Below are 144,179 nucleotides of genomic sequence, written 5' to 3' on the forward strand. Positions count from 1 at the left end.
TTCTTGCTACGTCAACCAACTAACGTTAACTTAGTTAGCCAGTTACCTGCATGGGATGCCTAGTTAGTTAGCCAACCTATCAACATGCAATTACCGTAATATGTACATTTGGCTTTGCTAACTAGCCTACCTACGGTAGATATCACAAGATTCAGGAAGTTAGCTAGCTACAATGTTAGTATTTAGCAGTTGATTTGTCGCTGTGGCCCCAGCGAGGCAACTTTTGTACGGTGAATTGTCGATGGTAAATAAAAGTGTAAAGAGGGAAAAAAATGATGTTTAAAAATGAGCAGCAACATGAACATTTCCCAAGTACCCAAAAAATAATACGGCAACTCCTTAATCCGTACTTTACCGTCGAGAACGATGCACATTTCCTCCAACACATCAACATTTTTTGCAAAACAAACGAAGAGACTAAATCGTTTACCTTCTCCTGTTCTGTTTTAAGACACGGAAATTCCAAATGCAATGTTTATGTAATTTTCTTCAATTTTACTCCTCTCTCTCCTTGCCTGTCGTCTCTTTAGCTAAGTCTCGCCACTGCCGGTAAAAAGAAGAAGGCAACAAACTGAACAGAACATTTTGCTACAGCTGCGCTGTTCATCACCAGTCCAACCTGTGTGAAGATAGCCACAATAACGATTATCCACAATAGTGGAATTTGCGGTTCGTCTTCAAAATAAAAGTCTCACATTGAAACTGATCCACACAGATACTGTACAAATGGTGGAATAATGTCATATTTGGACTAGATAATGCTTAACAAGGTTGGATTGTTGTTAAATAGCTAAAGCATAAATACAATAATTAAATATTTTGACAATAAACAATACAAAAAAGTTTAAATTCCACTGTGGCTGTATTAAACTGCATAATTGTACTGGGGGCATACACATCTTCACTGTAGAGCCTTGCATATGGAGTGTGTACACATGAAATGGGGTATCAGCCTACTCAGTGACACCCACAGAACACAACTATTAGGAGAATGTTCCATCAACAACCTACACAGAACAGGGTTGCCATGTTCTCAGAATGTTCCATCAACAGCCTACACAGAACAGGGTTGCCATGTTCTCAGAATGTTCCATCAACAGCCTACAAAGAACAGGGTTGCCATGTTCTCAGAATGTTCCATCAACAGCCTACACAGAACAGGGTTGCCATGTTCTCAGAATGTTAAGATAACACTGTTCTAGACACGTTTCTGTGTATCAGTTGTCAAGACGTCGCCTGATGCTCCCAAAGAAATGGTCCCAAAGTGGGTCTCAAACCCAAAGCCACCAGCACCAATGATAAACGCCCTAATCACTGTCCCAATGAGGGATATCTTGAGGGCATGTGCTTTTTGAGCCAGTATAGTTAGGCCCTGTCCTGAAGAAACCCCTAACCCCTCCACCCCAGTATAGTTAGGTCATGTCCTGAATAACCCCTAACCCCTCCTCCCCAGTATAGTTAGGCTCTGTCCTGAATAACCCCTAACCCCTCCTCCCCAGTATAGTTAGGCCCTGAATAACCCCTAACCCCTCCACCCCAGTATAGTTAGGTCCTGTCCTGAATAACCCCTAACCCCTCCTCCCCAGTATAGTTAGGTCCTGTCCTGAATAACCCCTAACCCCTCCTCCCCAGTATAGTTAGGCCCTGTCCTGAATAACCCCTAACCCCTCCTCCCCAGTATAGTTAGGTCCTGTCCTGAATAACCCCTAACCCCTCCTCCCCAGTATAGTTAGGCCCTGTCCTGAATAACCCCTAACCCCTCCTCCCCAGTATAGTTAGGCCCTGTCCTGAAGAAACCCCTAACCCCTCCACCCCAGTATAGTTAGGGCCTGAATAACCCCTAACCCCTCCTCCCCAGTATAGTTAGGCCCTGTCCTGAATAACCCCTAACCCCTCCACCCCAGTATAGTTAGGCCCTGTCCTGAATAACCCCTAACCCCTCCACCCCAGTATAGTTAGGCCCTGTCCTGAATAACCCCTAACCCCTCCTCCCCAGTATAGTTAGGCCCTGTCCTGAATAACCCCTAACCCCTCCTCCCCAGTATAGTTAGGCCCTGTCCTGAATAACCCCTAACCCCTCCTCCCCAGTATAGTTAGGTCCTGTCCTGAATAACCCCTAACCCCTCCTCCCCAGTATAGTTAGGCCCTGTCCTGAATAACCCCTAACCCCTCCTCCCTAGTATAGTTAGGCCCTGTCCTGAATAACCCCTAACCCCTCCTCCCCAGTATAGTTAGGCCCTGTCCTGAATAACCCCTAACCCCTCCTCCCCAGTATAGTTAGGCCCTGTCCTGAATAACCCCTAACCCCTCCTCCCTAGTATAGTTAGGCCCTGTCCTGAATAACCCCTAACCCCTCCTCCCCAGTATAGTTAGGCCCTGTCCTGAATAACCCCTAACCCCTCCTCCCCAGTATAGTTAGGCCCTGTCCTGAATAACCCCTAACCCCTCCTCCCCAGTATAGTTAGGTCCTGTCCTGAATAACCCCTAACCCCTCCTCCCCAGTATAGTTAGGCCCTGTCCTGAATAACCCCTAACCTCTCCTCCCCAGTATAGTTAGGCCCTGTCCTGAATAACCCCTAACCCCTCCTCCCAGTATAGTTAGGCCCTGTCCTGAATAACCCCTAACCCCTCCTCCCCAGTATAGTTAGGCCCTGTCCTGAATAACCCCTAACCCCTCCTCCCCAGTATAGTTAGGCCCTGTCCTGAATAACCCCTAACCCCTCCTCCCCAGTATAGTTAGGCCCTGTCCTGAATAACCCCTAACCCCTCCTCCCCAGTATAGTTAGGCCCTGTCCTGAATAACTCCTAACCCCTCCTCCCCAGTATAGTTAGGCCCTGTCCTGAATAACCCCTAACCCCTCCTCCCCAGTATAGTTAGGCCCTGTCCTGAATAACCCCTAACCCCTCCTCCCCAGTATAGTTAGGCCCTGTCCTGAATAACCCCTAACCCCTCCTCCCCAGTATAGTTAGGCCCTGTCCTGAATAACCCCCTAACCCCTCCTCCCCAGTATAGTTAGGCCCTGTCCTGAATAACTCCTCCTCCCCAGTATAGTTAGGCCCTGTCCTGAATAACCTCTAACCCCTCCTCCCCAGTATAGTTAGGCCCTGTCCTGAATAACCCCTAACCCCTCCTCCCCAGTATAGTTAGGCCCTGTCCTGAATAACCCCCTAACCCCTCCTCCCCAGTATAGTTAGGCCCTGTCCTGAATAACCCCCTAACCCCTCCTCCCCAGTATAGTTAGGCCCTGTCCTGAATAACTCCTCCTCCCCAGTATAGTTAGGCCCTGTCCTGAATAACCCCTAACCCCTCCTCCCCAGTATAGTTAGGCCCTGTCCTGAATAACCCCCTAACCCCTCCTCCCCAGTATAGTTAGGCCCTGTCCTGAATAACTCCTCCTCCCCAGTATAGTTAGGCCCTGTCCTGAATAACCCCTAACCCCTCCTCCCCAGTATAGTTAGGCCCTGAATAACCCCTAACCCCTCATCCACAGGCATTGTGTCGATCAGGAACAACGTGATAGGTGTGAGGAGCGTCATTAAAACAGGTTAACATGCCCCACCAACATTAGACAACTATACAGAAAAACCTTAAATTGCTGAAATAACTTAATAAAATCAATGATGAGAGAATAGTCAGATGAATTGATACCTGACAAACATGGTGGCGTAACAAGAGGATCGGACATGTACAATGTAATCATGTACGTCAAATATTTAAATTGAAAACACTATGTTAAAAGCATTGTTTGTGTGAGTATCCTTGACAACAGACAAAGAACTATGACTGGATCAGTGGTTCACCAATCAGGACCTTGATTGTCTCAGCAACAGTAACAAGACGTGATGTGTAAATCATTTTTCTTTAGACACATTAATCTTCAAGCAACGTTCCCATGAAAATGTTTTTCTAAAACATCCATTTCTTATATTCTGAGAACATGGCAAACATGTTCTGTGTATGTTTGGTGGGACGTTGATGGAATATTCCCTTTAATTTTTAGGGTGAAACCGAAAATTCCACTATTGTGTCTAATCCTATTGTGGCTAGCTTCTCACAGATTTAATAAACTAGCTATCCTAACTTGGTTTGGAGAATAGTTAGTCATAAACTCACTGGGGGGGGGGGGATGCTGTGCGGCAGCTCAGCAGCTGAGGAAGTGGATATTTCTTGACAATCCACGTTTTAACTTTATATGCAGCCTACTGCATGATAGGCCTCTCTAGGCTACTATACACCGGCCCTACTGCATGATAGGCCTCTCTAGGCTACTATACACCGGCCCTACTGCATGATAGGCCTCTCTAGGCTACTATACACCGGCCCTACTGCATGATAGGCCTCTCTAGGCTACTATACACCGGCCCTACTGCATGATAGGCCTCTCTAGGCTACTATACACCGGCCCTATGTGCTTTGTAAGTTAGCAATAGTATCAACTGTAAGAGGATGTGAACTCTTGCTCAGTGTTATCAAACCATCTGCTAGTTTATCATGAGAGCTTCTCAGACGTGTATTTCCTATAGAGGTGTGAAGTCTCAAACCCTGTAGGTAGTTTCCACACTGCCCTTCTGTGTCTGAAGGGGACACAGTGCACACATGAAGCTGTGAACAGGCAGCTGGACATCACAGGAGGCTACTGGGGAGAGAACGGCTCATAATAATATCCGGAACGGAGCAGATGGAATGGCATCAACCACATAGAAACCATGTTTGATGTATTCGACAAATTCCGCTCCAGCCATTACCACAAGCCCGTCCTCCCCAATTAAGGGAACACCAACCTCCTGTGGTGGATAGACAGTATATTACCAGCAGGACTGAGTAGAACTGGGATGATAAACCAAAAATGATCTACCAAACCAACTACCTATCATGGACATTTTGCTGATATTGTTCATTACGATAAATAACCTATAGGGCCCTACTAGAGATATGTGATGTTTGAAATGAAATAAGTTTGCTATTATGGGTGATTGTTAAGGTGACAATTGATGGCTACAACATTCAAAGTAGTAGTAGTAGTAGTAGTAGTTTAAAGGGTAATATTAACTTTTTTTAAATACTGTGGTGCAAATTAATGTTATAAATGTATCTTTCTATTTATCGTTATCATGAGCATTTAGTACATCGATCGTGATATTGATTTTGGTCCATATCGTTCAGCTGTACACTCTGTAAAAAAGAAAAACGTATTCAAAGGGTTCTTCTATGGGTACAGCCAGAGAACCCTTTTAGGTTCTAGAGAGCACCTTTTATTCTAAGAGTGTAGGACTGACTGACAGTATGTTCCCGATCTTGTGGATAGCCTTTGTTCTGGTCAAAGTCATGGGTAACTCTGAGCCAACTGTTTTCCTTTAGTTGTATAAGGAGCGTCTTTCTCGGGTTCATTCTCTCTGTTTTTCCTAATGGATTAGTATAGAACATTTCACTTTGGCAGTTTCAGTTATAACATGTTGTTGCTTATAAGAAGTGTTTGTTTCTGTGGCCCATTTTTGTGTCTGTTACACTTCCATCAAAAGGCCAGACATGCCAGGCAGTGGTGGAGAGATGGCCATGTATTCCTGAAAGCCAGCCTACCCAACATCACCTTCTCTCTGTGAGTGGAGTTGGGGAGAAGGACAGTGGGAACTACAGTACACCTATATATGATCATATGGAACACCATTTGGGTCTTTGCATGTGTCAAAAATAAGCTTGTTGACCAATCAGGACCTAAATATGACCGCAGGTCACATAATAATGTAACGCGTTCGTGATTTTTTTCCGTAGTTATTACACATTGATTACACTTTCACTCGTGTTTCATCTGTCACAACGATTCATCGATACGTATGCTATGATGCTGGTAAAGTTGTCTCTCGCACATACAGTGTTGGTCATTAAAAAAAAGCTAGCTAGCTCATAAATGCAAACAATGTTCTTCCCCAAAAACATAGCAAAACAACATCTGTTACCAGTAGCTGTAGTTAGCTAGCTAACTATAGAGCTAGGTGTCATCATCTAAAACAACCCTAATTTATAAGACAGTTAGTATTTGATAAATGGTTGTCTGACCCATCTATGTGAAGCTTGCCACAATAAGGATTAGCCACAATAGTGGACTCTGCGGTTAGCCTTCAAAATAAAAGTATGTCATTGACAGTGACGCAAATGAGTACAAATAGTAGAATGTTATATAAAATCAACAAAAGACAATTATTTGTTAATTTCACAAAAATCTGTTGAAATCCCACTGGATGTATTATAGTTTAGAATTGCATTGGGGGCATCCTTATTTCACTGTACAGCCTTACCTATGGATTGTGGATCAATGACATGGGGTATCAGTCTACTCAGTGACACCCAGAGAACATTAGCATCGTAGCTCTTATTGTGGGACTCTGAAACAACTGTGAATTGAGCCACATTTATTGTCCACCTATGTGTATTGAACACTATTCCCAAGGAAAAACAATACTGCAGGGATGTTTTGGAGTCTGATAACTCTGAGGAGGACGTTGGGAAAAAAATATCTTGGGTATTGAGTAGACTGATTCCCATTTCATTGATGCCCAATCTTTAGGTAAAGCTGTACAGTGTAATATGAATGTCAATACACACAATAGGCTGACTGGGGAGGTGATTTCACACTGTCACAGTCCCACGATAAGAGCTACAATGCTAATATTTGCGTAAACTCTTCACAGTTGTGTTATGTGGGTGTCACCGAGTGGACTGATACCCCTTTTCACTGCTTTACATTCCAACCTTGTTTAACATTATCTAGTCTAAATATGGCATGATTCCACCAATTGTAACCTTCTGCATAACTTTCAAATAGGTACTTTTATTTTGAAGGCAACCCGCATCCTTATTGTGGCTAGCTTCACCACACACAACACAGGCTGCTTATAACGTTAGCTTTGGGCAACAGGGTTTAGTAGTTGGCTAGCTATTTATTTTCTTGAACTGAAGTTCAGTTTCAATAGGCGAACAACAAGTGTCTACCTGGCTAATACTTACTCACAACGATTCCTAAATCATTGCTAAGAATAATAGAAATGACTGCAGTTTCTACTTTTCAGGCTGGTTGTATTGGTGCTAACTAGGTAGCAAGCTAAAGCTAACGCTAGCTAGCTACCCCAGAAGTTGCGGTCCAACACAATATTTTACAATTAAACTGTGTTATTTGACGTGTCAAATTAAAAGCTAATTTAACGTGTCAAATAGTGTTATTTGACGTGTATCTTTTTGACACTCAAAGACCCAAACTGCGTTCCATACCTATGGGACAGAGCCACCTCAGTGGTCGGAGGTAAGATATTCAACATGTAACAGGTGGTTCCGTGAACTTAGGCCTACATGATGAGTAACATTATCAGAGAGTATTGTGTTAGCTCCCTGAGCCAGTGCCTGGGCTTCAGCTCAGTGGGTTAATACAGCCTTTTAGCAGACACTTATCCAAATGGACTTACGGTCATGCATGCATACACTTCGTTGGTGGGTGTTTGTGGTACCGGGAATCTAACCCACAAGCCTGACAGTGCAAGCGCCATGCTCTACCAACTGAGCCATACAGGACCACAGGTTTAAACCCAGTCAGGCACAACTGAGCCATACAGGACCACAGGTTTAAACCCAGTCAGGCACAACAGCCATACAGGACCACAGGTTTAAACCCAGTCAGGCACACCTCTACCCAAACAACTGAGACATACAGGACCACAGGTTTAAACCCAGTCAGGCACAACTGAGCCATACAGGACCACAGGTTTAAACCCAGTCAGGCACAACTGAGACATACAGGACCACAGGTTTAAACCCAGTCAGGCACAACTGAGACATACAGGACCACAGGTTTAAACCCAGTCAGGCACAACTGAGACATACAGGACCACAGGTTTAAACCCAGTCAGGCACACCTCTACCCAAACAACTGAGACATACAGGACCACAGGTTTAAACCCAGTCAGGCACAACTGAGCCATACAGGACCACAGGTTTAAACCCAGTCAGGCACAACTGAGACATACAGGACCACAGGTTTAAACCCAGTCAGGCACAACTGAGACATACAGGACCACAGGTTTAAACCCAGTCAGGCACAACTGAGCCATACAGGACCACAGGTTTAAACCCAGTCAGGCACAACTGAGACATACAGGACCACAGGTTTAAACCCAGTCAGGCACACCTCACACATTTCTGCTCACTGTCCTTTTGTTAGTTATGTTCCAACATTCCCTCCATCTTGTGCCGTTCTCCATTCTTTTAAAATCTTGGTTCCAATAGTTTATATCATTTTCTAAGAGGATGTCAGTTGGATATGCTCTCTGCTAGGTTTTGTATATCATACCTATGTCACGCCTGCTCACGCTCCCCCCTCCCTTGTGCTAATGTATCTAAATATAACGTTTTTATTTTGTTTATTTCACCAGACCTCCTTACCTCTGTGCCCTCTGTCAATCCCCTTGAGCCAACGGTCAAGTCAAAGCCTGGCATGTGTGTGTGGTTGGGGTCCCGAGCCATGGTGAGATGTTCCTTCCCATCCACATGGTTCAACCCTTCTAGATATATTACAGCTGACTTAAAACATGATTCCAGGTGGCCTTGCTTCTAGATGTATTACAGCTCTGACTTAAAACATGATTCCAGGTGGCCTTGCTTCTAGATGTATTACAGCTCTGATTTAAAACATGATTCCAGGTGGCCTTGCTTCTAGATATATTACAGCTCTGACTTAAAACATGATTCCAGGTGGCCTTGCTTCTAGATATATTACAGCTCTGACTTAAAACATGATTCCAGGTGGCCTTGCTTCTAGATATATTACAGCTCTGACTTAAAACATGATTCCAGGTGGCCTTGCTTCTAGATGTATTACAGCTCTGACTTAAAACATGATTCCAGGTGGCCTTGCTTCTAGATATATTACAGCTCTGACTTAAAACACGATTCCAGGTGGCCTTGCTTCTAGATGTATTACAGCTCTGACTTAAAACATGATTCCAGGTGGCCTTGCTTCTAGATGTATTACAGCTCTGACTTAAAACATGATTCCAGGTGGCCTTGCTTCTAGATATATTACAGCTCTGACTTAAAACATGATTCCAGGTGGCCTTGCTTCTAGATATATTACAGCTCTGACTTAAAACATGATTCCAGGTGGCCTTGCTTCTAGATGTATTACAGCTCTGACTTAAAACATGATTCCAGGTGGCCTTGCTTCTAGATATATTACAGCTCTGACTTAAAACATGATTCCAGGTGGCCTTGCTTCTAGATGTATTACAGCTCTGACTTAAAACATGATTCCAGGTGGCCTTGCTTCTAGATGTATTACAGCTCTGACTTAAAACATGATTCCAGGTGGCCTTGCTTCTAGATATATTACAGCTCTGATTTAAAACATGATTCCAGGTGGCCTTGCTTCTAGATATATTACAGCTCTGACTTAAAACATGATTCCAGGTGGCCTTGCTTCTAGATGTATTACAGCTCTGACTTAAAACATGATTCCAGGTGGCCTTGCTTCTAGATATATTACAGCTCTGACTTAAAACATGATTCCAGGTGGCCTTGCTTCTAGATGTATTACAGCTCTGACTTAAAACATGATTCCAGGTGGCCTTGCTTCTAGATGTATTACAGCTCTGACTTAAAACATGATTCCAGGTGGCCTTGCTTCTAGATATATTACAGCTCTGACTTAAAACATGATTCCAGGTGGCCTTGCTTCTAGATGTATTACAGCTCTGACTTAAAACATGATTCCAGGTGGCCTTGCTTCTAGATATATTACAGCTCTGATTTAAAACATGATTCCAGGTGGCCTTGCTTCTAGATGTATTACAGCTCTGACTTAAAACATGATTCCAGGTGGCCTTGCTTCTAGATATATTACAGCTCTGACTTAAAACATGATTCCAGGTGGCCTTGCTTCTAGATATATTACAGCTCTGACTTAAAACATGATTCCAGGTGGCCTTGCTTCTAGATGTATTACAGCTCTGACTTAAAACATGATTCCAGGTGGCCTTGCTTCTAGATGTATTACAGCTCTGACTTAAAACATGATTCCAGGTGGCCTTGCTTCTAGATGTATTACATCTCTGACTTAAAACATGATTCCAGGTGGCCTTGCTTCTAGATATATTACAGCTCTGACTTAAAACATGATTCCAGGTGGCCTTGCTTCTAGATATATTACAGCTCTGACTTAAAACATGATTCCAGGTGGCCTTGCTTCTAGATGTATTACAGCTCTGACTTAAAACATGATTCCAGGTGGCCTTGCTTCTAGATGTATTACAGCTCTGACTTAAAACATGATTCCAGGTGGCCTTGCTTCTAGATGTATTACAGCTCTGACTTAAAACATGATTCCAGGTGGCCTTGCTTCTAGATATATTACAGCTCTGACTTAAAACATGATTCCAGGTGGCCTTGCTTCTACATATATTACAGCTCTGACTTAAAACATGATTCCAGGTGGCCTTGCTTCTAGATGTATTACAGCTCTGACTTAAAACATGATTCCAGGTGGCCTTGCTTCTATATATATTACAGCTCTGACTTAAAACATGATTCCAGGTGGCCTTGCTTCTAGATATATTACAGCTCTGATTTAAAACATGATTCCAGGTGGCCTTGCTTCTAGATATATTACAGCTCTGACTTAAAACAGGATTCCAGGTGGCCTTGCTTCTAGATGTATTACAGCTCTGACTTAAAACATGATTCCAGGTGGCCTTGCTTCTAGATATATTACAGCTCTGACTTAAAACATGATTCCAGGTGGCCTTGCTTCTAGATGTATTACAGCTCTGACTTAAAACATGATTCCAGGTGGCCTTGCTTCTAGATATATTACAGCTCTGACTTAAAACATGATTCCAGGTGGCCTTGCTTCTAGATATATTACAGCTCTGACTTAAAACATGATTCCAGGTGGCCTTGCTTCTAGATGTATTACAGCTCTGACTTAAAACATGATTCCAGGTGGCCTTGCTTCTATATATATTACAGCTCTGATTTAAAACATGATTCCAGGTGGCCTTGCTTCTAGATATATTACAGCTCTGACTTAAAACATGATTCCAGGTGGCCTTGCTTCTAGATATATTACAGCTCTAACTTAAAAAATGATTCCAGGTGGCCTTGCTTCTAGATATATTACAGCTCTGACTTAAAACATGATTCCAGGTGGCCTTGCTTCTAGATGTATTACAGCTCTAACTTAAAACATGATTCCAGGTGGCCTTGCTTCTAGATATATTACAGCTCTGACTTAAAACATGATTCCAGGTGGCCTTGCTTCTAGATGTATTACAGCTCTAACTTAAAACATGATTCCAGGTGGCCTTGCTTCTAGATATATTACAGCTCTGACTTAAAACATGATTCCAGGTGGCCTTGCTTCTAGATATATTACAGCTCTAACTTAAAACATGATTCCAGGTGGCCTTGCTTCTAGATGTATTACAGCTCTGACTTAAAACATGATTCCAGGTGGCCTTGCTTCTAGATGTATTACAGCTCTGACTTAAAACATGATTCCAGGTGGCCTTGCTTCTAGATGTATTACAGCTCTGACTTAAAACATGATTCCAGGTGGCCTTGCTTCTAGATGTATTACAGCTCTGACTTAAAACATGATTCCAGGTGGCCTTGCTTCTAGATATATTATTTCACTGGATGTTGTACGACATTGTACGGCTTATTTTAAATACAAACTGTGAAAAGTATGGAAAGTAATCAGTTATAATTTTTCAAGTGTTGGTGATCTTAGTTTAAAAGTTGACAGTTGGTCTTGATGTGTGTATATGTAACGGATGTGAAATGGATAACTATTTAGCGGGTACGCGCTGATAGCATTTCAATCTGTTACTTCACTTGCTCTGAGACCTGAAGTTGGGTTTCCCCTTGCTCTGCAATGGCCGCGGCTTTTGTGGAGCGATGGGTAACGACGCTTCGTGGGTGACTGTTGTTGATGTGTGCAGAGGGTTCCTGGTTCGCGCCCGTGTCGGGGCGAGGGGACACCGTAAAGTTAAACTGTTACATATATTAACAACGTTACATGATGTAACGTACATCATTACATGATGAACTGTTCTGCCTGATTCATTCCTCAACATGTAGTCAGTCTACTGCTTGTGGCTAGCTAGCTATTTAGCGGGTCAGTCTACTGCTTGGCAACAGCAGTAAACTTTTATTTAGTCATATCATTTTGTCAGAATCACCTAATATTGTGGGCAGAAGACCCAAAAAGGGTCCATCAACAAAAGGTTTGGTGATGATGTTTCTGGTTTTTATTTGTGGAATCCTCTCCCCACAACAATAAAATATATGTCTAACGATTGCTGCTTTCTCTTTGGGTAAAATACAGGTTGCATTACAGTAGAGTAGGCCTAGTCTATGACTACAGGAGCGCATTTTGGGATAAGGCGAAACCGCAGGATGGGAACGTAGGTTTTGGTGTACCAGAACTGTTTCCTTCCATTGCGTCACGCAGAACACCAATTGTTGCATCACAATAGCTTGGCGCACACCTGCCAGTAGTGTGTTCCAGGACATCCCGCTGTGGTCAGACTCACTGTATCCACCAGACAGCTCGGTAACAGGGTGACATTGCTTATTACTTCAACCCAAAGTTTCCTCTTGGTAAAGAACGTATTTATCTAAACAGCACTGGATAGAAGATACATCTCCGTGCGCATTTTGCCCATCTTTCATCCTACAGTGGTCGTGGTGATGTGTGACTGAATTATGTTCGCCAATTCAGTCGAGGACCTTGGCCTCCGTACGCGAGTGCCCCGGCTCCTCCAAGCATCCGAGGAGGACTTAGGCTCAGAGGTGGTCACCGGGTACTTGAAACTATTCGTGGCTCTCCTCTCCGTCCTCCTTTTCCTCTTCTGGGTTATCCCTCTGCGGAAAGATGATGTAAGTACCGTGCTGTTCGCCAAGCCCGTAGACGTAGCAGCAGGAAGACGTTTTGAGTAGAGGGCGCTGCAGGGGAGGGGTGGCGGTTGAAATAAATCACCTTAATAATATAGTATTTGCAGACTAATAATAAAATACAATTCCTAATGTGATGAGTAGCCTAAGCATATAGGACAAGATTCGGCAACAGTAGTCACTGCAGTCTAAAGTTAATTGAAATAAATGTGGCAATTGTATAACTGACATGCAGATCGGTAGAAATGGTAGGATAAATTGTTAGCTTCCCCTAACCTGAAACTCACAACTGCCTAGGAATTGACCGTTGTGAACAGAGCGCATATTTATTTGTACTGCATAATTACAAGGTGTGTGAGAGAGAGGGGGGGTGTTTTTCACTAAGATTGTGCCTATTAAAACTGAGCACAAATGAACAGCTATGCGATCCACCGCCGTGGAGAAAAGTGTTCACCTCGACCCAGCACCAGCGGGCAGAAAGCACCACTCACTGTGTTGCTTGCTAGACTGGTGGACTAGTACACCTATGTGTTTGACATTGGCAGGAGCAGGCCTGTCAGCCGACCATTTTCCTTATTTAATATTGCTCCCTTTTTCTCCAAGTTTTGGATGATAAACTAATAGAAATGGAGCGTGGGGACACGCTCTCCTGAAGGAAAGGGGTAGTGTAACAACCATAAGCCAACATCTAGTCTCCTCATCAAGGGGGTTGGACCTCTTGCCGTAACGGTTAAGGTGTTTGCTTGATAGTTGCTGGACTCTGGTTCGAGTCCCGTTCAGGGCTACCCTCTGAGTTTGCTACAATATCAGGAGCTCACCACTTATAAAACAGAGCTGAGATCTCTCCATGCAGAATGGGGTCTAAAACTGAGTTGAGATCTCTCCATGCAGAATGGGGCCAACATATAAATATCCCAGGTTTATTTTTCTACCCAATTCCATTATCATTTATATCAATAATGAACAGAAAACGAATTAAAATAGTAGTAAATGATAGTAAACACAAATAATTGCAGTTGTACCATCTGACCACCAGGGGCCACTGCACCACCATCAAATCAAATCACATTTTATTGGTCACATACACATGGTTAGCTGATGTTATTGGAGTGTAGTGAAATGCTTGTGCTTCTAGTTCTGACAGTGCAGCGATATCTGAACAAGTAATATCTAACAATTCCACAACAACTACCTAATACACACAAATCTAAGTAAAGGGATGAAATAAGCTTCCCGGCTGTATGTAATAACACTTAAGATTTTCTGGGCTAACAATGTAAGAAATAATACATTTAAAAAAATGTAAATACCGCAAAGTTTCCTAAGGACTAGAAGTGAGGCGACCCTCTCTGTCGGCGCCATCTTCAGATCTAGTAGTGGTGCCAGTAGGCTTACTCTACGTTTGTGTAACATATTGGAAGCGGATAGACAAGACAGGCAGAATTTAGGCCTTAAATGTCTATTTTATGATCCTTATACCAATTTTTGCTGTGGCTTTTTTTCAACAGGATGAGGTCTACGACGAGATTGACTCGTAAGTCCTCTTTCATAATTTATTGTGAATTCAAAGGGATCTTTCATGTGGGTTAATAAAAAATAAAAAAAGATTACCATTGAATAATTCAGAATTAAAAAACAAATGACACCCTATTCCCTATGTAGTGCATTACTTTTGACCAGGGCCCATAGGGCTCTAGTCAAAAGTAGTGCACAGGGGATTAAATAGGGTGCCATTTGAGATTGATTGATTTTGTCCTGCAGAAACCTGGTCAACAGGTTCACAGAGGGAGTCACCCTCAACTACAAATACCTCCAGCGCTTGGAGGGGCTGCTGGACATGAAGAAGCTACAGATAGACAGACTGAACGCTGAAGCGAACTTTGACCTCTCCTCCTGCTACGGTTCTGACTCCTGCTCTGGGAGGTCCTCCTGTGGCTACACCTCTGACTCCTGCTCTGGGAGGTCCTCCTGCAGATACACCTCTGGCTCCTGCTCTGGGAGGTCCTCCTGCAGATACACCTCTGACTCCTGCTCTGGGAGGTCCTCCTGCAGCTACACCTCTGACTCCTGCTCTGGGAGGTCCTCCTGCAGCTACACCTCTGACTCCTGCTCTGGGAGGTCCTCCTGCAGCTACACCTCTGACACTAAAACACATTCTAGATCACGTTGGAAATCTTCCGGATCTTCTACGTCCTCCTCCAGATCTTGTGGTGGTGACTGCAGCACCTGCCAACGCTGTAACAAACGGCCAGACAGGTTCCTGGGCGGTAGTCTGGATAGTCCCTACCCATTGGATATCCCCAGCCCAGTGGAAAGCCCCAGACAACCATGTAGTCTTAGCCCACTACCAGGAGATGATAAGGGGCACGTAATATACCATGGCTCCACGCAAGCCTCCAACACCTCCTGCCACGCCTCCTGCCGTTCTACTCGCCGCTCCTCCGAAAATGCCTCCCGCTGCTCCTCTCCCAGCCCCTCGAGGTACGTGAATCCTTCTAACTCCTCCCCTAGCACCTCTAAGTATGTGACTCCTCCCCTAGCTCTTCCAAGTATGTGACTCCTCCCCTAGCTCTTCCAAGTATGTGACTCCTCCCCTAGCTCTTCCAAGTATGTGACTCCTCCCCTAGCTCTTCCAAGTACCTGACTCCTCCCCTAGCTCCTCTAAGTACCTGACTCCTCCCCTAGCTCCTCTAAGTATGTGACTCCTCCCCTAGCTCCTCTAAGTATCTGACTCCTCCCCTAGCTCCTCTAAGTATCTGACTCCTCCCCTAGCTCCTCTAAGTATCTGACTCCTCCCCTAGCTCCTCTAAGTACGTGACTCCTTCTGACTCTCCGCTGCCTCTGGAGTATCATCAAAGCCCTCGGCAGCCTACTATCGGTTACTACGACACCACCAAGATGGAGGACAAAGGGGACTATGTTCCTGTGGTTGCTACTACTGTTAAGTCTTCACCTGGCTGCAAAGACCGCTCCAACCCCCCCGACTGCTCCAAGACTCGGAATGCCGACGGTGTAGACCATTCCAAGACTCCGATGACAGTGAGACAGATTGTTTCAGTGAGACAACTGTTTGAGATGGTTCCAGGGAAAAGTGACCCACCTGTCCTGCACAGCTGGCACCAACGACAGCTGGAAGTCAATGTGCCACAGAAGGTCTGTACAAATTACCCTTTAAAATATCCTCTGCGTCCCAAATGGCATTTTATCCCCCATAGATCTGTGGTCAAAAATAGTGTACTATATAGGGAATAGGGTGCCATTTGGGATACACACCCTGGTGAGGAGTTGTTGGGTTTGGTGGTAACCTGATGTAATCAGATGTAATCAGATGTATTCTAATGTAACCTGATGTAATCAGATGTAATCTAATGTATTCTGATGTAATCTAATCAAAGGTAGCCCATAATGAGAGACTGAAGGGAGGAGGGACCACCACCACCTCTAACCCGACCTCTACCTCCACCCACCTCGATACCACCCAGTCCACCACCTGTAACCCGACCTCTACCTCCACCCACCTCGATACCACCCAGTCCACCACCTGTAACCCGACCTCTACCTCCACCCACCTCGATACCACCCAGTCCACCACCTCTAACCCGACCTCTACCTCCACCCACCTCGATACCACCCAGTCCACCACCTGTAACCCGACCTCTACCTCCACCTCATCTCAGGCTAAAACCAGAAGGATCGCCAGGAAAACCACCAGCCTTCCAGCCTTCCCCCCACAGCGTGTCAACAACCCTCCTAGTCTCCATGCCAGTGGGTCGGAGGGTAAAGGTAAACCTCTTTATAAGAGTTAACACTACCAAACTTATCTCCTTTTTGATGCTTGAAGTCACTGCCCCAAATATCAACACCGTAAAAAATGTTTTACTCCTGCACCCACAATCTGTATTCTTTGGGGGTGTATTTTATTTTCTAAAGGTCAGGACAAGCCGTCCATCCGGATGTACCTGCAGGGTTTGGTCCAGATCACCTTCATCACCCAGGATATCCAGGAGAAGCTGGAGTCCCACGTCCGCCGCAAGCAGAGCCAGCGCCTCTGGGGATTCCCCAAGCTGGTCACCAGGTACGTGGGAGACCACCTTGCTGACCTGGCTGACCAGGCCCCCTCCGCTTCCGGCGACGGCAAGCCGGTTAAGATCCCTGGCAAGATCATGGGCAATGTGAACGACCATGTTGGCCGAGGGCAGCGAAACACAGAGTTGTGTTTCAGGCTGAGTGACAAGACAAGGCCAGGGGAGGAGAGAGAGGAGACCCAGGCTACTAGTCCTGCAGCTACAGCCAAACTCAATGACAATTTAAACAGCTCACCTGCCAACAGCAGGCCTGTGGAGAAGACTCCCTTCACCAGCACTAGCTGCACCACTACACCCCAGCCAGCCGAGACCCACACTACCAGACCCACCCAGACCAGCCAATCTCTGGACGAGTCCTCCCTCCAGATGCCCCCAAACCCAGTGACCCTGACCCAGGAGAGACGCCAGCTGGAGATGCATGTGAAGAGGAACTGTCTGGAGGTCAAGCTCAAACCCCTCCCTGGCATGGTGGGCACCAGCCAGACGTCCCTTTCCTCGGCAACCAGGCAGCCCGTCCAGGCAGCAGCCCTTGCCCCTCTGAAACGCCCTGCGCCACTAAGGCGGAGGGATCCGTCGGCAGCGGAGGGATACGTGTCTTCTATGGACCCAGAGGCGCTGAGGCGTCAGGAGGAGAATCTGGTGATGAAGCCCACATCTTCGGCCGCCCCCTCGACCTCCCCAGCTCACCCTCACAGCTCAGCTCTGGAGACGTGGACCGGCATAGACATCGTCTCAGGACCCCGCTCTGCCTCCACCCCCATACGACTGTTGTGTTACGACACTGACACCGAAAGGCTTTTTGTGTTTACAACATAGATCTACATGGACTATTTGTTTTGGTACCAGACGATTCAGAACTGATACATTTTCTTTAACTAATAAAAAGGTTTTGCATTTCACATGGTTGACTTTGACTTGTTCTCGTAATCCATCAGATGTGTCTGTTAAAGGTATCATAATATTACATTAAGTTTTGGCCTTTATTGGCATCTAAGACAATTACATATTAAGCTACTAAGCTAACATATGGAATTGTTTTAAGATGGTTATACCATAGATCATTTAGCTAATTTTAGGACTCGTGTAGGTATAAAAAAAGATATACAGTTGAAGTCGGAAGTTTACATACACCTTAGCTAAATACATTTAAACTCAGTTTTTCACAATTCCTGACATTTAATCCTAGTAAAAATTCCGTTTTAGGTCAGTTAGGATCACCACTTTATTTTAAGAATATGAAATGTCAGAATAATAGTAGAGAATGATTTATTTCAGTTTGTATTTCCTTCATCACATTCCCAGTGGGTCAGAAGTTTACATACACTCAATTAGTATTTGGTAACATTGCCTTTAAATTGTTTAACTTGGGTCAAACGTGTCAGGTAACCTTCCACAAGCTTCCCACAATAAGTTGGGTGAATTTTGGCCCATTCCTCCTGACAGAGCTGGTGTAACTGTGTCAGGTTTGTAGGCCTCCTTGCTCCTCTCCTCATTTTCAGTTCTGCCCACAAATTTCTTATGGGATTGAGGTGATGGCCAGGGCTTTGTGATGGGCACTCCAATACCTTGACTTTGTTGTCCTTAAGCCATTTTGCCACAACTTTGGAAGTATGCTTGGGGTCATTGTCCATTTGGAAGACCCATTTCCAACCAAGCTTTGACTTCCTGACTGATGTCTTGAGATGTTGCTTCAATATATCCACATCAATTTTCTTTCCACATGATGCCATCTATTTTGTGAAGTGCACCAGTCCCTCCTGCAGCAAAGAACCCCCACAACATGATGCTGCCACCCCCGTGCTTCACGGTTGGGATGGTGTTCTGCGGCTTGCAAGTCTCCCCCTTTTTCCTCCAAACATAACAATGGTCATTATGGCCAAACAGTTCTATTTTTGTTTCATCAGACCAGAGGACATTTCTCCAAAAAGTACGATATTTGTCCCCATGTGCAGTTGCAAACCGTAGTCTGGCTTTTTTCTGGTGGTTTTGGAGCAGTGGCTTCTTCCTTGCTGAGCGGTCTTTCAGGTTATGTCGATATAGGACTCGTTTTACTGTGGATATAGATAATTTTGTACCTGTTTCCTCCAGCATCTTCACAAGGTCTATCTTAATAATATAATAATATAATAATATTATAAGGTTTATCTTGGCCAGGTCGCAGTTGCAAATGAGAACTTGTTCTCAACTAGCCTACCTGGTTAAATAAAGGTGTTCTCAACTAGCCTACCTGGTTAAATAAAGGTGTTCTCAACTAGCCTACCTGGTTAAATAAAGGTGTTCTCAACTAGCCTACCTGGTTAAATAAAGGTGTTCTCAACTAGCCTACCTGGTTAAATAAAGGTGTTCTCAACTAGCCTACCTGGTTAAATAAAGGTGTTCTCAACTAGCCTACCTGGTTAAATAAAGGTGTTCTCAACTAGCCTACCTGGTTAAATAAAGGTGTTCTCAACTAGCCTACCTGGTTAAATAAAGGTGTTCTCAACTAGCCTACCTGGTTAAATAAAGGTGTTCTCAACTAGCCTACCTGGTTAAATAAAGGTGTTCTCAACTAGCCTACCTGGTTAAATAAAGGTGTTCTCAACTAGCCTACCTGGTTAAATAAAGGTGTTCTCAACTAGCCTACCTGGTTAAATAAAGGTGTTCTCAACTAGCCTACCTGGTTAAATAAAGGTGTTCTCAACTAGCCTACCTGGTTAAATAAAGGTGTTCTCAACTAGCCTACCTGGTTAAATAAAGGTGTTCTCAACTAGCCTACCTGGTTAAATAAAGGTGTTCTCAACTAGCCTACCTGGTTAAATAAAGGTGTTCTCAACTAGTCTACCTGGTTAAATAAAGGTGTTCTCAACTAGTCTACCTGGTTAAATAAAGGTGAAATAAAAAAATAAAAAAAAGGTCCTTTGTTATTCTGGGATTGATTTGCACTTTTCACACCAAAGTACGTTCATCTCTAGGAGACAGAACGCGTCTCCTTCCTGAGCGGTATGATGGCTGCATGGTCCCATGGTGTTTATACTTGCATACTATTGTTTGTACAGATGAACGTGGTACCTTCAGGCGTTTGGAAATTATTTTGATTATTTTGATTGATTATTTTTGTTGAGGAAGAGGTTATTTTACTGACACCACACTCCGAGGGCGCTCACCTCCTCCCTGTAGGCCGTCTCGTCGTTGTTGGTAATCAAGCCTACCACTGTAGTGTCATCCGCAAACTTGATGATTGAGTTGGAGGCGTGCATGGCCACGCAGTCGTGGGTGAACAGGGAGTACAGGAGAGGGCTGAGAACGCACCCTTGTGGGGCCCCAGTGTTGAGGATCAGCGGGGTGGAGATGTTGTTACCTACCCTCACCACCTGGGGGGGCGGCCCGTCAGGAAGTCCAGTACCCAGTTGCACAGGGCGGGGTCGAGACTCAGGGTATCAAGCTTGATGACGAGTTTGGAGGGTACTATGGTGTTAAATGCTGAGCTGTAGTCGATGAACAGCATTCTCACATAGGTATTCCTCTTGTCCAGATGGGTTAGGGCAGTGTGCAGTGTGGTTGCGATTGAAGAGCCTTTGATTGTGCATAGTGTAGTCTATGGTGTTGCCAGGGAACAGCACCCTCTTTGAAGAAGTAGGAGGTGAAGATCTCCTGCACACGGATTGCCTCTCTTGCTGCGTTGTTGGACCCCATCCTTGAAACATCCTGCAGAGCAGCAGACTCCTCCTCTGGGACACGGCGGCGAGCTGCAGATCCCCTCCTGGTCCTCGTGTCCATCCTCATGAAGTTACACAGGACACAGGTAGCCTTCACACACCTGATTTCCTCCAGGAGGCAGTCCCAGATGGCCCTGGTCACCCAACCTTGCAGTGCCCTACACGGTAACTGTAGGCAATCGTTTTGAAGGGATCTCCAGTTACAAAGTATCTGTAGGAATATGGAAGACAATGTAATTATTAGACTTTTACATCACCAGGTCATTGTGGATTACTAAAGTATAATATCCCTGATAACAAATCATGATAACATTGGATTGATAGAAGAATGGGCACATATGTGCATTTGTAGCATGTGACAATAACAGGATCATATCAAGGATAGCATCACAAATGAATACATAAATACCACTTGGTGAGTGTAGAGAGTATAGAGATATTGTTATCCACGTAGGCACCAACGATGTTAGGATGAAACAGTCAGAGGTCACCAAGCGCAACATACAGTGGGGAGAACAAGTATTTGATACACTGCCGATTTTGCAGATTTTCCTACTTAAAAAGCATGTAGAGGTCTGTAATTTTTATCATAGGTACACTTCAACTGTGAGAGACGGAATCTAAAACAAAAATCCCGAAAATCACATTGTATGATTTTTAAGTAATTAATTAGCATTTTATTGCATGACATAAGTATTTGATACATCAGAAAAGCAGAACTTAATATTTGGTACAGAATCCTTTGTTTGCAATTACAGAGATCATACGTTTCCTGTAGTTCTTGACCAGGTTTGCACACACTGCAGCAGGGATTTTGGCCCACTCCTCCATACAGACCTTCTCCAGATCCTTCAGGTTTCGGGGCTGTCGCTGGGCAATACGGACTTTCAGCTCCCTCCAAAGATTTTCTATTGGGTTCAGGTCTGGAGACTGGCTAGGCCACTCCAGGACCTTGAGATACTTCTTACGGAGCCACTCCTTAGTTGCCCTGGCTGTGTGTTTCGGGTCGTTGTCATGCTGGAAGACCCAGCCACGACCCATCATCAATGCTCTTACTGAGGGAAGGAGGTTGTTGGCTAAGATCTCGCAATACATGGCCCCATCCATCCTCCCCTCAATACGGTGCAGTCGTCCTGTCCCCTTTGCAGAAAAGCATCCCCAAAGAATGATGTTTCCACCTCCATGCTTCACGGTTGGGATGGTGTTCTTGGGGTTGTACTCATCCTTCTTCTTCCTCCAAACACGGCGAGTGGAGTTTAGACCAAAAAGCTCTATTTTTGAATCATCAGACCACATGACCTTCTCCCATTCCTCCTCTGGATCATCCAGATGGTCATTGGCAAACTTCAGACGGGCCTGGACATGCGCCTGCTTGAGCAGGGGGACCTTGTGTGCGCTGCAGGATTTTAATCCATGACGGCGTAGTGTGTTACTAATGGTTTTCTTTGAGACTGTGGTCCCAGCTCTCTTCAGGTCATTGACCAGGTCCTGCCGTGTAGCTCTGGGCTGATCCCTCACCTTCCTCATGATCATTGATGCCCCACGAGGTGAGATCTTGCATGGAGCCCCAGACCGAGGGTGATTGACCATCATCTTGAACTTCTTCTATTTTCTTCTATTTTCTAATAATTGCGCCAACAGTTGTTGCCTTCTCACCAAGCTGCTTGCCTATTGTCCTGTAGCCCATCCCAGCCTTGTGCAGGTCTACAATTTTATCCCTGATGTCCTTACACAGCTCTCTGGTCTTGGCCATTGTGGAGAGGTTGGAGTCTGTTTGATTGAGTGTGTGGACAGGTGTCTTTTATACAGGTAACGAGTTCAAACAGGTGCAGTTAATACAGGTAATGAGTGGAGAACAGGAGGGCTTCTTAAAGAAAAACTAACAGGTCTGTGAGAGCCGGAATTCTTACTGGTTGGTAGGTGATCAAATACTTATGTCATGCAATAAAATGCAAATGAATTACTTAAAAATCATACAATGTGATTTTCTGGATTTTTGTTTTAGATTCCGTCTCTCACAGTTGAAGTGTACCTATGATAAAAATTACAGACCTCTACATGCTTTGTAAGTAGGAAAACCTGCAAAATCGTCAGTGTATCAAATACTTGTTCTCCCCACTGTAGCTTCAGCGTGTAAATCAGCTAGAAAGATGTGTCGGCATCGAGTAATTGTCTCTGGCCCCCTACCAGTTAGGGGGAGTGATGAGCTCTACAGCAGAGTTTCACAACTCAATCGCTGGTTGAAAACTGTTTTCTGCCCCTCCCAAAAGATAGAATTTGTAGATAATTGGCCCTCTTTCTGGGACTCACCCACAAACAGGACCAAGCCTGGCCTGTTGAGGAGGTACGGACTCCATCCTAGCTGGAGGGGTGCTCTCATCTTATCTACCAACATAGACAGGGCTCTAACTCCCCTAGCTCCACAATGAAAAAGGGTGCAGGCCAGGCAGCAGGCAGTTAGCCAGCCTGCCAGCTAAGTGGAGTCTGCCACTAGCACAGTCAGTGTAGTCAGCTCAGCTATCCCCATTGAGACTGTGTCTGTGCCTCGACCTAGGTTGGGCAAAACTAAACATGGCGGTGTTCGCCTTAGCAATCTCACTAGAATAAAGACCTCCTCCATTCCTGCCATTATTGAAAATAGGGCTACTTAATGTTAGATCCCTCACTTAAAAGGCAGTTATAGTCAATGAACTAATCACTGATCATAATCTTGATGTGATTGGCCTGACTGAAACATGGCTTAAGCCTGATGAATTTACTGTGTTAAATGAGGCCTCACCTCCTGGTTACACTAGTGACCATATCCCCCGTGCATCCCGCAAAGACGGAGGTGTTGCTAACATTTACAATACCAAATTTCAATTTACAAAAAAAAAACGACGTTTTCGTCTTTTGAGTTTCTAGTCATGAAATCTATGCAGCCTACTCAATCACTTTTTATAGATCCTGTTTATAGGCCTCCTGGGCCATATACAGCGTTCCTCACTGAGTTCCCTGAATTCCTATCGGATCTTGTAGCCATAGCAGATAATATTCTAATTTTTGGTGACTTTAATATTCACATGGAAAAGTCCACAGACCCACTCCAAAAGGCTTTCGGAGCCATCATCGACTCAGTGGGTTTTGTCCAACATGTCTCCGGACCTACTCACTGCCACAGTCATACTCTGGACCTAGTTTTGTCACATGGAATAAATGTTGTAGATCTTAATGTTTTTCCTCATAATCCTGGACTATCGGACCACCATTTTATTACGTTTGCAATCACAACAAATAATCTGCTCAGACACCAACCAAGGAGCATCAAAAGTCGTGCTATAAATTCTCAGACAACCCAAAGATTCCTTGATGCCCTTCCAGACTCCCTTTGCCTACCCAAGGACGTCAGGGGACAAAAATCAGTTAACCACCTAACTGAGGAACTCAATTTAACCTTGCGCAATACCCTAGATGCAGTTGCACCCCTAAAAACTAAAAACATTTGTCATAAGAAACTAGCTCCCTGGTATACAGAAAATACACAAGCTCAGAAGCAAGCTTCCAGAAAATTGGAACGGAAATGGCGCCACACCAAACTGGAAGTCTTCCGACTAGCTTGGAAAGACAGTACCATGCAGTATCAAAGAGCCCTCACTGCTGCTCGATCATCCTATTTTTCCAACTTAATTGAGGAAAATAAGAACAATCCAAAATTTATTTTTGATACTGTCGCAAAGCTAACTAAAAATCAGCATTCCCCAAGAGAGGATGGCTTTCACTTCAGCAGTAATAAATTCATGAACTTCTTTGAGGAAAAGATCATGATCATTAGAAAGCAAATTACGGACTCCTCTTTAAATCTGCGTATTCCACCAAAGCTCAGCTGTCCTGAGTCTGCACAACTCTGCCAGGACCTAGGATCAAGAGAGACACTTAAGTGTTTTAGTACTATATCTCTTGACACAATGATGAAAATAATCATGGCCTCTAAACCTTCAAGCTGCATACTGGACCCTATTCCAACTAAACTACTGAAAAAGCTGCTTCCTGTGCTCGGCCCTCCTATGTTGAACATAATAAACGGCTCTCTATCCACCGGATGTGTACCAAACTCACTAAAAGTGGCAGTAATAAAGCCTCTCTTGAAAAAGCCAAACCTTGACCCAGAAAATATAAAAAAAACTATCAGAAAAACTATTGAATCTTCCATTACTCTCAACATTTTTTGAAAAAGATGTTGCACAGCAACTCACTGCCTTCCTGAAGACAAACAATGTATATGAAATGCTTCAGTCTGGTTTTAGACCCCATCATAGCACTGAGACTGCACTTGTGAAGGTGAATTACCTTTTAATGGCGTCAGACCGAGGCTCTGCATCTGTCCTCGTGCTCCTAGACCTTAGTGCTGCTTTTGATACCATCGATCAACACATTCTTTTGGAGAGATTGGAAACCCAAATTGGTCTACATGGACAAGTTCTGGCCTGGTTTAGATCTTATCTGTCGGAAAGATATCAGTTTGTCTCTGTGAATGGTTTGTCCTCTGACAAATCAACTGTACATTTCGGTGTTCCTCAAGGTTACGTTTTAGGACCAGTATTGTTTTCACTATATATTTTACCTCTTGGGGATGTCATTCGAAAACATAATGTTAACTTTCACTGCTATGCGGATGACACACAGCTGTACATTTCGATGAAACATGGTAAAGCCCCAAAATTGCCCTCGCTAGAAGCCTGTGTTTCAGACATAAGGAAGTGGATGGCTGCAAACGTTCTACTTTTAAACTCGGACAAAACAGAGATGCTTGTTCTAGGTCCTAAGAAACAAAGAGATCTTCTGTTGAATCTGACAATTAATCTTGATGGTTGTAAAGTCGTCTCAAATAAAACTTTGAAGGACCTTGGCGTTACTCTGGACCCTGATCTCTCTTTTGACAAACATATCAAGACTGTTTCAAGGACAGCTTTTTCCCATCTACGTAACATTGCAAAAATCAGAAACTTTCTGTCGAAAAATTATGCAGAAAAATTAATCCATGCTTTTGTTATTTCTAGGTTAGACTACTGCAATGCTCTACTTTCCGGCTACCCGGATAAAGCACTAAATAAACTTCAGTTAGTGCTAAATACGGCTGCTAGAATCCTGACTAGAACCAAAAAACTGGCTTCCTGTTAAGGTAAGGGCTGATTTCAAGGTTTTACTGCTAACCTACAAAGCATTACATGGACTTGCTCCTACCTATCTTTCCGATTTGGTCCTGCCGTACATACCTACACGTACGCTACGGTCACAAGACGCAGGCCTCCTTATTGTCCCTAGAATTTCTAAGCAAACAGCTGGAGGCAGGGCTTTCTCCTATAGAGCTCCATTTTTATGGAATGGTCTGCCTACCCACGTGAGAGACGCAGACTCGGTCTCAACCTTTAAGTCTTTACTGAAGACTCATCTCTTCAGTAGGTCATATGATTGAGTGTAGTCTGGCCCAGGAGTGTGAAGGTGAACGGAAAGGCTCTGGAGCAACGAACCGCCCTTGCTGTCTCTGCCTGGTCGGTTCCCCTCTCTCCACTGGGATTCTCTGCCTCTAACCCTATTACAGGGGCTGAGTCACTGGCTTACTGGTGCTCTTCCATGCCGTCCCTAGGAGGGGTGCGTCACTTGAGTGGGTTGAGTCACTGACGTTGTCTTACTGTCTGGGTTGGCGCCCCCCCATGGGTTGTGCCGTGGGGGAGATCTTTGTGGGCTATACCCGGCCTTGTCTCAGGATGGTAAGTTGGTGGTTGAAGATATCCCTCTAGTGGTGTGGGGGCTGTGCTTTGGCAAAGTGGATGGGGTTATATCCTGCCTGTTTGGCCCTGTCCGGGGGTATCATCGGATGGGGCCACAGTGTCTCCTGACCCCTCCTGTCTCAGCCTCCAGTTTATATGCTGCAGTAGTTTATGTGTCGGGGGGCTAGGGTCAGTCTGGTATATCTGGAGTACTTCTCCTGTCTTATCCGGTGTCCTGTGTGAATTTAAGTATGCTCTCTCTAATTCTCTCTTTCTCTCTCTCGGAGGACCTGAGCCCTAGGACCATGCCTCAGGACTACCTGGCATGATGACTCCTTGCTGTCCCCAGTCCACCTGGCCGTGCTGCTGCTCCAGTTTCAACTGTTCTGCCTGCGGCTATGGAACCCTGACCTGTCCACCGGACGTGCTACCTGTCCCAGACCTGCTGTTTTCAACTCCCTAGAGACAGCAGGAGCGGTAGAGATACTCTTAATGATCGGCTATGAAAAGCCACCTGACATTTACTCCCGAGGTGCTGACTTGTTGCACCCTCGACAACTACTGTGATTATTATTATTTGTCCCTGCTGGTCATTTATGAACATTTGAACATCTTGGTCATGTTCTGTTATAATCTCCACCCGGCACAGTCAGAAGAGGACTGGCCACCCCTCATAGCCTGGTTCCTCTCTATGTTTCTTCCTAGGTTTTGGCCTTTCTAGGGAGTTTTTCCTAGCCACCGTTCTTCTACACCTGCATTGCTTGCTGTTTGGGGTTTTAGGCTGGGTTTCTGTACAGCACTTTGAGATATCAGCTGATGTAAGAAGGGCTATATAAATAAATATGATTTGAAGCTTGATAATGAGTTGATGATGATGATGAGCCTTTGGAAATTGTTTTTTTACAGTGATAAATATATCAAGATAACTCGTTAATATGAAGTTAGGTAGTTGGTGATATTTCATTAACTTACTATCTATACAGTATGTAAATTTGTCTAGATAGCTAGCTCATTTAGCAGCTCATTTGAGTTAGCCTGCAATGTAGCTAGTTAATAGCAAATAATACATCGTTGTTTTTTTACATTTTCAACATGTATTTACTTAGTTGAATAGGTTCCCTCAGCCACGTGGACACCTGGAAACAGAGCAACGACGTTTGTGTGCCACCAGAGCGTTTTAGAGGATATTACTATTTTACTATGTACCCATTTAATAACCAGACTTTTATACAAACTTGACATGCTGAATTCTTGACGCACAATCGAAACTGCTGCCATATGCTACCAGCACACCCACAAGCGATTCGCATTGTGCGGCCTAAGCGGCAATTTACCGCTATCTACCGTTTGTGGTCACCGCTTGTCGCCGTTATAGTGCAATTCATGTATTGTTTAGTGTTGTGTAGTGTCCTTGCTCGCATGCATCTAACATAGTTTTTATTTTGCCCCACCAAGATTTACATGCTAAAATCGCCACTGTGTCAACGACACTTTTAACATATTACGTTGGGGACTTTTCTTTTGAACATTTCCGAAATTCCGTAACCCGGAAGTACTTGTTTTATGTTGCAGACGAGACGCTGGTAAAGAAACCTATCAAAGCTTCATAACGTTTTCCTTCTTGCTCGGAAAATGGTCAACGATTAAGATTGATCATCCTAATTGCAAATGGGCTATGGTAAGAGTTATTTGTCTGGTTACATAGCTAGATAATCATTTCGGTAGCTTATATTTTGTTATGTTTAGCTAATAAGCTAGCTATCGAAAAGTGTCTGTTCTGGCTGGTTAGCTGACGAAGGAATTAATATAGCTAACCTAACATGCATAATAGCTACATGTCCGTTATATTGATATAACAGCATGGATTCATTTGTTTTAGGTAGTCTGAACTAGTGAGACTGCTGTCGTCTTCTCCCGTACCGCCAGTTGACCGCTCGTCCCCCACCAACATGTCTACGGGGATGGCCTCTGTACCACTACTGCAGCCTACTAGCAACACAACCCAAGGTTTTATGCAACAACTACACATTTTACTGTTAGCGAACTATAATCAATAGTGATGGGACGATTGATAACGGAGCTCCGGCGCTAGTCATGGGAAGTTGGGCTATTTTTAACTGATTCTGATCTGTTTGTCGTCGTCAAAAGAACGAATTGTTCGACTCATTTCTTTAATTTAATTTGGACAATATAACGAGTCAAAATAAATCCAAGGCTGAAAAATGACAAAATAAAGTTTGGCTGAGCTGGAACACTAGCGCGATCCCATAGCAAATGAATGGCATTAAACGTTTGCAGAGCCTCTCCTCACTGGAGTGATGCTTAGAATTCAATTTCGCCCGAAATGGCACAAAAATGTAACCCTTTTTATTTTACAACTACCATCAGGTTTTTGGAACGAAACTGAAAAATAACAACTCGTGTTGAAAGTAAACATCCGCACCTCGATGGTGCCAATTGTGCTTATGTCTGCAAAACACGGAAGTAGGAAACGAATGGCAATTTGACTGTTTCTGGTCTAGCGGTCGATGACAGCAGATTACGCTGCCCAACTTTATGTAATTAGAAAGAGGAGATTATCCTGATTTAAAATGGTGTCCGACTTGAAAAAATGTAAATAAACACATTGTTTGATTTTTGGCGAAATATACCAGCATGCCTCTGCATATGAAAACAATGGGGGGAGGTCCAGCAGCGTTCCAAGGGCAAAAGGTATTTCGTTTGGGGGGGAAAAACAAAATATATACATTGCGAGATATTTGGCGAAATGAACAGACGTACCTATATTTCACCTATAGGAAACAATGGGACGAGCTGTCTCATTGTCAACAATAGAGACGTCATTGTGACGTTGAACAATAAGCTGGGAATATAACGTTAGGAAGGCGAGTTGGTGCTCAATAGAACTAATAGGAGCTGGCAGGGTGAAAAATGCAATAAAATAAGACCTGTTTTTTAGTGATTTACTAAAAAAGTACAACAAGCAGTTGGGACATATGGTAATATTATGAAACTGGGCTCCACGGCAGATGCAATGAACTAGTTTTTATCCGAAAAATGAGTCCAGTCTACCCAGTGTACAGCAGGTCAAATGAATGAGTCACTCTGAGGGGGGGGGGGGGGAAGAATCATGACTCGCAAGTCAGTAAAGAGTCGTTCAAAAAAAATAATGAATCGTTCGAACTGCACATCACCATCTGACGTTCCGATGCTGTTTTCAAATAACTACTGATTCGACACAACATAGCGACGCTTGTGTCAAAGTAACAATACCACGTGATGATGCTTCAGACCTCACACTACCACCTGGCAAGTGTCAGAACTTTTATTTGACCTTTATTTAACTAGGCCAGTCAGTTAGAGAACATATTCTGATTTACAATGACTGCCTAAAGGCAAAAGGCCTCCTGTGGGGACGGGGGCTGGGATTAAAAATATAGGACAAGAGAGACCTAAGACACCAATACAGCATGGCAGCAACACATGACAACACAGCATGGCAGCAACACACGACAACACAGCATGGCAGCAACACAGCATGGCAGCAACACACGACAACACCACAGTATGGCAGCAACACACGACCACAGCATGGCAGCAACACACGACAACACCACAGCATGGCAGCAACACACGACAACACCACAGCATGGCAGCAACACATGACGACAACACCACAGCATGGCAGCAACACATGACGACAACACCACAGCATGGCAGCAACACATGACGACAACACCACAGCATGGCAGCAACACATGACGACAACACCACAGCATGGCAGCAACACACGACAACACCACAGCATGGCAGCAACACACGACAACACCACAGCATGGCAGCAACACACGACAACACCACAGCATGGCAGCAACACACGACAACACCACAGCATGGCAGCAACACACGACAACACCACAGCATGGCAGCAACACACGACAACACAGCATGGCAGCAACACACAACAACACCACAGCATGGCAGCAACACACGACAACACCACAGCATGGCAGCAACACACGACAACACCACAGCATGGCAACACACAACAACACCACAGCATGGCAGCAACACACGACAACACCACAGCATGGCAGCAACACACGACAACACCACAGCATGGCAGCAACACACGACAACACCACAGCATGGCAGCAACACACGACAACACCACAGCATGGCAGCAACACACGACAACACCACAGCATGGCAGCAACACACGACAACACCACAGCATGGCAGCAACACACGACAACACCACAGCATGGCAGCAACACACGACAACACCACAGCATGGCAGCAACACACGACAACACCACAGCATGGCAGCAACACACGACAACACCACAGCATGGCAGCAACACATGACAACAACACAGCATGGCAGCAACACATGACAACAACACAGCATGGCAGCAACACATGACAACACCACAGCATGGCAGCAACACATGACAACAACATAGCATGGCAGCAACACATGACAACAACACAGCATGGCAGCAACACATGACAACAACATAGCATGGCAGCAACACATGACAACAACACAGCATGGCAGCAACACACGACAACACCACAGCATGGCAGCAACACACGACAACACCACAGCATGGCAGCAACACACGACAACACCACAGCATGGCAGCAACACACGACAACACCACAGCATGGCAGCAACACACGACAACACCACAGCATGGCAGCAACACACGACTGGAGGAGACTGGTCCTGGGGGCCCGGAGGAGACTGGTCCTGGGGGCCCGGAGGAGACTGGTCCTAGGGCCCGGAGGAGACTGGTCCTGGGGGCCCGGAGGAGACTGGTCCTGGGGGCACGGATGTAGAGTACGCGGAGATGGAGCATTTTGGCAGGGCTTGAATATAGAGTGCATGGAGGGTCAGGGGGAGAGTAGGTCTGACAGGTAGGCTAGTCCGATGTCATTTAGGGCTTTGTAGACAAGAAGGATAATTGTGTAGTCAATTTTTTGAGAGAATGGTAGCCGATGTAGATGAGCAAGGATGAGGGTGATGTGGACAGACTGGTTTGTTTGTGGCAGAATCCTAGAGGCACTTTTTTTTGGATGAGCTGTAGTTTATTAATTGATTTTGCAAGTACTGTGTTCACATAATCAATTCTAGAAAAAAATTAATGTATGGATTAGTTTTTCTGTCAGATGTAGTGAGCGAGGGTCCTAGGTGGGAGATGTTCTCCCCAAAAATTATTACATTTTACAATGTGGACATTGAAGGAGAGAGAGCAGGGTCGAAAACAAACAGCTAGCTATACTTGGTTGATGACAGGAAAGTCCAATTTCTTTAACTGATTTCAACGTTGACATTCAGAATGACAAGATTGATTAGCTACTCAAAATAAAAATCCACAACACTAAATTGCTAATAAAATAGCAGAGCAATCAGCCTAGGGCACCATCGAAAAAGATAATAGTAAAAAAATCTGTTTTTCACCTCGTCAAACTGATTCTGATTCTAAAATTACAACTAGGCTACAGAAAGGAAAATGGGGGATACCTAGTCAGTTGTCCAACTGAATGTATTCAAATGAAATGTGTCTTCTGCATTTAACCCAAACCCTCTGAATCAGAGAGGTGAGGGGGGGCTGCCTTAATCGACATCCACGTCTTCGGCGCCCAGGGAACAGTTCTGCTCAGGGGCACAACGACAGATTTTTACCATGTCCGCTCGGGGATTCGATCCAGGAACCTTCCGGTTACTGGCCCAACGCTCTAACCACTAGGCTACCTGCCGCCTCTACACTCTAACCACTAGGCTACCTGATAGAGGCAGGGTGCTCTGCGTCTTACTGAAAACTAGACCTGTTGATAATGTGTCATTTCTTATTTCGTCAACATGAATGAAATTAGTGAGTCATGAGGCATATTTATTACGGAAACCGTTTACTGTTTAGGAACCAAACGTAAGCAAATGGAACAAAACGGGGATGGAGCTGCGTTTTTCCATTTGGGAAAAAAACGGTTTCTGTTGCTAAATGTTTTGCAACAGAATCGGCGTGATGATTACACCTCTGCCTTGATGACTGTATTAGCTGAACAATATTATCGACTGCCAACTGTTTAAAACATTTAAAACAAGAAAGCTGTTTCCTCTCTCTATAGGTCAGAGAATGCCCTGCACATTATATGGCTGCTATCGTGTCTACACGGACACAGACAGCCTGGCCAAACACATCAAGGACCATCAGAATCACGTCCCCACGCAGTCCCTCCCAGGTAAGCTCATAGAATACAACACACTTCCTGGATCCTGGAGGAGACATGGTTTTATGAATAAAGATTTCCTTATTGGATAAAGGTCGACTCAGAAGTACCTGAACTGCTGCGTGTGTGTATGAGGATAAAAAGCGTCACTGAGGACAGTTACAATTATTATAGTCAGATTAAAGCTGCACAATGCAGAAATCGCTCTGTCGTTTCCTGGTTGCTGAAATTCTAGTTTAGTTCTCATAATTAAAGTTGATGTGACAAAACAAGCAAGTATTGTGTACAGAATCATTGTACCATCTAAACTGCTGTGAAATATTTTTTCCCCAGAACCAAAAATATTGTATTTTCAGCTGGTGTACCTTACTGAAGGTAAAAGACGCAAAAACAAAACACTAGGATCCAAAATAAACACAACCACAGACTAGAACCCAGCCAGCACTAGGACCCACAATAAACACAACCACAGACTAGAACCCAGCCAGCACTAGGACCCACAATAAACACAACCACAGACTAGAACCCAGCCAGCACTAGGACCCACAATAAACACAACCACAGACTAGAACCCAGCCAGCACTAGGACCCACAATAAACACAACCACAGACTAGAACCCAGCCAGCACTAGGACCCACAATAAACACAACCACAGACTATAACCCAGCCAGCACTAGGACCCACAATAAACCCAACCACAGACTAGAACCCAGCCAGCACTAGGACCCACAATAAACACAACCACAGACTAGAACCCAGCCAGCACTAGGACCCACAATAAACACAACCACAGACTAGAACCCAGCCAGCACTAGGACCCACAATAAACACAACCACAGACTAGAACCCAGCCAGCACTAGAACCCACAATAAACACAACCACAGACTAGAACCCAGCCAGCACTAGGACCCACAATAAACACAACCACAGACTAGAACCCAGCCAGCACTAGGACCCACAATAAACACAACCACAGACTAGAACCCAGCCAGCACTAGGACCCACAATAAACACAACCACAGACTAGAACCCAGCCAGCACTAGGACCCACAATAAACACAACCACAGACTAGAACGCAGCCAGCACTAGGACCCACAATAAACACAACCACAGACTAGAACCCAGCCAGCACTAGAACCCACAATAAACACAACCACAGACTAGAACCCAGCCAGCACTAGGACCCACAATAAACACAACCACAGACTAGAACCCAGCCAGCACTAGGACCCACAATAAACACAACCACAGACTAGAACGCAGCCAGCACTAGGACCCACAATAAACACAACCACAGACTAGAACGCAGCCAGCACTAGAACCCACAATAAACACAACCACAGACTATAACCTGGCCAACAAGGAGAGAGCGGTGACTTACCAGGATGTTAGCCAGCAGAGAAGCACCTTGGAGGGGATGTAGTTTCCAGGATGATAGCCAGCAGAGAAGCACCTTGGAGGGGATGTAGTTTCCAGGATGATAGCCAGCAGAGAAGCACCTTGGAGGGGATGTAGTTTCCAGGATGATAGCCAGCAGAGAAGCACCTTGGAGGGGATGTAGTTTCCAGGATGTTAGCCAGCAGAGAAGCACCTTGGAGGGGATGTAGTTTCCAGTATGATAGCCAGCAGAGAAGCACCTTGGAGGGGATGTAGTTTCCAGGATGTTAGCCAGCAGAGAAGCACCTTGGAGGGGATGTAGTTTCCAGGATATTAGCCAGCAGAGAAGCACCTTGGAGGGGATGTAGTTTCCAGGATGATAGCCAGCAGAGAAGCACCTTGGAGGGGATGTAGTTTCCAGGATGATAGCCAGCAGAGAAGCACCATGGAGGGGATGTAGTTTCCAGGATGTTAGCCAGCAGAGAAGCACCTTGGAGGGGATGTAGTTTCCAGGATGTTAGCCAGCAGAGAAGCACCTTGGAGGGGATGTAGTTTCCAGGATGTTAGCCAGCAGAGAAGCACCTTGGAGGGGATGTAGTTTCCAGGATGTTAGCCAGCAGAGAAGCACCTTGGAGGGGATGTAGTTTCCAGGATGATAGCCAGCAGAGAAGCACCTTGGAGGGGATGTAGTTTCCAGGATGTTAGCCAGCAGAGAAGCAACTTGGAGGGGATGTAGTTTCCAGGATGATAGCCAGCAGAGAAGCACCTTGGAGGGGATGTAGTTTCCAGGATGTTAGCCAGCAGAGAAGCACCTTGGAGGGGATGTAGTTTCCAGGATGTTAGCCAGCAGAGAAGCACCTTGGAGGGGATGTAGTTTCCAGGATGTTAGCCAGCAGAGAAGCACCTTGGAGGGGATGTAGTTTCCAGGATGATAGCCAGCAGAGAAGCACCTTGGAGGGGATGTAGTTTCCAGTATGATAGCCAGCAGAGAAGCACCTTGGAGGGGATGTAGTTTCCAGGACAGGTCGGTGGAAAGACGGGAGGGTGGCAAGCGCTACAACGGGCCGCGCGAGAATCCAAAAGAGTCAATCCAAGTGGAGTTCAAGTTTGACAGTAGTCCAAAAACATCCTAGGCACAATGTCAAGTGGGAGGATGAATGCAGCAGGAGTCTGCTCAGATAATGTCCCAGTGCAGGATAGGGGGCCCAGGTATATCACAGTAGGCAGGAGTCTGCTCAGATGTGGCGCCCCACAAGAGAGGGGGAGGCTGGCGCCCCACAAGAGAGGGGGAGGCTGGCGCCCCACAAGAGAGGGGGAGGCTGGCGCCCCACAAGAGAGGGGGAGGCTGGCGCCCCACAAGAGAGGGGGAGGCTGGCGCCCCACAAGAGAGGGGGAGGCTGGCGCCCCACAAGAGAGGGGGAGGCTGGCGCCCCACAAGAGAGGGGGAGGCTGGCTCCCCACAAGAGAGGGGGAGGCTGGCTCCCCACAAGAGAGGGGGAGGCTGGCGCCCCACAAGAGAGGGGGAGGCTGGCTCCCCACAAGAGAGGGGAGGCTGGCGCCCCACAAGAGAGGGGGAGGCTGGCACATGCGCAGATCAAATCCACAGCTGGAATAGCGATTTTTTTAAGGTGTTTACGCATCCTAATAATTAGAAAGATGGCTCAGAAAACGAGGTGTTTTAATCGGGCGTATGCTCACTTCGGTTTTGACCTTACGCCGATTTAAGATGAGCAGAGTAAGGTGATTACATGACTATTTCACATTCTCCCTCCTGCCATAATCAGTTTAAAATGTACTCACTATCTTCCCTCCTGCCATAATCAGTTTAATATGGAATGTACTCACTATCTCTCTCCCTCCTGCCATAATCAGTTTAATATGGAATGCACTCACTATCTCTCTCTCTCCTGCCATAATCAGTTTAATATGGAATGTACTCACTATCTCTCTCCTGCCATAATCAGTTTAATATGAAATGCACTCACTATCTCTCTCCTGCCATAATCAGTTTAATATGGAATGTACTCACTATCTCTCTCCCTCCTGCCATAATCAGTTTAATATGGAATGTACTCACTATCTCTCTCTCTCCTGCCATAATCAGTTTAATATGAAATGCACTCACTATCTCTCTCCTGCCATAATCAGTTTAATATGAAATGCACTCACTATCTCTCCTGCCATAATCAGTTTAATATGAAATGCACTCACTATCTCTCCTGCCATAATCAGTTTAATATGGAATGCACTCACTATCTCTCTCCCTCCTGCCATAATCAGTTTAATATGAAATGCACTCACTATCTCTCTCCCTCCTGCCATAATCAGTTTAATATGAAATGCACTCACTATCTCTCTCCCTCCTGCCATAATCAGTTTAATATGAAATGCACTCACTATCTCTCTCCCTCCTGCCATAATCAGTTTAATATGGAATGCACTCACTATCTCTCTCTCTCCTGCCATAATCAGTTTAATATGAAATGCACTCACTATCTCTCTCCTGCCATAATCAGTTTAATATGGAATGTACTCACTCTCTCTCTCCCTCCTGCCATAATCAGTTTAATATGAAATGCACTCACTATCTCTCTCCCTCCTGCCATAATCAGTTTAATATGAAATGCACTCACTATCTCTCTCTCTCCTGCCATAATCAGTTTAATATGAAATGCACTCACTATCTCTCCTGCCATAATCAGTTTAATATGAAATGCACTCACTATCTCTCTCTCTCCTGCCATAATCAGTTTAATATGAAATGCACTCACTATCTCTCTCCTGCCATAATCAGTTTAATATGGAATGTACTCACTATCTCTCTCCCTCCTGCCATAATCAGTTTAATATGGAATGTACTCACTATCTCTCTCTCTCCTGCCATAATCAGTTTAATATGAAATGCACTCACTATCTCTCTCTCTCCTGCCATAATCAGTTTAATATGGAATGCACTCACTATCTCTCTCCTGCCATAATCAGTTTAATATGGAATGTACTCACTATCTCTCTCCTGCCATAATCAGTTTAATATGGAATGTACTCACTATCTCTCTCTCTCCTGCCATAATCAGTTTAATATGTAATGTACTCACTATCTCTCTCCTGCCATAATCAGTTTAATATGGAATGTACTCACTATCTCTCTCCTGCCATAATCAGTTTAATATGGAATGTACTCACTATCTCTCTCCTGCCATAATCAGTTTAATATGGAATGTACTCACTATCTCTCTCCCTCCTGCCATAATCAGTTTAATATGGAATGCACTCACTATCTCTCTCTCTCCTGCCATAATCAGTTTAATATGGAATGCACTCACTATCTCTCTCTCTCCTGCCATAATCAGTTTAATATGGAATGTACTCACTCTCTCTCTCTCTCCTGCCATAATCAGTTTAATATGGAATGTACTCACTCTCTCTCCTGCCATAATCAGTTTAATATGGAATGTACTCACTATCTCTCTCTCTCCTGCCATAATCAGTTTAATATGTAATGTACTCACTATCTCTCCCTCCTCTCAGGTAAAGTGTTCCTCTGCTCCTCTATCGGCTGCAGCGGCTCCTTTCCCAGCATGCAGCATCTGATGGAACATATGAGACAGCACCACAAACCCAACACGTACTTCCTGTAGGTATTTGTGTGTGTGTGTGTAGGAGAGATACACTCAGTGCTACTCGTCATCCAGATGTCCCTCTGACAGGTCTTCCCCTCTTCCTCTCTGCCAGGTGTCAGAGCTGTCGGTCCAAGCTGCGTTCCTACCGCGCCCTCCTCAAACACCTCCACACCTGCGCTAAGGTAGCCAAGAGCAAGGCCAAGGCTGGCGAACAGGCAGAGGTCAAGCCTGACCCTGACCCTGATGCTGCTGTTCCCATGGCTACAGACCAGGAGACCCCACAGCAGCAGGAACCCATGGAGTCGGAACCATCCCACCTTGTCCCTGGGTCCACTGGGTCTGACCATCTCTCTGCCCTGGCTCCCTCCCCCTACCAGCCCCCAGAGGATGGATCTCTCCTCGGCGTGGACCTCAACTCGGCCCTGCTCCCTGGGGCTTTCTCCATCCAGGAGGGAGGTGGTGGGGGATTGTCAGCCACCCAGCCCCCAAGCCTCACAGACCAGCTCCCAGAGGGATCCTATGGTTCCTTTTCACAGTTCCTTCAATCTCCACTGGAAGTTTCTGGACCGGAGCAGCAACAGCAGAGGCCTCCCAGGCCCGTCCCTTCTGCTCTACCTTCCTCTCCGCCACCCCAGACCTCCGCACCGCCCGGTTCGAACGCTCGCTGGAGGAAGAACCAAGGTGATCTAATAACAGTCAGCTTCTTTGGTTGAATCTCAGGGTTAGGAAATGTTGTCATTTCTATTTCATTTAAATTACTTTTTGACCGCAGCTCGTTTTTGAGGAGCGAGAGGTGCTCAACGTTGACCCACCCCCTACCCTACCGTGAGACATCCGTGTTGAGTCGATATCACTTAAAAGCTTTAAAAACAGGGTTGTCAAACAAATTAATAAAATAAAATAAAACTTTTAACATCAATTATCTAAATATGTGAACTATGATTTGTAAAAAATAAAAAATAAAATAAAAATGGTATAATTATGTTGAAGATTAGATCCTATTTTACATAATCGGAGGCGGTTGTGTTGTGCCTGCCATTGGTCGAGACTTTCTCTTGAACACAGGGTGGGACCCCTCCCTTCAGGCCGCTGCGTTTTAGATAGAATGATGGAGGGGGGGACCCCTCCCTTCAGGCCGCTGCGTTTTAGATAGAATGATGGAGGGTGGGACCCCTCCCTTCAGACCGCTGCGTTTTAGATAGAATGATGGAGGGTGGGACCCCTCCCTTCAGACCGCTGCGTTTTAGATAGAATGATGGAGGGGGGGACCCCTCCCTTCAGACCGCTGCGTTTTAGATAGAATGATGGAGGGGGGGACCCCTCCCTTCAGACCGCTGCGTTTTAGATAGAATGATGGAGGGGGGGACCCCTCCCTTCAGACCGCTGCGTTTTAGATAGAATGATGGAGGGGGGGACCCCTCCCTTCAGACCGCTGCGTTTTAGATAGAATGATGGAGGGGGGGACCCCTCCCTTCAGACCGCTGCGTTTTAGATAGAATGATGGAGGGGGGGACCCCTCCCTTCAGACCGCTGCGTTTTAGATAGAATGATGGAGGGGGGGACCCCTCCCTTCAGACCGCTGCGTTTTAGATAGAATGATGGAGGGGGGGACCCCTCCCTTCAGACCGCTGCGTTTTAGATAGAATGATGGAGGGGGGGACCCCTCCCTTCAGACCGCTGCGTTTTAGATAGAATGATGGAGGGGGGGACCCCTCCCTTCAGACCGCTGCGTTTTAGATAGAATGATGGAGGGGGGGACCCCTCCCTTCAGACCGCTGCGTTTTAGATAGAATGATGGAGGGGGGGACCCCTCCCTTCAGACCGCTGCGTTTTAGATAGAATGATGGAGGGGGGGACCCCTCCCTTCAGACCGCTGCGTTTTAGATAGAATGATGGAGGGGGGGACCCCTCCCTTCAGACCGCTGCGTTTTAGATAGAATGATGGAGGGGGGGACCCCTCCCTTCAGACCGCTGCGTTTTAGATAGAATGATGGAGGGGGGGACCCCTCCCTTCAGACCGCTGCGTTTTAGATAGAATGATGGAGGGGGGGACCCCTCCCTTCAGACCGCTGCGTTTTAGATAGAATGATGGAGGGGGGGACCCCTCCCTTCAGACCGCTGCGTTTTAGATAGAATGATGGAGGGGGGGACCCCTCCCTTCAGACCGCTGCGTTTTAGATAGAATGATGGAGGGGGGGACCCCTCCCTTCAGACCGCTGCGTTTTAGATAGAATGATGGAGGGGGGGACCCCTCCCTTCAGACCGCTGCGTTTTAGATAGAATGATGGAGGGGGGGACCCCTCCCTTCAGACCGCTGCGTTTTAGATAGAATGATGGAGGGGGGGACCCCTCCCTTCAGACCGCTGCGTTTTAGATAGAATGATGGAGGGGGGGACCCCTCCCTTCAGACCGCTGCGTTTTAGATAGAATGATGGAGGGGGGGACCCCTCCCTTCAGACCGCTGCGTTTTAGATAGAATGATGGAGGGGGGGACCCCTCCCTTCAGACCGCTGCGTTTTAGATAGAATGATGGAGGGGGGGACCCCTCCCTTCAGACCGCTGCGTTTTAGATAGAATGATGGAGGGGGGGACCCCTCCCTTCAGACCGCTGCGTTTTAGATAGAATGATGGAGGGGGGGACCCCTCCCTTCAGACCGCTGCGTTTTAGATAGAATGATGGAGGGGGGGACCCCTCCCTTCAGACCGCTGCGTTTTAGATAGAATGATGGAGGGGGGGACCCCTCCCTTCAGACCGCTGCGTTTTAGATAGAATGATGGAGGGGGGGACCCCTCCCTTCAGACCGCTGCGTTTTAGATAGAATGATGGAGGGGGGGACCCCTCCCTTCAGACCGCTGCGTTTTAGATAGAATGATGGAGGGGGGGACCCCTCCCTTCAGACCGCTGCGTTTTAGATAGAATGATGGAGGGGGGGACCCCTCCCTTCAGACCGCTGCGTTTTAGATAGAATGATGGAGGGGGGGACCCCTCCCTTCAGACCGCTGCGTTTTAGATAGAATGATGGTGGGGGGGACCCCTCCCTTCAGACCGCTGCGTTTTAGATAGAATGATGGTGGGGGGGACCCCTCCCTTCTGACCGCTGCGTTTTAGATAGAATGATGGAGGGGGACCCCTCCCTTCAGACTGCTGCGTTTTATCTGGTACATAATTTACATCGAATTGCAATTTTAATTTCCAATCACTGCTAATGATGGCCACCGGTCAAACGACCATTGACTGTCAACTTCAATGTCTATTGTATTCTAGTTCTGATTTCAATAGGTTTCCTATGGAGGATTGACAGTATCAATTAAAACAAATGATATTCTCATTCAAGTCAACATCTTCGTGGTACCAATTTGAAGGTTGAAATGTACATTTTATTCCCATTTTAGTACATGTATCAGCCAAAACATGACACCCACCCTGTATTCAAGAGAATGCGATCAGACGGTAGGAAAAACACAAACTCCTCCAATGATGAGGATGTAAAATAGGGTCTAAACTACAATGTGAAAATGAAGAAGAAAAAAAGTTTTAAATGATATCGAACTCAACCGTTTCATTTTCCAGTGATGAAAGAATGGATGTCTCGTGGTAGGCCGGGATGTCTCGTGGTAGGCCGGGATGTCTCGTGGTAGGCCGGGATGTCTCGTGGTAGGCCGGGGTGTCTCGTGGTAGGCCGGGATGTCTCGTGGTAGGCCGGGGTGTCTCATGGTAGGCCGGGGTGTCTCGTGGTAGGCCGGGATGTCTCGTGGTAGGCCGGGGTGTCTCGTGGTAGGCCGGGATGTCTCGTGGTAGGCCGGGGTGTCTCGTGGTAGGCCGGGATGTCTCGTGGTAGGCCGGGGTATGCAAAACGGGACAACTCTGAGCACGGCTACACTACCGGTCAAAAGGTTTACAACACCGACTCATTCAAGGGTTTTTTCTATATTTTTTACTATTTTCTACATTGTAGAATAATAGTGAAGACATAAAGTATGAAAGAACACATATGGAATCATTTAGTAACAAGAGTATGCAAAGCTGTCCATCAAGGTAAAGGCTATTTGAAGAATCTCAAATATAAAGTATATTTTGATTGTTTAACAGTTTTTTGGTTACTACATGATTCCATATGTGTTATTTCATAGTTTATGTTTTTGCTATTATTCTACAATGTAGAAAATAGTAAAAATAAAGCAAAAACCCTTGAATGAGTCGATGTGTCCAAACTTTTGACTGGTACTGTATCTCCTGAATGTTTTGGCATTAAAGTCGTAAGAAGTCTCTTTCTGACCACTCCTACCATGGGTAAATATGTATTGAACGTTTCGTTCAAAAGTTGCTTGGAATTCACGTCCGTGTTAGTTCATGTTGACTAGTGGTCCTATTTTAGCCTGGTCCCAGATCTGTTTATGCTATAGTCAACTGCAACGACCATAGGAGTTGGGGGCTACACAGATCTAGGACCACCAGGCTTGTCCTGTACAGGAGATCCCTGGATGAAACACAGATGTGCTGATTGCAGTGATGAGTGAGTGAATTGTGTTTTATCGTGTTGCACTGTCCTGCCAGACGCTCCGGGGTCTCTAAGTCACAGATGGACCTCTCCTCCAGCCAGTCACAGGTTAACTAGAGATGGAGCGCAGGTGAGACGTGGAGAAACCATTAAACTGCCCTCTGGTCATATCCAATGGAATTCTCCTGCTTCTTCCTCCAATGCTAACCTGCGTTATTGGCTTTCTCCCTCTCCCCTTCCTGCTAACTTGGCTTCCCTTTTCCTGCCCCGGCCTAACCAATCACCTAATAATCACCTAATCGATCCATCATGTGGCTGGTTGTTCAACCTGTCCAACTCCCAGATTCACTGACACAGCCCGGTGTGGATGCTTTCACCAGCAGGGTTATTAACCTCTAAAAGTCTAAGACTATATATATAACTATCGCCTATGGAATAACACATTCAGAACTGGCAGAAAAGGCCGGACTTGAACATCTCTGGAGAGACCTGAAAATAGCTGTGCAGCGACGCTCCCCATCCAACCTGACAGAGCTTGAGAGGATCTGCAGAGAAGAATGGGAGAAACTCCCCAAATACAGGTGTGCCAAGCTTGTAGAGTGTCATACCCAAGAAGACTCGAGGCTGTAATCGCTGCCAAAGGTGCTTCAACAAAGAACTGAGTAAAGGGTCTAAATACCTTATTTTTAATACTTTTGCAAAACATTCTATAAACCTGTTTTTGCTTTGTCATTACGGGGGATTGTGGGTAGATTGATGAGGGGGGAAAACGATTTAATCCGTCTTAGAATAAGGCTGTAACGTAACGTGGAAAAAGCCAAGGTGTCTGAATACTTTCAGAATGCGCTGTATAAGAAAGCTCAGGAAATATGAGTTTATTTGAGACATTTAACCGCTCATTTTTGTTAGCACAAAACTACTTCCATTAATTTGTCTGGGTTACCCTCCGACGAGTCCCGTGACACTTGTGGGTTTTCAAACCGTTCAGACGCTACAGATGTGTGTGTGTGAGAAGACATGGTCTGACAAACACCACTCTGGCTCTGCCACCTTCCACCGCAGAAGGCCCGACATCGGCGTATACGGTGGACCGAGAGGCGCAGATGGCCCGACATCGGCGTATACGGTGGACCGAGAGGCGCAGATGGCCCGACATCGGCGTATACGGTGGATCGCGATGCAGCCCAAGCAAAAGACTGATATCTGTAGCTTGAAATGACAGATTTGATTTATTATGTTACTTTAATATTAGACTCTTAAGGATTAACTACCCATTCAGATGTTTGGGTTCGTTAACATAAAACCTTTAACTACAGAACATGCGCAATGTTTATCAAATCAAGTTTATTTTATATAGCCCTTCGTACATCAGCTAATATCTCGAAGTGCTGTACAGAAACCCAGCCTAAAACCCCAAACAGCAAGCAATGCAGGTGTAGAAGCACGGTGGCTAGGAAAAACTCCCTAGAAAGGCCAAAACCTAGGAAGAAACCTAGAGAGGAACCAGGCTATGAGGGGTGGCCAGTCCTCTTCTGGCTGTGCAGGGTGGAGATTATAACAGAACTATGCCAAGATGTTCAAAATATTCATAAGTGACAAGCATGGTCAAATAATAATCATGAATAATTTTCAGTTGGCTTTTCATAGCCGATCATTAAGAGTTGAAAATAGCAGGTCTGGGACAGGTGGCGGTTCCATAACCGCAGGCAGAACAGCTGAAACTGGAATAGCAGCAAGGCCAGGCGGACTGGGGACAGCAAGGAGTCATCATGCCCGGTTTGCCGTGACGTATGGTCCTAGGGCTCAGGTCCTCCGAGAGAGAAAGAAAGAGAGAACGAGAGAATTAGAGAGAGCATACTTAAATTCACACAGGACACTGGATAAGATAGGAGAAGTACTCCAGGTATAACCAACTGACCGTAGCCCCCCGACACATAAACTACTGCAGCATAAATACTGGAGGCTGAGACAGGAGGGGTCAGGAGACACTGTGGCCCCATCAGAAGAAACCCCCAGACAGGGCCAAACAGGAAGGATATAACCCCACCCACTTTGCCAAAGCACAGCCCCCACATAATACCACCTCTCATAATACCACCTCTCGTTCCAAGTGGTTTCCTTCATCTGGTGCCTACTGAACAAGACCCCGGTCTGTGCCCAAGCTCAGACTTCCTTTTAGAAGAGGTCTGTGGTGTGAAGAGCTGTAGGTTCATTGTGACTTTCAGTAGTACAGGGCTGAGTGCTTGTGGCTTTTAGTACAGGGCTGAGGGCTTGTGGCTTTTAGTACAGGGCTGAGGGCTTGTGGCTTTTAGTACAGGGCTGAGGGCTTGTGACTTTTAGTACAGGGCTGAGGGCTTGTGGCTTTTAGTACAGGGCTGAGGGCTTGTGGCTTTTAGTACAGGGCTGAGGGCTTGTGGCTTTGCTGTAGTACAGGGCTGAGGGCTTGTGGCTTTGCTGTAGTACAGGGCTGAGGGCTTGTGGCTTTGCTGTAGTACAGGGCTGAGGGCTTGTGGCTTTGCTGTAGTACAGGGCTGAGGGCTTGTGGCTTTGCTGTAGTACAGGGCTGAGGGCTTGTGGCTTTCATTCGTACAGGGCTGAGGGCTTGTGGCTTTCAGTAGTACAGGGCTGAGGGCTTGTGGCTTTCAGTAGTACAGGGCTGAGGGCTTGTGGCTTTGCTGTCTGGCTGCCTTCACTTCAATGTTGATTCATGTTCACCAGCTTCCACTTTCCCCCCTTGTCAAAAACCTTGTGCTTTTTTTGTGGTGTTTAGGCTACACCTGCTTTGACCTTAAATCAATCTGAAACCACTAGTCCCTGTGTTAATATGGACCACTAGACCCTACCCTTTATGGAGATGTGAGAGGATTTGATTGGTATAAGCAATATGGTGATACTTCTGCCTAGCCTATCAGAGAGCAAGGGGGGGGGGGGCTACTACCATGTTTACACCCTCAGCTCTCCACTAGGGTCTAGGAGTCCATTTGGGATTGGACCCTGGTTAATGTACAGAGTTTACCCCTCTCTCCTACAGGTCAGTCCTTCAACGGCCGTATTCTATGGAAACACACCAGGGGGCGCTACAGCTGTGTCCAGTGTGGCCACTCCACCCCAAACAGGAAGGAGATGACTGCCCACATCAAGGGCAAACACAAGAGCCCTGCTGCAAAGCCTGGTAACGACACAGGTACCACTGTCTATTATAGCCTCTTGTCTAGTAAATCCCACCCTCTATTATAGCCTCTTGTCTAGTAAATCCCACTGTCTATTATAGCCTCTTGTCTAGTAAATCCCACTGTCTATTATAGCCTCGTCTAGTAAATCCCAGTCTATTATAGCCTCTTGTCTAGTAAATCCCAGTCTATTATAGCCTCTTGTCTATTATAGCCTCTTGTCTAGTAAATCCCACCCTCTATTATAGCCTCGTCTAGTAAATCCCACTGTCTATGCTGTAACATTTGAGGGATCCTCTGGTTAATAAGAACTGATTGGTGTGTTGCCTCGTCTCACTGAATCCTCTTCGTTTTAGACGCCCATGTGGCCTCGTCACAGACTAAAGTGTCTCCTGATACAGAGGCTAGCACCTACACCTGTCTCTGACTCGACGCCCACGCGAGAGGAAAACGGCAGAGGACAGTTAAATAATATGGTGTTAGTGGAACTAGTTTCATCACTTTTATTTTCCTGTGAGTGATTCATTTCAATAAACATAATTAACTTGGTAAATGGTATTCAAGTGTTTTTTTTTTTTTTTTGTGCAGAAAATGTATTGACAACATCAGACCCTCATCATAACTAGATGGTTGGGAGGGACCCACAAATTATAGTTCTGACTTTGACAAAGTTGACAACTTGGCGTGTGAAATTTCAACAATCTGCTGCAGCCAGCTAAAAGCACGGCGATATTAGATGAGCTTCAACTGAGAAGGACCTTGTTCCCAACTCTACAGCAGCAACATTCAACTTCCTTTAAAAAGCAGAGTTGAAGTCTCGATATTAACACACAATAGTCCACTCAGTCAACTATCGCTCCTTACAAGTAGCATAAAGCAGTCATTAGAAAATAACACATTTTATATTGACAACATCGTGTTAAATAAAAAATAAAGGGTAATATGTATTTCCTCTGCAAGTGGTCATTATGCTACAGTCGATCCACCGCTCACGTCCAACGACTGGGAGGCAGAGTGAGTCTTTAAATGTCTCTTCAGGTGATTTAGACAGGTGTAGGTCTTAGAACAGAGATGACAGGGGTACGGTCTCACCCCAGTGTGGTTCAGAACATGTTTCTTCAACTCCGCACCGCGAGAGAATGCCTTCCCACACTCGTGGCAGATGTAGGGTCGTACTCCCGTGTGTACCCGCATGTGAAGAGTCACCTTGCTGGCCATGGTGAAACCTTTCTCACAGACGGTGCATTTGTACGGTCTCTCCCCGGTGTGTGTTCTCCTGTGGATCTGCAGCTCTCCTGCAGAGCAGAAGGCCTTGCCGCAGTCAGAGCAGAGGAAAGGTTTCTCGCCCGTGTGAGTCCTGATGTGTATCGTCAGGTTTCCGTTGACGGAGAACCGCTTGGTGCAGTAGGTACACTGGTACGGCCTCTCGCCGGTGTGGGTCCGCATGTGGAGCTTCAGGTCTCCTTTACAGCGGAAGGCCTTTCCACAGCTGGGGCAGATCTTGGACCTCTCTTGGGAATGACGTTGCTCGTGGTTATTTTGCCAGACCTAAATTAAATCATTTTGTTAAGACATTTAAAATAGTTGTCTAAGCCATTTTAGTATAATAATACATACAGTATTTTCTTGTCTGTGAAATCAGGAACCACTTGGAAATGTGTTAATCCAAAGGTTATTTTACCAATCAATACCAATCAATACCAATCAATACCTGTGAGCTGAAGCCCTTTCCACACTGTTTACACTTGTAAGGTTTGTCTTCTGCACCGTGGACCTTCTGGTGGGCCCTCAGCTCCGCCACGCCCGGGAATGGCCCCTCCCCACAGTACCTGGCAATACATAGGTTAGCAGATTCTAATGTAGCACACAGACAGTCTATTCCCTATAAAATATATGGCTCTGGTCAAAACTAGTGCCCTGAATAGGGTGTAATTTGGGATGTAGTTATTGACTGTTTACCTCATAGGACAGAGAACATTCTGAAAGGACAGGGGGACTGGACAAGTGATTGAAAAACATAAATGTTGTGTACTCATGAAGCTGTCCCAAATGGCACCCTATTCCCTACACGGGGCCCTGGTCAAAACTAGTGCACTATATAGGGTGCCATTTGGGACGACTACATACAGCAATAGGATATCCGTATAACATACCTGCAGTTGAAGACCTTGTCAGTGGTGTGGGTTACCAGGTGTTTCTTCAACGAGTTGTGCCACTTGAAGATTTTCCCACACTGCGGACACTCGAACTGGCCCGCCTGCCCTAAACCGCTGGCCCGTCTACTGCCACTACACCGGTGCCGGACCCGCTCCCTGACCGACCCAAAACTGCTTCCGCATTTAATACAGACATAGGCAGCGTTGGAGCACTGTGTCCGACGATGGGTGGACATCTCCGAGGACCGTCTGAAGGTCTTACCGCACTGGGAACACTTGTAAGGGTTCTCCCCTGTGTGGAGTCTCTGGTGCTCCAGCATCTCATAGAGGTAGATGAAACAACGGCCACATTGGGGACACTTGTGGGCCACGCGCTGCCGCGGCTGCTCTGGTGACACACCGGAGGAGGCGGCTGCTGTTGCCGCCGGGTCGTGTTCAGCTGTCGTGCTGCTCAGGGAGTATTGGTGCTCAGAGACAACTGCTTCTCTTCCTTCCTCAGACTTCAATCTTACCCTTTGTCTCTCCTTCAGGTGATCCTTTCCTTCAGATCCTTGGCTTTCTACTGAATCTGTTCCAGTATTTTTAGCCATACTTGCTTTTGACTCAGCCCATTGGCCAGTCAAACTGTCAGTCATAATCCCCTGGTAGTCTCTGATCTCCAAGGGCGGGCTGTCGCGGGCGCTGTGGTGCGAGGCATTGGCCAGTCTCAGTGATGGAGGGAAGGATAACGAGACGAGGAGACGGTCCTCTGTCCTCGAGGGAACTGAACAGTGACAAGCAGGACCAATGGGAAGAAGATGGGAAAGGTGATTATTCTATAGGTGAGTGACTGTAGATGGAGTTCTATATATAGTGCCCTACTACTACGACCCTATTCCCTATATAGTGCACTACTACTACAACACTGGAACCCTATATAGTGCCCTACTACTACAACCCTGTGGCCTACTACGACCCTATATAGTGCACTACTACGACACTGGGACCCTATTCCCTATATAGTGCACTACTACAACACTGGGACCCTATATAGTGCCCTACTACTACAACCCTGTGGCCTACTACGACCCTATATAGTGCACTACTACGACACTGGGACCCTATTCCCTATATAGTGCACTACTACAACACTGGGACCCTATATAGTGCACTACTACAACACTGGGGCCCTATATAGTGCACTACTACAACACTGGGGCCCTATTCCCTATATAGTGCACTACTACAACACTGGGACCCTATATAGTGCACTACTACACCACTGGGACCCTATTCCCTATATAGTGCACTACTACGACACTGGGACCCTATTCCCTATATAGTGCACTACTACGACACTGGGGCGCTATTCCCTATATAGTGCACTACTACATCACTGGGGCCCTATTCCCTATATAGTGTACTACTACAACACTGGGACCCTATTCCCTACATAGTGCACTACTACAACTCTGGGACCCTATTCCCTACATAGTGCACTACTACAACACTGGGACCCTATTCCCTATATAGTGCACTACTACAACACTGGGGCCCTATTCCCTATATAGTGCACTACTACAACACTGGGACCCTATTCCCTATATAGTGCACTACTACAACACTGGGACCCCATTCCCTATATAGTGCACTACCACGACACTGGGACCCTATATAGTGCACTACTACAACACTGGGACCCCATTCCCTATATAGTGCACTACTACGACACTGGGACCCTATATAGTGCACTACTACAACACTGGGATCCTATTCCCTACATAGTGCACTACTACAACACTGGGGCCCTATTCCCTATATAGTGTACTACTACAACACTGGGACCTTATTCCCTATATAGTGCACTACTACAACACTGGGACCCTATTCCCTACATAGTGCACTACTACAACACTGGGACCCTATTCCCTATATAGTGCACTACTACGACACTGGGGCCCTATTCCCTATATAGTGCACTACTACAACACTGGAACCCTATATAGTGCACTACTTTTAACTGGGAAACCCCATGGACCCTGGTCAACTGTAGAGCATTATAAAGGGAATAGGTTGTCATGTGGAATGCAGACAGACTTACCGCTCTTGGGCAGCTTCCCAGGGCAGTGTTGGTTCTGTAGCAGAGACTTCAGGTCCTCTCCGTGAGAGACACAGCGCATGTAGTCCTCCAGAACAGAGGGGGCGGCACTGATCAACAACGCAGTCTGAACAAAGAAAATAAATCACATTGTATTGGTCACATGGTTAGCAGATGTTATTGGTCACATGGTTAGCAGATGTTATTGGTCACATGGTTAGCAGATGTTATTGGTCACATGGTTAGCAGATGTTATTGGTCACATGGTTAGCAGATGTTATTGGTCACATGGTTAGCAGATGTTATTGGTCACATGCTTAGCAGATGTTATTGGTCACATGGTTAGCAGATGTTATTGGTCACATGGTTAGCAGATGTTATTGGTCACATGGTTAGCAGATGTTATTGGTCACATGGTTAGCAGATGTTATTGGTCACATGCTTAGCAGATGTTATTGGTCACATGGTTAGCAGATGTTATTGGTCACATGGTTAGCAGATGTTATTGGTCACATGCAGATGTTATTGTGGGTTTAGCGAAATGCTTGTAAATGACACTAATATTACGATGAAACACAGCTGTATTAGTTTTACAGTTGTATGTCGAATAACACCAGTGAATTGTCATGTAAGCAATAAGGCCCGAGGGGGTGTGGTATATGGCCAATATACCACTGCTACAGTCTGTTCTTAGGCACGACACAAAGCGGAGTGCCTGGACACAGACCTTAACCGTGGTATATTGGCCATATTACCACACCCCCTCGGGCCTTATTGCTATTATAAACTGGTTACCAACGTAAAAATATTTGTCATATCGGTGGTATACGGTCTGATATATCACAGCTGTCAGCCAATCAGCATTCAGGGCTTGAACTACCCAGTTTATTCTAAATAACCATGTTTTGTCCCAACCCTGTATAATCATTTTAATCTGGACTCATCTGACTGTTCAGAGCACCAAAAAGGCTTTACGGTGACACTGAGTGTTACTCAGTGTCACCGGCCATGTCCCAAATCTGTCTGGCCTACTAATCATAATACATATTATTTAGAACGGACTGTTTAGTAGACATGAATGCAGTAAGCAACAAATAACATTCTAAGCCCCTCCTCCTGAGAATATCCACATTCTAAGCCCCTCCTGAGAATATCCACATTCTAAGCCCCTCCTGAGAATATCCACATTCTAAGCCCCTCCTGAGAATATCCACATTCTAAGCCCCTCCTCCTGAGAATATCCACATTCTAAGCCCCTCCTCCTGAGAATATCCACATTCTAAGCCCCTCCTCCTGAGAATATCCACATTCTAAGCCCCTCCTCCTGAGAATATCCACATTCTAAGCCCCTCCTCCTGAGAATATCCACATTCTAAGCCCCTCCTCCTGAGAATATCCACATTCTAAGCCCCTCCTCCTGAGAATATCCACATTCTAAGCCCCTCCTCCTGAGAATATCCACATTCTAAGCCCCTCCTCCTGAGAATATCCACATTCTAAGCCCCTCCTCCTGAGAATATCCACATTCTAAGCCCCTCCTCCTGAGAATATCCACATTCTAAGCCCCTCCTGAGAATATCATTATACTAGGCTCCTCCTCCTGAGAATATCATTATACTAGGCTCCTCCTCCTGAGAATATCATTATACTAGGCTCCTCCTCCTGAGAACACGTAATCTAATGTGTTGATTCCTGCCATTGGTTCATTTTGGTACAGCGCTTCCCCTTATCAGCGGTTGTCTGGAAAGACTGTTCATCAGCAGTGAATTCTACTGGATGAAGAGCTGAAATGAGTATGTCATCACGACATTTAAACCATACTCGATTTTAGAAAGTTTGATAGGATGTCAATTTTCGCATACCTAAAATGCCTGCCATTTACAACACAAGTATGGGTATTCGGACATTGTAGCACTGCTGTCCAACTGTGTACCTGTTTGAAGTCTGGGACCGGCAGCAGCTCCTCCAGTCTAGACAGGAAGTGGCACACCAGAGTTTGCAGCGATGAGTCAAAGTTAGGACCATACTCCACCGGGAACACCACCTGACAGACAGAGTCAAAGTTAGGACCTTAGTTAGAGATGATACTTTAACTTCTTTGGGATAGGGGGCGGTATTTTGACATCCGGATGAAAAGCGTGCCCAAAGTAAACTGCCTGCTACTGAGGCCCAGAAGCGATGATATGCATATAATGGTAGATTTGGATAGAAAACACTCTAAAGTTTCTAAAACTGTTCAAATAATGTCTGTGAGTATAACAGAACTGATATGGCAGGCGAAACCCCGAGGACAAACCATCCCCAACAAAAACATTCATCCTACCACTGATTTGTGGCTGGCACTTTTATAATAGGGCGAAATCGTGTCCAATTGCAGTTCCTAGGGCTTCCACTAGATGTCAACAGTCTATAGAAAGAGTTTCAGGCTGGTTTTTGGAAAAATGAGCCAGGAATTGTAGTCTTTTTCTAGGTGGCTCCCATTTTGGTTGTAGTGTTTCCAAGCGCGTGAATATGAGCGCGTTCTTTGGTATTTTTCTCCAGTAAAGACAATAACGATTCTGTCTTAAATTGTATTGTTTATTTGCGTATTAGGGTACCTGAGGTTTGATTATAAACGTTGATTGACTTGTTTGGATAAGTTTATTGGTAACATTTGGGATTCATTTTGTATGCATTTTGAAGGAGGGAAACCGAGTGGATTATTGACTGAAGCGCGCCAGCTAAAGTGAGTTTTTATGGATATAAAGAAGGAATTTATCGAACAAAAGGACCATTTGTGATGTAACTGGGACCTTTTGGAGTGCCAACAGAAGAGGATCAAAGGCATATATTACATCGCTATTTCTGACTTTCGAGTCGCAACTCCCTGGTTGAAAATGATTTGTTATGCAGGTGTGCTGGACGCTGTCCACAGATAATCGCAAGGTTTGCTTTCGCCGTAAAGCCTTTTAAAAATCTGACATGGCGGCTGGATTAACAACAAGTTAAGCTTTATTTTGATGTATTGCACTTGTGATTATGAAAGTTTAATATTTATAGTAATTTAATTTGAATTTGGCGCCCTGCAATTTCACCGGAAATTGTCGAAATGGGATGGTAGCGTCCCACTAATCCGCAAGAAGTTAAAGATCCCAGGGGTGAAACCCAACAACCATAGAAGAAGAGAGTCTGATCACTGTTCCAATACTTTAAAACGGCCTCCTGCCTTGAGATTAAAACACTAACATGAAGCTTCATGATCTGAGAAGAGAAGTCCATCATGGAGGTTAGGAGCCCTGTTAGATTTTAGCAGCCTCGTGTTCCCCCCCCCTATCTGGGTCTTCCACTAGGCTCTATCATACCTTGAAGAAGTGTTCCCTCCTTTCTGGGTCTTCCACTAAGCTCTGGATCAGCTTCAGGAAGTTAGATTCAGCAAATTCAATCGCGGCATCGTTTGACTGCAACACAAAGGGTCCAGACAAACATCACAAGCTGGACACAGTGTTGGTTTCCTGGAGACAGCCTAGTCCTGGACTAAAAAGCAAACAAATAGAAAATTATCTTTGAAAGTGCTTTAGTCTAGGACTCGTTTTAACTGCCCCTTACTGTTAAAGAGAATGGGCTTGTCAGAATATCTCCCCAGTTGATTAAACACACCTGTTTCAGACCAGATGCTGTGATTCTATCCAGGTGTGTTTCAACAGCCTTGAGGTCATCGGGATGTCCAGATCGGAACAATTCCAGAGTCACCTGAGAAGAGAACCAACCAGTTACCACCTGCCACGTGCATTCAACCCATCTGCAGTCTCCAATCACCTTCCCACACAGACGCCAAGCCCCTCCCCCTGACACTCACAACAACAAAGTCGAGATGAAAGATCACTTCTTCCTCTCTGACAACAAGCAGTTTCAACTCCCCATTAGCATTTGAGGTTTGGTCCGACATAGGTCGGTCATATGAACACCGAAACACATTTACTGTTGTCGTAGAACTTACCACTAAGCATCCCAAAGTCGAGTTTAAATTCATTGATGCTTAACTGCCTGTAGCTCAGGCCCTGAAGCAAGGATATGCATATTCTTGGTACCACTTGAAAGGAAACACTTTGAAGTTTGTGGAAATGTGAATTGAATGTAGGAGAATATAACACAATAGATCTGGTAGAAGAAAATACAAAAAAACAACCGGTCTTTTTCTACCACCATCTTTGAAATGCAAATGAAAGGTCGTAGTTCTACTCTGGTTGTAATTCCAATCGTGTCCACAGGATGGCAGCATCTTGGACTTTGATTTAGCTTTTCCAGTATTAGTAGCCATATTATATAAGTTCAACATTTGCAAATTAACCAGTTTTCATAACTGAATATCCTTATAATTTCTGTCCAAAATGAAAAGGCATACTGTCATACAAGGTTAGTAGCTACATTTTACGACATATACAGGGTTTCCGGATACTCCCGTAAAGCCCAGCTCATTGGCCCATCTAGCTAGCTTTGTTCGACCCCGATTGGTGCTTCTTTGACAAAGACAGTCGTTCAAGTGATGACCGCCCACGTCATCAGCGGGCCATGAAGGCGTCGCTCTCTGACCAAATATGGTGTCCTATAGGATATACTACACCCCTAATGAAATAATGAAGTCTGGATACTTTCTAGGATCTCTGAGGAATAGATACGAACGTGATTTGACTCATTGAAACAACGTTTAGAGTGAGATATTCACAGATTCCTTTCTTTGCAAATTGAACGAGTGGAAATATAAAAATCGATCGTGCATGCTATATTGACCTTTTTAGGATATAAAATCCTTTTTCACCTAACAAAATGACACTTCATGTTATCTCTGAGACCCTTTGGATACATTCTGAAATCTTGCTCTGATTTAAGTACACATTTCACCTTCAGAGGTGAATTTATCAAACCTATCTCGGTAAAAAAAATAAGTGTTTTGTTGCTAGGCGCTCAACTCAAACAATAGCATGGCATTTTTCCGCAGTAATAGCTACTGTAAATTGGACAGTGCAGTTATATTAACAAGAATTTAAGCTTTCTGCCAATATAAGACACGTATATGTACTGACATTTGTTGTTTCTCTAAACTCTGATCTTGACATGCTCTGCATGATTTACAACTGTCCCGTTGACGGAACGCCGATCCTTAATTATTCATATCTGGGTTTTAGTCATTTAAGTTAACACTGAAATAGTTTTTCCAACCCAACAATTAATTTTGAAATAAATATATATTCAGTGCAGTCGGAAAGTATTCAGACCCCTGGACTTTAACCACTTTGTTATGTTACAGCCTTATTCTACAATGGATTACATTTTTCTAAATCAATCTACACACAATACCCAATAATGACAAAGCAAAAACAGGTTTAGAAATTTTGACAAATGTATTTATTAAACAGAAATGTCAAATTTTCATAAGTATTCAGAGGTTTTACTCAGTACTTTGTTGAAGCACCTTTGGCAGCGATTACAGCATTGAGTCTTCTTGGGTATGACGCTACGAGCTTGGTACACCTGTATTTGGGGAGTTTCTCCAATTCTTCACTGTAGATCCTCTCAAGCTCGGTCAGGTTGGATGGGGAGCGTCGCAGTACAGCTATTTTCAGGTTTCTCCAGAGATGTTTGATCGGGTTCAAGTCCGGGCTCTTGCTGGGCCACTCAGAGACTTGTCCTAAGCCACTCCTGCATTGTCTTGGCTGTGTGCTTAGGGTCGTTGTCCTGTTGGAAGATTAACCTTTGCCCCCTGTCTGAGGTACTGAGCGTTTTGGAACAGGTTTTCATCAAGGATCTGTGTACTTTGCTCAGTTCATCTCTGTCTCGATCCTGACTAGTCTCCCAGTCTCTGCGACTGAAAAACATCCCCACAGCATGATTCTGCCACCACCATCCTTCACCTTAGGGAGGGTGCCAGGTTTCCTCCAGACGTGACGCTTGGCATTCAGTTCTATCTTGGTTTCATCAGACCAGAGAATCTTGTTTCTCATGTTCAGAGTCCTTTAGGTGCTTTTTGTCAAACTCCAAGCGTGCTGTCATGTGTCTTTTACTGAGGAGTGGCTTCCGTTTGGCCACTCTACCATAAAGGCCTGATTGGCGGAGTGCTGCAGAGATGGTTGTCCTTCTGGAAGGTTCTCCCATCTCCACAGAGGAACAACTCTGAATCTCTGTCAGAGTGACCATCGGGTTCTTGGTCACCTCCCTGACCAAGGCCCTTCTACCCCAATTTTATCAGTTTGGCCAGGCAGCCAGCTCTAGGTGGTTCCAAACTTCTTCCATTTAAGAATGATGGAGGCCACTGTTCTTGAGGACCTTCAATGATGCAGATATTTTTTGGGTACCCTTTCCCAGATCTGTGCCTCGACACAATCCTGTCTCGGAGCACTACGGACAATTCCTTCGACCTCGTGGCTTGGTTTTTGCTCTGAAATGCACTGTCAATTGTGGGACCTGATATAGACAGGTGTGTGCCTTTTCCAAATCATGTCCAATCAATTGAATTTACCACAGGTGGACTCCAATCAAGTTGTAGAAACATCTCAAGGATGATCAATGGAAACAGGAAGCACTTGAGCTCAACTTCAAGTCTCATAGCAAAGGGTCTGAATATTTATGTAAATAAATCTTATTTTATTATACATTTGCAGACATTTTACATTTGATACATTTTAGAATAAGGATGTAATGTAACAAAATGTGGAAAAAGTCAAGGGGTCTGAATACTTTCTGAATATATATAATTTATTTTTACACTGTTTGGACGCTTTCAACAGCAGAAAAATCCCTGAGATTGATTAGGAATCTCTTACCCGTCCTCTTAGAGCCAGGATGAGCAGCCACCTCTGTCTGTTGGACAGGAGATCTGGAACCACCTCCGTTACCATGGACACAAACTCCTCCAGCTTCCCATAATGCTTTGTGTTGCCCTGGCGCACCACCTGCCACATAACTGCTGACATCATCCGGAGAGGAGGGACCAGCAGGCCCAGGGAGGGCAGAGGAAAGGGGGATTCTGCTAGGAAGAGAGGGAGGTGGAGAGAAGAGTTTGAGTCACAGTAGTGAGGCATAGTTCATTGTCTAAATAAGCCACCCACAAGCAAGCGAAAGGCCCTCCTTCGTCCCCCTTTCTGCAAATCAGATCATGACTCTATACTCCTGCTTCATTTTTTACAAGCAGAAGCTCACAAAAGGAAGTACCCCTTTACACGCACCATAGAGAAATGTTCCTCCAAAGAGGAGACTATGCTGCAGCTTTGATAGCGCTGACAAATGTTCTGGGACGCCGACGAGAGCGTTGACGAGTTAACCACCTCAGTCCCCAGTTAGCTGCTTCCCCTGGATTAACACCCCCAGGTATGCACTAAAGGACAGGGCTATCTCTCACAGGGCTATTGGGGTGTAACCTGCCTAAATGACTACCGCCCCTTAGCACTCTCACATAAGCACTCTCACGCACATAAAGTGCTTTGAAAGGCTGGTCATGGCTCACATCAACACCCCGGAACCCCTAGACCCACCCCAACATAGCCACAGATGACGCAATCTCAATCACACTCCACACAGCCCTTTCCCATCTGGACAAGAGGAATACCTATGTAAGAATGTTGTTCATTGACTATAGCTCAGCATTCAACACCACAGTACCGTCCAAGCTCATCATTAAGCTTGGGGCCCTGAGTCCTGACAGGCCGTCTCCAGGCGGTAAAGGTAGGCAACAACACCTCCACTACACTGATCCCCAACACAGGGGCCCCACAAGGGTGTATCCTTAGTCCCCTCCTGTACTCCCTATTCACCCATGACTGCATGGCCACGCACACCTCAAGAGGGTGGTGCGGTCAGTCCAACATCACCGGGAGCATATTGCCCTCCAGGACACGTACCGCACCCGGTGTCACAGGAAGGCCAAGAAGATCATCAAGGACCTCAGCCACCCGAGTCACGGCCTGTTCGCCCCCGCTACCATCTACAAGGCGAGGTCAGTACAGGTGCATCAAAGCTGGGACCGAGAGACTGAAAAACAGCTTTTAGCTCAAGGCCATCGCTGTTAAATAGCCACCCTAGTACCCTGCCCTGAACTTAGTCACTGTCACTAGCCAGCTACTACCCGGTTACTCAACCTTGCACCATAGAGGCTGCTGCCCTATGTACATAGACATGGAATCACTGGTCACTAATATTTCCATACTCTTTTACACATTTCATATGTATATACTGTATTCCAGTCAAGTCCATCATTCAATTATTGAGATATATCTATATCACTATCTTTATATCTATACACACACTATATAACATATACTTTTATCCACGTATTCTTCAGATATATTAGTCTAGCCACATACGGTCCATACATCCCATCACAGACAGAGCTCATCCACATATTGGTTTTATTTCATTATTTTAGGTGTGTATTGTTAGATATTACTGCACTGTTGGAGCTAGGAACACAAGCATTTCGCTACACCCACAATAACATTTGATACATGTGTATTCAACCAATATAATCTGATTTTAAAGAAAGGGGAGAGGATCATTTTTTAAAGAATTTAGAAATGGCTTGACAACTTTGGATTTTCTGCAGCAGAACATCTGGGAAACTGTAGAAATATCACCTTGGGTCCATGAACAACACACGCTACGATTTTGGAAGCATAAGGACCTGCATCTTTCATATCAGCGAGAAAAGTGGACTGCTAATTAGCTATATGTTTCTCAGAACACCTTCGTGTAAACGGAAGATCGAAGCCACAAAAACACGTCATTGAAAAATACTGTTGGCTGCCACTGTTAAAACGGGTTACCCGTGTAAAGACAAGTTGTCATTCACTGTGTATGCATTACGTGTTACTTTATATTGTTCCGCTACATTCATTCTCTCTGCATGGTTGGGAAGTGTGACGAGTACAATTTGATATGGGCTAGGCTACATCTAGATAACACAGCAATGGAGGGCCGAAGCAAGATAGCTAACGTTAGCTAGAGATAGAAGCATAATAGCTAAGCTACAAACAAAATATACGACTTTAGCTAATACATACCCATGTTACACCTCTAAGCAACTTAACGCTTCGGATTGTTATAAAGACAAAATGAAATGAGAGTTGTATTTATATATATTTTTAAATGCTAGTTAGCACAAGAACACAATTTTTGGCGTTTTCTTTGTTGGTTATAAAAGAGACGCAAACGTACTTCCGGAAACAGTCCTTAATGATTGGTTGGTGCATAGAGATAGCTAGAGGTCTTATCTTTATATCTGTTCCATTATAGAGTCTGTGACAGCATGGGCAGCCCCATTGAGGCTACAACCCATAGGAATCGCCAACCAGTTGACCACTTAGAAATGGATTGCGGAAGTATGGTGGAAGCCCTCAAAAGCGCTTCCTATGCTAAAATAGCTTTTTGGCCACTAGAGTCTCTATCCTTCTCTATGGGTCCGTTCTATCTCTGCGTCTCGTCAGCAACACTAAAAAAGTACTTCCGGATCACGGAATTTCTGATTTTTTTTCAAATAAAAGTCCCTAATAGTAGAAACGTGTAATTAACCTGTATTTATTCATAATGTATGAAAAATAATTGTCTAAACATTAACAATGATAACTATTTGTTCATTTTTAAGTGACATTTCCATTAAATTTGGGTTTTAAAACATGTTCCAAGGTCAAATTAATTCCCCCAATGCAAATCATTGTATATGTATTACGTATTGGATTATAAAGAAAAAAATCATTATTTGTGCCAATGTAAAAGTGGAGTTGGGGGTCTGTAGAATCTATATATGGTGTCATTTCATGGGGCTCTGAATAATACGGAGTGCTACTGGCCTTTTACTGGGGTCAAACAGCTTAAAGAGGGTTGCCTGGACACTATATGGCACAAATATAGCACTGTACATGAAAAATTCTTGCAAAACCGAAAATATCCATATTCACAGGGTAAAATGAACGGTGGCGTAGCAGCACCAGGATCACCCTGGAAGGTCAGTGTGACCTGGAGGTGGAAGTCTTCCCCAAGTTCTACCGAGTTCTTAAGGAACCTCTGCGAGAGACCACACCCATGCTGAAGACTAGGAGGAGGAAGGCTACACATACCAGAAAGCTGAGTACGGGGGAAGGGAGTTGGTCACAGAGGTCTGCTTTTGGTGGAGGGACTGGAGGGGGCAGGCAACAGGGTTAGGTTAGGGGGAGAAGGGAGGAGCCAGCAGGGTTAGGTCAGGGGGAGAAGGGAGGAGCCAGCAGGGTTAGGTCAGGGAGTGGTTAGGGGGAGAAGGGAGGAGCCAGCAGGGTTAGGTCAGGGAGTGGTCAGGGGGAGAAGGGAGGAGCCAGCAGGGTTAGGTTAGGGGGAGAAGGGAGGAGCCAGCAGGGTTAGGTCAGAGAGTGGTCAGGGGGAGAAGGGAGGAGCCAGCAGGGTTAGGTCAGAGAGTGGTCAGGGGGAGAAGGGAGGAGCCAGCAGGGTTAGGTCAGGGAGTGGTCAGGAGGAGAAGGGAGGAGCCAGCAGGGTTAGGTCAGGGGGAGAAGGGAGGAGCCAGCAGGGTTAGGTCAGGGAGTGGTTAGGGGGAGAAGGGAGGAGCCAGCAGGGTTAGGTCAGGGAGTGGTCAGGGGGAGAAGGGAGGAGCCAGCAGGGTTAGGTTAGGGGGAGAAGGGAGGAGCCAGCAGGGTTAGGTCAGAGAGTGGTCAGGGGGAGAAGGGAGGAGCCAGCAGGGTTAGGTCAGGGAGTGGTCATGGGGAGAAGGGAGGAGCCAGCAGGGTTAGGTCAGGGAGTGGTCAGGGGGAGAAGGGAGGAGCCAGCAGGGTTAGGTCAGGGAGTGGTCAGGGGGAGAAGGGAGGAGCCAGCAGGGTTAGGTCAGGGGGAGAAGGGAGGAGCCAGCAGGGTTAGGTCAGGGAGTGGTCAGGGGGAGAAGGGAGGAGACAGCAGGGTTAGGTCAGGGAGTGGTCAGGGGGAGAAGGGAGGAGCCAGCAGGGTTAGGTCAGGGAGTGGTTAGGGGGAGAAGGGAGGAGCCAGCAGGGTTAGGTCAGGGAGTGGTCAGGGGGAGAAGGGAGGAGCCAGCAGGGTTAGGTTAGGGGGAGAAGGGAGGAGCCAGCAGGGTTAGGTCAGAGAGTGGTCAGGGGGAGAAGGGAGGAGCCAGCAGGGTTAGGTCAGAGAGTGGTCAGGGGGAGAAGGGAGGAGCCAGCAGGGTTAGGTCAGGGAGTGGTCAGGAGGAGAAGGGAGGAGCCAGCAGGGTTAGGTCAGGGAGTGGTTAGGGGGAGAAGGGAGGAGCCAGCAGGGTTAGGTCAGGGAGTGGTCAGGGGGAGAAGGGAGGAGCCAGCAGGGTTAGGTTAGGGGGAGAAGGGAGGAGCCAGCAGGGTTAGGTCAGAGAGTGGTCAGGGGGAGAAGGGAGGAGCCAGCAGGGTTAGGTCAGAGAGTGGTCAGGGGGAGAAGGGAGGAGCCAGCAGGGTTAGGTCAGGGAGTGGTCAGGAGGAGAAGGGAGGAGCCAGCAGGGTTAGGTCAGGGGGAGAAGGGAGGAGCCAGCAGGGTTAGGTCAGGGAGTGGTTAGGGGGAGAAGGGAGGAGCCAGCAGGGTTAGGTCAGGGAGTGGTCAGGGGGAGAAGGGAGGAGCCAGCAGGGTTAGGTTAGGGGGAGAAGGGAGGAGCCAGCAGGGTTAGGTCAGAGAGTGGTCAGGGGGAGAAGGGAGGAGCCAGCAGGGTTAGGTCAGGGAGTGGTCATGGGGAGAAGGGAGGAGCCAGCAGGGTTAGGTCAGGGAGTGGTCAGGGGGAGAAGGGAGGAGCCAGCAGGGTTAGGTCAGGGAGTGGTCAGGGGGAGAAGGGAGGAGCCAGCAGGGTTAGGTCAGGGGGAGAAGGGAGGAGCCAGCAGGGTTAGGTCAGGGAGTGGTCAGGGGGAGAAGGGAGGAGACAGCAGGGTTAGGTCAGGGAGTGGTCAGGGGGAGAAGGGAGGAGCCAGCAGGGTTAGGTCAGGGAGTGGTTAGGGGGAGAAGGGAGGAGCCAGCAGGGTTAGGTCAGGGAGTGGTCAGGGGGAGAAGGGAGGAGCCAGCAGGGTTAGGTTAGGGGGAGAAGGGAGGAGCCAGCAGGGTTAGGTCAGAGAGTGGTCAGGGGGAGAAGGGAGGAGCCAGCAGGGTTAGGTCAGAGAGTGGTCAGGGGGAGAAGGGAGGAGCCAGCAGGGTTAGGTCAGGGAGTGGTCAGGAGGAGAAGGGAGGAGCCAGCAGGGTTAGGTCAGGGGGAGAAGGGAGGAGAAGGGAGGAGCCAGCAGGGTTAGGTCAGAGAGTGGTTAGGGGGAGAAGGGAGGAGCCAGCAGGGTTAGGTCAGGGAGTGGTCAGGAGGAGAAGGGAGGAGCCAGCAGGGTTAGGTCAGGGGGAGAAGGGAGGAGCCAGCAGGGTTAGGTCAGGGAGTGGTTAGGGGGAGAAGGGAGGAGCCAGCAGGGTTAGGTCAGGGAGTGGTCAGGGGGAGAAGGGAGGAGCCAGCAGGGTTAGGTTAGGGGGAGAAGGGAGGAGCCAGCAGGGTTAGGTCAGAGAGTGGTCAGGGGGAGAAGGGAGGAGCCAGCAGGGTTAGGTCAGGGAGTGGTCATGGGGAGAAGGGAGGAGCCAGCAGGGTTAGGTCAGGGAGTGGTCAGGGGGAGAAGGGAGGAGCCAGCAGGGTTAGGTCAGGGAGTGGTCAGGGGGAGAAGGGAGGAGCCAGCAGGGTTAGGTCAGGGGGAGAAGGGAGGAGCCAGCAGGGTTAGGTCAGGGAGTGGTCAGGGGGAGAAGGGAGGAGGCAGCAGGGTTAGGTCAGGGAGTGGTCAGGGGGAGAAGGGAGGAGCCAGCAGGGTTAGGTCAGGGAGTGGTCAGGGGGAGAAGGGAGGAGCCAGCAGGGTTAGGTCAGGGAGTGGTCAGGAGGAGAAGGGAGGAGCCAGCAGGGTTAGGTCAGAGAGTGGTCAGGGGGAGAAGGGAGGAGCCAGCAGGGTTAGGTCAGGGAGTGGTCAGGGGGAGAAGGGAGGAGCCAGCAGGGTTAGGTCAGGGAGTGGTCAGGGGGAGAAGGGAGGAGCCAGCAGGGTTAGGTCAGGGGGAGAAGGGAGGAGCCAGCAGGGTTAGGTCAGGGAGTGGTTAGGGGGAGAAGGGAGGAGCCAGCAGGGTTAGGTCAGGGAGTGGTCAGGGGGAGAAGGGAGGAGCCAGCAGGGTTAGGTTAGGGGGAGAAGGGAGGAGCCAGCAGGGTTAGGTCAGGGAGTGGTTAGGGGGAGAAGGGAGGAGCCAGCAGGGTTAGGTCAGGGAGTGGTCAGGGGGAGAAGGGAGGAGCCAGCAGGGTTAGGTTAGGGGGAGAAGGGAGGAGCCAGCAGGGTTAGGTCAGAGAGTGGTCAGGGGGAGAAGGGAGGAGCCAGCAGGGTTAGGTCAGGGAGTGGTCATGGGGAGAAGGGAGGAGCCAGCAGGGTTAGGTCAGGGAGTGGTCAGGGGGAGAAGGGAGGAGCCAGCAGGGTTAGGTCAGGGAGTGGTCAGGGGGAGAAGGGAGGAGCCAGCAGGGTTAGGTCAGGGGGAGAAGGGAGGAGCCAGCAGGGTTAGGTCAGGGAGTGGTCAGGGGGAGAAGGGAGGAGGCAGCAGGGTTAGGTCAGGGAGTGGTCAGGGGGAGAAGGGAGGAGCCAGCAGGGTTAGGTCAGGGAGTGGTCAGGGGGAGAAGGGAGGAGCCAGCAGGGTTAGGTCAGGGAGTGGTCAGGGGGAGAAGGGAGGAGGCAGCAGGGTTAGGTCAGGGAGTGGTCAGGGGGAGAAGGGAGGAGCCAGCAGGGTTAGGTCAGGGAGTGGTCAGGGGGAGAAGGGAGGAGCCAGCAGGGTTAGGTCAGGGAGTGGTCAGGAGGAGAAGGGAGGAGCCAGCAGGGTTAGGTCAGAGAGTGGTCAGGGGGAGAAGGGAGGAGCCAGCAGGGTTAGGTCAGGGAGTGGTCAGGGGGAGAAGGGAGGAGCCAGCAGGGTTAGGTCAGGGAGTGGTCAGGGGGAGAAGGGAGGAGCCAGCAGGGTTAGGTCAGGGGGAGAAGGGAGGAGCCAGCAGGGTTAGGTCAGGGAGTGGTTAGGGGGAGAAGGGAGGAGCCAGCAGGGTTAGGTCAGGGAGTGGTCAGGGGGAGAAGGGAGGAGCCAGCAGGGTTAGGTTAGGGGGAGAAGGGAGGAGCCAGCAGGGTTAGGTCAGAGAGTGGTCAGGGGGAGAAGGGAGGAGCCAGCAGGGTTAGGTCAGGGAGTGGTCATGGGGAGAAGGGAGGAGCCAGCAGGGTTAGGTCAGGGAGTGGTCAGGGGGAGAAGGGAGGAGCCAGCAGGGTTAGGTCAGGGAGTGGTCAGGGGGAGAAGGGAGGAGCCAGCAGGGTTAGGTCAGGGAGTGGTCAGGGGGAGAAGGGAGGAGCCAGCAGGGTTAGGTCAGGGAGTGGTCAGGAGGAGAAGGGAGGAGCCAGCAGGGTTAGGTCAGAGAGTGGTCAGGGGGAGAAGGGAGGAGCCAGCAGGGTTAGGTCAGGGAGTGGTCAGGGGGAGAAGGGAGGAGCCAGCAGGGTTAGGTCAGGGAGTGGTCAGGGGGAGAAGGGAGGAGCCAGCAGGGTTAGGTCAGGGAGTGGTCAGGGGGAGAAGGGAGGAGCCAGCAGGGTTAGGTCAGGGAGTGGTCAGGAGGAGAAGGGAGGAGCCAGCAGGGTTAGGTCAGAGAGTGGTCAGGGGGAGAAGGGAGGAGCCAGCAGGGTTAGGTCAGGGAGTGGTCAGGGGGAGAAGGGAGGAGCCAGCAGGGTTAGGTCAGGGAGTGGTCAGGGGGAGAAGGGAGGAGCCAGCAGGGTTAGGTCAGGGGGAGAAGGGAGGAGCCAGCAGGGTTAGGTCAGGGAGTGGTTAGGGGGAGAAGGGAGGAGCCAGCAGGGTTAGGTCAGGGAGTGGTCAGGAGGAGAAGGGAGGAGCCAGCAGGGTTAGGTCAGAGAGTGGTCAGGGGGAGAAGGGAGGAGCCAGCAGGGTTAGGTCAGGGAGTGGTCAGGGGGAGAAGGGAGGAGCCAGCAGGGTTAGGTCAGGGAGTGGTCAGGGGGAGAAGGGAGGAGCCAGCAGGGTTAGGTCAGGGGGAGAAGGGAGGAGCCAGCAGGGTTAGGTCAGGGAGTGGTTAGGGGGAGAAGGGAGGAGCCAGCAGGGTTAGGTCAGGGAGTGGTCAGGGGGAGAAGGGAGGAGCCAGCAGGGTTAGGTTAGGGGGAGAAGGGAGGAGCCAGCAGGGTTAGGTCAGAGAGTGGTCAGGGGGAGAAGGGAGGAGCCAGCAGGGTTAGGTCAGGGAGTGGTCATGGGGAGAAGGGAGGAGCCAGCAGGGTTAGGTCAGGGAGTGGTCAGGGGGAGAAGGGAGGAGCCAGCAGGGTTAGGTCAGGGAGTGGTCAGGGGGAGAAGGGAGGAGCCAGCAGGGTTAGGTCAGGGAGTGGTCAGGGGGAGAAGGGAGGAGCCAGCAGGGTTAGGTCAGGGAGTGGTCAGGAGGAGAAGGGAGGAGCCAGCAGGGTTAGGTCAGAGAGTGGTCAGGGGGAGAAGGGAGGAGCCAGCAGGGTTAGGTCAGGGAGTGGTCAGGGGGAGAAGGGAGGAGCCAGCAGGGTTAGGTCAGGGAGTGGTCAGGGGGAGAAGGGAGGAGCCAGCAGGGTTAGGTCAGAGAGTGGTCAGGGGGAGAAGGGAGGAGCCAGCAGGGTTAGGTCAGGGAGTGGTCAGGAGGAGAAGGGGGGAGCCAGCAGGGTTAGGTCAGGGAGTGGTCAGGAGGAGAAGGGAGGAGCCAGCAGGGTTAGGTCAGGGAGTGGTCAGGGGGAGAAGGGAGGAGCCAGCAGGGTTAGGTCAGGGAGTGGTCAGGAGGAGAAGGGAGGAGCCAGCAGGGTTAGGTCAGAGAGTGGTCAGGGGGAGAAGGGAGGAGCCAGCAGGGTTAGGTCAGGGAGTGGTCAGGGGGAGAAGGGAGGAGCCAGCAGGGTTAGGTCAGGGAGTGGTCAGGGGGAGAAGGGAGGAGCCAGCAGGGTTAGGTCAGAGAGTGGTCAGGGGGAGAAGGGAGGAGCCAGCAGGGTTAGGTCAGGGAGTGGTCAGGAGGAGAAGGGGGGAGCCAGCAGGGTTAGGTCAGGGAGTGGTCAGGAGGAGAAGGGAGGAGCCAGCAGGGTTAGGTCAGGGAGTGGTCAGGGGGAGAAGGGAGGAGCCAGCAGGGTTAGGTCAGAGAGTGGTCAGGGGGAGAAGGGAGGAGCCAGCAGGGTTAGGTCAGGGAGTGGTCAGGGGGAGAAGGGAGGAGACAGCAGGGTTAGGTCAGGGGGAGAAGGGAGGAGCCAGCAGGGTTAGGTCAGAGAGTGGTCAGGGGGAGAAGGGAGGAGCCAGCAGGGTTAGGTCAGGGAGTGGTCATGGGGAGAAGGGAGGAGACAGCAGGGTTAGGTCAGGGAGTGGTCATGGGGAGAAGGGAGGAGCCAGCAGGGTTAGGTCAGAGAGTGGTCAGGGGGAGAAGGGAGGAGCCAGCAGGGTTAGGTCAGGGAGTGGTCATGGGGAGAAGGGAGGAGACAGCAGGGTTAGGTCAGGGAGTGGTCATGGGGAGAAGGGAGGAGCCAGCAGGGTTAGGTCAGAGAGTGGTCAGGGGGAGAAGGGAGGAGACAGCAGGGTTAGGTCAGGGAGTGGTCATGGGGAGAAGGGAGTAGCCAGCAGGGTTAGGTCAGGGAGTGGTCAGGGGGAGAAGGGAGGAGCCAGCAGGGTTAGGTCAGGGAGTGGTCAGGGGGAGAAGGGAGGAGCCAGCAGGGTTAGGTCAGGGAGTGGTCAGGGGGAGAAGGGAGGAGCCAGCAGGGTTAGGTTAGAGAGTGGTCAGGAGGAGAAGGGAGGAGCCAGCAGGGTTAGGTCAGGGAGTGGTCAGGAGGAGAAGGGAGGAGCCAGCAGGGTTAGGTCAGAGAGTGGTCAGGGGGAGAAGGGAGGAGCCAGCAGGGTTAGGTCAGAGAGTGGTCAGGAGGAGAAGGGAGGAGCCAGCAGGGTTAGGTCAGGGAGTGGTCAGGTCAAGGGAGGAGACAGCAGGGTTAGGTCAGGGAGTGGTCAGGGGGAGAAGGGAGGAGCCAGCAGGGTTAGGTCAGGGAGTGGTCATGGGGAGAAGGGAGGAGCCAGCAGGGTTAGGTCAGGGAGTGGTCATGGGGAGAAGGGAGGAGCCAGCAGGGTTAGGTCAGGGAGTGGTCATGGGGAGAAGGGAGGAGCCAGCAGGGTTAGGTCAGAGAGTGGTCATGGGGAGAAGGGAGGAGCCAGCAGGGTTAGGCCAGGGAGTGGTCAGGGGGAGAAGGGAGGAGCCAGCAGGGTTAGGTCAGAGAGTGGTCAGGGGGAGAAGGGAGGAGCCAGCAGGGTTAGGTCAGGGAGTGGTCATGGGGAGAAGGGAGGAGCCAGCAGGGTTAGGTCAGGGAGTGGTCATGGGGAGAAGGGAGGAGCCAGCAGGGTTAGGTCAGGGAGTGGTCAGGGGAAGAAGGGAGGAGCCAGCAGGGTTAGGTCAGGGAGTGGTCAGGGGGAGAAGGGAGGAGCCAGCAGGGTTAGGTTAGAGAGTGGTCAGGGGAACAAGGGAGGAGCCAGCAGGGTTAGGTCAGGGAGTGGTCAGGGGGAGAAGGGAGGAGCCAGCAGGGTTAGGTCAGGGAGTGGTCAGGAGGAGAAGGGAGGAGCCAGCAGGGTTAGGTCAGGGAGTGGTCAGGGGAAGAAGGGAGGAGCCAGCAGGGTTAGGTCAGGGAGTGGTCAGGGGGAGAAGGGAGGAGCCAGCAGGGTTAGGTTAGAGAGTGGTCAGGGGAACAAGGGAGGAGCCAGCAGGGTTAGGTCAGGGAGTGGTCAGGGGGAGAAGGGAGGAGCCAGCAGGGTTAGGTCAGGGAGTGGTCAGGGGGACAAGGGAGGAGCCAGCAGGGTTAGGTCAGGGAGTGGTCAGGGGGAGAAGGGAGGAGCCAGCAGGGTTAGGTCAGGGAGTGGTCAGGGGGAGAAGGGAGTAGCCAGCAGGGTTAGGTCAGGGAGTGGTCAGAGGAAGAAGGGAGGAGCCAGCAGGGTTAGGTCAGGGGAAGAAGGGAGGAGCCAGCAGGGTTAGGCCAGGGAGTTGTCAGGGGAAGAAGGGAGGAGCCAGCAGGGTTAGGTCAGGGGAAGAAGGGAGGAGCCAGCAGGGTTAGGTCAGGGAGTGGTCAGTGGGAGAAGGGAGGAGACAGCAGGGTTAGGTCAGGGAGTGGTCAGGGGAAGAAGGGAGGAGCCAGCAGGGTTAGGTCAGGGAGTGGTCAGGGGGAGAGGGGAGGAGCCAGCAGGGTTAGGTTAGAGAGTGGTCAGGGGAAGAAGGGAGGAGCCAGCAGGGTTAGGTGAGGGAGTGGTCAGGGGGAGAAGGGAGGAGGCAGCAGGGTTAGGTCAGGGAGTGGTCAGGGGAAGAAGGGAGGAGCCAGCAGGGTTAGGTCAGGGGAAGAAGGGAGGAGCCAGCAGGGTTAGGTCAGGGAGTGGTCAGGGGGAGAAGGGAGGAGACAGCAGGGTTAGGTCAGGGAGTGGTCAGGGGAAGAAGGGAGGAGCCAGCAGGGTTAGGTCAGGGGAAGAAGGGAGGAGCCAGCAGGGTTAGGCCAGGGAGTGGTCATGGGGAGAAGGGAGGAGCCAGCAGGGTTAGGTCAGGGAGTGGTCAGGGGGAGAAGGGAGGAGCCAGCAGGGTTAGGTCAGGGAGTGGTCAGGGGGAGAAGGGAGGAGCCAGCAGGGTTAGGTCAGGGAGTGGTCAGGGGGAGAAGGGAGGAGGCAGCAGGGTTAGGTCAGGGAGTGGTCAGGGGAAGAAGGGAGGAGCCAGCAGGGTTAGGCCAGGGAGTGGTCATGGGGAGAAGGGAGGAGCCAGCAGGGTTAGGTCAGGGGAAGAAGGGAGGAGCCAGCAGGGTTAGGTGAGGGAGTGGTCAGGGGGAGAAGGGAGGAGGCAGCAGGGTTAGGTCAGGGAGTGGTCAGGGGAAGAAGGGAGGAGCCAGCAGGGTTAGGTCAGGGGAAGAAGGGAGGAGCCAGCAGGGTTAGGTCAGGGAGTGGTCAGGGGGAGAAGGGAGGAGCCAGCAGGGTTAGGTCAGGGAGTGGTCAGGGGGAGAAGGGAGTAGCCAGCAGGGTTAGGTCAGGGAGTGGTCAGAGGAAGAAGGGAGGAGCCAGCAGGGTTAGGTCAGGGGAAGAAGGGAGGAGCCAGCAGGGTTAGGCCAGGGAGTTGTCAGGGGAAGAAGGGATGAGCCAGCAGGGTTAGGTCAGGGGAAGAAGGGAGGAGCCAGCAGGGTTAGGTCAGGGAGTGGTCAGTGGGAGAAGGGAGGAGACAGCAGGGTTAGGTCAGGGAGTGGTCAGGGGAAGAAGGGAGGAGCCAGCAGGGTTAGGTCAGGGAGTGGTCAGGGGGAGAGGGGAGGAGCCAGCAGGGTTAGGTTAGAGAGTGGTCAGGGGAAGAAGGGAGGAGCCAGCAGGGTTAGGTGAGGGAGTGGTCAGGGGGAGAAGGGAGGAGGCAGCAGGGTTAGGTCAGGGAGTGGTCAGGGGAAGAAGGGAGGAGCCAGCAGGGTTAGGTCAGGGGAAGAAGGGAGGAGCCAGCAGGGTTAGGTCAGGGAGTGGTCAGGGGGAGAAGGGAGGAGACAGCAGGGTTAGGTCAGGGAGTGGTCAGGGGAAGAAGGGAGGAGCCAGCAGGGTTAGGTCAGGGGAAGAAGGGAGGAGCCAGCAGGGTTAGGCCAGGGAGTGGTCATGGGGAGAAGGGAGGAGCCAGCAGGGTTAGGTCAGGGAGTGGTCAGGGGGAGAAGGGAGGAGCCAGCAGGGTTAGGTCAGGGAGTGGTCAGGGGGAGAAGGGAGGAGCCAGCAGGGTTAGGTCAGGGAGTGGTCAGGGGGAGAAGGGAGGAGGCAGCAGGGTTAGGTCAGGGAGTGGTCAGGGGAAGAAGGGAGGAGCCAGCAGGGTTAGGCCAGGGAGTGGTCATGGGGAGAAGGGAGGAGCCAGCAGGGTTAGGTCAGGGGAAGAAGGGAGGAGCCAGCAGGGTTAGGCCAGGGAGTGGTCATGGGGAGAAGGGAGGAGCCAGCAGGGTTAGGTCAGGGAGTGGTCAGATGGGGAGAAGGGAGGAGCCAGCAGGGTTAGGTCAGGGAGTGGTCAGGGGGAGAAGGGAGGAGCCAGCAGGGTTAGGTCAGGGAGTGGTCAGGGGGAGAAGGGAGGAGGCAGCAGGGTTAGGTCAGGGAGTGGTCAGGGGGAGAAGGGAGGAGCCAGCAGGGTTAGGTCAGGGAGTGGTCAGGGGAAGAAGGGAGGAGCCAGCAGGGTTAGGTCAGGGAGTGGTCAGGGGAAGAAGGGAGGAGCCAGCAGGGTTAGGTCAGGGGAAGAAGGGAGGAGCCAGCAGGGTTAGGCCAGGGAGTGGTCATGGGGAGAAGGGAGGAGCCAGCAGGGTTAGGTCAGGGAGTGGTCAGGGGGAGAAGGGAGGAGCCAGCAGGGTTAGGTCAGGGAGTGGTCAGGGGGAGAAGGGAGGAGCCAGCAGGGTTAGGTCAGGGAGTGGTCAGGGGGAGAAGGGAGGAGGCAGCAGGGTTAGGTCAGGGAGTGGTCAGGGGAAGAAGGGAGGAGCCAGCAGGGTTAGGCCAGGGAGTGGTCATGGGGAGAAGGGAGGAGCCAGCAGGGTTAGGTCAGGGGAAGAAGGGAGGAGCCAGCAGGGTTAGGCCAGGGAGTGGTCATGGGGAGAAGGGAGGAGCCAGCAGGGTTAGGTCAGGGAGTGGTCAGATGGGGAGAAGGGAGGAGCCAGCAGGGTTAGGTCAGGGAGTGGTCAGGGGGAGAAGGGAGGAGCCAGCAGGGTTAGGTCAGGGAGTGGTCAGGGGGAGAAGGGAGGAGGCAGCAGGGTTAGGTCAGGGAGTGGTCAGGGGGAGAAGGGAGGAGCCAGCAGGGTTAGGTCAGAGAGTGGTCAGGGGGAGAAGGGAGGAGCCAGCAGGGTTAGGTCAGGGAGTGGTCAGGGGGAGAAGGGAGGAGCCAGCAGGGTTAGGTCAGGGAGTGGTCATGGGGAGAAGGGAGGAGCCAGCAGGGTTAGGTCAGGGAGTGGTCAGGGGAAGAAGGGAGGAGACAGCAGGGTTAGGTCAGGGGGAGAAGGGAGGAGAAGGGAGGAGCCAGCAGGGTTAGGTCAGAGAGTGGTCAGGGGGAGAAGGGAGGAGGCAGCAGGGTTAGGTCAGGGAGTGGTCAGATGGGGAGAAGGGAGGAGCCAGCAGGGTTAGGTCAGGGAGTGGTCAGGGGGAGAAGGGAGGAGCCAGCAGGGTTAGGTCAGGGAGTGGTCAGGGGGAGAAGGGAGGAGACAGCAGGGTTAGGTCAGGGGGAGAAGGGAGGAGAAGGGAGGAGCCAGCAGGGTTAGGTCAGAGAGTGGTCAGGGGGAGAAGGGAGGAGCCAGCAGGGTTAGGTCAGGGAGTGGTCAGGGGGAGAAGGGAGGAGCCAGCAGGGTTAGGTCAGGGAGTGGTCATGGGGAGAAGGGAGGAGCCAGCAGGGTTAGGTCAGGGAGTGGTCAGGGGAAGAAGGGAGGAGACAGCAGGGTTAGGTCAGGGGGAGAAGGGAGGAGCCAGCAGGGTTAGGTCAGAGAGTGGTCAGGGGGAGAAGGGAGGAGGCAGCAGGGTTAGGTCAGGGAGTGGTCAGGGGGAGAAGGGAGGAGCCAGCAGGGTTAGGTCAGGGAGTGGTCAGGGGGAGAAGGGAGGAGCCAGCAGGGTTAGGTCAGGGAGTGGTCAGGGGGAGAAGGGAGGAGCCAGCAGGGTTAGGTCAGGGAGTGGTCAGGGGGAGAAGGGAGGAGGCAGCAGGGTTAGGTCAGGGAGTGGTCAGGGGGAGAAGGGAGGAGCCAGCAGGGTTAGGTCAGGGAGTGGTCAGGGGGAGAAGGGAGGAGCCAGCAGGGTTAGGTCAGGGAGTGGTCAGGGGGAGAAGGGAGGAGGCAGCAGGGTTAGGTCAGGGAGTGGTCAGGGGGAGAAGGGAGGAGCCAGCAGGGTTAGGTCAGAGAGTGGTCAGGGGGAGAAGGGAGGAGCCAGCAGGGTTAGGTCAGGGAGTGGTCAGGGGGAGAAGGGAGGAGGCAGCAGGGTTAGGTCAGGGAGTGGTCAGGGGGAGAAGGGAGGAGCCAGCAGGGTTAGGTCAGGGAGTGGTCAGGGGGAGAAGGGAGGAGCCAGCAGGGTTAGGTCAGAGAGTGGTCAGGGGGAGAAGGGAGGAGCCAGCAGGGTTAGGTCAGGGAGTGGTCAGGGGGAGAAGGGAGGAGCCAGCAGGGTTAGGTCAGGGAGTGGTCAGGGGGAGAAGGGAGGAGCCAGCAGGGTTAGGCCAGGGAGTGGTCATGGGGAGAAGGGAGGAGCCAGCAGGGTTAGGTCAGGGAGTGGTCAGGGGGAGAAGGGAGGAGGCAGCAGGGTTAGGTCAGAGAGTGGTCAGGGGGAGAAGGGAGGAGCCAGCAGGGTTAGGTCAGGGAGTGGTCAGGGGGAGAAGGGAGGAGCCAGCAGGGTTAGGTCAGGGAGTGGTCATGGGGAGAAGGGAGGAGCCAGCAGGGTTAGGTCAGGGAGTGGTCAGGGGGAGAAGGGAGGAGCCAGCAGGGTTAGGTCAGGGAGTGGTCAGGAGGAGAAGGGAGGAGCCAGCAGGGTTAGGTCAGGGAGTGGTCAGGGGGAGAAGGGAGGAGCCAGCAGGGTTAGGTCAGGGAGTGGTCAGGGGGAGAAGGGAGGAGACAGCAGGGTTAGGTCAGGGGGAGAAGGGAGGATTCAGCAGGGTTAGGTCAGGGAGTGGTCATGGGGAGAAGGGAGGAGCCAGCAGGGTTAGGTCAGAGAGTGGTCAGGGGGAGAAGGGAGGAGCCAGCAGGGTTAGGTCAGGGAGTGGTCAGGGGGAGAAGGGAGGAGCCAGCAGGGTTAGGTCAGAGAGTGGTCAGGGGGAGAAGGGAGGAGCCAGCAGGGTTAGGTCAGAGAGTGGTCAGGGGAAGAAGGGAGGAGCCAGCAGGGTTAGGTCAGGGAATGGTCAGGGGGAGAAGGGAGGAGCCAGCAGGGTTAGGTCAGGGAGTGGTCAGGGGGAGAAGGGAGGAGACAGCAGGGTTAGGTCAGGGGGAGAAGGGAGGAGCCAGCAGGGTTAGGTCAGGGAGTTGTCATGGGGAGAAGTGAGGAGCCAGCAGGGTTAGGTCAGGGAGTGGTCAGGGGAAGAAGGGAGGAGCCAGCAGGGTTAGGCCAGGGAGTGGTCAGACACTGAAAGAGAGGACACAGAGACCTCTATGATCATCCTGCTACTTCAATTAATTCTGTTATGCAGCACAATGAAAAGACTGATCAGGCATTTTGGAAGGAAGTTGCCCAAATTCTGCAATGGCCAACTGCTACAAAAAACCCAGAAAGGATTTGTGTCAGGCGGCTTAAGTGGCTGTGGAAAGATGAGAATGGTGCTACAGGCCTATGTACTGGTGTTATGCAGCTAGGGGAAGGAGTAGGCAGGGATAGTAAGGTGGTGAGGCAAGATGCTATGTACAGTGGTGGAGTCTGTGCTGGACAACTGGTGTTAATCAGGTGCTTGAATTCATTGAGTTACTAGAAGAAGTAGTAAAGGGTAGATCTAGTGCTTCAGTAGGAGATAACTGTACTGATAGTGATGCCTTTGTCTGTGGTCATATATTTAACTGTGGAGATAACTGTACTGAGTTACTAGAAGGAGTAGTAAAGGGTAGATCTAGTGCTTCAGTAGGAGATAACTGTACTGATAGTGATGCCTTTGTCTGTGGTCATATATTTAACTGTGGAGATAACTGTACTGAGTTACTAGAAGGAGTAGTAAAGGGTATATCTAGTGCTTCAGTAGGAGATAACTGTACTGATAGTGATGCCTTTGTCTGTGGTCATATATTTAACTGTGGAGATAACTGTACTGAGTTACTAGAAGGAGTAGTAAAGGGTAGATCTAGTGATGATGAATACGCTGATTCGGTGAGCGAGTTTATTAGCAAGTGCATCGGTGATGTTGTACCCACAGCGTCTATTAAAACATTGCCCAACCAGAAACCGTGGATTGATGGCAGGATTCGCGCAAAACTGAAAGCGCGAACCACTGCTTTTAATCAGGGCAAGGTGAATGGAAACATGACCGAATACAAACAGTGTAGCTATTCCCTCCGCAAGGCAATCAAACAAGCTAAGCGTCAGTATAGAGACAAAGTAGAGTCGTAAATTCAACGGCTCAGACATGAGAGGTATGTGGCAGGGTCTACAGTCAATCATGGACTACAAAAAGAAAACCAGCCCCGTCGCGGACCCCGATGTCTTGCTCCCAGACAAACTAAACATCTTCTTTGCTCGCTTTAAGGACAATACAGTGCCACCGACACGGCCCGCTACCAAAGCCTGCGGGCTCTCCTTCACTGCAGCCAGCATGAGTAAAACACTTAAACGTGTTAACCCTCGCAAGGCTGCCGGCCCAGACGGCATCCCCAGCCGCGTCCTCGGAGCATGCGCAGACCAGCTGGCTGGTGTGTTTATGGACATATTCAATCAATCCTTATCCCAGTCTGCTGTTCACACATGCTTCAAGAGGGCCACCATTGTTCCTGTTCCCAAGAAAGCTAAGGTAACTGAGCTAAATGAGTATCGCCCCGTAGCACTCACTTCCGTCATCATGAACTGCTTTGAGAGACTAGTCAAGGACCATATCACCTCCACCCTAGACCCACTCCAATTTGCTTACCGCCCCAATAGATCCAGAGACGACACAATCGCAATCACACTGCACACTGCTCTAACCCATCTGGACAAGAGGAATACCTATGTAAGAATGCTGTTCATTCAGCCAGTGAAAGTGCAGGGCGCCAAATTCAAACAACAGAAATCTCATAATTTAAATTCCTCAAGCATACAAGTATTTCACACCATTTTAAAGATACACTTCTTGTTAATCCCACCACAGTGTCCGATTTCAAAAAGGCTTTACAGCGAAAGCACCACAAACGATTATGTTAGGTCAACGCAAAATCACAGAAAAACACAGCCATTTTTCCAGCCAAAGACAGGAGTAACAAAAAGCAGAAATAGAGATAAAATGAATCACTAACCTTTGATGATCTTCATCAGATGACACTCATAGGACTTCATGTTACACAATACATATCTGTTTTGTTCAATAAAGCTCATATTTATATCCAAAAACCTCAGTTTACATTGGCGCCATGTTCAGAAATGCCTCCAAAATATCCAGAGAAATTGCAGAGAGCCACATCAAATAACAGAAATACTCATCATAAACTTTGATGAAAGATACATGTTTTACATAGAATTAAAGATAAACTTGTTCTTAATGCAACCGCTGTGTCAGATTTCAAAAAAGCTTTACGGCAAAAGCACAATATTCAATAATCTGAGAACAGCGTTCAGCCACAAAAGGAAGCCATACAGTTACCCGCCAAATTGTGGAGTCAACAAAAGTAATAAATAGCATTATAAATCTTCACTTACCTTTGCTGATCTTCGTTGGAATGCACTCCCAGGACTCCCACTTCCACAAGAAATGTTTGTTTTGTTCGGTAATGTCCATCCTTTATGTCCAAAGAGCTACTTTTGTTAGCGTGTTTGGTAAACAAATCCAAAGTCACGAAGCGCGTTCACTAAAAGCAGACGAAATGTCAAAAAGTTCCGTAACAGTCAGTAGAAACATGTCAAACGATGTATTGAATCAATCTTTAGGATGTTTTTAACATAAATCTTCAATAATGTTCCAACCAGAGAATTCCATTGTCTTCAGAAGTGCGATGGAACAGAGCTCCCTCTCATGTGAACGCGCATGGTCAGAGCATGGTCAGCTCATGGCAGACCTTACTCATTCCTGTCTCCTTCGGCCCCACTTCACAGTAGAAGCATCAGACCAGGTTCTACAGACTGTTGACATCTAGTGGAAGCCGTAGGAAGTGGAAACTGACCCATATCCCACTGTGTATTCGATAGGCGATGAGTTGAAAACCTACAAACCTCAGATTTCCCACTTCCTGGTTGGATTTTTTTCTCAGGTTTTTGCCTGCCATATGAGTTCTGTTATACTCACAGACATCTTTCAAACAGTTTTAGAAACTTCAGAGTGTTTTCTATCCAATACTACTAATAATATGCATATATTAGCAACTGGGACTAAGGAGAAGGCAGTTTACTCTGGGCACCTCTGGGCACCTTTTCATCCAAGCTACTCAATACTGCCCCTGCAGCCATAAGAAGTTTTAACTGTGGAGATAACTGTACTGATAAAGGCATAGATCTTAAATGCTGTTGAACCACCAAATTTGAGACATAAATTGTATGAGTTGGTTGTGATGTTGGGGGGCGCCAGAAACTTAAGATTTGCTAAAAAAAGGGGCAAAAAATGTAATACATGTCTGGATTATCATGCTGTTTCCATGGCAACACATGTGGTCATGCAGCATAATGAAACATTGCTGTTTCCATGGCAACACATGTGGTCATGCAGCATAATGAAACATTGCTGTTTCCATGGCAACACATGTGGTCATGCAGCATAATGAAACATTGCTGTTTCCATGGCAACACATGTGGTCATGCAGCATAATGAAACATTGCTGTTTCCATGGCAACACATGCTGGAGGAAGTTGACAAAACTTTGACCAACTGGAACAACCATTGTCACTAATCGTAGTTTCAAAACTCTTACGAGTATTTGGACCAAGAATAGAAGTAACATTCAAAGTTAATGAGGTTGAGGAACAAGTCTTGTTAATCAAATCAAATCAAATTTATTTATATAGCCCTTCGTACATCAGCTGATATCTCAAAGTGCTGTACAGAAACCCAGCCTAAAACCCCAAACAACAAGCAATGCAGGTGCAGAAGCACGGTGGCTAGGAAAAACTCCCTAGAAAGGCCAAAACCTAGGAAGAAACCTAGAGAGGAACCAGGCTATGAGGGGTGGCCAGTCCTCTTCTGGCTGTGCCGGGTGGAGATTATAACAGAACATGACCAAGATGTTCAAATGTTCATAAATGACCAGCATGGTCAAATAATAATAATCACAGTAGTTGTCGAGGGTGCAACAAGTCAGCACCTCAGGAGTAAATGTCAGGTGGCTTTTCATAGCCAATCATTAAGAGTATCTCTACCGCTCCTGTGGTCTCTAGAGAGTTGAAAAACAGCAGGTCTGGGACAGGTAGCACGTCCGGTGAACAGGTCAGGGTTCCATAGCCTTAATGAGGTTGAGGAACAGGTCTTGTTAATGAGGTTGAGGAACAGGTCCTTTTAATGAGGTTGAGGAACAGGTCTTGTTAATGAGGTTGAGGAACAGGTCTTGTTAATGAGGTTGAGGAACAGGTCTTGTTAATGAGGTTGAGGAACAGGTCTTGTTAATGAGGTTGAGAAACAGGTCTTGTTAATGAGGTTGAGGAACAGGTCTTGTTAATGAGGTTGAGGAACAGGTTGAGTTGACCAACCCTTTGAGGCCCATATGTAATGAGATAGGAGGTGAGGATGACAGTACAAAGTCATTGCTACACAGTCAAAGACAGTAAACTAATTGATATTAAAACACCAAGTGGGGAGGAGAAATGCAGTGAAATATACAGTTGAAGTCGGAAGTTTACATACACCTTAGCCAAATACATTTAAACTCAGTTTCTCACAATTCTTGACATTTAATCCTAGTAAAAATTCCCTGTCTTAGGTCAGTTAGGATCACCACTTTATTTGAAGAATGTGACATGTCAGAATAATAGTAGAGAGAATGATTTATTTCAGCTTGTATTTCTTTCATCACATTCCCAGTGGGTCAGAAGTTAACATACACTCAATTAGTATTTGGTAGCATTGACTTTAAAATGTTTACTTGGGTCAAACATTTCGGGGAGCCTTCCACAAGCTTCCCACAATAAGTTGGGTGAATGTTGGCCCATTCCTCATGACAGAGCTGGTGTAACTGTGTCAGGTTTGTAGGCCTCCTTGCTCGCACACGCTTTTTCAATTCTGCCAACAAATTTTCTATAGGTTTGAGGTCAGGGCTTTGTGATGGCCACTCCAATACCTTGACTTTGTTGTCCTTAAGCCATTTTGCCACAACTTTGGAAGTATGCTTGGGGACGTTGTCCATTTGGAAGACCCATTCACGACCAAGCTATAACTTCCTGACTGATGTCTTGAGATGTTGCGTCAATATATCCACATCATTTCCCTGCCTCATGATGCCATCTATTTTGTGAAGTGCACCAATCCTCCTGCAGTAAAGCACCCCCACAACATGATGCTGCCACCCCCGTGCTTCGCGGTTGGGATGGTGTTCTTCGGCTTGCAAGCCTCACCCTTTTTCGTCCAAACATAACGATGGTCATTATGGCCAAACAGTTCTATTTTTGTTTCATCAGACCAGAGGACATTTCTCCAAAAAGTACGATCTTCCTCCCCATGTGCAGTTGCAAACCGTAGTCTGGCTTTTTTATGGCGGTTTTGGAGCAGTGGCTTCTTCCTTGCTGAGCAGTCTTTCAGATTATGTCGGTATAGGACTCGTTTTACTGTGGTTATAGATACTTTGTACCGGTTTCCTCAAGCATCTTCACAAGGTCCTTTGCTGTTGTTCTGGGATTGATTTGCACTTTTCGCACCAAAGTATGTTCATCTCTAGGAGACAGAACAAGTCTCCTTCCTGAGCGGTATGACGGCTGCGTGGTCCCATGGTGTTTATACTCGGGTACTATTGTTTGTACAGATGAACGTGGTACCTTCAGGTGTTTGGAAATTGCTCCCAAGGATGAACCAGACTTGTGGAGGTCTACAATTTTTTTCTGAGGTCTTTGCTGATTTCTTTTGATTTTCCCATGATGTCAAGCAAAGAGGCACGGAGTTGGAAGGTAGGTCTTGAAATACATCCACAGGTACACCTCCAATTGACTCAAATGATGTCAGTTCGCCTATCAGAAGCTTCTAAAGCCATGACATCATTTTCTGGAATTTTCCAAGCTGTTTAAAGGCACAGTCAATTTAGTGTATGTAAACTTCTAACACACTGGAATTGTGATACAGTGAATTATAAGTGAAATAATCTGTCTGCAAACAATTGTTGGAAAAATGACTTGTGTCATGCACAAAGTAGATGTCCTAACCGACTTGCCAAAACTATAGTTTGTTAACAAGAAATTTGTGGAGTGGTTTGAAAAACTACTTTTAATGACTCCAACCTAAGTGTATGTAAACCTCCGACTTCATGGGCCATGCAGCAAAAGGAACCCAAAACCCTGTTTTGTTTCTGTAAATCACCAAATAACAGTAAACGAGCAATGATAGCATTTGATATTTGTGCAAATTGGTATTACTTAAATGCGGTTGACTTATCTCCAGATAGTCAAAACCATGTGGAATCTGCTACTTTTCTATGCAACTCAGAATCATGCCCAGTTCATGTACAGCCATTGCAAAATGGATTTAACCTTAAAAGGGGCTTTGACACATTGATACATTATATTGCTAAGTGACAACAAAGTGACATTAAACAGAATGGTACAGATAATTTAAAGGAGCCTCAGGTTCTAAACCTGGTAAACTCTGAATCAGATGAACAGGATGTAACTGGAGAGGTTGTCATGGTAATCTCTGAATCAGATGAACGGGATGAAACTGGAGAGGTTGTCATGGTAATCTCTGAATCAGATGAACAGTATGTAACTGGAGAGGTTGTCATGGTAATCTCTGAATCAGATGAACAGGATGTAACTGGAGATGTTGTCATGGTAATCTCTGAATCAGATGAACAGGATGTAACTGGAGAGGTTGTCATGGTAATCTCTGAATCAGATGAACGGGATGTAACTGGAGAGGTTGTCATGGTAATCTCTGAATCAGATGAACAGGATGTAACTGGAGAGGTTGTCATGGTAATCTCTGAATCAGATGAACGGTATGTAACTGGAGAGGTTGTCATGGTAATCTCTGAATCAGATGAACGGGATGTAACTGGAGAGGTTGACGTCTAAATAAGGACACGCTGAAGTGTGTTTTGTCAGATGAGGCTAATTTTGTAGGGTTCAGGCTTACCACTCCAAATAATGGTGTGTTTACTTTGACTCGTGAGGAATGGGAGAGGGACCATTCAGAGAGAAGTGGTAGGCTATTCAAAAAGTTCTCATAGGTAGGCCTACAGTTACCATGGGTAGACCTGTAGTTACCATAGGTAGGCCTACAGTTACCATGGGTAGACCTGTAGTTACCATAGGTAGGCCTACAGTTACCATGGGTAGACCTGTAGTTACCATAGGTAGACCTACAGTTATCATAGGTAGGCCTACAGTTACCATGGGTAGGCATACAGTTACCATGGGTAGACCTGTAGTTACCATAGGTAGGCCTACAGTTACCATGGGTAGACCTGTAGTTACCATAGGTAGGCCTACAGTTATCATGGGTAGACCTGTAGTTACCATAGGTAGGCCTACAGTTACCATGGGTAGACCTGTAGTTACCATAGGTAGGCATACAGTTACCATGGGTAGACCTGTAGTTACCATGGGTAGGCATACAGTTACCATGGGTAGACCTGTAGTTACCATGGGTAGGTATATAGTTACCATGGGTAGACCTACAGTTATCATGGGTAGACCTGTAGTTACCATAGGTAGACCTGTAGTTACCATGGGTAGACCTACAGTTATCATGGGTAGACCTGTAGTTACCATGGGTAGACCTACAGTTACCATGGGTAGACCTGTAGTTACCATGGGTAGACCTACAGTTATCATGGGTAGACCTGTAGTTACCATAGGTAGGCCTACAGTTACCATGGGTAGACCTGTAGTTACCATGGGTAGGCCTACAGTTATCATGGGTAGACCTGTAGTTACCATAGGTAGGCCTACAGTTACCATGGGTAGACCTGTAGTTACCATAGGTAGGCCTACAGTTACCATGGGTAGACCTGTAGTTACCATAGGTAGGCCTACAGTTACCATGGGTAGACCTGTAGTTACCATAGGTAGGCCTACAGTTATCATGGGTAGACCTGTAGTTACCATAGGTAGGCCTACAGTTACCATGGGTAGACCTGTAGTTATCATGGGTAGACCTGTAGTTACCATAGGTAGACCTGTAGTTACCATAGGTAGGCCTACAGTTACCATGGGTAGACCTGTAGTTACCATAGGTAGGCCTACAGTTACCATGGGTAGACCTGTAGTTACCATAGGTAGGCCTACAGTTATCATGGGTAGACCTGTAGTTACCATAGGTAGGCCTACAGTTACCATGGGTAGACCTGTAGTTACCATAGGTAGGCCTACAGTTATCATGGGTAGACCTGTAGTTACCATGGGTAGGCCTACAGTTATCATGGGTAGACCTGTAGTTACCATAGGTAGGCCTACAGTTACCATGGGTAGACCTGTAGTTACCATGGGTAGGCCTACAGTTATCATGGGTAGACCTGTAGTTATCATGGGTAGGTATATAGTTACCATGGGTAGACCTGTAGTTACCATAGGTAGGCCTACAGTTACCATGGGTAGACCTGTAGTTATCATGGGTAGACCTGTAGTTACCATGGGTAGGTATATAGTTACCATGGGTAGACCTGTAGTTACCATAGGTAGGCCTACAGTTATCATGGGTAGACCTGTAGTTACCATGGGTAGGCCTACAGTTATCATGGGTAGACCTGTAGTTACCATGGGTAGGTATATAGTTACCATGGGTAGACCTGTAGTTACCATGGGTAGGTATATAGTTACCATGGGTAGACCTGTAGTTACCATAGGTAGGCCTACAGTTATCATGGGTAGACCTGTAGTTACCATGGGTAGGTATATAGTTACCATGGGTAGACCTGTAGTTACCATAGGTAGGCCTACAGTTATCATGGGTAGGCCTACAGTTATCATGGGTAGGCCTGTAGTTACCATAGGTAGGCCTACAGTTACCATGGGTAGACCTGTAGTTATCATGGGTAGACCTGTAGTTACCATAGGTAGACCTGTAGTTACCATAGGTAGGCCTACAGTTACCATGGGTAGACCTGTAGTTACCATAGGTAGGCCTACAGTTACCATGGGTAGACCTGTAGTTATCATGGGTAGACCTGTAGTTACCATAGGTAGACCTGTAGTTACCATAGGTAGGCCTACAGTTACCATGGGTAGACCTGTAGTTACCATAGGTAGGCCTACAGTTACCATGGGTAGACCTGTAGTTACCATAGGTAGGCCTACAGTTATCATGGGTAGACCTGTAGTTACCATAGGTAGGCCTACAGTTATCATGGGTAGACCTGTAGTTACCATAGGTAGGCCTACAGTTATCATGGGTAGACCTGTAGTTACCATGGGTAGACCTGTAGTTACCATAGGTAGGCCTACAGTTACCATGGGTAGACCTGTAGTTACCATGGGTAGGCCTACAGTTATCATGGGTAGACCTGTAGTTACCATAGGTAGGCCTACAGTTACCATGGGTAGACCTGTAGTTACCATAGGTAGGCCTACAGTTACCATGGGTAGACCTGTAGTTACCATGGGTAGGCCTACAGTTATCATGGGTAGACCTGTAGTTACCATAGGTAGGCCTACAGTTACCATGGGTAGACCTGTAGTTACCATAGGTAGGCCTACAGTTATCATGGGTAGACCTGTAGTTACCATGGGTAGGCCTACAGTTATCATGGGTAGACCTGTAGTTACCATAGGTAGGCCTACAGTTACCATGGGTAGACCTGTAGTTACCATGGGTAGGCCTACAGTTATCATGGGTAGACCTGTAGTTATCATGGGTAGGTATATAGTTACCATGGGTAGACCTGTAGTTACCATAGGTAGGCCTACAGTTACCATGGGTAGACCTGTAGTTATCATGGGTAGACCTGTAGTTACCATGGGTAGGTATATAGTTACCATGGGTAGACCTGTAGTTACCATAGGTAGGCCTACAATTATCATGGGTAGACCTGTAGTTACCATGGGTAGGCCTACAGTTATCATGGGTAGACCTGTAGTTACCATGGGTAGGTATATAGTTACCATGGGTAGACCTGTAGTTACCATGGGTAGGTATATAGTTACCATGGGTAGACCTGTAGTTACCATAGGTAGGCCTACAGTTATCATGGGTAGACCTGTAGTTACCATGGGTAGGTATATAGTTACCATGGGTAGACCTGTAGTTACCATAGGTAGGCCTACAGTTATCATGGGTAGGCCTACAGTTATCATGGGTAGGCCTGTAGTTACCATAGGTAGGCCTACAGTTACCATGGGTAGACAAGTAGTTATCATGGGTAGACCTGTAGTTACCATAGGTAGACCTGTAGTTACCATATGTAGGCCTACAGTTACCATGGGTAGACCTGTAGTTACCATAGGTAGGCCTACAGTTACCATGGGTAGACCTGTAGTTATCATGGGTAGACCTGTAGTTACCATAGGTAGACCTGTAGTTACCATAGGTAGGCCTACAGTTACCATGGGTAGACCTGTAGTTACCATAGGTAGGCCTACAGTTACCATGGGTAGACCTGTAGTTACCATAGGTAGGCCTACAGTTATCATGGGTAGACCTGTAGTTACCATAGGTAGGCCTACAGTTATCATGGGTAGACCTGTAGTTACCATAGGTAGGCCTACAGTTATCATGGGTAGACCTGTAGTTACCATGGGTAGACCTGTAGTTACCATAGGTAGGCCTACAGTTACCATGGGTAGACCTGTAGTTACCATGGGTAGGCCTACAGTTATCATGGGTAGACCTGTAGTTACCATAGGTAGGCCTACAGTTACCATGGGTAGACCTGTAGTTACCATGGGTAGGCCTACAGTTATCATGGGTAGACCTGTAGTTACCATAGGTAGGCCTACAGTTACCATGGGTAGACCTGTAGTTACCATAGGTAGGCCTACAGTTATCATGGGTAGACCTGTAGTTACCATGGGTAGGCCTACAGTTATCATGGGTAGACCTGTAGTTACCATAGGTAGGCCTACAGTTACCATGGGTAGACCTGTAGTTACCATGGGTAGGCCTACAGTTATCATGGGTAGACCTGTAGTTACCATGGGTAGGTATATAGTTACCATGGGTAGACCTGTAGTTACCATAGGTAGGCCTACAGTTACCATGGGTAGACCTGTAGTTATCATGGGTAGACCTGTAGTTACCATGGGTAGGTATATAGTTACCATGGGTAGACCTGTAGTTACCACAGGTAGGCCTACAGTTATCATGGGTAGACCTGTAGTTACCATGGGTAGGCATACAGTTATCATGGGTAGACCTGTAGTTACCATGGGTAGGTATATAGTTACCATGGGTAGACCTGTAGTTACCATGGGTAGGTATATAGTTAACATGGGTAGACCTGTAGTTACCATAGGTAGGCCTACAGTTATCATGGGTAGACCTGTAGTTACCATGGGTAGGTATATAGTTACCATGGGTAGACCTGTAGTTACCATAGGTAGGCCTACAGTTATCATGGGTAGACCTGTAGTTACCATAGGTAGGCCTACAGTTATCATGGGTAGACCTGTAGTTACCATAGGTAGGCCTACAGTTATCATGGGTAGACCTGTAGTTACCATGGGTAGGCCTACAGTTATCATGGGTAGACCTGTAGTTACCATGGGTAGGCCTACAGTTATCATGGGTAGACCTGTAGTTACCATGGGTAGGTATATAGTTACCATGGGTAGACCTGTAGTTACCATGGGTAGGTATATAGTTACCATGGGTAGACCTGTAGTTACCATAGGTAGGCCTACAGTTATCATGGGTAGGCCTACAGTTATCATGGGTAGGCCTGTAGTTACCATAGGTAGGCCTACAGTTACCATGGGTAGACCTGTAGTTATCATGGGTAGACCTGTAGTTACCATAGGTAGACCTGTAGTTACCATAGGTAGGCCTACAGTTACCATGGGTAGACCTGTAGTTACCATAGGTAGGCCTACAGTTACCATGGGTAGACCTGTAGTTATCATGGGTAGACCTGTAGTTACCATAGGTAGACCTGTAGTTACCATAGGTAGGCCTACAGTTACCATGGGTAGACCTGTAGTTACCATAGGTAGGCCTACAGTTACCATGGGTAGACCTGTAGTTACCATAGGTAGGCCTACAGTTATCATGGGTAGACCTGTAGTTACCATAGGTAGGCCTACAGTTATCATGGGTAGACCTGTAGTTACCATAGGTAGGCCTACAGTTATCATGGGTAGACCTGTAGTTACCATGGGTAGACCTGTAGTTACCATAGGTAGGCCTACAGTTACCATGGGTAGACCTGTAGTTACCATGGGTAGGCCTACAGTTATCATGGGTAGACCTGTAGTTACCATAGGTAGGCCTACAGTTACCATGGGTAGACCTGTAGTTACCATAGGTAGGCCTACAGTTACCATGGGTAGACCTGTAGTTACCATGTGTAGGCCTACAGTTATCATGGGTAGACCTGTAGTTACCATAGGTAGGCCTACAGTTACCATGGGTAGACCTGTAGTTACCATAGGTAGGCCTACAGTTATCATGGGTAGACCTGTAGTTACCATGGGTAGGCCTACAGTTATCATGGGTAGACCTGTAGTTACCATAGGTAGGCCTACAGTTACCATGGGTAGACCTGTAGTTACCATGGGTAGGCCTACAGTTATCATGGGTAGACCTGTAGTTATCATGGGTAGGTATATAGTTACCATGGGTAGACCTGTAGTTACCATAGGTAGGCCTACAGTTACCATGGGTAGACCTGTAGTTATCATGGGTAGACCTGTAGTTACCATGGGTAGGTATACAGTTACCATGGGTAGACCTGTAGTAACCATAGGTAGGCCTACAGTTATCATGGGTAGACCTGTAGTTACCATGGGTAGGTATATAGTTACCATGGGTAGACCTGTAGTTACCATGGGTAGGTATATAGTTACCATGGGTAGACCTGTAGTTACCATGGGTAGGTATATAGTTACCATGGGTAGACCTGTAGTTACCATGGGTAGGCCTACAGTTATCATGGGTAGACCTGTAGTTATCATGGGTAGGTATATAGTTACCATGGGTAGACCTGTAGTTACCATAGGTAGGCCTACAGTTACCATGGGTAGACCTGTAGTTACCATGGGTAGACCTGTAGTTACCATAGGTAGACCTGTAGTTATCATGGGTAGACCTGTAGTTATCATGGGTAGACCTGTAGTTACCATAGGTAGACCTGTAGTTATCATGGGTAGACCTGTAGTTACCATAGGTAGGCCTACAGTTACCATGGGTAGACCTGTAGTTACCATGGGTAGGCCTACAGTTACCATGGGTAGACCTGTAGTTACCATAGGTAGGCCTACAGTTATCATGGGTAGACCTGTAGTTACCATGGGTAGGCCTACAGTTATCATGGGTAGACCTGTAGTTACCATAGGTAGGCCTACAGTTACCATGGGTAGACCTGTAGTTACCATGGGTAGGCCTACAGTTACCATGGATAGACCTGTAGTTACCATAGGTAGACCTACAGTTACCATGGGTAGACCTGTAGTTACCATGGGTAGGTATATAGTTACCATGGGTAGACCTGTAGTTACCATAGGTAGGCCTACAGTTATCATGGGTAGGCCTACAGTTATCATGGGTAGGCCTACAGTTACCATAGGTAGGCCTACAGTTACCATGGGTAGGCCTACAGTTACCATGGGTAGACCTGTAGTTACCATAGGTAGACCTACAGTTACCATGGGTAGACCTGTAGTTATCATAGGTAGGCCTACAGTTATCATGGGTAGACCTGTAGTTACCATAGGTAGTCCTACAGTTATCATGGGTAGACCTGTAGTTACCATAGGTAGACCTACAGTTACCATGGGTAGACCTGTAGTTACCATAGGTAGGTATATAGTTACCATGGGTAGACCTGTAGTTACCATAGGTAGGCCTACAGTTACCATGGGTAGACCTGTAGTTACCATAGGTAGGTATATAGTTACCATGGGTAGACCTGTAGTTACCATAGGTAGGCCTGTAGTTACCATGGGTAGACCTGTAGTTACCATAGGTAGACCTGTAGTTACCATGGGTAGGTATATAGTTACCATGGGTAGACCTGTAGTTACCATAGGTAGGCCTGTAGTTACCATGGGTAGACCTGTAGTTACCATGGGTAGACCTGTAGTTACCATGGGTAGGTATATAGTTACCATGGGTAGACCTGTAGTTACCATAGGTAGGCCTGTAGTTACCATGGGTAGACCTGTAGTTACCATGGGTAGACCTGTAGTTACCATAGGTAGACCTGTAGTTACCATGGGTAGGTATATAGTTACCATGGGTAGACCTGTAGTTACCATAGGTAGGCCTACAGTTACCATGGGTAGACCTGTAGTTACCATAGGTAGGCCTACAGTTATCATGGGTAGACCTACCGTTATCATGGGTAGGCCTACAGTTACCATGGGTAGGCCTACAGTTATCATGGGTAGACCTGTAGTTACCATAGGTAGGCCTACAGTTACCATGGGTAGGCCTACAGTTATCATGGGTAAGTTTACATTTATCATGGGTAGGGTTGTAATTACCATGGGTAGGCATATAGTTACCATGGGTAGGTCTATATTTACCATGGGTAGGCCTATAGTTACCATGGGTAGGGAGGTAATTACCATGGGTAGGTCTATAGTTACCATGGGTAGGTCTATAGTTACCATGGGTAGGCCTATAGTTACAATGGGTAGGGAGGTAATTACCATGGGTAGGTCTATAGTTACCATGGGTAGGTCTATAGTTACCATGGGTAGGTATATAGTTACCATGGGTAGACCTGTAGTTACCATAGGTAGGCCTGTAGTTACCATGGGTAGACCTGTAGTTACCATGGGTAGACCTGTAGTTACCATGGGTAGGTATATAGTTACCATGGGTAGACCTGTAGTTACCATAGGTAGGCCTGTAGTTACCATGGGTAGACCTGTAGTTACCATGGGTAGACCTGTAGTTACCATAGGTAGACCTGTAGTTACCATGGGTAGGTATATAGTTACCATGGGTAGACCTGTAGTTACCATAGGTAGGCCTACAGTTACCATGGGTAGACCTGTAGTTACCATAGGTAGGCCTACAGTTATCATGGGTAGACCTACCGTTATCATGGGTAGGCCTACAGTTACCATGGGTAGGCCTACAGTTATCATGGGTAGACCTGTAGTTACCATAGGTAGGCCTACAGTTACCATGGGTAGGCCTACAGTTATCATGGGTAAGTTTACATTTATCATGGGTAGGGATGTAATTACCATGGGTAGGCATATAGTTACCATGGGTAGGTCTATATTTACCATGGGTAGGCCTATAGTTACCATGGGTAGGGAGGTAATTACCATGGGTAGGTCTATAGTTACCATGGGTAGGTCTATAGTTACCATGGGTAGGCCTATAGTTACAATGGGTAGGGAGGTAATTACCATGGGTAGGTCTATAGTTACCATGGGTAGGTCTATAGTTACCATGGGTAGGTATATAGTTACCATGGGTAGGGTTGTAATTACCATGATAGTTATCATGGGTATTTCTATAGTTACCATGGGTAGGTCTATAGTTACCATGGGTAGGTATATAATTACCATGGGTAGGTCTATAATTACCATGGGTAGGTATATAATTACGATGTGTAGGTCTATAATTACCATGGGTAGGTCTATAGTTACCATGGGTAGGTAGATAATTACCATGGGTAGGTCTATAGTTATAAGGGGTAGGTCCATAGTTACCATGGGTAGGTCTATAGTTACCATGGGTAGGGTGGTAATTACCATGGGTAGGTCTATAGTTACCATGGGTAGGTCTATAGTTACCATGGGTAGGTATATAATTACCATGGGTAGGTCTATAATGACCATGGGTAGGTCTATAATTACCATGGGTAGGTCTATATAGTTATCATGGGTAGGTCTATAGTTACCATGGGTAGGCCTATAGTTACCATGGGTAGGTCTATAGTTACCATGGGTATGTCTATAGTTACCATGGGTAGGGTGGTAATTACCATGGGTAGGTCTATAGTTATCATCGGTAGGTCTATAGTTATCATGGGTAGTCCTATAGTTACCATGGGTAGGGTTGTAATTACCATGATAGTTATCATGGGTATTTCTATAGTTACCATGGGTAGGTATATAGTTACCATGGGTAGGCCTATAGTTACCATGGGTAGGTCTATAGTTACCATGGGTAGGGTGGTAATTACCATCAGTAGGTCTATAGTTACCATGGGTTAGAAGGGTCGACAACCTAAAGGACATCCAGCCAACTTGACACAACTGTGGGAAGCACTGGAGTCAACATGGGCCAGCATCCCTGTGGAAGGCTTTCGACGCCTTGTAGAGTCCATGCCTCGTCGAATTGAGGCTGTTCTGAGGGCAAAAGGGGGTGCAACTGAATATTATGAAGGTGTTCCTAATGTTTTGTAGACTCAGTGTAAACTGGGCAAAGACATATCAGCAAGTAAACAATGGGTACGTTTGAAGTGAAAGATACCTAGTTTATACCTACCTACTGATACCTACCTACCTACACATTATATACCTACCTACCCACTACCCATACCTACACATGTATTACATATTATACCTAGTTTATACCTACCTACACATGTATTATTTACACCAGGATACCTAGTCAGTTACCTACCTACACATGTATTATTTACACCAGGATACCTAGTCAGTTACCTACCTACACATGTATTATTTACACCAGGATACCTAGTCAGTTACCTACCTACACATGTATTATTTACATCAGGTAAATATGAATGGGTTGTTCAACTGAAATGTGTCTTCCTCATTTAACCCAACCCCTCTGAATCAGAGAGGTGTGTCTTCCTCATTTAACCCAACCCCTCTGAATCAGAGAGGTGTGTCTTCCTCATTTAACCCAACCCCTCTGAATCAGAGAGATGTGTCTTCCTCATTTAACCCAACCCCTCTGAATCAGAGAGGTGTGTCTTCTACATTTAACCCAACCCCTCTGAATCAGAGAGGTGTGTGTCTTCCTCATTTAACCCAACCCCTCTGAATCAGAGAGGTGTGTGTCTTCCTCATTTAACCCAACCCCTCTGAATCAGAGAGGTGTGTGTCTTCCTCATTTAACCCAACCCCTCTGAATCAGAGAGGTGTGTCTTCTACATTTAACCCAACCCCTCTGAATCAGAGAGGTGTGTCTTCTACATTTAACCCAACCCCTCTGAATCAGAGAGGTGTGTCTTCCTCATTTAACCCAACCCCTCTGAATCAGAGAGGTGTGTGTCTTCCTCATTTAACCCAACCCCTCTGAATCAGAGAGGTGTGTCTTCCTCATTTAACCCAACCCCTCTGAATCAGAGAGGTGTGTCTTCTACATTTAACCCAACCCCTCTGAATCAGAGAGGTGTGTGTCTTCCTCATTTAACCCAACCCCTCTGAATCAGAGAGGTGTGTCTTCCTCATTTAACCCAACCCCTCTGAATCAGAGAGGTGTGTCTTCCTCATTTAACCCAACCCCTCTGAATCAGAGAGGTGTGTCTTCCTCATTTAACCCAACCCCTCTGAATCAGAGAGGTGTGTCTTCTACATTTAACCCAACCCCTCTGAATCAGAGAGGTGTGTCTTCCTCATTTAACCCAACCCCTCTGAATCAGAGAGGTGTGTCTTCCTCATTTAACCCAACCCCTCTGAATCAGAGAGGTGTGTCTTCTACATTTAACCCAACCCCTCTGAATCAGAGAGGTGTGTGTCTTCCTCATTTAACCCAACCCCTCTGAATCAGAGAGGTGTGTCTTCCTCATTTAACCCAACCCCTCTGAATCAGAGAGGTGTGTCTTCTACATTTAACCCAACCCCTCTGAATCAGAGAGGTGTGTGTCTTCCTCATTTAACCCAACCCCTCTGAATCAGAGAGGTGTGTCTTCCTCATTTAACCCAACCCCTCTGAATCAGAGAGATGTGTGTCTTCCTCATTTAACCCAACCCCTCTGAATCAGAGAGGTGTGTGTCTTCCTCATTTAACCCAACCCCTCTGAATCAGAGAGGTGTGTCTTCCTCATTTAACCCAACCCCTCTGAATCAGAGAGGTGTGTGTCTTCCTCATTTAACCCAACCCATCTGAATCAGAGAGATGTGTCTTCCTCATTTAACTCAACCCCTCTGAATCAGAAAGGTGTGTGTCTTCCTCATTTAACCCAACCCCTCTGAATCAGAGAGGTGTGTCTTCCTCATTTAACCCAACCCCTCTGAATCAGGGAGGTGTGTCTTCCTCATTTAACCCAACCCCTCTGAATCAGAGAGGTGTGTGTCTTCCTCATTTAACCCAACCCCTCTGAATCAGAGAGATGTGTGTCTTCCTCATTTAACCCAACCCCTCTGAATCAGAGAGGTGTGTGTCTTCCTCATTTAACCCAACCCCTCTGAATCAGAGAGGTGTGTCTTCCTCATTTAACCCAACCCCTCTGAATCAGAGAGGTGTGTGTCTTCCTCATTTAACCCAACCCATCTGAATCAGAGAGATGTGTCTTCCTCATTTAACTCAACCCCTCTGAATCAGAAAGGTGTGTGTCTTCCTCATTTAACCCAACCCCACTGAATCAGAGAGGTGTGTGTCTTCCTCATTTAACCCAACCCCTCTGAATCAGAGAGGTGTGTCTTCCTCATTTAACCCAACCCCTCTGAATCAGAGAGGTGTGTCTTCCTCATTTAACCCAACCCCTCTGAATCAGAGAGGTGTGTGTCTTCCTCATTTAACCCAACCCCTCTGAATCAGAGAGGTGTGTGTCTTCCTCATTTAACCCAACCCCTCTGAATCAGAGAGGTGTGTCTTCCTCATTTAACCCAACCCCTCTGAATCAGAGAGGTGTGTCTTCCTCATTTAACCCAACCCCTCTGAATCAGAGAGGTGTGTCTTCTACATTTAACCCAACCCCTCTGAATCAGAGAGGTGTGTCTTCTACATTTAACCCAACCCCTCTGAACCAGAGAGGTGTGTCTTCCTCATTTAACCCAACCCCTCTGAATCAGAGAGATGTGTGTCTTCCTCATTTAACCCAACCCCTCTGAATCAGAGAGGTGTGTGTCTTCCTCATTTAACCCAACCCCTCTGAATCAGAGAGGTGTGTCTTCCTCATTTAACCCAACCCCTCTGAATCAGAGAGGTGTGTCTTCCTCATTTAACCCAACCCCTCTGAATCAGAGAGGTGTGTGTCTTCTACATTTAACCCAACCCCTCTGAATCAGAGAGGTGTGTCTTCTACATTTAACCCAACCCCTCTGAATCAGAGAGGTGTGTGTCTTCTACATTTAACCCAACCCCTCTGAATCAGAGAGGTGTGTGTCTTCCTCATTTAACCCAACCCCTCTGAATCAGAGAGGTGTGTCTTCCTCATTTAACCCAACCCCTCTGAATCAGAGAGGTGTGTCTTCCTCATTTAACCCAACCCCTCTGAATCAGAGAGGTGTGTCTTCCTCATTTAACCCAACCCCTCTGAATCAGAGAGGTGTGTGTCTTCCTCATTTAACCCAACCCCTCTGAATCAGAGAGGTGTGTCTTCCTCATTTAACCCAACCCCTCTGAATCAGAGAGGTGTGTGTCTTCTACATTTAACCCAACCCCTCTGAATCAGAGGTGTGTCTTCCTCATTTAACCCAACCCCTCTGAATCAGAGAGGTGTGTCTTCCTCATTTAACCCAACCCCTCTGAATCAGAGAGGTGTGTCTTCCTCATTTAACCCAACCCCTCTGAATCAGAGAGATGTGTCTTCCTCATTTAACCCAACCCCTCTGAATCAGAGAGGTGTGTGTCTTCTACATTTAACCCAACCCCTCTGAATCAGAGAGATGTGTCTTCCTCATTTAACCCAACCCCTCTGAATCAGAGAGGTGTGTGTCTTCTACATTTAACCCAACCCCTCTGAATCAGAGAGGTGTGTGTCTTCTACATTTAACCCAACCCCTCTGAATCAGAGAGGTGTGTGTCTTCTACATTTAACCCAACCCCTCTGAATCAGAGAGATGTGTCTTCCTCATTTAACCCAACCCCTCTGAATCAGAGAGGTGTGTGTCTTCTACATTTAACCCAACCCCTCTGAATCAGAGAGGTGTGTGTCTTCCTCATTTAACCCAACCCCTCTGAATCAGAGAGGTGTGTGTCTTCTACATTTAACCCAACCCCTCTGAATCAGAGAGATGTGTCTTCCTCATTTAACCCAACCCCTCTGAATCAGAGAGGTGTGTGTCTTCTACATTTAACCCAACCCCTCTGAATCAGAGAGGTGTGTGTCTTCCTCATTTAACCCAACCCCTCTGAATCAGAGAGGTGTGTCTTCCTCATTTAACCCAACCCCTCTGAATCAGAGAGGTGTGTGTCTTCTACATTTAACCCAACCCCTCTGAATCAGAGAGGTGTGTCTTCCACATTTAACCCAACCCATCTGAATCAGAGAGGTGTGTCTTCCTCATTTAACCCAACCCCTCTGAATCAGAGAGGTGTGTGTCTTCTACATTTAACCCAACCCCTCTGAATCAGAGAGGTGTGTCTTCCACATTTAACCCAACCCCTCTGAATCAGAGAGGTGTGTCTTCCACATTTAACCCAACCCATCTGAATCAGAGAGGTGTGTCTTCCTCATTTAACCCAACCCCTCTGAATCAGAGAGGTGTGTGTCTTCTACATTTAACCCAACCCCTCTGAATCAGAGAGGTGTGTCTTCCACATTTAACCCAACCCATCTGAATCAGAGAGGTGTGTCTTCCACATTTAACCCAACCCATCTGAATCAGAGAGGTGTGTCTTCCACATTTAACCCAACCCCTCTGAATCAGAGAGGTGTGTCTTCCACATTTAACCCAACCCCTCTGAATCAGAGAGGTGTGTCTTCCACATTTAACCCAACCCATCTGAATCAGAGAGGTGTGTCTTCCACATTTAACCCAACCCATCTGAATCAGAGAGGTGTGTCTTCCACATTTAACCCAACCCCTCTGAATCAGAGAAGGGGGGCTGCATTAATCGACATCCACGTCATCTTGCTCAGGGCCCGGGGAACAGTGGGTTAACTGCCTTGCTCAGGGCCCGGGGAACAGTGGGTTAACTGCCTTGCTCAGGGCCCGGGGAACAGTGGGTTAACTGCCTTGCTCAGGGCCCGGGGAACAGTGGGTTAACTGCCTTGCTCAGGGCCCGGGGAACAGTGGGTTAACTGCCTTGCTCAGGGCCCGGGGAACAGTGGGTTAACTGCCTTGCTCAGGGCCCGGGGAACAGTGGGTTAACTGCCTTGCTCAGGGCCCGGGGAACAGTGGGTTAACTGCCTTGCTCAGGGCCCGGGGAACAGTGGGTTAACTGCCTTGCTCAGGGCCCGGGGAACAGTGGGTTAACTGCCTTGCTCAGGGCCCGGGGAACAGTGGGTTAACTGCCTTGCTCAGGGCCCGGGGAACAGTGGGTTAACTGCCTTGCTCAGGGCCCGGGGAACAGTGGGTTAACTGCCTTGCTCAGGGCCCGGGGAACAGTGGGTTAACTGCCTTGCTCAGGGCCCGGGGAACAGTGGGTTAACTGCCTTGCTCAGGGCCCGGGGAACAGTGGGTTAACTGCCTTGCTCAGGGCCCGGGGAACAGTGGGTTAACTGCCTTGCTCAGGGCCCGGGGAACAGTGGGTTAACTGCCTTGCTCAGGGCCCGGGGAACAGTGGGTTAACTGCCTTGCTCAGGGCCCGGGGAACAGTGGGTTAACTGCCTTGCTCAGGGCCCGGGGAACAGTGGGTTAACTGCCTTGCTCAGGGCCCGGGGAACAGTGGGTTAACTGCCTTGCTCAGGGCCCGGGGAACAGTGGGTTAACTGCCTTGCTCAGGGCCCGGGGAACAGTGGGTTAACTGCCTTGCTCAGGGCCCGGGGAACAGTGGGTTAACTGCCTTGCTCAGGGCCCGGGGAACAGTGGGTTAACTGCCTTGCTCAGGGCCCGGGGAACAGTGGGTTAACTGCCTTGCTCAGGGCCCGGGGAACAGTGGGTTAACTGCCTTGCTCAGGGCCCGGGGAACAGTGGGTTAACTGCCTTGCTCAGGGCCCGGGGAACAGTGGGTTAACTGCCTTGCTCAGGGCCCGGGGAACAGTGGGTTAACTGCCTTGCTCAGGGCCCGGGGAACAGTGGGTTAACTGCCTTGCTCAGGGCCCGGGGAACAGTGGGTTAACTGCCTTGCTCAGGGCCCGGGGAACAGTGGGTTAACTGCCTTGCTCAGGGCCCGGGGAACAGTGGGTTAACTGCCTTGCTCAGGGCCCGGGGAACAGTGGGTTAACTGCCTTGCTCAGGGCCCGGGGAACAGTGGGTTAACTGCCTTGCTCAGGGGCAGAATGATAGATGTTTTGCCTTTCGGTTACTGGCCCAAACTCTCCTACCCACCAGGCTACCTGCCGCCCTAGTTAAACTGTACATAAAACTTTGAACAGTTCTTATTTTCCTAAATAAACAATCTATTGTTTGTATGTTCTGGCAACTCAGTGATTGTGGTCATTGTGATGATAAATTGAAACGTATTTGCCGCATTGGTTTTTGGACGTGAACTGAATTGTCCCTAGTGGTATCCTCCAACCATCCCATCTATCTGTAGCTGCCCCGAAATTAGCCGGTTTGCTGGCTAGCGTTGGTGTTTCAGCTGCCCACGTTTTGTGGTCATCAGCTATTCCTTTAGCTCGATAATCTACCGGCACTTTTGTGCAACGCGACTCGGACCGGAGCATTCCGGGACTTTTTTTCTCTCAGTTTCCCCGGATTCCAGCCGCAGGCTCTGGACACTTGTACCTTGATTTCGCAGCTAGCTAGCTGCAAACCGTGTGACTATTGGCTTACGTCGACCCCGGAGCAAACTCAAATCATTCTGGAGCTAGCCAGCTGAGGAGTTCCATCACCATCCGGACCCGTTTCTTTTGTTGCTGCTGCAGATACGGAACCCCACAGGGGCCTTCACGACTGACTGCCGCGACTGACTGCCGACGTTATCTGCCCGAGGGATTTATCCAACTGGCACCTCCGTCCCGACGTTACCTGAACGCTCATCTGAGGCCCGCTAATCGTTAGCTGTCTTATCGGCTGCTATCTGAACAAGTTTATCGGACAACTATTATTATTATTATTATTATTTTTATTTTTTTCCTTGGGTCACTATATCTATTTTGCCAATTTGGATTGATCCCCTCTACCACACGGAACCCCACTACACGGAACCCCACTAACCTACCGACGGAAACGCACGAGGTATCTACAAACAGACCTCCATCCTATGCTGCTACCGATAGCCATATACCCGGCCAGCTGTCTGGATCGCCACGACCCCAACCAACCTCTACTCACTGGACCCTTATTGATCACTCGATTAGCATGCCTCTCCTTAATGTAAATATGCCTTGTCCATTGCTGTTCTGGTTAGTGTTTATTGGCTTATTTCACTGTAGAGATTCTAGCCCTGCTCTCTATACCATATCCAACCTCTCAGTTCCACCACCCACATATGCGATGACATCACCTGGTTTCAATGATGTTTCTAGAGACAATATCTCTCTCATCATCACTCAATACCTAGGTTTACCTCCACTGTATTCACATCCTACCATACCTTTGTCTGTACATTATTCCTTTAAACTATTTTATCGCCCCCAGAAACTTCCTTTTACTCTGCTCTAGTAGCTCTAGGCGACCAATTCTCATAGCTTTTAGCCGTACCCTTATCCTACTCCTCCTCTGTTCCTCTGGTGATGTAGAGGTGAATCCAGGCCCTGCAGTACCTGGCTCCACTCCTATTCCCCAGGCGCTCTCTTTTGATGACTTCTGTAACCGTAATAGCCTTGGCTTCATGCATGTTAACATTAGAAGCCTCCTCCCTAAGTTTGTTTTGTTCACTGCTTTAGCACACTCTGCCAACCCGGATGTTTTAGCCGTGTCTGAATCCTGGCTTAGAAAGACCACCAAAAATTCAGACATTTTCATCCCCAATTACAAGATTTTCAGACAAGATAGAACGGCCAAAGGGGGCGGTGTTGCAATCTACTGCAAAGACTGCCTGCAGAGTTCTGTTATACTATCCAGGTCTGTTCCCAAACAATTTGAACTTCTACTTTTAAAAATCCACCTCTCTAAAAACAAGTCTCTCACCGTTGCCGCCTGCTATAGACCACCCTCTGCCCCCAGCTGTGCTCTGGACACTATATGTGAACTGATTGCCCCCCATCTATCTTCAGAGCTCGTGCTGCTAGGCGACCTAAATTTGAACATGCTCGACACCCCAGCCACCCTACAATCTAAGCTTGATGCCCTCAATCTCACACAAATTATCAATGAACCTACCAGGTACCACCCCAATTCCGTAAACACGGGTACCCTCATAGATATCATCCTAACAAACTTGCCCTCCAAATACACCTCTGCTGTTTTCAACCAAGATCTCAGCGATCACTGCCTCATTGCCTGCATCCGTAATGGGTCAGCGGTCAAACGACCTCCACTCATCACTGTCAAACGCTCCCTGAAACACTTCAGCGAGCAGGCCTTTCTAATCGACCTGGCCGGGGTATCCTGGAAGGATATTGATCTCATCCCGTCAGTAGAGGATGCCTGGTCATTTTTTAAAAATGCCTTCCTCACCATCTTGAATAAGCATGCCCCATTCAAGACATTTAGAACCAGGAACAGATATAGCCCTTGGTTCTCTCCTGACCTGACTGCCCTTAACCAACAGAAAAACATCCTATGGCGTTCTGCATTAGCATCGAACAGCCCCCGTGATATGCAACTTTTCAGGGAAGCCAGAAACCAATATACACAGGCAGTTAGAACAGCCAAGGCTAGCTTTTTCAAGCAGAAATTTGCTTCCTGCAACACAAATTCAAAAAAGTTCTGGGACACCGTAAAGTCCATGGAGAATAAGAACACCTCCTCCCAGCTTCCAACCGCTCTGAAGATAGGAAACACTGTCACCACCGACAAATCCACTATAATTGAGAATTTCAATAAGCATTTTTCTACGGCTGGCCATGCTTTCCACCTGGCTACCCCTACCCCGGACAACAGCACTGCCCTCCCCTCTGCTACTCGCCCAAACCTTCCCCATTTCTCTTTCTCCCAAATACAGTCAGCTGATGTTCTAAATGAGCTGCAAAATCTGGACCCTTACAAATCAGCCGGGCTAGATAATCTGGACCCTTTCTTTCTAAAACTATCTGCTGAAATTGTTGCCACCCCTATTACTAGCCTCTTCAACCTCTCTTTCGTGTCGTCTGAGATCCCCAAAGATTGGAAAGCAGCTGCGGTTATCCCCCTCTTCAAAGGGGGGGACACCCTTGACCCTAACTGCTACAGACCTATATCTATCCTACCCTGCCTTTCTAAGGTCTTCGAAAGCCAAGTCAACAAACAGATTACCGACCATTTCGAATCCCACCACACCTTCTCCGCTATGCAATCTGGTTTCAGAGCTGGTCATGGGTGCACCTCAGCCACGCTCAAGGTCATAAACGATATCGTAACCGCCATCGATAGGAAACAATACTGTGCAGCCGTATTCATTGACCTGGCCAAGGCTTTTGACTCTGTCAATCACCACATCCTCATTGGCAGACTCGACAGCCTTGGTTTCTCTAATGATTGCCTCGCCTGGTTCACCAACTACTTCTCTGATCGAGTTCAGTGTGTCAAATCGGAGGGTCTGTTGTCCGGGCCTCTGGCAGTCTCTATGGGGGTGCCACAGGGTTCAATTCTTGGACCGACTCTCTTCTCTGTTTACATCAATGATGTCGCTCTTGCTGCTGGTGATTCTCTGATCCACCTCTACGCAGACGACACTATTCTGTATACTTCTGGCCCTTCTTTTGACACTGTGTTAACAACCCTCCAGGCGAGCTTCAATGCCATACAACTCTCCTTCCGTGGCCTCCAACTGCTCTTAAATACAAGTAAAACCAAATGCATGCTCTTCAACCGATCGCTGCCTGCTCCTGCCCGCCTGTCCAACATCACTACTTTGGACGGCTCTGACTTAGAATATGTGGACAACTACAAATACCTAGGTGTCTGGTTAGACTGTAAACTCTCCTTCCAGACTCACATCAAACATCTCCAATCCAAAGTCAAATCTAGAATTGGCTTCCTATTCCGCAACAAAGCATCCTTTACTCATGCTGCCAAACATACCCTTGTAAAACTGACCATCCTACCAATCCTCGACTTCGGTGATGTCATTTACAAAATAGCCTCCAAAACCCTACTCAATAAATTGGATGCAGTCTATCACAGTGCCATCCGTTTTGTCACCAAAGCCCCATATACTACCCACCACTGCGACCTGTACACTCTCGTTGGCTGGCCCTCGCTTCATACTCGTCGCCAAACCCACTGGTTCCAGGTTATCTACAAGACCCTGCTAGGTAAAGTCCCCCCTTATCTCAGCTCGCTGGTCACCATAGCAGCACCTACCTGTAGCACGCGCTCCAGCAGGTATATCTCTCTAGTCACCCCCAAAACCAATTCTTCCTTTGGACGCCTCTCCTTCCAGTTCTCTGCTGCCAATGACTGGAACGAACTACAAAAATCTCTGAAACTGGAAACACCTATCTCCCTCACTAGCTTTAAGCACCGGCTGTCAGAGCAGCTCATAGATTACTGCACCTGTACATAACCCATCTACAATTTAGCCCAAACAACTACCTCTTTACCTACTGTATTTATTTATTAATTTATTTTGCTCCTTTGCACCCCATTATTTCTGTCTCTACTTTGCACTTTCTTCCACTGCAAACCAACCATTCCAGTGTTTTTTTAGTTTTTATTTTACTTGCTGTGTTGTACTCACTTCGCCTCCATGGCCTTTTATATTTTTATTTATTTATACATATATTTGTTTGCCTTCACCTCCCTTATCTCACCTCACTTGCTCACATTGTATATAGACTTATTTTTTTTTTCACTGTATTATTGACTATATGTTTGTTTTACTCCATGTGTAACTATGTGTTGTTGTATGTGTCGAACTGCTTTGCTTTATCTTGGCCAGGTCGCAATTGTAAATGAGAACGTGTTCTCAATTTGCCTACCTGGTTAAATAAAGGTGAAATAAATAAATAAAAAAATAGCGGCGAAAGGCGGAAAAAGACGTACTTCCAAAGTGGATTTGGAACTTGACGTTTAAGACTTATCCATCGACGACCACCAGAGGGCGCACTAGTACTAGGCTACAATAACACTGGGGCGCGGTATAGTACCATGAACTACACCGACTGTGCTTAAAAGGAAAGTTAATGCTCTTTTATCCTATGTCAATGTTTCAGTCACGCACCTACCGTGCGCGTACACACACACCCTCAAATAAGATTTCCACATTCCGTTTAAAGTTGTTGTCCTACAGTGCATAGCGGGGAGGCAGCGACAGAAGCACACCCATAGCAAAAAGACCCAGGAGAGTGCGGCGAACGTAAGTCACTTCGTTATTTAGGTTGACGTGATGACGAGGTCGTGGCTGCCGTCACTGCTGTAGGCTAGTCGTTTTACAGCGGGATACACGCTGCCTGTGGCGGACCGGTTGACAGTCGTGTTGGTAAGGCTATGTGCATCTACTGAAGACGAGGCAACAGGTTGCAGCCATGGGCGTTAAAGGTAAGATGAATAATACTTTAATTCAGGGTCGCTACAATTATTATAAAAGTTTGTTTTGCCATATGTGAAATGGGGGAATATGAAAAAGTTAATATTGTTGTTAATTTATTATTTATTAGAATACAGTTTGTAATATTTATATTACTTAGTGATATCATTTTAAATAGGCTAAGTGTGCTGCGTCTGTAAGTCGTTTGTTTGTTTTTAAAGTCAATTGTAACTTGTTATTGCTGTAACGAGGTGTAACCATTTGGTTGATAAGCAGAGGGAATGACTTCGTTGCACAGCTGATTAGTTTAAACTAACATTCAGTCAAGTCTTGTGTTGATTTAATCTGCCCTACATTTAAAAAGGTGTAAAAAAACACACACATCAAAAAGAGTGTTGCAAATTTTGCATAGCGTATACAGTCTGAAAAAATACAGTATTTATCATAAATAAGGGCCAAGCCATTATCTTTGAGGAAACTCAGCGAGAGAGAATGTAACCGCTCACATTGTTCCAGAATGAGATCACTTTAGTCCTGAGAATAAACCTCACCTCCTTTCCTCTCCTCCTTTCCTCTCCTCCTTTCCTCTCCTCCTTTCCTATGCTCTCTGTCTCTCTGTACACATCTCTTGACTACAGTAACACAGTACACACATAACAATGTCTCTCTGTAGGCCTACACACCGGAAGATCTCTCTCTCTCTCTCTCTCTCTCTAGCCATTACACACACACACAGACACACACACACACACACACACACACACACACACACACACACACACACACACACACACACACACACACACACACACACACACACACACACACACACACACACACACACCCTGAGATAAGATCTCTCTTTACCTACTGTACACACACACACACACACCCATACAATGATCTATCACTCTACACACACCCTAAGATATTCCATGCTTCCAACTCTGTGGCAACAGTTTGGGGAAGGCCCTTTCCTGTTTCAGCATGAAAATTTCCCCGTGCACAAAGCAAGGTCCATACAGAAATGGTTTGTCGAGATCGGTGTGGAAGAACTTGACTGGTCTGCACAGAGCCCTGACCTCAACCCCATCGAACACATTTGGGATGAATTGGAACGCTGACTGCGAGCCAAGCCTAATCGCCCAACATCAGTGCCCGACCTCACTAGTGTTCTTGTGGCTGAATGGAAGCAAGTCCCCACAGCAATGTTCCAACATCTAGTTGAAAGCCTTCCCAGAAGAGTGGAGGCTGTTATAGCAGCAATGTTCCAACATCTAGTGGAAAGCCTTCCCAGAAGAGTGGAGGCTGTTATAGCAGCAATGTCCCAACATCTAGTGGAAAGCCTTCCCAGAAGAGTGTAGGCTGTTATAGCAGCAATGTTCCAACATCTAGTGGAAAGCCTTCCCAGAAGAGTGGAGGCTGTTATAGCAGCAATGTTCCAACATCTAGTGGAAAGCCTTCCCAGAAGAGTGGAGGCTGTTATAGCAGCAATGTTCCAACATCTAGTGGAAAGCCTTCCCAGAAGAGTGGAGGCTGTTATAGCAGCAATGTTCCAACATCTAGTGGAAAGCCTTCCCAGAAGAGTGGAGGCTGTTATAGCAGCAATGTTCCAACATCTAGTGGAAAGCCTTCCCAGAAGAGTGGAGGCTGTTATAGCAGCAATGTTCCAACATCTAGTGGAAAGCCTTCCCAGAAGAGTGGAGGCTGTTATAGCAGCAATGTTCCAACATCTAGTGGAAAGCCTTCCCAGAAGAGTGGAGGCTGTTATAGCAGCAATGTTCCAACATCTAGTGGAAAGCCTTCCCAGAAGAGTGGAGGCTGTTATAGCAGCAATGTTCCTACATCTAGTGGAAAGCCTTCCCAGAAGAGTGGAGGCTGTTATAGCAGCAATGTTCCAACATCTAGTGGAAAGCCTTCCCAGAAGAGTGGAGGCTGTTATAGCAGCAATGTTCCAACATCTAGTGGAAAGCCTTCCCAGAAGAGTGGAGGCTGTTATAGCAGCAATGTTCCAACATCTAGTGGAAAGCCTTCCCAGAAGAGTGGAGGCTGTTATAGCAGCAATGTTCCAACATCTAGTGGAAAGCCTTCCCAGAAGAGTGGAGGCTGTTATAGCAGCAATGTTCCAACATCTAGTGGAAAGCCTTCCCAGAAGAGTGGAGGCTGTTATAGCAGCAATGTTCCAACATCTAGTGGAAAGCCTTCCCAGAAGAGTGGAGGTTGTTATAACAGCAAAGGGGGGACCAACTCCATATTAATGGCCATAATTTTGGAATGAGATGTTTGATGAGCAGGTGTCCACATACTTTTGGTCATGTGGTGTATTTCATGAATACTCCCAAATACCTCCCCTGAGAATTCTCACTCTGCACCTGAATAACTCTACTGTACACATACTCCAAGACGAGACATTCCCCAGAAACAAACTGTTTAGATAATGCCAAGTGAGTGTGCCGTTGAAATAGACAAGCGGATAGGCCTGCTGCCGTTTCCCCAAATGGCACCCTATTCCCTATATAGTGCACTACTATCGCAACCTCTTCCCTATATAGTGCACTACTTTTGACCAGAAAAGTACATAAGGAAATATGATGCCATTAGGGACACAGTCCACGACTGGGATTTCCAAACACACAGAGACACCCTCATCAGTCAACACGGTGCTATTTCCCTCATCAGTCAACACGGTGCTATTTCCCTCATCAGTCAACACGGTGCTATTTCCCTCATCAGTCAACACGGTGCTATTTCCCTCATCAGTCAACACGGTGCTCTGCCTGTTCTGTTCTATGACAAAACCCAGACCGCAGCTTTCCTGTCGTATAATCGTACCACGGAACAGATGTTGAAATATTATCAATCACTCCAACCTTTAGACTCTGTTGCCATGGCTACCAGAGTCACTAAGGATGTAGCTCCATATTCCCCATATAGTCCACTACTATTAACCAGAGCCCTGAGGCCCTAAAAGGAATAAGGTGCAAGCTAGTATCAGACCAGAGCATTAGGCGACACATGGATGGGTTAACTAGTATCAGACCAGAGCATTAGGCTACACATGGATGGGTTAACTAGTATCAGACCAGAGCATTAGGCTACACATGGATGGGTTAACTAGTATCAGACCAGAGCATTAGGCTACACATGGATGGGCTAACTAGTATCAGACCAGAGCATTAGGCTACACATGGATGGGTTAACTAGTATCAGACCAGAGCATTAGACTACACATGGATGGGTTAACTAGTATCAGACCAGAGCATTAGGCTACACATGGATGGGTTAACTAGTATCAGACCCGAGCATTAGGCTACACATGGATGGGTTAACTAGTATCAGACCAGAGCATTAGGCTACACATGGATGGGCTAACTAGTATCAGACCAGAGCATTAGGCTACACATGGATGGGTTAACTAGTATCAGACCAGAGCATTAGGCTACACATGGATGGGTTAACTAGTATCAGACCAGAGCATTAGGCTACACATGGATGGGTTAACTAGTATCAGACCAGAGCATTAGGCTACACATGGATGGGTTAACTAGTATCAGACCAGAGTATTAGACTACACATGGATGGGTTAACTAGTATCAGACCAGAGCATTAGACTACACATAGATGGGTTAACTAGTATCAGACCAGAGCATTAGGCTACACATGGATGGGTTAACTAGTATCAGACCAGAGCATTAGACTACACATAGATGGGTTAACTAGTATCAGACCAGAGCATTAGGCTACACATGGATGGGTTAACTAGTATCAGACCAGAGTATTAGACTACACATAGATGGGTTAACTAGTATCAGACCAGAGCATTAGACTACACATAGATGGGTTAACTAGTAGGCCTATCGTGGATCGTAATGTGGACTGTTGAACCAAACTGTTAGCACACATCTGAATCACTTCAACAACAGATTCATTGAATTCTTGTTGGATAAGGTTAGGTGACTGATGAAGTGATCGTTGCTGTACGATATGGCTCTGACGGTTGAACTGTTAAACAGGTACGGTATATGACCACTAACCACAGCATTAGCAAACATTATAGCACTCTTATGAGTGATGGAGGGGATTTTGTTTCAACAAGGAATCCCTAGATTCAGTGTCCCTACGGATCAAGTGATTGTTGCATTGATACAACAGGGAAGTTGTTTTAGTTCAAGGGGTCCACAACCCCAACCTCTCAGTGACTGTATATTTACCTGATCAGATAGTTTCAATCAATGATGAGGTGAATAAATGACCAGCCTATCTGGTATCTCTAGACTGTTGGAAAGCCTTCAGAGCCGCCATAGAAGATAGCCTGATTGATCTGTGTATCAATCAATGAGTGTGTGTGTTAAATACATCAAAATAAAGTCTGCTTCAGTCAGAATAGTTCTGCTTTATAATACGGTAACAGTAAGCAGACTCTTTGCATTCTCAGTTATCTTTCCATTGTAATAGATTGTAGCAGAACTTACACTTACACATTCTCAGTTATCTTTCCATTGTAATAGATTGTAGCAGAACTTTGAAGCTGTTTTGTAGTCAGTGTCACGTTCTGACCTTAGTTCCTTTGTTATGTCTTTATTTTAGTTTGGTCAGGGTGTGAGTTGGGGTGGCCATTCTATGTTGTTTTTCTATGTTTTGTTCTGTTGTTAAATTTCTATGTGTTGGGCCTAGTATGGTTCTCAATCAGAGGCAGGTGTCAGTTGTTGTCTCTGATTGGGAGCCGTATTTAGGTAGCCTGTTTTCTATTGTGTGTTGTGGGGAATTGTTTCCTGTTGCAGTGTTTGGTTCACATTTCAGGACTGTTTCGGTTTTCGGTATTATTCACGTTGTTATTTTGTATTTTTCTGTGTTCAGTTTTATATATTAAAATGGACACTTACCACGCTGCGTATTGGTCCGATCCTTGCTACTCCTCAGACGAAGAGGACGAGAACCGGTACAGTCATGCGTTTCAACAAAGCCTTTCCATAAAGCTGTGAAGGATGCAAATGATACTGAGTATAAATAACAAGCCCAAATGCCACCCTCTTCCCTATGTAGTGCACTCTGGGCTTTGGTCAACGGTAGTGCACTATATAGGGAATAGGGTGGCGTTTGAGGCTAGATAAACAGTGACTGTCACAGTCCTCAGTCTCTATGGGATACTATCTTTGACAGAGACACTGTTGGATAATGCTTCACTCTTTGTAAACAAATCAACTTCCTCCCTCAAACTCCCCTGTGTTTTTCCTAAGAAAATACCCAAATACACGTCCTCATGTTAGTAAATAACTACGATGAAGTTCCATCTGGACGTACTGTGACCAGCAGGCAAAGATTGGATACTATAGCCTGTTGGAGTGTGACAGGTTAAAGGAAATACTAATAGCCTGTTATACATTAAAAAGTATTAGTAAGTTCATAGTATGTGAGGATCTTAAAACATCTAAGGTTAAGAAGATCATGCATTCAGTATTAGTTGATAGATTGATAACATTTATATAATTGTGTTAAAATCCGTCAAGCATACAAAGGGTACGAATTGTGAGAGGAATGTGTAAACGTTATGTTGATTACTTTATTTTGTCGTGGATAAAAGTGTTAATCTGTGATCTACTAAATGCTCTATGAGCCTGAGATCGATTGCTCTGGTCTCCACTGAAGGTCCCGGAGAAATCGCAGTCTTTTTCTCATTGCACTAAAAGTTTCAATGAGTAAACAACACCTATCACACTCGTGATTATTTCTCCTCTTTTTCAGGGGTGTAACAATGGTCACATGGTTAACGTACGGTCCACTTTGAATGCAAGGTTTTATTCTAACCAAGCTGTAACACAACTGATTTTTAGAAAACATTCATAGCAAGTAACCTGTGTAGTGCATCAAATGTAGTCATACATTTAGTGTTTGCATCAGACTATCAAATGTCTGAGTTAAAACAAAGTGACTTTCACACGGTGAAGACCTCTGTACAGTGTTTATATGATCACAATCATAACATCCCTTCTCCTAAATTAACAAGGAATAGTGTGTGACTATAGAAATATTCTCATCACTCAGGACGTCTCACATGTCCAGGGTCCACTCTGGGTCCCGACCCATAGTTTAAGAATCCCTGTTATAGGAACCCTGTTATAGAAACCCTGTTATAGTTATAGGAACCCTGTTATAGGAACCCTGTTATAGGAACCCTGTTATAGTTATAGAAACCCTGTTATAGAAACCCTGTTATAGAAACCCTGTTATAGAAACCCTGTTATAGGAACCCTGTTATAGAAACCCTGTTATAGAAACCCTGTTATAGTTATAGGAACCCTGTTATAGAAACCCTGTTATAGTTATAGAAACCCTGTTATAGGAACCCTGTTATAGTTATAGGAACCCTGTTATAGAAACCCTGTTATAGTTATAGGAACCCTGTTATAGAAACCCTGTTATAGTTATAGAAACCCTGTTATAGAAACCCTGTTATAGAAACCCTCTTATAGTTATAGGAACCCTGTTATAGAAACCCTGTTATAGTTATAGGAACCCTGTTATAGGAACCCTGTTATAGAAACCCTGTTATAGAAACCCTGTTATAGAAACCCTGTTATAGGAACCCTGTTATAGAAACCCTGTTATAGTTATAGGAACCCTGTTATAGAAACCCTGTTATAGTTATAGAAACCCTGTTATAGTTATAGAAACCCTGTTATAGTTATAGAAACCCTGTTATAGGAACCCTGTTATAGAAACCCTGTTATAGTTATAGGAACCCTGTTATAGAAACCCTGTTATAGGAACCCTGTTATAGAAACCCTGTTATAGTTATAGAAACCCTGTTATAGGAACCCTGTTATGAGGAACCCTGTTATAGAAACCCTGTTATAGTTATAGGAACCCTGTTATAGAAACCCTGTTATAGTTATAGAAACCCTGTTATAGAAACCCTGTTATAGAGAAACCCTGTTATAGAAACCCTGTTATAGGAACCCTGTTATAGAAACCCTGTTATAGTTATAGGAACCCTGTTATAGAAACCCTGTTATAGTTATAGAAACCCTGTTATAGTTATAGGAACCCTGTTATAGAAACCCTGTTATAGTTATAGAAACCCTGTTATAGGAACCCTGTTATAGGAACCCTGTTATAGAAACCCTGTTATAGTTATAGGAACCCTGTTATAGAAACCCTGTTATAGGAACCCTGTTATAGAAACCCTGTTATAGTTATAGGAACCCTGTTATAGAAACCCTGTTATAGTTATAGAAACCCTGTTATAGGAACCCTGTTATAGTTATAGAAACCCTGTTATAGAAACCCTGTTATAGTTATAGAAACCCTGTTATAGAAACCCTGTTATAGTTATAGGAACCCTGTTATAGAAACCCTGTTATAGTTATAGAAACCCTGTTATAGGAACCCTGTTATAGAAACCCTGTTATAGAAACCCTGTTATAGGAACCCTGTTATAGGAACCCTGTTATAGTTATAGAAACCCTGTTATAGGAACCCTGTTATAGAAACCCTGTTATAGTTATAGAAACCCTGTTATAGAAACCCTGTTATAGAAACCCTGTTATAGGAACCCTGTTATAGGAACCCTGTTATAGAAACCCTGTTATAGTTATAGAAACCCTGTTATAGAAACCCTGTTATAGGAACCCTGTTATAGGAACCCTGTTATAGTTATAGAAACCCTGTTATAGGAACCCTGTTATAGAAACCCTGTTATAGTTATAGAAACCCTGTTATAGAAACCCTGTTATAGGAACCCTGTTATAGTTATAGAAACCCTGTTATAGAAACCCTGTTATAGAAACCCTGTTATAGGAACCCTGTTATAGGAACCCTGTTATAGGAACCCTGTTATAGAAACCCTGTTATAGGAACCCTGTTATAGGAACCCTGTTATAGGAACCCTGTTATAGGAACCCTGTTATAGAAACCCTGTTATAGGAACCCTGTTATAGGAACCCTGTTATAGGAACCCTGTTATAGTTATAGAAACCCTGTTATAGGAACCCTGTTATAGTTATAGAAACCCTGTTATAGTTATAGAAACCCTGTTATAGGAACCCTGTTATAGGAACCCTGTTATAGAAACCCTGTTATAGAAACCCTGTTATAGAAACCCTGTTATAGTTATAGAAACCCTGTTATAGGAACCCTGTTATAGGAACCCTGTTATAGAAACCCTGTTATAGTTATAGAAACCCTGTTATAGAAACCCTGTTATAGAAACCCTGTTATAGAAACCCTGTTATAGTTATAGAAACCCTGTTATAGAAACCCTGTTATAGAAACCCTGTTATAGAAACCCTGTTATAGAAACCCTGTTATAGTTATAGAAACCCTGTTTTAGAAACCCTGTTATAGAAACCCTGTTATAGAAACCCTGTTATAGAAACCCTGTTATAGGAACCCTGTTATAGAAACCCTGTTATAGAAACCCTGTTATAGAAACCCTGTTATAGAAACCCTGTTATAGTTATAGAAACCCTGTTATAGAAACCCTGTTATAGAAACCCTGTTATAGGAACCCTGTTATAGTTATAGAAACCCTGTTATAGAAACCCTGTTATAGTTATAGAAACCCTGTTATAGGAACCCTGTTATAGTTATAGAAACCCTGTTATAGAAACCCTGTTATAGTTATAGAAACCCTGTTATAGAAACCCTGTTATAGTTATAGGAACCCTGTTATAGAAACCCTGTTATAGTTATAGAAACCCTGTTATAGGAACCCTGTTATAGAAACCCTGTTATAGAAACCCTGTTATAGGAACCCTGTTATAGGAACCCTGTTATAGGAACCCTGTTATAGAAACCCTGTTATAGTTATAGGAACCCTGTTATAGAAACCCTGTTATAGGAACCCTGTTATAGAAACCCTGTTATAGTTATAGAAACCTTGTTATAGGAACCCTGTTATAGGAACCCTGTTATAGAAACCCTGTTATAGTTATAGGAACCCTGTTATAGAAACCCTGTTATAGTTATAGAAACCCTGTTATAGAAACCCTGTTATAGAAACCCTGTTATAGAAACCCTGTTATAGGAACCCTGTTATAGAAACCCTGTTATAGTTATAGGAACCCTGTTATAGAAACCCTGTTATAGTTATAGAAACCCTGTTATAGTTATAGGAACCCTGTTATAGAAACCCTGTTATAGTTATAGAAACCCTGTTATAGGAACCCTGTTATAGGAACCCTGTTATAGAAACCCTGTTATAGTTATAGGAACCCTGTTATAGAAACCCTGTTATAGGAACCCTGTTATAGAAACCCTGTTATAGTTATAGGAACCCTGTTATAGAAACCCTGTTATAGTTATAGAAACCCTGTTATAGGAACCCTGTTATAGTTATAGAAACCCTGTTATAGAAACCCTGTTATAGTTATAGAAACCCTGTTATAGAAACCCTGTTATAGTTATAGGAACCCTGTTATAGAAACCCTGTTATAGTTATAGAAACCCTGTTATAGGAACCCTGTTATAGAAACCCTGTTATAGAAACCCTGTTATAGGAACCCTGTTATAGGAACCCTGTTATAGGAACCCTGTTATAGTTATAGAAACCCTGTTATAGGAACCCTGTTATAGAAACCCTGTTATAGTTATAGAAACCCTGTTATAGAAACCCTGTTATAGAAACCCTGTTATAGGAACCCTGTTATAGGAACCCTGTTATAGAAACCCTGTTATAGTTATAGAAACCCTGTTATAGAAACCCTGTTATAGGAACCCTGTTATAGGAACCCTGTTATAGTTATAGAAACCCTGTTATAGGAACCCTGTTATAGAAACCCTGTTATAGTTATAGAAACCCTGTTATAGAAACCCTGTTATAGGAACCCTGTTATAGAAACCCTGTTATAGAAACCCTGTTATAGGAACCCTGTTATAGGAACCCTGTTATAGGAACCCTGTTATAGAAACCCTGTTATAGGAACCCTGTTATAGGAACCCTGTTATAGGAACCCTGTTATAGGAACCCTGTTATAGAAACCCTGTTATAGGAACCCTGTTATAGGAACCCTGTTATAGGAACCCTGTTATAGTTATAGAAACCCTGTAATAGGAACCCTGTTATAGTTATATAAACCCTGTTATAGTTATAGAAACCCTGTTATAGGAACCCTGTTATAGGAACCCTGTTATAGAAACCCTGTTATAGAAACCCTGTTATAGAAACCCTGTTATAGTTATAGAAACCCTGTTATAGAAACCCTGTTATAGGAACCCTGTTATAGAAACCCTGTTATAGAAACCCTGTTATAGAAACCCTGTTATAGAAACCCTGTTATAGTTATAGAAACCCTGTTATAGAAACCCTGTTATAGAAACCCTGTTATAGTTATAGAAACCCTGTTATAGAAACCCTGTTATAGAAACCCTGTTATAGAAACCCTGTTATAGAAACCCTGTTATAGGAACCCTGTTATAGAAACCCTGTTATAGAAACCCTGTTATAGGAACCCTGTTATAGAAACCCTGTTATAGAAACCCTGTTATAGAAACCCTGTTATAGTTATAGAAACCCTGTTATAGAAACCCTGTTATAGAAACCCTGTTATAGGAACCCTGTTATAGTTATAGAAACCCTGTTATAGAAACCCTGTTATAGTTATAGAAACCCTGTTATAGGAACCCTGTTATAGTTATAGAAACCCTGTTATAGAAACCCTGTTATAGTTATAGAAACCCTGTTATAGAAACCCTGTTATAGTTATAGGAACCCTGTTATAGAAACCCTGTTATAGTTATAGAAACCCTGTTATAGGAACCCTGTTATAGAAACCCTGTTATAGAAACCCTGTTATAGGAACCCTGTTATAGGAACCCTGTTATAGGAACCCTGTTATAGAAACCCTGTTATAGTTATAGGAACCCTGTTATAGAAACCCTGTTATAGGAACCCTGTTATAGAAACCCTGTTATAGTTATAGAAACCCTGTTATAGGAACCCTGTTATAGGAACCCTGTTATAGAAACCCTGTTATAGTTATAGAAACCCTGTTATAGAAACCCTGTTATAGTTATAGAAACCCTGTTATAGAAACCCTGTTATAGAAACCCTGTTATAGGAACCCTGTTATAGAAACCCTGTTATAGTTATAGGAACCCTGTTATAGAAACCCTGTTATAGTTATAGAAACCCTGTTATAGTTATAGGAACCCTGTTATAGAAACCCTGTTATAGTTATAGAAACCCTGTTATAGGAACCCTGTTATAGGAACCCTGTTATAGAAACCCTGTTATAGTTATAGGAACCCTGTTATAGAAACCCTGTTATAGGAACCCTGTTATAGAAACCCTGTTATAGTTATAGGAACCCTGTTATAGAAACCCTGTTATAGTTATAGAAACCCTGTTATAGGAACCCTGTTATAGTTATAGAAACCCTGTTATAGAAACCCTGTTATAGTTATAGAAACCCTGTTATAGAAACCCTGTTATAGTTATAGGAACCCTGTTATAGAAACCCTGTTATAGTTATAGAAACCCTGTTATAGGAACCCTGTTATAGAAACCCTGTTATAGAAACCCTGTTATAGGAACCCTGTTATAGGAACCCTGTTATAGGAACCCTGTTATAGTTATAGAAACCCTGTTATAGGAACCCTGTTATAGAAACCCTGTTATAGTTATAGAAACCCTGTTATAGAAACCCTGTTATAGAAACCCTGTTATAGGAACCCTGTTATAGGAACCCTGTTATAGAAACCCTGTTATAGTTATAGAAACCCTGTTATAGGAACCCTGTTATAGGAACCCTGTTATAGTTATAGAAACCCTGTTATAGGAACCCTGTTATAGAAACCCTGTTATAGTTATAGAAACCCTGTTATAGAAACCCTGTTATAGGAACCCTGTTATAGTTATAGAAACCCTGTTATAGAAACCCTGTTATAGAAACCCTGTTATAGGAACCCTGTTATAGGAACCCTGTTATAGGAACCCTGTTATAGAAACCCTGTTATAGGAACCCTGTTATAGGAACCCTGTTATAGGAACCCTGTTATAGGAACCCTGTTATAGAAACCCTGTTATAGGAACCCTGTTATAGGAACCCTGTTATAGGAACCCTGTTATAGTTATAGAAACCCTGTTATAGGAACCCTGTTATAGTTATAGAAACCCTGTTATAGTTATAGAAACCCTGTTATAGGAACCCTGTTATAGGAACCCTGTTATAGAAACCCTGTTATAGAAACCCTGTTATAGAAACCCTGTTATAGTTATAGAAACCCTGTTATAGGAACCCTGTTATAGAAACCCTGTTATAGAAACCCTGTTATAGAAACCCTGTTATAGAAACCCTGTTATAGTTATAGAAACCCTGTTATAGAAACCCTGTTATAGAAACCCTGTTATAGAAACCCTGTTATAGAAACCCTGTTATAGGAACCCTGTTATAGAAACCCTGTTATAGAAACCCTGTTATAGAAACCCTGTTATAGTTATAGAAACCCTGTTATAGAAACCCTGTTATAGAAACCCTGTTATAGAAACCCTGTTATAGAAACCCTGTTATAGGAACCCTGTTATAGAAACCCTGTTATAGAAACCCTGTTATAGGAACCCTGTTATAGAAACCCTGTTATAGAAACCCTGTTATAGAAACCCTGTTATAGAAACCCTGTTATAGTTATAGAAACCCTGTTATAGAAACCCTGTTATAGAAACCCTGTTATAGGAACCCTGTTATAGTTATAGAAACCCTGTTATAGAAACCCTGTTATAGTTATAGAAACCCTGTTATAGGAACCCTGTTATAGTTATAGAAACCCTGTTATAGAAACCCTGTTATAGTTATAGAAACCCTGTTATAGAAACCCTGTTATAGTTATAGGAACCCTGTTATAGAAACCCTGTTATAGGAACCCTGTTATAGGAACCCTGTTATAGAAACCCTGTTATAGAAACCCTGTTATAGAAACCCTGTTATAGGAACCCTGTTATAGGAACCCTGTTATAGGAACTCTGTTATAGTTATAGAAACCCTGTTATAGGAACCCTGTTATAGAAACCCTGTTATAGTTATAGAAACCCTGTTATAGAAACCCTGTTATAGAAACCCTGTTATAGGAACCCTGTTATAGGAACCCTGTTATAGAAACCCTGTTATAGTTTTAGAAACCCTGTTATAGGAACCCTGTTATAGGAACCCTGTTATAGTTATAGAAACCCTGTTATAGGAACCCTGTTATAGAAACCCTGTTATAGTTATAGAAACCCTGTTATAGAAACCCTGTTATAGGAACCCTGTTATAGTTATAGAAACCCTGTTATAGAAACCCTGTTATAGAAACCCTGTTATAGGAACCCTGTTATAGGAACCCTGTTATAGGAACCCTGTTATAGAAACCCTGTTATAGGAACCCTGTTATAGGAACCCTGTTATAGGAACCCTGTTATAGGAACCCTGTTATAGAAACCCTGTTATAGGAACCCTGTTATAGGAACCCTGTTATAGGAACCCTGTTATAGGAACCCTGTTATAGTTATAGAAACCCTGTTATAGTTATAGAAACCCTGTTATAGGAACCCTGTTATAGGAACCCTGTTATAGAAACCCTGTTATAGAAACCCTGTTATAGAAACCCTGTTATAGTTATAGAAACCCTGTTATAGAAACCCTGTTATAGGAACCCTGTTATAGAAACCCTGTTATAGAAACCCTGTTATAGAAACCCTGTTATAGTTATAGAAACCCTGTTATAGAAACCCTGTTATAGTTATAGAAACCCTGTTATAGAAACCCTGTTATAGAAACCCTGTTATAGGAACCCTGTTATAGAAACCCTGTTATAGTTATAGAAACCCTGTTATAGAAACCCTGTTATAGTTATAGAAACCCTGTTATAGAAACCCTGTTATAGAAACCCTGTTATAGGAACCCTGTTATAGAAACCCTGTTATAGAAACCCTGTTATAGAAACCCTGTTATAGGAACCCTGTTATAGTTATAGAAACCCTGTTATAGAAACCCTGTTATAGGAACCCTGTTATAGAAACCCTGTTATAGGAACCCTGTTATAGAAACCCTGTTATAGAAACCCTGTTATAGAAACCCTGTTATAGTTATAGAAACCCTGTTATAGAAACCCTGTTATAGAAACCCTGTTATAGAAACCCTGTTATAGAAACCCTGTTATAGAAACCCTGTTATAGAAACCCTGTTATAGTTATAGAAACCCTGTTATAGAAACCCTGTTATAGTTATAGGAACCCTGTTATAGGAACCCTGTTATAGAAACCCTGTTATAGAAACCCTGTTATAGAAACCCTGTTATAGTTATAGGAACCCTGTTATAGGAACCCTGTTATAGAAACCCTGTTATAGGAACCCTGTTATAGAAACCCTGTTATAGAAACCCTGTTATAGAAACCCTGTTATAGAAACCCTGTTATAGGAACCCTGTTATAGAAGCCCTGTTATAGAAACCCTGTTATAGAAACCCTGTTATAGGAACCCTGTTATAGAAACCCTGTTATAGTTATAGGAACCCTGTTATAGAAACCCTGTTATAGAAACCCTGTTATGGAAACCCTGTTATAGTTATAGAAACCCTGTTATAGAAACCCTGTTATAGAAACCCTGTTATAGAAACCCTGTTATAGAAACCCTGTTATAGTTATAGGAACCCTGTTATAGTTATAGAAACCCTGTTATAGAAACCCTGTTATAGTTATAGGAACCCTGTTATAGAAACCCTGTTATAGTTATAGAACCCTGTTATAGAAACCCTGTTATAGAAACCCTGTTATAGAAACCCTGTTATAGAAACCCTGTTATAGGAACCCTGTTATAGAAACCCTGTTATAGTTATAGGAACCCTGTTATAGAAACCCTGTTATAGAAACCCTGTTATAGAAACCCTGTTATAGAAACCCTGTTATAGTTATAGGAACCCTGTTATAGAAACCCTGTTATAGAAACCCTGTTATAGAAACCCTGTTATAGTCATTATACAGGTAGTGTACAGCCTTTATTACTGACAGTCACAGCCTCGCAGGTGACAGACAGGTCTTTTCTCTCTACAGCTCAGTGGAATCAAATACAACCAGGGTTATAAAGCAAAGGTGGGCAATCTTCCACTCTGTTCAGTCTCTCTGTTATAGAACCAGTCAGCCAGTCAGTCAGTCAGTCAGTCTGCTGGGCTGTTGGGGAGTTCCTCTCTTCTATTCCTGTTCTATTGTTGTTGAGGAAGTGTGACGTCATATCCACACACGGATACAGGCTTTCTCTCTGTCTTTCTGCCAGCCACACATAGATACAGGCTTTCTCTCTGTCTTTCTGCCAGCCACACACATATACAGGCTGTCTCTCTGCCAGCCACACCAGATACAGGCTTTCTCTCTCTCTCTCTCTCTCTGCCAGCAACACACAGATACAGGCTGTCTTTCTGCCAGCCACACACAGATACAGGCTGTCTCTCTGGCTTTCTGCCAGCCACACACAAATACAGGCTTTCTCTCTGTCTTTCTGCCAGCCACACACAAATACAGGCTTTCAATTCAATTCAATTCAATTCAAGGGGCTTTATTGGCATGGGAAACATGTGTTAACATTGCCAAAGCAAGTGAGGTAGATAATACACAAAAGTGAAATAAACAATACAAATTAACAGTAAACATTACACATACAGAAGTTTCAAAACAAGAAAGACATTACAAATGTCATATTATATATATACAGTGTTGTAACAATGTACAAATGGTTAAAGCACACAAGTTAAAATAAATAAGCATAAATATGGGTTGTATTTACAATGGTGTTTGTTCTTCACTGGTTGCCCTTTTCTTGTGGCAACAGGTCACAAATCTTGCTGCTGTGATGGCACACTGTGGAATTTCACCCAGTAGATATGGGAGTTTATCAAAATTGGATTTGTTTTCAAATTCTTTGTGGATCTGTGTAATCTGAGGGAAATATGTCTCTCTAATATGGTCAAACATTGGGCAGGAGGTTAGGAAGTGCAGCTCAGTTTCCACCTCATTTTGTGGGCAGTGAGCACATAGCCTGTCTTCTCTTGAGAGCCATGTCTGCCTACGGCGGCCTTTCTCAATAGCAAGGCTATGCTCACTGAGTCTGTACATGGTCAAAGCTTTCCTTAAGTTTGGGTCAGTCACAGTGGTCAGGTATTCTGCCACTGTGTACTCTCTGTTTAGGGCCAAATAGCATTCTAGTTTGCTCTGTTTTTTTGTTAATTCTTTCCAATGTGTCAAGTAATTATCTTTTTGTTTTCTCATGATTTGGTTGGGTCTAATTGTGCTGTTGTCCTGGGGCTCTGTGGGGTGTGTTTGTGTTTGTGAACAGAGCCCTAGGACCAGCTTGCTTAGGGGACTCTTCTCCAGGTTCATCTCTCTGTAGGTGATGGCTTTGTTATGGAAGGTTTGGGAATCGCTTCCTTTTAGGTGGTTGTAGAATTTAACGGCTCTTTTCTGGATTTTGATAATTAGTGGGTATCGGCCTAATTCTGCTCTGCATGCATTATTTGGTGTTCTACGTTGTACACGGAGGATATTTTTGCAGAATTCTGCATGCAGAGTCTCAATTTGGTGTTTGTCCCATTTTGTGAAATCTTGGTTGGTGAGCGGACCCCAGACCTCACAACCATAAAGGGCAATGGGCTCTATGACTGATTCAAGTATTTTTAGCCAGATCCTAATTGGTATGTTGAAATTTATGTTCCTTTTGATGGCATAGAATGCCCTTCTTGCCTTGTCTCTCAGATCGTTCACAGCTCTGTGGAAGCTACCTGTGGTGCTGATGTTTAGGCCGAGGTATGTATAGTTTTTTGTGTGCTCTAGGGCAACGGTGTCTAGATGGAATTTGTGGTCCTGGCGACTGGACCTTTTTTGGAACACCATTATTTTGGTCTTACTGAGATTTACTGTCAGGGCCCAGGTCTGACAGAATCTGTGCAGAAGATCTAGGTGCTGTTGTAGGCCCTCCTTGGTTGGTGACAGAAGCACCAGATCATCAGCAAACAGTAGACATTTGACTTCGGATTCTAGTAGGGTGAGACCGGGTGCTGCAGACTGTTCTAGTGCCCGCGCCAATTCGTTGATATATATGTTGAAGAGGGTGGGGCTTAAGCTTCATCCCTGTCTCACCCCACGACCCTGTGAGAAGAAATGTGTGTGTTTTTTGCCAATTTTAACCGCACACTTGTTGTTTGTGTACATGGATTTTATAATGTCGTATGTTTTACCCCCAACACCACTTTCCATCAATTTGTATAGCAGACCCTCATGCCAAATTGAGTCGAAGGCTTTTTTGAAATCAACAAAGCATGAGAAGACTTTGCCTTTGTTTTGGTTTGTTTGGTTGTCAATTAGGGTGTGTAGGGTGAATACATGGTCTGTTGTACGGTAATTTGGTAAAAAGCCAATTTGACATTTGCTCAGTACATTGCTTTCTCTCTCTCTCTTTCTGCCATTCACACACAGATACAGGCTTTCTCTCTCTCTGCCAACCACACACAGATACAGGCTTTCTCTCTCTGTCTTTCTGCCAGCCACACACAGATACAGGCTTTCTCTCTCTCTCTTTCTGCCAGCCACACAAATATACAGGCTTTCTCACCCTCTTTTCCTGGCTGTTTAAAATGAGTTTTTTAGAGTTAGTTGGGGGAGAAAGTTTTTTAGAGTCCATTGGGAGAGAGAGTTTTTTAAAACTATAAAGAAGCTTTTGTTGATCACCTTTAATTAAAATCTTTCCAAAATACCCTTCACAAGTCAGATGGAGAAGGCCGTCAGGATTTAGGATCTGTTTTAAGTTGACCATTAGAGAGTTGGTTCAGTTGACGGACGGACGGACTCAACACAACAGCAATATAGTACAGACAAAAGACACGATACAGTAGACAGGCGCGAGAGGTGGACGTCTGATCCCCAGCATTCCGCATCGCCAGGCCAACGGCCTCCCAAACTTGTCAACAACCAGCCAGGAGCATCAGAAGGGTTGCTAGAGGGGTTGCTGGGTAACGGATTCCTGGTTACATCTCTGTGGAACAACAACTAGCATGTCCCTCTGGGAGGGAGAGAGGCCCAGGACAGCAACACAATTAGACCCAACCAAATCATGAGAAAACTAAAAGATAATTACTTGAAACATTGGAAAGAATTAACAAAAAAACTGAGCAAACTAGAATGCTGTTTGTCCCATAACAGAGAGTACACAGTGGCAGAATACCAGACCACTGTGACTGACCCAAACTTAAGGAAAGCTGTGACTATGCACAGACTCAGTAAGCACAGCCCTGCTATTGACCTGGCTCTCAAGAGAAGACAGGCTATGTGCACACTGCCCACAAAATGAGGTGGAAACTGAGCTGCACTTCCTAACCTCCTGCCCAATGTATGACCATATTGGAGACACATAATTCCCTCAGATTATACAGATCCACAACGAATTCAAAAACAAACCCAATTTTGATAAACTCCCATATCAATTGCGTGAAAACCCACAGTGTGACATCACAGCAGCAAGATTTGTGACCTGTGTAAATACAGGTCACAAAGTGTAAATACAACCCATATTTATGTTTATTTATTTTCCTTTTGTACTTTAACTATTTGTACATCGTTACAACACCGTATATAGACATAATATGACATTTGACATGTCTTTTATTCTTTTGGAACTTCTGTGAGTGTAATGTTTACTGTTCATTTTTATTGTTTATTTCACTTGTGCTTATTATCTACTTCAATTTCTTTGGCAAAGTTAACTTATGTTTCCCATGCCAATAAAGCTCTTAAATTGAAATTGAATTGAGAGAGCGGGAGAGAGAGCGAGAGGGAGGGAGGGAGGGAGGGAGGGAACTGCACTGGCCAACTTTGTAATCACAATCATGACACAATGTCTGTCTGGCTCTCTCTCTCTCTCTCGCCTCTCTCTCTCTCTCTCTCTCCAGAGATGTTCTCTCAGTGGGCTCTGCTGTTGCTGTGTACTCTCCCTGTGATGACCATCGACTCAGAGGGATGTCAGTGTCCAGAAGCCACCATTTTGGCCCAGTTTCCCTCTGTCCTACCCGCTGAGGCCTGCTGTCTGAACTACTCCGGCTCCACGTTCGGCCATGTTCGCTGGGCCATGCTCACCAACAGGAACAGACTACAGCTCCTGGACCTGTCTCACTGTACCATCACTCAGATCGACCTGGAGGATACAGAGACCACACTCTCTCCTCTCCAAGAGGTCTATCTGGGTCACAACAGACTGACCTCCATCCCAGCTGACTTTCTGTCAGATCTACCCAGCCTGAAGGTGCTGGAGCTGGGCATGAACCAGCTGAGGGAGCTGCCTGAGGATTTCCTCCAGGGATCTGACGGCCTCCAGGAGCTAGATCTCAGGGGCAACCTCCTCCGTTCTCTCCCCGTCACTGTGCTGTCTCTGCGGGGTCTGGAGAGGCTGGAACTGGTGGACAACCCCTGGGACTGCTCTTGCTCCCTGGTGGAGGAGCTGGACAACAACGACAACAACACCAGGCTGCAGGGCATCGTGGGTAACATCACCTGCGCATCTCCTCGGAGCCTGGCTGGGCGGCTCGTGTGGTCGGTGGCGCCTGGTGACGTCTGCCGCCCACCAGGGCTCACGGCACTTTTCATCCTCCTGCCCCTCCTCATCCTCCTCGGCCTTGTCCTCTGCTGGTGCTGTGGGAGGAAGAGGAAGACGAAGGAGAAGCCGGCCTTCGGCTCCTCCAAGAAGAAGGCCTCCCACTCCTATTCACCCAACGGTCACCAACACCACCACCGATCCAAGCCCCCAGCAGGCGGAGGAGGGTGTAACTTCCCCACGGCGGGGGACAGCAGCAGGAAGGAGATGTTGAAGAACCAGCTCCTCCTGCGACCCTCCTCAACCCTTCTTGGCTCCACCAGGGACATCTATGAGGAGGTGGAGATTAAAGTAGAATCTGTGGAGTCCCTCTCTCACTCCCTCCCCAACTCCCCTCCCTCTCCTGGGTCCTCCTCCCAGACAGAGGGCCCCGAGCTGGGCCTGGGCGGACAAGCAGAGTTGGATGCAGTGAGTGTGACGGAGGTGATGAAGGACTCGGCAGACAGGGAGAAGGCTTATATGACCCAGTCCACTGAATACTACAGTCTGGTGCCAGGGATGGACCTGGACGACTCAGATCACGCCCCGGACTACGCCTCGGATCAGGCCTCGAACCCCGCATCAGACCACGCAGAGTACGAGAGTGTTGACCTGTCGTGAGAACGGACATAGGTTCGCTAGAAGGAGTGTGTCTCTCATGACTGGCTTGTGTGTGTGTGTGTGTGTGTGTGTGTGTGTGTGTGTGTGTGTGTGTGTGTGTGTGTGTGTGTGTGTGTGTGTGTGTGTGTGTGTGTGTGTGTGTGTGTGTGTGTGTGTGTGTGTGTCAGAGAAAGAGAGAGACAGAGTGTTGAATGTTCCACAGAGATGTGGTCGGAACACTGAATTATCAATCACAATCATATGACAGGAAGTGAGGTCACCTTGAGATCTCCAGAATGGGACTGACATGACATCACCCTGAGCTCCAGTGTGACCAAATCATACACCACACACCACCACAACCACACCACCACCACACCACCACCACCACACCACCACACCACACATCACCACACCACCCCACCACACCACACACCACCACACATCACACCACACACCACACCACCACACACCACACCACCACACCACACACCACCACACCACCACACATCACACCACACACCACACCACCACACCACCACACCACCACACCACCACACCACCACACCACCACACCACCACACCACACCACCACCACACCACCACCACACCACCACACCACCACACCACACCACCACACCACACCACCACACCACCACACCACCACACCACCACACCACACCACCACACCACACCACCACCACACCACCACCACACCACCACACATCACACCACACGCCACACCACCACACCACCACACCACCACACCACCACACCACCACACCACACCACCACCACACCACCACCACACCACCACCACACCACCACACCACACCACCACACCACACCACCACACATCACCACACACCACCACACCACACACCACCACACCACACCACCACACCACCACACACCACCACACACCACCACACCACCACACCACACACCACCACACACCACCACCACACCACCAACACCACACCACCACCACACCACCACACCACCACCACACCACCAACACACCACCCACCACCACCACACCACCACACACCACCACCACACCACCAACACCACACCACCACCACACCACCACACCACCACCACACCACCAACACACCACCCACCACCACCACACCACCACACACCACCACCACACCACACCACCACCACACCACCACCACACCACCACCACACCACCACCACACCACCACACCACCACACCACACCACCACACATCACCACCACACCACCACACCACCCCACCACCACACCACCACCACACCACCACCACACCACCACACATCACCACACCACCACCACACCACACACCACCACACACCACCACACCACCACACCACACACCACCACACACCACCACCACACCACCACCACACCACCACACCACCACCACACCACCAACACACCACCCACCACCACCACACCACCACACACCACCACCACACCACACCACCACCACACCACCACCACACCACCACACATCACCACACCACCACCACACCACCACACCACACCACCACACATCACCACACCACCACCACACCACCACACCACTCACCACCACCACACCACCACACACCACCACCCCACCACCACACACCACACCACCACCACACCACCACACCACACACCACACACCACCCCACCACCACCCCACCACCACCCCACCAACACACCACCAACACACCACCACCACACCACCACCCCACCACCCCACCAACACACCCCCACCACCACACACCACACCACCACCACCACACCACCCCACCACCACCCCACCACCACCCCACCAACACACCACCACCACCACCACCCCACCACCACACACCACCACCACCACCACACCACCACCACACCACCACACCACCCCACCACCACCCCACCAACACACCACCACCACACCACCACCCCACCACCACACCACCACACCACCACCACACCACCAACACCCCACCACCACACCACCACCCCACCAACACCACACCACCACCCCACCACCACCCCACCACCACCCCACCACCACCCCACCAACACACCACCACCCTACCACCACACCACCACACCACCACCACACCACCACATCATGAGAGACTCATCCTAAGTTCTACCACATTCAGTTAACACTAAGACACTCAGACGTACTGTATTGTGTTCTATACAACATGGGATGCCACAAAGAACACTGTTGCAAGATAACTACCGTACGCAACATCTTCTCCTGATGAATGTGACATAAACATCGACACTTAAAATGACTGTTGCAAGATAATCAACAACAACAACAATGTAATGTACAAAAAGGATTACTGTCTAAGTGTGTATGTCTGGGAAAGAGAGGTTAGTTACATTTTTACGTTGTTCTTACACTGTTACAATGTCAGATAGTTGAATAAACTGTAGGTGACCACTTCTTGCTAAAGGCACATCATTTTGTTTTCTTCATTTCTGTATGTTCAGATTGTCAAACATCGTATCTGTCCATTTTGTACTTTGTCTGAAATGCATATTTGTTATCTGGGATAAAAAAATAAATGCTCCTTTCATGTCTCTTGAGGTCGTTCAAGGTGCTAAGACGGAAAACTCATTTTAGTTAGCTAAATATTCACATTAAAAGATATATAGAGGACTCATGATGGATTTAACCCATTTTAGCATGGACACGGAGGGCTTCCACCATTTTAAAGTAGTCAACTGGGTGGGGATTCCTATGACTTGGGAGCAATCAATGCCAATGAAGAAGAAGAAAATGAACTACTTTACAATGGAGATGGCCTCAGTGGCGCTGCCCATTCTGTCACAAAGTATTTTTTCAACCTCCTGCTTTGGGCTGGATGTGTCTGTGTAGTTCTATGCAGAATCTATGAGCAGAATTACTGTCTTACCTCAATTAGCCACCTAGTTTGAAGGGATTGTTTTCTCTGTGCCGGCGCCATTTTTACCTACATTTCCCCCCACGTGGCCCAGCCCCCTAACAATTTGAATTCTAGTCAATGAGCTTCAGCACCTCGCATTTGAGCGACAGCCAGCAAGAGTCCTGCCCAGCGTTATCCAATGACGTTGCTGGGCGGGTCCAACGGCTCAGTGGACTCAACAGAGAGAGAGAGAGCGCAATGACGTGGTGCACATATGTGATGGAGTACTCAATAATCGGGGACCATTTTTGGCTCGTGAGTTCTACTTTCAGAGCTACTGGCTAAAAAGTACACAAAATACCGGAGTATCTCTTTAATCAATCAAATGTGTTTATAAAGCCCTTCTTACATCAGCTGATGTCACAAAGTGCTGTACAGAAACTCAGCCTAAAACTCCAAACAACAAGCAATGCAGGTGTAGAAGCACGATGGCTAGGAAAAACACCCTAGAAAAGGCCAAAACCTAGGAAGAAACCTAGAGAGGAACCAGGCTATGAGGGGTGGCCAGTCCTTTTGTGGCTGTGCCGGGTGGCGATTATAACAGAACATGGCCAAGATGTTCAAATGTTCATAAATGACCAGCAGGGTCAAATAATAATGATCATAGTGGTTTTCGAGGGTGTAACAGGTCCGCACCTCAGGAGTAAATGTCAGTTTACCGATCATCTCTACCGCTCCTGCTGTATCTAGAGAATTGAAAACAGCAGGTGCGGGACAGGTAGCACGTCCGGTGAACAAGTCAGGGTTTCATAGCCGCAGTCAGAACAGTTGAAACTGGAGCAGCAGCGCGGCCAGGTGGACTGGGGACAGCAAGGAGTCATCAGGCGAGGTAGTCCTGAGGCATGGTCCTAGGGCTCAGGTCCTCCAAGAGAGAGAAAGAAAGAAAGAAAGAGAGAAAGAGAAAAAGAGAGAGAATTAGAGAGAGCATACTTAAATTCACACAGGACACCGGATAAGACAGGAGAAATACTCCAGATATAACAGACTGACACTAGCCCCCGACACATAAACTACTGCAGCATAAATATTTAACCTTTTTTAAACTATCATATTTGCTTATTAAATTGGACTATTAATGTAATGAGTAATCCAGGAATTTCACAAGTTAATTGACACGAGAAACCCTTCCCTTGGCCTCTCAGCCTCTCTCTGTCCCAACAGCAGCCCAGGACCCAGGCCAGACCTTTCTCAGTCAGCTACCTGAAATCTCTCCTCACCTGAAGTCTTTCCTCACCAGCCAGTCAGCCAGAGAACCATGGTACCAGAGAACCAGTGAGTCAGAGAGTCAGAGAATCATGGTACCAGGCTCTGATTTCACCCACCGTGGGAGGTAGTAATTATAGCATCACTCAGGGCTGGAGTGGAGCTGCCCTCTCTCCATCCAGTTCTCAGAGAGGTCTGAAACATACAATTAGAATGACTGGAATTAGAACCATAGAATTAAAATCATTACAACGGACATTACCCATTCCATGGTGGGTGGACCAGCAACTATATTGAGTGAGCCAGCCACATTGCTCTGGTCTGAGGCCCTAGCACGAACCATGTAAAACAGCCCCAGACCATTACTCCTCCTCCACCAAACTTTACAGTTGACACTATGCATTCGTTCGTCGGACTGCCAGATGGTGAAGCGTGATTCATCACTCCAGCGAACGCGTTTTCACTGCTTCAGAATCCAATGGTGGCGAGCTTTAGATCACTCCAGCCGACGCTTGGCATTGTGCGTTGGGCGTTGGGCATGGTGATCTTAGGCTTGTGTGCGGCTGCTCGGCCCTGGAAACCCATTTCATGAATCTCCCGACGAACAGTTCTTGTGCTGATGTTGCTTCCAGAGGCAATTTAGAACTCGGAAGTGATTATTGCAACCGAGGACAGACAATTTCCACGCGCTATGTGCTTCAGCACTTGGCGTTCCCGTTCTGTGAGCTTGTGTGGTCTACCACTTAGCTGAGCCGTTGTTGCTCCTAGACGTTTCCACTTCACATTAACAGCACTTACAGTTGACCGGGGCCGGGGAAATTTGACGAACTGACTTGTTGGAAAGGTGGCATCCTATGACGGTGCCAAGTTGAATGTTACTGAGCTCTTCAGTAAGGCCATTCTACTGCCAGTGTTTGTCTATGGAGATTGCCTGGCTGTGTGCTCGATTTTATACACCTGTCAGCAACGGATGTGGTTGAAATAGCCGAATCCGCTAATTTGAAGGGGTGTCCACATACTTTTGTATATATAGTGTAGTTGAGCTCTACACAGCTGTCAGTCTATGAAGGACCAAACCTGCAATAATTATAAATAAATAAATGAACAAATATATGCAAACATAAGTAAATAAATGAATAAATAAATAAATTCAAACATAAATAAATAACTGAACAAGGAAATAGCAAAATGCTGACAAAAATAAATACATTTTTCTCTATATATATACAGTATATGTATAAAATGATTTATCTAACTATTATCTAATTATTCACACTTTCATTCATTTATATTATTTAAACATTTATTTATTTATGTATTTCTTCCTCCAATATGATAATGAGGGGGTGTCAATCAAACATCGCTGGGTGGTAACACAACATTGGTTGGTCAATGTCACAGAGCATTGCTCGATTCCATTTTCCTGGCTCTGATGGTCCAAAATGTAAACAATCAAACTAGGTAGACAGTAGCCCAGGTCTTCTGGCAAGTAATATGGCTGCAATCAGGTGAGCCGTAGCCTTAGACTTGGTATTGCTGCTGAGTTAGGTTCAACGTTTACAATGTTGCGTGATGGTTTGAACTGAACGACACGTTTTTACGAAAATGGTGCGCATCGTTCTTCAGCAGCCTTTGATTTGTTTGCACCCCTTTTGGTGGGTGTGGCCTGATCAATACGGGTGTGACCATTGTCACAAAATGTGTGCAGCACAACATAGACAATCGCCCTCTGGGCCATTATAATCACACTGTTTTTCAACTGATTGTTCAGTACAGTGAGGTTTCCATTGAATTAAACGTTGCAGGGAAATGCGATCGAGCAACGCGCCGTGACATCGATCAACCAACGGTGTGTATGATACCACCCACGTACATTTGATTGACTAACCCTTCATTATCATAATTTAGATGAATGAAAGTGGGATTAATTTATCTATTTATGTGTGCTTTTATGGGTGTCTTAATTTATTTGTAATTACGGCAGGTTTGGTCCTCCATATAAGTCAATCAGGCATTCAAATAGGCAGTGTAAAACATTTTGTTCCAGTTTTGTGGTACCTCCATAAACTGTATTCTGCTCTGAACAGTACAGGGTGATATTGTGGGGAGTCATCCCTATGCTATCAATCAATCACTGTAAAAAAAAAAAAACGTCTTTTTATTTCACAGTGCTGGTGTACTTCCTCAATTTTTGTTGCATTCATTGATTAACATTCTCAGAGAGTAGCCAGCCTGTAAATCTGAAAATGACGATGATGGATTCTGGATTCTAAAATGAGAGGAGAGGGAAGTAATTATATTTCTGAGGACAAAAGGACTGGATTCTTTAGCAGTCTTTACAGGTATGAGGGGACACGCCTTTAGAATGATTTTCAACTTGGCTGTAACCTCATATTATTATTTCAAGAATTGTACATTTTGGATAGGATAGGATAGATAGGATAGATAGGATAGATAGGATAGATAGGATAGATAGGATGGGATAGAATAGATAGGATAGAATAGATAGGATAGAATAGATAGGATAGAATAGATGGGATAGATAGGATAGATAGGATAGGATAGATAGGATATGATGGGTTAGGATAGGATAGATAGGATAGATAGATAGGATAGATAGATAGGATGGGATAGATAGGATAGGATGGGATAGATAGGATGGGATAGATAGGATAGATAGGATAGGATAGGATGGGATAGATAGGATAGATAGGATAGGATAGGATGGGATAGATAGGATAGATAGGATAGGATAGATGGGATGGGATAGATAGGATGGGATAGGATTGTCACACCCTGATCTGTTTCACCTGTCCTTGTGATTGTCTCCACCCCCTCCAGGTGTTGCTTATTTTCCCCAGTGTATTTATCCCTGTGTTTCCTGTCTCTCTGTGCCAGTTCGTCTTGTATGTTCCAAGTCAACCAGCGTGTGTTCCCCGTGCTCCTGCCTTTTCTATTCTCTTTTACTAGTCCTCCCGGTTTTGACCCTTGCCTGTTTTCTGGACTCTGTACCCGCCTGTGTGACCATTCTGCCTGCCCTGACCTCGAGCCGCCTGCCACACTGTACCTCCTGGACTCTGAACTGGTTTTGACCTTTTGCCTGTCCACGACCATTCTATTGCCCTCCCCTTTTGGATGTAATAAATATCAAAAACTCAAACCTTCTGCCTCCAGTGTCTGCATCTGGGTCTCGTCTTGTGCCCTTATAAGGATAGGATAGGATGGGATATATAGGATAGAATAGGATAGATAGGATGGGATAGATAGGATGGGATGGGATAGATAGGATGGGATAGATAGGATGGGATAGATAGGATGGGATGGGATGGGATAGATGGGATAGATAGGATGGGATAGATAGGATGGGATAGATAGGATGGGATAGATAGGATGGGATAGGATAGGATGGGATAGATAGGATAGAGAGGATGGGATAGATAGGATGGGATAGATAGGATAGATAGGATGGGATAGATAGGATGGGATGGGATAGATAGGATGGGATAGATAGGATGGGATAGATAGGATGGGATAGATAGGATGGGATGGGATAGATGGGATAGATAGGATGGGATAGATAGGATGGGATAGATAGGATAGAATAGGATAGATAGGATGGGATAGATAGGATGGGATGGGATAGATAGGATGGGATAGATAGGATGGGATAGATAGGATGGGATAGATAGGATGGGATAGATAGGATGGGATGGGATGGGATAGATGGGATAGATAGGATGGGATAGATAGGATGGGGTAGATAGGATGGGATAGGATAGGATGGGATAGATAGGATAGAGAGGATGGGATAGATAGGATGGGATAGATAGGATAGAGAGGATGGGATAGATAGGATAGAGAGGATGGGATAGGATAGGATGGGATAGATAGGATAGATATGATGGGATAGATAGGATAGAGAGGATGGGATAGGATAGGATGGGATAGATAGGATAGAGAGGATGGGATAGATAGGATAGAGAGGATGGGATAGATAGGATAGATAGGATGGGATAGGATAGGATGGGATAGATAGGATAGAGAGGATGGGATAGATAGGATGGGATAGATAGGATAGAGAGGATGGGATAGATAGGATAGATAGGATGGGATAGATAGGATGGGATAGATAGGATAGAGAGGATGGGATAGATAGGATAGAATAGGATGGGATAGATATGATGGGATAGATAGGATAGATAGGATGGGATAGATAGGATGGGATAGATGGGATAGATATGATAGGATGGGAAGATAGGATGGGATAGATAGGATGGGATGGGATAGATAGGATGGGATAGATAGGATGGGATAGATAGGATGGGATAGATAGGATGGGATAGATAGGATGGGATGGGATAGGATAGGATAGGATGGGATAGATAGGATAGAATAGGATGGGATAGATAGGATGGGATAGATAGGATGGGATAGATAGGATGGGATGGGATAGATAGGATGGGATGGGATAGATAGGATGGGATAGATAGGATGGGATAGATAGGATGGGATAGATAGGATAGGATGGGATAGATAGGATAGAGAGGATGGGATAGAGAGGATAGGATAGATAGGATGGGATGGGATAGGATAGGATGGGATAGATAGGATAGAGAGGATGGGATAGATAGGATAGAATAGGATGGGATAGATAGGATGGGATAGATAGATAGGATGGGATAGATAGGATGGGATAGATAGGATGGGATAGATGGGATAGATATGATAGGATGGGATAGATAGGATGGGATAGATAGGATAGAATAGGATAGATAGGATGGGATAGATAGGATGGGATAGATAGGATGGGATAGATAGGATGGGATAGATAGGTTGGGATAGATAGATAGGATGGGATAGATAGATAGGATGGGATAGATAGATAGGTTGGGATAGCTAGATAGGATGAGATAGATAGGATGGGATAGATAGGATGGGATAGATAGGATAGAGAGGATGGGATAGATATGATAGGATGGGATAGATAGGATGGGATAGATAGCACATAATAGGATAGATATGATAGGATAGATAGGATGGGATAGATAGGATGGGATAGATATGATAGGATGGGATATATAGGATAGAATAGGATAGATAGGATGGGATAGATAGGATGGGATGGGATAGATAGGATGGGATAGATAGGATGGGATCGGTTAGGATAGGATGGGATAGATAGGATAGAGAGAATGGGATAGATAGGATGGGATAGATAAGATAGGATGGGATAGATAGGATAGATAGAATGGGATAGGATAGGATGGGATAGATAGGATAGAGAGGATGGGATAGATAGGATGGGATAGATAGGATAGAGAGGATGGGATAGATAGGATGGGATAGATAGGATAGAGAGGATGGGATAGATAGGATAGATAGGATGGGATAGGATAGGATGGGATAGATAGGATAGAAAGGATGGGATAGATAGGATGGGATAGATAGGATAGAGAGGATGGGATAGATAGGATAGATAGGATGGGATAGATAGGATGGGATAGATAGGATAGATAGGATGGGATAGATAGGATGGGATAGATGGGATAGATATGATAGGATGGGATAGATAGGATGGGATAGATAGGATGGGATGGGATAGATAGGATGGGATAGAATAGATAGGATAGAATAGATAGGATAGAATAGATAGGATAGAATAGATGGGATAGATAGGATAGATAGGATAGGATAGATAGGATATGATGGGTTAGGATAGGATAGATAGGATAGATAGGATGGGATAGATAGGATAGATAGATAGGATAGATAGATAGGATGGGATAGATAGGATAGGATGGGATAGATAGGATGGGATAGGATGGGATAGATAGGATAGATAGGATAGGATAGGATGGGATAGATAGGATAGATAGGATAGGATAGGATGGGATAGATAGGATAGATAGGATAGGATAGATGGGATGGGATAGATAGGATGGGATAGGATTGTCACACCCTGATCTGTTTCACCTGTCCTTGTGATTGTCTCCACCCCCTCCAGGTGTTGCTTATTTTCCCCAGTGTATTTATCCCTGTGTTTCCTGTCTCTCTGTGCCAGTTCGTCTTGTATGTTCCAAGTCAACCAGCGTGTGTTCCCCGTGCTCCTGCCTTTTCTATTCTCTTTTACTAGTCCTCCCGGTTTTGACCCTTGCCTGTTTTCTGGACTCTGTACCCGCCTGTGTGACCATTCTGCCTGCCCTGACCTCGAGCCGCCTGCCACACTGTACCTCCTGGACTCTGAACTGGTTTTGACCTTTTGCCTGTCCACGACCATTCTATTGCCCTCCCCTTTTGGATGTAATAAATATCAAAAACTCAAACCTTCTGCCTCCAGTGTCTGCATCTGGGTCTCGCCTTGTGCCCTTATAAGGATAGGATAGGATGGGATATATAGGATAGAATAGGATAGATAGGATGGGATAGATAGGATGGGATGGGATAGATAGGATGGGATAGATAGGATGGGATAGATAGGATGGGATGGGATGGGATAGATGGGATAGATAGGATGGGATAGATAGGATGGGATAGATAGGATGGGATAGATAGGATGGGATAGGATAGGATGGGATAGATAGGATAGAGAGGATGGGATAGATAGGATGGGATAGATAGGATAGATAGGATGGGATAGATAGGATGGGATGGGATAGATAGGATGGGATAGATAGGATGGGATAGATAGGATGGGATAGATAGGATGGGATGGGATAGATGGGATAGATAGGATGGGATAGATAGGATGGGATAGATAGGATAGAATAGGATAGATAGGATGGGATAGATAGGATGGGATAGATAGGATGGGATAGATAGGATGGGATGGGATGGGATAGATAGGATGGGATGGGATGGGATAGATGGGATAGATAGGATGGGATAGATAGGATGGGATAGATAGGATGGGATAGGATAGGATGGGATAGATAGGATAGAGAGGATGGGATAGATAGGATGGGATAGATAGGATAGAGAGGATGGGATAGATAGGATAGAGAGGATGGGATAGGATAGGATGGGATAGATAGGATAGATATGATGGGATAGATAGGATAGAGAGGATGGGATAGGATAGGATGGGATAGATAGGATAGAGAGGATGGGATAGATAGGATAGAGAGGATGGGATAGATAGGATAGATAGGATGGGATAGGATAGGATGGGATAGATAGGATAGAGAGGATGGGATAGATAGGATGGGATAGATAGGATAGAGAGGATGGGATAGATAGGATAGATAGGATGGGATAGATAGGATGGGATAGATAGGATAGAGAGGATGGGATAGATAGGATAGAATAGGATGGGATAGATATGATGGGATAGATAGGATAGATAGGATGGGATAGATAGGATGGGATAGATGGGATAGATATGATAGGATGGGAAGATAGGATGGGATAGATAGGATGGGATGGGATAAATAGGATGGGATAGATAGGATGGGATAGATAGGATGGGATAGATAGGATGGGATAGATAGGATGGGATAGATAGATAGGATGGGATGGGATAGGATAGGATAGGATGGGATAGATAGGATAGAATAGGATGGGATAGATAGGATGGGATAGATAGGATGGGATGGGATAGATAGGATGGGATGGGATAGATAGGATGGGATAGATAGGATGGGATAGATAGGATGGGATAGATAGGATATGATGGGATAGATAGGATAGAGAGGATGGGATAGAGAGGATGGGATAGATAGGATGGGATGGGATAGGATAGGATGGGATAGATAGGATAGAGAGGATGGGATAGATAGGATAGAATAGGATGGGATAGATAGGATGGGATAGATAGGATAGATAGGATGGGATAGATAGGATGGGATAGATGGGATAGATATGATAGGATGGGATAGATAGGATGGGATAGATAGGATAGAATAGGATAGATAGGATGGGATAGATAGGATGGGATAGATAGGATGGGATAGATAGGATGGGATAGATAGGTTGGGATAGATAGATAGGATGGGATAGATAGATAGGATGGGATAGATAGATAGGATGGGATAGATAGATAGGATGAGATAGATAGATAGGATGGGATAGATAGGATGGGATAGATAGGATGGGATAGATAGGATGGGATAGATAGGATAGAGAGGATGGGATAGATATGATAGGATGGGATAGATAGGATGGGATAGATAGCACAGAATAGGATAGATATGATAGGATAGATAGGATGGGATAGATAGGATGGGATAGATATGATAGGATGGGATATATAGGATAGAATAGGATAGATAAGATGGGATAGATAGGATGGGATGGGATAGATAGGATGGGATAGATAGGATAGATAGGATCGGATAGGATAGGATGGGATAGATAGGATAGAGAGAATGGGATAGATAGGATGGGATAGATAGGATAGATAGGATGGGATAGATAGGATAGATAGAATGGGATAGGATAGGATGGGATAGATAGGATAGAGAGGATGGGATAGATAGGATGGGATAGATAGGATAGAGAGGATGGGATAGATAGGATGGGATAGATAGGATAGAGAGGATGGGATAGATAGGATAGATAGGATGGGATAGGATAGGATGGGATAGATAGGATAGAAAGGATGGGATAGATAGGATGGGATAGATAGGATAGAGAGGATGGGATAGATAGGATAGATAGGATGGGATAGATAGGATGGGATAGATAGGATAGATAGGATGGGATAGATAGGATGGGATAGATGGGATAGATATGATAGGATGGGATAGATAGGATGGGATAGATAGGATGGGATGGGATAGATAGGATGGGATAGAATAGATAGGATAGAATAGATAGGATAGAATAGATAGGATAGAATAGATGGGATAGATAGGATAGATAGGATAGGATAGATAGGATATGATGGGTTAGGATAGGATAGATAGGATAGATAGGATGGGATAGATAGGATAGATAGATAGGATAGATAGATAGGATGGGATAGATAGGATAGGATGGGATAGATAGGATGGGATAGGATGGGATAGATAGGATAGATAGGATAGGATAGGATGGGATAGATAGGATAGATAGGATAGGATAGGATGGGATAGATAGGATAGATAGGATAGGATAGATGGGATGGGATAGATAGGATGGGATAGGATTGTCACACCCTGATCTGTTTCACCTGTCCTTGTGATTGTCTCCACCCCCTCCAGGTGTTGCTTATTTTCCCCAGTGTATTTATCCCTGTGTTTCCTGTCTCTCTGTGCCAGTTCGTCTTGTATGTTCCAAGTCAACCAGCGTGTGTTCCCCGTGCTCCTGCCTTTTCTATTCTCTTTTACTAGTCCTCCCGGTTTTGACCCTTGCCTGTTTTCTGGACTCTGTACCCGCCTGTGTGACCATTCTGCCTGCCCTGACCTCGAGCCGCCTGCCACACTGTACCTCCTGGACTCTGAACTGGTTTTGACCTTTTGCCTGTCCACGACCATTTTATTGCCCTCCCCTTTTGGATGTAATAAATATCAAAAACTCAAACCTTCTGCCTCCAGTGTCTGCATCTGGGTCTCGCCTTGTGCCCTTATAAGGATAGGATAGGATGGGATATATAGGATAGAATAGGATAGATAGGATGGGATAGATAGGATGGGATGGGATAGATAGGATGGGATAGATAGGATGGGATAGATAGGATGGGATGGGATGGGATAGATGGGATAGATAGGATGGGATAGATAGGATGGGATAGATAGGATGGGATAGATAGGATGGGATAGGATAGGATGGGATAGATAGGATAGAGAGGATGGGATAGATAGGATGGGATAGATAGGATAGATAGGATGAGATAGATAGGATGGGATGGGATAGATAGGATGGGATAGATAGGATGGGATAGATAGGATGGGATAGATAGGATGGGATGGGATAGATGGGATAGATAGGATGGGATAGATAGGATGGGATAGATAGGATAGAATAGGATAGATAGGATGGGATAGATAGGATGGGATGGGATAGATAGGATGGGATAGATAGGATGGGATAGATAGGATGGGATAGATAGGATGGGATAGATAGGATGGGATGGGATAGATGGGATAGATAGGATGGGATAGATAGGATGGGATAGATAGGATGGGATAGGATAGGATGGGATAGATAGGATAGAGAGGATGGGATAGATAGGATAGAGAGGATGGGATAGATAGGATAGAATAGGATGGGATAGATAGGATGGGATAGATAGGATAGAGAGGATGGGATAGATAGGATAGAGAGGATGGGATAGGATAGGATGGGATAGATAGGATAGATAGGATGGGATAGATAGGATAGAGAGGATGGGATAGGATAGGATGGGATAGATAGGATAGAGAGGATGGGATAGATAGGATAGAGAGGATGGGATAGATAGGATAGATAGGATGGGATAGGATAGGATGGGATAGATAGGATAGAGAGGATGGGATAGATAGGATGGGATAGATAGGATAGAGAGGATGGGATAGATAGGATAGATAGGATGGGATAGATAGGATGGGATAGATAGGATAGAGAGGATGGGATAGATAGGATAGAATAGGATGGGATAGATAGGATGGGATAGATAGGATAGATAGGATGGGATAGATAGGATGGGATAGATGGGATAGATATGATAGGATGGGATAGATAGGATGGGATAGATAGGATGGGATGGGATAGATAGGATGGGATAGATAGGATGGGATAGATAGGATGGGATAGATAGGATGGGATGGGATAGGATAGGATGGGATAGATAGGATAGAATAGGATGGGATAGATAGGATGGGATAGATAGGATAGATAGGATGGGATAGATAGGATGGGATGGGATAGATAGGATGGGATGGGATAGATAGGATGGGATAGATAGGATGGGATAGATAGGATGGGATAGATAGGATAGGATGGGATAGATAGGATAGAGAGGATGGGATAGAGAGGATGGGATAGATAGGATGGGATGGGATAGGATAGGATGGGATAGATAGGATAGAGAGGATGGGATAGATAGGATAGAATAGGATGGGATAGATAGGATGGGATAGATAGGATAGATAGGATGGGATAGATAGGATGGGATAGATGGGATAGATATGATAGGATGGGATAGATAGGATGGGATAGATAGGATAGGATAGGGATAGATAGGATGGGATAGATAGGATGGGATAGATAGGATGGGATAGATAGGTTGGGATAGATAGATAGGATGGGATAGATAGATAGGATGGGATAGATAGATAGGTTGGGATAGCTAGGATAGATAGGATAGGATAGGATGGGATAGATAGGATAGATAGGATAGGATAGATGGGATGGGATAGATAGGATGGGATAGGATTGTCACACCCTGATCTGTTTCACCTGTCCTTGTGATTGTCTCCACCCCCTCCAGGTGTTGCTTATTTTCCCCAGTGTATTTATCCCTGTGTTTCCTGTCTCTCTGTGCCAGTTCGTCTTGTATGTTCCAAGTCAACCAGCGTGTGTTCCCCGTGCTCCTGCCTTTTCTATTCTCTTTTACTAGTCCTCCCGGTTTTGACCCTTGCCTGTTTTCTGGACTCTGTACCCGCCTGTGTGACCATTCTGCCTGCCCTGACCTCGAGCCGCCTGCCACACTGTACCTCCTGGACTCTGAACTGGTTTTGACCTTTTGCCTGTCCACGACCATTCTATTGCCCTCCCCTTTTGGATGTAATAAATATCAAAAACTCAAACCTTCTGCCTCCAGTGTCTGCATCTGGGTCTCGCCTTGTGCCCTTATAAGGATAGGATAGGATGGGATATATAGGATAGAATAGGATAGATAGGATGGGATAGATAGGATGGGATGGGATAGATAGGATGGGATAGATAGGATGGGATAGATAGGATGGGATGGGATGGGATAGATGGGATAGATAGGATGGGATAGATAGGATGGGATAGATAGGATGGGATAGATAGGATGGGATAGGATAGGATGGGATAGATAGGATAGAGAGGATGGGATAGATAGGATGGGATAGATAGGATAGATAGGATGGGATAGATAGGATGGGATGGGATAGATAGGATGGGATAGATAGGATGGGATAGATAGGATGGGATAGATAGGATGGGATGGGATAGATGGGATAGATAGGATGGGATAGATAGGATGGGATAGATAGGATAGAATAGGATAGATAGGATGGGATAGATAGGATGGGATGGGATAGATAGGATGGGATAGATAGGATGGGATAGATAGGATGGGATAGATAGGATGGGATAGATAGGATGGGATAGATAGGATGGGATGGGATGGGATAGATGGGATAGATAGGATGGGATAGATAGGATGGGATAGGATAGGATGGGATAGATAGGATAGAGAGGATGGGATAGATAGGATAGAGAGGATGGGATAGATAGGATAGAATAGGATGGGATAGATAGGATGGGATAGATAGGATAGAGAGGATGGGATAGATAGGATAGAGAGGATGGGATAGGATAGGATGGGATAGATAGGATAGATAGGATGGGATAGATAGGATAGAGAGGATGGGATAGGATAGGATGGGATAGATAGGATAGAGAGGATGGGATAGATAGGATAGAGAGGATGGGATAGATAGGATAGATAGGATGGGATAGGATAGGATGGGATAGATAGGATAGAGAGGATGGGATAGATAGGATGGGATAGATAGGATAGAGAGGATGGGATAGATAGGATAGATAGGATGGGATAGATAGGATGGGATAGATAGGATAGAGAGGATGGGATAGATAGGATAGAATAGGATGGGATAGATAGGATGGGATAGATAGGATAGATAGGATGGGATAGATAGGATGGGATAGATGGGATAGATATGATAGGTGGTGATAGATAGGATGGGATAGATAGGATGGGATGGGATAGATAGGATGGGATAGATAGGATGGGATAGATAGGATGGGATAGATAGGATGGGATAGATAGGATGGGATGGGATAGGATAGGATGGGATAGATAGGATAGAATAGGATGGGATAGATAGGATGGGATAGATAGGATAGATAGGATGGGATGGGATAGATAGGATGGGATGGGATAGATAGGATGGGATAGATAGGATAGGATGGGATAGATAGGATAGAGAGGATGGGATAGATAGGATAGGATGGGATAGATAGGATAGAGAGGATGGGATAGAGAGGATGGGATAGATAGGATGGGATGGGATAGGATAGGATGGGATAGATAGGATAGAGAGGATGGGATAGATAGGATAGAATAGGATGGGATAGATAGGATGGGATAGATAGGATAGATAGGATGGGATAGATAGGATGGGATAGATGGGATAGATATGATAGGATGGGATAGATAGGATGGGATAGATGGGATAGATATGATAGGATGGGATAGATAGGATGGGATAGATAGGATAGAATAGGATAGATAGGATGGGATAGATAGGATGGGATAGATAGGATAGGATGGGATAGATGGGATAGATATGATAGGATGGGATAGATAGGATGGGATAGATAGGATAGAATAGGATAGATAGGATGGGATAGATAGGATGGGATAGATAGGATGGGATAGATAGGATGGGATAGATAGGTTGGGATAGATAGATAGGATGGGATAGATAGATAGGATGGGATAGATAGATAGGTTGGGATAGCTAGATAGGATGGGATAGATAGGATAGGGATGATGGGATAGATATGATAGGATGGGATAGATAGGATAGAGATGATGGGATAGATATGATAGGATGGGATAGATAGGATGGGATAGATAGCACAGAATAGGATAGATATGATAGGATAGATAGGATGGGATAGATAGGATGGGATAGATATGATAGGATGGGATATATAGGATAGAATAGGATAGATAAGATGGGATAGATAGGATGGGATGGGATAGATAGGATGGGATAGATAGGATAGATAGGATGGGATAGGATAGGATGGGATAGATAGGATAGAGAGAATGGGATAGATAGGATGGGATAGATAGGATAGATAGGATGGGATAGATAGGATAGATAGGATGGGATAGGATAGGATGGGATAGATAGGATAGAGAGGATGGGATAGATAGGATGGGATAGATAGGATAGAGAGGATGGGATAGATAGGATGGGATAGATAGGATAGAGAGGATGGGATAGATAGGATAGATAGGATGGGATAGGATAGGATGGGATAGATAGGATAGAAAGGATGGGATAGATAGGATGGGATAGATAGGATAGAGAGGATGGGATAGATAGGATAGATAGGATGGGATAGATAGGATGGGATAGATAGGATAGATAGGATGGGATAGATAGGATGGGATAGATGGGATAGATATGATAGGATGGGATAGATAGGATGGGATAGATAGGATGGGATGGGATAGATAGGATGGGATAGATAGGATATAGATAGGATGGGATAGATAGGATGGGATAGATAGGATGGGATAGATAGGATGGGATAGATAGGATGGGATGGGATAGGATAGGATGGGATAGATAGGATAGAATAGGATGGGATAGATAGGATGGGATAGATAGGATAGATAGGATGGGATAGATAGGATGGGATGGGATAGATAGGATGGGATGGGATAGATAGGATGGGATAGATAGGATGGGATAGATAGGATGGGATAGATAGGATGGGATGGGATAGGATAGGATGGGATAGATAGGATAGAGAGGATGGGATAGATAGGATAGATAGGATGGGATAGATAGGATGGGATAGATGGGATAGATATGATAGGATGGGATAGATAGGATGGGATAGATAGGATAGAATAGGATAGATAGGATGGGATAGATAGGATGGGATAGATAGGATGGGATAGATAGGATGGGATAGATAGGATGGGATAGATAGATAGGATGGGATAGATAGATAGGATGAGATAGATAGATAGATAGGATGGGATAGATAGGATGGGATAGATAGGATGGGATAGATAGGATGGGATAGATAGGATAGAGAGGATGGGATAGATAGGATAGATAGGATGGGATAGATAGGATGGGATAGATAGGATAGAATAGGATAGATATGATAGGATAGATAGGATGGGATAGATAGGATGGGATAGATAGGATAGAGAGGATGGGATAGATAGGATAGATAGGATGGGATAGATAGGATGGGATAGATAGGATAGAATAGGATAGATATGATAGGATAGATAGGATGGGATAGATAGGATGGGATAGATATGATAGGATGGGATATATAGGATAGAATAGGATAGATATGATAGGATAGATAGGATGGGATAGATAGGATGGGATAGATATGATAGGATGGGATATATAGGATAGAATAGGATAGATAGGATGGGATAGATAGGATGGGATGGGATAGATAGGATGGGATAGATAGGATGGGATAGATAGGATGGGATCGGTTAGGATAGGATGGGATAGATAGGATAGAGAGAATGGGATAGATAGGATGGGATAGATAGGATAGATAGGATGGGATAGGATAGGATGGGATAGATAGGATAGAGAGGATGGGATAGATAGGATGGGATAGATAGGATAGAGAGGATGGGATAGATAGGATGGGATAGATAGGATAGAGAGGATGGGATAGATAGGATAGATAGGATGGGATAGATAGGATAGAGAGGATGGGATAGATAGGATGGGATAGATAGGATAGAGAGGATGGGATAGATAGGATGGGATAGATAGGATAGAGAGGATGGGATAGATAGGATGGGATAGATAGGATAGAGAGGATGGGATAGATAGGATGGGATAGATAGGATAGAGAGGATGGGATAGGATAGGATGGGATAGATAGGATAGAGAGGATGGGATAGATACGATGGGATAGATAGGATAGAGAGGATGGGATAGATAGGATAGAATAGGATGGGATAGATAGGATAGAGAGGATGGGATAGATAGGATAGATAGGATGGGATAGATAGGATGGGATAGATAGGATGGGATAGATAGGATAGAGAGGATGGGATAGATAGGATAGAATAGGATGGGATAGATAGGGTGGGATAGATAGGATAGAGAGGATGGGATAGATAGGATGGGATAGATAGGATAGAGAGGATGGGATAGATAGGATAGATAGGATGGGATAGATAGGATGGGATAGATAGGATAGAGAGGATGGGATAGATAGGATGGGATAGATAGGATAGAGAGGATGGGATAGATAGGATAGAATAGGATGGGATAGATAGGATGGGATAGATATGATAGGATGGGATAGATAGGATAGAATAGGATAGATAGGATGGGATAGATAGGATGGGATAGATAGATAGGATGGGATAGATAGGATGGGATAGATAGATAGGATGGGATAGATAGGATGGGATAGATAGGATGAGATAGATAGATAGGATGGGATAGATAGATAGGATGGGATAGATAGGATGGGATAGATAGGATAGAGAGGATGGGATAGATATGATAGGATGGGATAGATAGGATGGGATAGATAGGACAGAATAGGATAGATATGATAGGATAGATAGGATGGGATAGGATAGGATGGGATAGATAGGATAGAGAGGATGGGATAGATAGGGTGGGATAGATAGGATAGAGAGGATGGGATAGATAGGATAGAATAGGATGGGATAGATAGGATGGGATAGATAGGATAGAGAGGATGGGATAGATAGGATGGGATAGATAGGATAGAGAGGATGGGATAGATAGGATGGGATAGATAGGATAGAGAGGATGGGATAGATAGGATAGATAGGATGGGATAGGATAGGATGGGATAGATAGGATAGAGAGGATGGGATAGATAGGATGGGATAGATAGGATAGAGAGGATGGGATAGATAGGATAGATAGGATGGGATAGATAGGATGGGATAGATAGGATAGAGAGGATGGGATAGATAGGATAGAATAGAATAGGATGGGATAGATAGGATAGATAGGATGGGATAGATGGGATAGATATGATAGGATGGGATAGATAGGATAGGATGGGATGGGATAGATAGGATGGGATAGATGGGATAGATATGATAGGATGGGATAGATAGGATAGGATGGGATGGGATAGATAGGATGGGATAGATAGGATGGGATAGATAGGATGGGATGGGATAGGATAGGATGGGATAGATAGGATGGGATAGATAGGATAGATAGGATGGGATAGATAGGATGGGATGGGATAGATAGGATGGGATGGGATAGATAGGATGGGATAGATAGGATGGGATAGATAGGATGGGATAGATAGGATGGGATGGGATAGGATAGGATGGGATAGATAGGATAGAGAGGATGGGATAGATAGGATAGAATAGGATGGGATAGATAGGATGGGATAGATGGGATAGATATGATAGGATGGGATAGATAGGATGGGATAGATAGGATAGAATAGGATAGATAGGATGGGATAGATAGGATGGGATAGATAGGATGGGATAGATAGGATGGGATAGATAGATAAGATGGGAAAGATAGATAGGATGGGATAGATAGATAGGTTGGGATAGCTAGATAGGATGGGATAGATAGATAGGATGGGATAGATAGGATGGGATAGATAGGATGGGATAGATAGATAAGATGGGAAAGATAGATAGGATGGGATAGATAGATAGGTTGGGATAGATAGATAGGTTGGGATAGCTAGATAGGTTGGGATAGATAGATAGGATGAGATAGATAGATAGGATGGGATAGATAGATAGGATGGGATAGATAGATAGGATGGGATAGATATGATAGGATGGGATAGATAGGATGGGATAGATAGGATAGAATAGGATAGATATGATAGGATAGATAGGATGGGATAGATAGGATGGGATAGATATGATAGGATGGGATATATAGGATAGAATAGGATAGATAGGATGGGATAGATAGGATGGGATGGGATAGATAGGATGGGATAGATAGGATGGGATAGATAGGATAGAATATGATAGATAGGATGGGATAGATAGGATAGAGAGGATGGGATAGATAGGATAGAATGGGATAGATAGGATGGGATAGATAGGATAGGATGGGATAGATAGGATAGATAGGATGGGATAGATAGGATAGGATGGGATAGATAGGATAGATAGGATGGGATAGATAGGATAGATAGGATGGGATGGGATAGACAGGATGGGATAGATAGGATAGAATAGGATAGAATAGGATAGATAGGATGGGATAGATAGGATAGAATAGGATAGATAGGATGGGATAGATAGGATAGAATAGGATAGATAGGATGGGATAGATAGGATGGGATAGATAGGATGGGATAGATAGGATAGGATGGGATAGATAGGATAGGATGGGATAGATAGGATAGATAGGATGGGATAGATAGGATAGGATGGGATAGATAGGATAGATAGGATGGGATAGATAGGATAGATAGGATGGAATAGATAGATGGGATAGATAGGATAGGATGGGATAGATGGGATAGATAGGATGGGATAGATAGGATGGGATAGATAGGATAGATAGGATGGGATAGGATAGATAGGATGGGATAGATAGGATAGAATAAGAAAGGATGGGATAGATATGATAGAATAGGATAGATAGGATGGGATAGATAGGATGGGATAGATAGGATAGAGAGGATGGGATAGATAGGATAGAATAGGATAGATAGGATGGGATAGATAGGATAGGATGGGATAGATAGGATAGATAGGATGGGATAGATAGGATAGATAGGATGGGATAGATAGGATGGGATGGGATAGATAGGATGGGATAGATAGGATAGAATAGGATAGAATAGGATAGATAGGATGGGATAGATAGGATAGAATAGGATAGATAGGATGGGATAGATAGGATAGAATAGGATAGATAGGATGGGATAGATAGGATGGGATAGATATGATAGAGAGGATGGGATAGATAGGATAGAATAGGATAGATAGGATGGGATAGATAGATAGGATAGATAGGATGGGATAGATAGGATAGGATGGGATAGATAGGATAGATAGGATGGGATAGATAGGATAGATAGGATGGGATAGATAGATGGGATAGATAGGATAGGATGGGATAGATGGGATAGATAGGATGGGATAGATAGGATAGATAGGATGGGATAGATAGGATAGATAGGATGGGATAGATAGGATGGGATGGGATAGATAGGATAGGATAGATAGGATGGGATAGGATAGATAGGATGGGATAGATAGGATAGATAGGATGGGATGGGATAGATAGGATGGGATAGGATAGATAGGATGGGATAGATAGGATAGATAGGATGGGATAGGATAGATAGGATGGGATAGATAGGATAGAGAGGATGGGATAGGATAGATAGGATGGGATAGATAGATAGGATTGGATAGATAGGATAGAGAGGATGGGATGGGATAGATAGGATGGGATAGATAGGATGGGATAGATAGGATAGGATGGGATAGGTTAGGATAGAGAGGATGGGATGGGATAGACAGGATGGGATAGATAGGATGGGATAGATAGGATGGGATAGATAGGATAGAGAGGATGGGATAGGATAGATAGGATGGGATAGATAGATAGGATGGGATAGATAGGATAGAGAGGATGGGATGGGATAGATAGGATGGGATAGATAGGATAGGATAGATAGGATGGGATAGATAGGATGGGATAGGTTAGGATGGGATGGGATGTACTTGAATGTCATTGAGGGTGACATACAGTAGATTTTACACACAGTACTGCAGTATATAAAATAAACACCTTACATTACAATTCAACAAAATAAAGTTCAAAACTATTTTACAGGTGTTTTGCCTTACTACAAGCTAACAATATCCTTTGTGCTGGGTAAGTCAACTTTATTCCAATATCCTTTGTGCTGGGTAAGTCAACTTTATTCCAATGTTTGTG

At 46.0% G+C, this 144,179-nt stretch overlaps 5 protein-coding genes across 12 annotated transcripts in view; 3 read left to right on the forward strand and 2 right to left on the reverse strand.

Annotated features, from left to right (window-relative positions):
* LOC139559799 (casein kinase I-like) overlaps window positions 1–627 on the reverse strand; it is a 73,609-nt gene extending 72,982 nt beyond the window's left edge. For 2 of the 3 annotated variants that reach the window (XM_071376156.1, XM_071376157.1), the window contains exon 1: window positions 431–627. The gene's annotated coding sequence lies outside the window, so the exon portion shown is untranslated. The remainder of the gene's footprint in view (window positions 1–430) is intronic. The other variant, XM_071376159.1, reaches the window with a different exon arrangement.
* An 11,780-nt stretch (window positions 628–12,407) lies between these two features.
* Window positions 12,408–19,233, forward strand: LOC139560143 (mucin-2-like). The gene is made up of 6 exons (XM_071376686.1): window positions 12,408–12,922; window positions 14,446–14,471; window positions 14,699–15,418; window positions 15,739–16,090; window positions 16,333–16,720; window positions 16,868–19,233. The coding sequence occupies exons 1-6, from the start codon at window positions 12,749–12,751 to the stop codon at window positions 17,836–17,838; spliced, it is 2,631 nt and encodes an 876-aa protein (XP_071232787.1). The 5' UTR covers window positions 12,408–12,748; the 3' UTR covers window positions 17,839–19,233.
* An 8,758-nt stretch (window positions 19,234–27,991) lies between these two features.
* On the forward strand, window positions 27,992–45,923 carry znf414 (zinc finger protein 414). Of its 4 annotated transcripts, none has more exons than XR_011671920.1 (8): window positions 28,006–28,142; window positions 28,344–28,471; window positions 32,600–32,713; window positions 37,610–37,715; window positions 37,814–38,382; window positions 42,257–42,330; window positions 45,232–45,384; window positions 45,727–45,923. XR_011671920.1 is itself a non-coding variant. In XM_071377025.1 (7 exons), the coding sequence occupies exons 2-7, from the start codon at window positions 28,414–28,416 to the stop codon at window positions 45,795–45,797; spliced, it is 1,071 nt and encodes a 356-aa protein (XP_071233126.1). In that variant the 5' UTR covers window positions 27,992–28,142; window positions 28,344–28,413; the 3' UTR covers window positions 45,798–45,923. The 4 variants fall into 4 exon arrangements, 2 of the variants coding, with proteins under 2 accessions (XP_071233126.1, XP_071233127.1); XR_011671919.1 differs by having other exon boundaries at window positions 28,017–28,142; window positions 28,348–28,471; XM_071377025.1 differs by lacking the exon at window positions 42,257–42,330 and having other exon boundaries at window positions 27,992–28,142.
* Window positions 43,525–58,810, reverse strand: LOC139560343 (zinc finger protein ZFMSA12A-like). Of its 3 annotated transcripts, none has more exons than XM_071377024.1 (9): window positions 58,633–58,810; window positions 56,401–56,606; window positions 53,240–53,332; window positions 52,945–53,040; window positions 51,537–51,647; window positions 49,607–49,730; window positions 47,524–48,289; window positions 47,082–47,199; window positions 43,525–44,010 (listed from the first exon to the last, which is right to left on the reverse strand). In XM_071377024.1, exons 1-9 carry the CDS (start codon window positions 58,634–58,636, stop codon window positions 43,855–43,857), a joined length of 1,674 nt encoding a protein of 557 aa, XP_071233125.1. In that variant the 5' UTR covers window positions 58,637–58,810; the 3' UTR covers window positions 43,525–43,854. The 3 variants fall into 3 exon arrangements, with proteins under 3 accessions (XP_071233125.1, XP_071233123.1, XP_071233124.1); XM_071377022.1 differs by lacking the exon at window positions 43,525–44,010 and adding an exon at window positions 45,860–46,918; XM_071377023.1 differs by lacking the exon at window positions 43,525–44,010 and adding an exon at window positions 45,860–46,918 and having other exon boundaries at window positions 56,401–56,603; window positions 58,633–58,801.
* Window positions 58,811–99,794: 40,984 nt separating this feature from the next.
* Window positions 99,795–120,665, forward strand: LOC139560175 (immunoglobulin superfamily containing leucine-rich repeat protein 2-like). Its single transcript, XM_071376724.1, has 2 exons — window positions 99,795–100,036; window positions 118,929–120,665. The coding sequence occupies exons 1-2, from the start codon at window positions 100,024–100,026 to the stop codon at window positions 120,224–120,226; spliced, it is 1,311 nt and encodes a 436-aa protein (XP_071232825.1). The 5' UTR covers window positions 99,795–100,023; the 3' UTR covers window positions 120,227–120,665.
* Window positions 120,666–144,179: the final 23,514 nt, after the last annotated feature.

This window comes from Salvelinus alpinus, chromosome 30 (assembly GCF_045679555.1).
Source record: "Salvelinus alpinus chromosome 30, SLU_Salpinus.1, whole genome shotgun sequence".
NCBI lineage: Eukaryota > Metazoa > Chordata > Actinopteri > Salmoniformes > Salmonidae > Salvelinus > Salvelinus alpinus.

Excerpts from the sequence above, each read along its gene's own strand:
- LOC139560143 (XM_071376686.1), top strand. The coding sequence starts at position 12,749 with ATGTTCGCCAATTCAGTCGAGGACCTTGGCCTCCGTACGCGAGTGCCC. Across the intron at positions 14,472-14,698 it reads GTCTACGACGAGATTGACTC|AAACCTGGTCAACAGGTTCA; the intron begins GTAAGTCCTCTT and ends TTTGTCCTGCAG. Across the intron at positions 16,721-16,867 it reads CAGTGGGTCGGAGGGTAAAG|GTCAGGACAAGCCGTCCATC; the intron begins GTAAACCTCTTT and ends TATTTTCTAAAG.
- znf414 (XM_071377026.1), top strand. Across the intron at positions 28,472-32,599 it reads TACTAGCAACACAACCCAAG|GTCAGAGAATGCCCTGCACA; the intron begins GTTTTATGCAAC and ends CTCTCTCTATAG. Across the intron at positions 38,383-45,231 it reads TCGCTGGAGGAAGAACCAAG|GTCAGTCCTTCAACGGCCGT; the intron begins GTGATCTAATAA and ends TCTCTCCTACAG.
- LOC139560343 (XM_071377022.1), bottom strand. Across the intron at positions 48,290-49,606 it reads TGGGAAGCTGCCCAAGAGCG|TTCCCTCGAGGACAGAGGAC; the intron begins GTAAGTCTGTCT and ends GTCACTGTTCAG. Across the intron at positions 47,200-47,523 it reads GACAAGGTCTTCAACTGCAG|GTACTGTGGGGAGGGGCCAT; the intron begins GTATGTTATACG and ends ATGTATTGCCAG.